Source organism: Amaranthus tricolor, chromosome 16 (assembly GCF_026212465.1).
Source record: "Amaranthus tricolor cultivar Red isolate AtriRed21 chromosome 16, ASM2621246v1, whole genome shotgun sequence".
Lineage (NCBI taxonomy): Eukaryota > Viridiplantae > Streptophyta > Magnoliopsida > Caryophyllales > Amaranthaceae > Amaranthus > Amaranthus tricolor.
The window spans coordinates 6,461,904-6,606,082 of record NC_080062.1 but is presented as its reverse complement, the minus strand read 5'-3'; the positions used below and the strand labels follow the sequence as shown (position 1 = coordinate 6,606,082).

General features: G+C 31.6%; 11 protein-coding genes and 1 pseudogene across 14 annotated transcripts in view; 6 read left to right on the top strand and 6 right to left on the bottom strand.

Moving 5' to 3' along the window:
• LOC130803231 (uncharacterized) overlaps positions 1-4,507 on the bottom strand; it is an 11,891-nt gene extending 7,384 nt beyond the window's left edge. For 2 of the 3 annotated variants that reach the window (XM_057667404.1, XM_057667407.1), the window contains exons 1-7: positions 4,099-4,506; positions 2,666-2,764; positions 2,467-2,537; positions 2,330-2,393; positions 1,905-1,972; positions 1,769-1,826; positions 1,581-1,658 (exon numbers count right to left, since the gene is read on the bottom strand). In XM_057667404.1, the coding sequence (XP_057523387.1) occupies positions 1,581-1,658; positions 1,769-1,826; positions 1,905-1,972; positions 2,330-2,393; positions 2,467-2,537; positions 2,666-2,764; positions 4,099-4,107 (447 nt within the window). In that variant the 5' untranslated portion in view covers positions 4,108-4,506. Of the gene's footprint in view, positions 1-1,580; positions 1,659-1,768; positions 1,827-1,904; positions 1,973-2,329; positions 2,394-2,466; positions 2,538-2,665; positions 2,765-4,098 lie in introns of all 3 variants that reach the window. The other variant, XM_057667406.1, reaches the window with a different exon arrangement.
• A 26,719-nt stretch (positions 4,508-31,226) lies between these two features.
• On the bottom strand, positions 31,227-31,853 carry LOC130802475 (uncharacterized). Its single transcript, XM_057666492.1, has one exon. It carries the CDS (start codon positions 31,851-31,853, stop codon positions 31,227-31,229), a length of 627 nt encoding a protein of 208 aa, XP_057522475.1.
• Positions 31,854-54,581: 22,728 nt separating this feature from the next.
• On the top strand, positions 54,582-61,345 carry LOC130803229 (potassium transporter 2). Its single transcript, XM_057667402.1, has 9 exons — positions 54,582-54,864; positions 54,953-55,187; positions 55,790-56,035; positions 56,700-56,753; positions 57,997-58,257; positions 58,696-58,748; positions 58,878-58,995; positions 59,280-59,534; positions 59,804-61,345. Exons 1-9 carry the CDS (start codon positions 54,823-54,825, stop codon positions 60,901-60,903), a joined length of 2,364 nt encoding a protein of 787 aa, XP_057523385.1. The 5' UTR covers positions 54,582-54,822; the 3' UTR covers positions 60,904-61,345.
• A 1,715-nt stretch (positions 61,346-63,060) lies between these two features.
• On the bottom strand, positions 63,061-65,305 carry LOC130803230 (proteasome subunit alpha type-4-like). Its single transcript, XM_057667403.1, has 2 exons — positions 65,143-65,305; positions 63,061-64,044 (listed from the first exon to the last, which is right to left on the bottom strand). The coding sequence occupies exon 2, from the start codon at positions 64,036-64,038 to the stop codon at positions 63,286-63,288; it is 753 nt and encodes a 250-aa protein (XP_057523386.1). The 5' UTR covers positions 64,039-64,044; positions 65,143-65,305; the 3' UTR covers positions 63,061-63,285.
• A 5,216-nt stretch (positions 65,306-70,521) lies between these two features.
• On the top strand, positions 70,522-75,016 carry LOC130803227 (mini-chromosome maintenance complex-binding protein). 2 transcript variants are annotated; one of them, XM_057667401.1, is made up of 14 exons: positions 70,522-70,768; positions 70,855-70,968; positions 71,099-71,206; positions 71,459-71,584; positions 72,016-72,060; positions 72,558-72,671; positions 72,768-72,926; positions 73,316-73,390; positions 73,469-73,582; positions 73,706-73,908; positions 74,004-74,139; positions 74,243-74,470; positions 74,611-74,678; positions 74,780-75,016. In XM_057667401.1, the coding sequence occupies exons 1-14, from the start codon at positions 70,601-70,603 to the stop codon at positions 74,892-74,894; spliced, it is 1,773 nt and encodes a 590-aa protein (XP_057523384.1). In that variant the 5' UTR covers positions 70,522-70,600; the 3' UTR covers positions 74,895-75,016. The 2 variants fall into 2 exon arrangements, with proteins under 2 accessions (XP_057523384.1, XP_057523383.1); XM_057667400.1 differs by having other exon boundaries at positions 70,528-70,768; positions 73,304-73,390.
• Positions 75,017-76,799: 1,783 nt separating this feature from the next.
• Positions 76,800-80,358, bottom strand: LOC130803226 (cytochrome P450 81Q32-like). Its single transcript, XM_057667399.1, has 2 exons — positions 79,361-80,358; positions 76,800-77,594 (listed from the first exon to the last, which is right to left on the bottom strand). Exons 1-2 carry the CDS (start codon positions 80,291-80,293, stop codon positions 76,968-76,970), a joined length of 1,560 nt encoding a protein of 519 aa, XP_057523382.1. The 5' UTR covers positions 80,294-80,358; the 3' UTR covers positions 76,800-76,967.
• A 10,633-nt stretch (positions 80,359-90,991) lies between these two features.
• Positions 90,992-93,652, top strand: LOC130802473 (uncharacterized). Its single transcript, XM_057666491.1, has 2 exons — positions 90,992-92,540; positions 92,622-93,652. The coding sequence occupies exons 1-2, from the start codon at positions 90,992-90,994 to the stop codon at positions 93,650-93,652; spliced, it is 2,580 nt and encodes an 859-aa protein (XP_057522474.1).
• Positions 93,653-101,544: 7,892 nt separating this feature from the next.
• LOC130802472 (uncharacterized) lies at positions 101,545-105,059 on the bottom strand. The gene is made up of 2 exons (XM_057666490.1): positions 103,900-105,059; positions 101,545-101,710 (listed from the first exon to the last, which is right to left on the bottom strand). Exons 1-2 carry the CDS (start codon positions 105,057-105,059, stop codon positions 101,545-101,547), a joined length of 1,326 nt encoding a protein of 441 aa, XP_057522473.1.
• Positions 105,060-110,049: 4,990 nt separating this feature from the next.
• LOC130803225 (BURP domain-containing protein 9-like) lies at positions 110,050-118,130 on the top strand. The gene is made up of 4 exons (XM_057667398.1): positions 110,050-110,193; positions 114,525-114,639; positions 114,732-116,364; positions 117,445-118,130. Exons 1-4 carry the CDS (start codon positions 110,071-110,073, stop codon positions 117,890-117,892), a joined length of 2,319 nt encoding a protein of 772 aa, XP_057523381.1. The 5' UTR covers positions 110,050-110,070; the 3' UTR covers positions 117,893-118,130.
• Positions 118,131-122,049: 3,919 nt separating this feature from the next.
• Positions 122,050-128,273, top strand: LOC130803224 (isoflavone 2'-hydroxylase-like). Its single transcript, XM_057667397.1, has 2 exons — positions 122,050-123,107; positions 127,467-128,273. Exons 1-2 carry the CDS (start codon positions 122,199-122,201, stop codon positions 128,085-128,087), a joined length of 1,530 nt encoding a protein of 509 aa, XP_057523380.1. The 5' UTR covers positions 122,050-122,198; the 3' UTR covers positions 128,088-128,273.
• Positions 128,274-131,274: 3,001 nt separating this feature from the next.
• On the bottom strand, positions 131,275-132,974 carry LOC130802471 (uncharacterized). Its single transcript, XM_057666489.1, has 4 exons — positions 132,821-132,974; positions 132,339-132,629; positions 131,527-132,092; positions 131,275-131,436 (listed from the first exon to the last, which is right to left on the bottom strand). Exons 1-4 carry the CDS (start codon positions 132,972-132,974, stop codon positions 131,275-131,277), a joined length of 1,173 nt encoding a protein of 390 aa, XP_057522472.1.
• Positions 132,975-135,367: 2,393 nt separating this feature from the next.
• Positions 135,368-138,738, top strand: LOC130803223 (cytochrome P450 81Q32-like; annotated as a pseudogene).
• The last annotated feature ends 5,441 nt before the right edge of the window (positions 138,739-144,179 follow it).

Here is a 144,179-nt window from a genome sequence, read left to right as displayed (position 1 = left end):
GTACGTCATTACGACCCTTATGGTAAGGTTTTTCAATAAATTCACGGATAGATAAATTCTATTTGTGCAGAACACCTCCATTAGTTACCTATCTAAAGCCTAGATCAATAAACTATTCTCGAGTCCAATAACTCTTATTCTTTAATTTATGATGATAAGTTGCCATCTTAGACTACTGAATGCATATGTGATCCAATGAAAATTTCTTCCTCTCAAGCTTATTTTTCTTGAACTGAACTCAAATAATATAAAAATTTTTGAGTAAATTACAATAAGACTTTGGAAAACAGTAAGCACCCGCTTCATTTTGTCCTCCAATCTCTTCATCTTCCAGTTTTTTCTTCTACCTCATCAAGGAAAACAATTCTTGCTTTAATTATATTTTTAAAGAGAAGACGATGCTTTACTATGGCACTTGTTAATATCTATAATTCAAATAAATCTTGAAAATAATGAATTCATTTTGCATGTTTCAAGAAGTCATACATGCAAACAGTCCTATGAAGAGTAAGAATTATAGGCATGGTGCAACTTACGAAAGACAAAAAGGTTATGATGCAAGGAGCAAGTAACTAAAGCACATAGCCACATAAAAGGCAGGCCTTATTATGTGCAACAATGAGCAATATTATCCGGTGACCAACATAATTATAGCTAGTGCAAGGATCAAACTAGCATTATTGACATCATCCAGTGACCAACAATGAGCAATATCACCTCTACCCCAATGTATACAAAAGAAAAGTGCACATTTATGCAGTATGGCATTATGTTGTTGAATTCTTTGTAAATAGAACAACCCATGAGCTCAATAGTCTTTGCTTATTATCAATATCCTGGAAGTTAACATTCTCCAGGAAAGCAAAAATTTCCCAAAAAGGGATTCATTCAATGATTACAATGGGCAAGGCACAATCACAAACAATGTCAATCGTAATTTCTAAAGTAAATGAGTAAGCTTTTAGTCACTACTCATTTCAAAAGTACACAAATGTAGAACTTATTTTCCATACAAGTCCCAATTCGTGGAAAAAAATGACCGGTAACACAACAAAAAAGAGAGGGTTGAGGGAACTAAAGTTATGCTAAGATTGAATGGAATGAAATAGAGGAAAAGGAAGGGATGGCATTTCCTTAATTTGGATACCAAAAGGGGGAGGGGGAAATGGAGGGAAGGGGATAGGGGAAAAACTCTAGATATTCTGTTAAATAAATCCTTCCAACATTGAAAAGGTTTGAAAGGAAACACATTATTCCCCCCCCCCCCCCCCCCCAACAAATGTTCTCCAAACACATTCTAAAACTTTTCAACATGAGAACTCCAAAAAATCAGAACCATATCAAGAAGACATTCAAGAAGATCAATATTTCAATTGAGTCTTCGCCTTTTCCTTCCAAGACCTCCTCTTTTCCCCTAATATTCAAACATTCACCAAATGACTCTGATATCTGCTTCTGATATAGTGACATTCTCCTTTTACAGCAGTAGACACACACGTTTGCAAATTGTTCCATCATTGTGTCGTAAATGCATGCTAATATTGGATGAAACAAAGGAGAAAGAAAAGAAATACACTCACATTTTCCGAAGGAATGAAGTGAAGATTAGAGCTGTCCTGATATACTTCAGACAGGATGCTGACAATTTCATGAGTAATCTGCAACATGTATAAAATTTCTTTCATGTCTTCTCATTTTCTATAGAATCTTTACAAAAAAGTTAATTCAACAAGTAGATGTAAAGTAAAGAACACAACTAATTGCGTACCAACGTGGAAACATCAATCTCACCATCACTTTGTTTATAGGATTCACTTTCTCTCGACCTACAACGAAAAACCAATTTGTCAAGATTTGGATAAAATGACAAAGGGTTTGGCTAATAATGTTAGACTTTGGCTTACATTTTCAGGTTATCAAATACTTCACTTGCATTTTTTTGTTGAATGTTGGAATATATATTATCATGGACCTATACCAATAAGATACAGATACCTTATACAGATGATAAGTAATCACTTAAAATAATACTTACTCCGTTCTTTAAATCTTGCTTCATTTGACCATCGTGCACTATTCATCAGTAAAATTTGACTCTTATATTGTCGTTAATCTATAAGTTAAAACATAGCCATATGAAATCTTGTTTGAATTGTCTCGATCTAAAATATATTAATTTGTAGTTTTCATAATTGTTTGATAAACATAAATAGAGATATTAACAATTGAAAACGATTAAAGTTGTGCATTGGCGATGTGAAAAGTCAAATGGTGCAAGATTTAAAGAACGGAGTTAGTAGCCTTAACGGAAATAACCCACTCAGTTTACCTCATTCTCATTTAAGAATTTGAGGTCACGGCACTTGATTTCTTGAAACTCTAAGTTGTCTATTCTGCAATGTAACTTTGAGATCTAAAAGCATTTCTCCCAGTTTAGTCTCCATATCTTAGTTTGAAGGAACTTACCCTTTATTTTGTACCAGCATTATCTCAAACCTCTGCTTGACTTCGGTATCCAAAATTTTTTCTGCTTTTTCCTGTTGTAAATTCAATCTTGAGAAAGTATCCAACATAATCAAAACAACCATACATGAAATAAAATTTCTAAGTCAGCGACAACCGAAAAGAAGCTAAGATATTAAGTATGTTTTATCAAACTTAGAACCTCTAGTCTTTCTTGCAAAAACCCGTCAAGAATCTCCAACATATTGTCATAAAGATTGCAAGAATTGTAGCAACCAGTCCGACCTTTAGTCCCTGCCTCCTGCAGCGAAAATGATCAAGTATGGTCAACTAGTAATCTTTGAAATAAACCATTTTTTTAGATATTCTTGGCCTCTAAATTCACCTAGGTAGTAACATAAATAAGAAACAAGGTCCCCTTTTCGTTAGGATGCACAAATAGTAAAATAAATTAGGTTAAAAAACATCATCATGAGACGAAAGCCATCTTAGCTGCCATGATGCAGCCTACACAGGAACACCACACAAATGCTGCAAATATATACGGACAAGGCTAAATTAGCCGAAAGATGGTTATTAGTTCAAGCACGAAAAGTGATCCTATTTTTTAGGGTAAAAAGGTAGTTAAAATGCCTCGAGCCCATGTTAAACTATGAAGTTGAAGTAACCCATGTCATAGACTCATACCTATAAGAAGAGCCCGATTAGTGTCACATGATTCACTAATAGCTTTGTGAATCGTGAATCGAAAAAAGCGAATTATGGTATATTTTAGGCTATTTTTGCACCATTGAGCAAATCATGAATCCAGAAAACGAACTAACTAGCGAATTATGTTTGACCGTACAAAACATGTACCCAAAAACGGCATAGGTAGGTAAGTAGAGAATAATTAGGGGCATGAAACAGCTCTCTCTAAGTAACAGGTAAGCATCATTACAACAACAACAATCTCGGAGCCTTAATGCCAAAAGATTAGGGATCGGCTAACTAGGTAAGCATCAACGCTAGCATAGTAGGTTACCTCCATAGAAATGCATCAATTCCGTTGTTATGCAAGTATGATTCTCAAACCTAATAATGATAGTAGGCGGATTCTCAGTTTAGTTCTCTTCAAAAAGACAGTATTGGAAATGAATATACTCTTCAATCACCAAAATTTTCCAAATTAAAATTCATCAAATTGTTCCTATACTAATATGATATGCATCAATAAACTTGGCAACAAAAACTCTTAATTTCAAAACCCATATGCAAAAAAACTTAAAACTATATTAATATGATATTTATCAATAAATTTGGCCAAAAAAACTCTAAATTTCAAAACCCTAAATGCAAAGAAGCTTAATCCTATACCAATATGATATGCATTGTTCCTCAGTTACATATACCTAAACCTTGTATCTACAATAATACATAAAAATGAAAAGACAAAAAACCATCCCCTTCAAATTACTAAAATTCAGTCAGCAAAATTAGAAACATATAAATTTCAAAATTCTTAAATACCCAAATAAATTCAATACTCAAAAACCCAAAAAAACAAATAATTTAAAATTGAAAGCCAATACAAAAAGGATAATTAAAACTTTCTTCATCCGTATTTTTCCCAAAATAGAAATAAAAGTATCATACCTTCATCATTTCACCATTTTGAATCAGATCATAAGATTACATGATATGGACATTGTATAAGGAGAGATTTTTGTGGGTTATACAGCTCAAATTTGAATTTGGAAATTGCATAAGAAAAAAAGGTATTATCTTTGAAAATTAAAATCTTATTTCTTTTTCCTATTTTGGGTGTTCTTCCGAGTTCAAGATTTGTACTTGCTGTGACAATAAAAACCCTTTTTGTTATAGTTTTAATTTTAGTTTGAGAAGATAAATTTGCAGAGAAATGGAGATTGAAAAGAGGGAATGAATGCATCTGCAATTCCTAAGCAAATGTCACTTCTAACAATGTGCTTTCATACACTCCAACGCAGGTTGTTGCAGCTTTCTTTATGACCGGAGTAATTAATCGTGAATATAATATTGACATTCACTCTCAAGTCTCAAGTTAGGGTGGGCAAGGATTTAGGGGGTGTTCTAGTCATCTAGTTGATTTTAGATTTGATGTTTTGATTGGTTTAAAATTAAGTTATGTGTTAAAAATTCATATTATTTTTTACATGATTTTAATTTTATTTAAATTTTGATTAAAGTTTAATTTGATTATTTGGTTGGATAAATATTAAATTATCAGTGTGTTTTGAACACTTCTGGAGAAAATGATAGTTAGTAAGAATTGTATTCATGTTGGTTAAGTGGGAAGCGCTACATGTTTCAACTTATACAAAATTTGTTTTCAACGCTACAAGTTTTTAATATTTTCGCTCAAAGTGTTAGTAATGCATTAATAAAATTTCAATTTTTATTGATATCATCTAAATATTAATTTTTAAATTACAATTTACATCCAACATAAAAGAATTTTGTCTTTGGAGGACAAAGCATCATTGTTATGTACTTCTATATTATATAAAATCGCAATTGTCAATTGTCTCATGCCGATAAAAAAAGACTCAAAATCATTATCCTCCCAAACAAAAAGTGGTTGAGAATGTAAGTTAACAAGGTGATAATGAAGATAGGCTATAGATGTAGCGGATGCACCAAAGTTGGTAGTGCTTCTACGCACACATGTTCATCCTAACTTGTTGTATGCTTATCTACTTCTTTATGTGATTAATATCTCCTATTTTAGATAGGCTAAATATATTAGTTTTTATGCCTAATATTAGTCTTGAACAATGTCAATTTTGTAAGATATTATGATATTGTTTGCATTGTTATTAATGTTTGCATTATATCATTGCTTACTTTTTTTTATTATTGTTTGTTTTAAGTTTAAGCAAGAGAAAGGCGAATGTAGGGAAAAAACGCATTTTGTTGATGGAATGATGACAAGATCACTTAAGTATTGCCATTATAGATGACAATAAATTATAAAACCGACTTGATTTTGTGAATTCAAATGCATTTTCTATAGTGAGAATTTTGTTTTGTTTAAACTCAACAAATCTAAATCAAATAACATTCTTATTCTAAAATATGGATTCAAATTACACATGTATCGTGTAATTCTGGTAGACTTGTTTTAAAACAAAAGTTTTTTTTATCAGTTTTCAAATTTATACTCATGATTTTTTAAAATCTTCATCCATTTTGCATTTCAATTTCATCTATTGCCCTTAACTTGGATTATTTTATTATTTAATCTTTATTCTCATTTATCATATTTAATTTAGTAATTAATTGAAATTTTCTATATGTTATTTGATAGTTTTGAGATTCTATGAAATCTTATATATTCTTGAAATTAAAGCTATGAGTTCTCACAAATGAAAAACAAGATGAAAAACAATATAAAAGTAATATAAAGAATAACACACAATGTGTGAAGTGTCTTGGATACTTCTCCCTCAACATATGTTTATTTATAATTGGATTTAACAATACAAATATAAATAACCCTATCTTCTTGAGAATACACTTTCAAGACAACTACCAACAATGGCGATCACAAATACTTATACAAAAGGAAGAAACTCTTATGGTAAACACTCTAGCCCCTCAGTTTATATTAGCCCTTACTCTCAAATGTTGTTGTATTGAATCTATGAATGCATATGCCTTTTATATAGAGGGTATACAACATTATAGAATCACACATTAACTCTATAATAAATCATAGCAATGAACATAAATAAAGCCCCCTATCAATGCCCCCTATAAATAAAGCATCCTAGGCTGACCGCTCGAAGGAGCAACCCTCTTGCTCGAACGAGAGATCATTATGTGAACCTATTGCCTGTTGATCACAAACCTACTCGAATGAGCAACATATATGCTCGAACTACTCTTTTGTTTTTCTTTTATGTGCCTTGTTTGAGCAACAACTCTACCATGCCTTACCTTGCTCAAGGCATCGTCTTGCACCCTTAGTGAAGTCTCTTAATGCATTGTTCAAAGCCTCTCTTATCTTGTTCAACACATCTCATATTCCCCACATCGATCACCTCATGTGTCGACCCAAACCTCAACACATCCTCATCCTCCTTCTCCAAAATACCCAATAAGGCATGTTCGATTATGCGCTCAAAGTCATTGATATGACTAAGAGTTTTGACACTTACATTAACAATTCTATTAATATTGATCAAAGAGGTACGTTGTGACCTTCGATTCAAGCATAATAAGATCACACAAGATAAAATTGTTCTCTTTCCTAATATTTGGTTATTCCCATTTTGATTAAACTTTTTTTTTTTGCTTATTACAATAAGAAGTAACTAAGGGTATGTCTATATAGAATGAAATAGCGGAAAAGTAAGGAGACGAACTTGAAGGGATAAGGGATCCCTTATATATATAAGAAAATAGGAGGGGAGGGATTCTACCATAGAGTTTGTGGTAAAAATAATCTCAATCAGTAAAGCACTATGCAATTGCATAGAAGATTTAGGTTCGACTCCTACTTAGACTATTATTAATCATGAGTTTAAATTAGTTACTATTTTAGTCACATGATTATCTCTCCTATACTTGAGGTATCCTGAAGATCCTACTTGAGGTATCCTAAATCCCTACTTGAGGTATCCTAAATCCCTACTTGAGGTATCCTAAAATCCTAATTGAGGTATCATAAATGCCTACTTAAGGTATCTTAAACCCCTACTAAAGGAATCCTAAATGTCTTTTTGAGGTATACTGAATGCCTACTAAACATATTGTGAATTTCTACTGGACATATCCTAAATGCCTTGGGTAAGCGTGCAATTTATAGAGTTGTTTCACAAACTAGTAATCATCTTTTTTTTTTGGAAAATTGGCTGAAATTAATCCCAACTATCACCCGTTGGCCAAAAATAATCCCCACTATCGATTATTTTTTAATAATCCCAACTATTAACTTAATTTGTTTGAAACATCCCCCTTCCCAGTCAACGGGTTGTAGCAGGTTAAACAGGTTTCAATTTTTTTTTCCTTGTTTTTTTAATTTCAATAATAACCCAAAACCATCTCCTTCTTCATTCTCCATTACTGACCCTCCATACATCCTTCCCCACACTCAAAATCAAACCCTAACTAATCAGTAGAACGCGAAGAAACAAATTGTTGGTGTTGAAGAAGATCAATTGAAGGTGTGGAAGTGGAAGGCGCTGCTCAATTTCGGTTCATCAATGGTAATGGCGATTTCCTTTTTGTTTCTGTAATCTGTTGCTGGCGATTTCCCTTTTATTGATTTCCTTTTAATGGCGTTTTCCTATTGTTTTTGTAATCTGTTGCTTTTGAATTGTATTAGTTATTGATTATTCCCTTTTAATTCCCTGTAATCGAGTTGAAGATGTTGTTTTGGAGATGTGCCAAGGCCTATAATCAGCCTGACTTCTATGATGCCATCAAGGACATGGATGAGGTAAGTCATGAAGCAGTAGATGCATTCAAAAAAGCTAATCCAAAAGTGTTTTGTAGAGCATATGTGAAAAGGGATAGCATGTGTGATGTAATTGTTAGTAATATGGTTGAAACATTCAACAATTATATCATGAATGCTAGGTCAAAGCATCTTATAAACATGTTAGAAGAAATTAGGTCATTGATGATGAAAAGACTTGTGACAAAGAAGGAACATGCTGCTAAGTGGAATGGTATCCTTTGTCCTAAAGTGCAAGAAATGTTAGATAAAGAGAAAGAGGAAGCAACTAAGTGTTCAGTGATGCCTGCATCTACTACCAAATTCCAAGTATCTAATCATTTTGATACTTTGGAAGTTGATATTGAAAAAAGAGAGTGCACTTGTGGAAATGAAAGTTAAAGGGTATACCCTGTTGTCATGTTGTGGCTGCTTTGTTTTATTTACATAAGGAAGTTGAGTTATAAGTTGATAAATGTTACACTGTAGAGTCTTATTTACTTGCGTATAACGGTAGCATTAATCCCTTAGCTGGAGAGAGGCACTAGCCTCAGCTCAACTTTTCAATGGACCCCCCACCAATTAAAATAGGCCTAGGTAGACCTAGAAAATCTAGGTTTAAATCACCCCATGAAGACCCTAAACAACCTGACAGGCTAACCAAACACGGGGTCCAAATGACTTGTACCCTATGCAAAAGCACAATTCACAACAAGAGGAAATGCCCTGAGAAGGGTAAGGTGCAAGAGGTCCCTCCACAACCCAAAAAACCAAGAGGAAGACCTAAAAAAATTGCTACTACTCCCTTGGAAACACCAACACAACAACCTTCACATTACTTGGTGTCTGCCCAACCTTCAGCAATTGGTAGAGGAGGTAAAACAATAAGGGCGGGTCAGGGAGTTAGGGGTGCTGTTCGAAGGAGTGGAAGTGCAAGTTCATTTGCAACCACAGGCCAGGTAAATATTGAATATTTGCAATGCTAAATAGTCAGTTTCTATGTTGTTTTGACTTACTTCCTTTTCTTGTTAGGGACCGAATACAAGATCAAGGTCAACGTTGAAGATTTGTAGTACTCAAGAATCAACTTCATTAGTATTGAAGGAAAATTAATATGATTGAATCCAAGCACTATAGTGATTTTAATTTTATAGTTAACTATAATTGTAAGGGTAGCTAGTATGTATGAGTCCATGAACTATTATTGTAATTTTTTATGAATCCATGATTTGTATAGCACTGAAATACTATGTTTGAATCCAAGACATGATGACTACCAGATTTGGTCTGCACTGATTTGGTGTTCACTAACATGTATGAATCCAAGAACATATCAGTTGGTCAACACCGATTTGTTATGCTGATATCAGTAGGTCTGCAATGAATTCAAGAACATATCAATTGCAATGAATCCAAGAAAGAGGAAGCAACTAAGTGTTCACTGATATGTATGAATCCAAGAACATGATGACCACCATAGTGTACTGATATGCTGCTGTGCTGTGCAATATGTTGTTGTGCTGTACTGATTTGTAATCAATTGATATGTAAACATGAATACCAGATTATTTGCTGATATGAACATGAACAAAGCTGTGATGATTCTTAATACAAAGTATCCATTGGTTCTTAATACAAGTTGCAATTTAGTACATTGCCTCCAATTACATTGAATGTTAGTACATTGCTAAGTAAGAAGAAATACAATCACGAAACATATGAACCATGAGAACACAAGCATAATTCCTAAGGCCTTCACTGTGCCATTGAGCTTTGCATTTTCAACTTTAAGTGATGTAACCACCTCTTTCATAGTCCTCTTCTTATTCTTTAATTTCTGAATTTTCTCAACTAACACTCCAATTTCAACATCTAATTGTTCATGCTTCTCGATCTCGTTAGTGGATTTGTCAACATCATCTTCCAAATTTTTCAAGAAATTGGAGCATTTACAGGCCAATTACCACAACCATAGAATTTGTTTCCCGGTCTAGTACCTCTTTTGCCAACCCTCAATTGCGCAGGAAGACCATGGTAGCATGTCAAGCTTCCTCCAAAAAGTTCACTCCTAGATTTGGGATTAGGGTTTGAAAACATAGAAGAACAAGTTGAATTCATTACTTTTGGGGTATTAATACCATAGGTTGCAGGAACTTGAAGATTAATGAGGATTTTTTGAAAGGTAAGGGTTCATCAATGGTGGAGGGTATTAATAGGGGTCAATGGGGAAGAAGAAGAAGGAAGGGGACTAATAGATGAAGGAGATGGGTTATTATTGAAATTAAAAAAAAGGAAAAAAAAATTGAAACCTGTTTAACCTGCTACAACCGGTCGGCTGGGAGGGGGGATGTTTTGAACAAATTAAGTTAATAGTTGGAATTATTAAAAATTAATCGATAGTGGGGATTATTTTTGGCCAATGGGTGATAATTGGGATTAATTTCAGCCAATTTTCCTTTTTTTTATAATTAAACTATAATGGATTGGGTCTCCTAAGAGGCGTCTCTTAGAGAAACGGTCTCTCAGAAGATCGATTATCAAAGATAAAAGCTTTTAATTGTAGGCATATGCGTTTTGTCCATGAAATTAGTTACTACAAGTTTTGTATGACATCATCTTATCATGAGATGAGTGCATATAACTAGTCTATTTCTCTAATGGACCACTTTAAAATTGTAAGTTATCATTTTGAGATTATAAGTGACCACTCTGAGACTATAAAGAGTAATCATTATAAAACTCTAAGAAATCACATTAAGATAATAGGGAATCACTTTAAGACAACAAGTATACATTCAACAAGCCTAATAAAAATAATCTCATTATGAGATTGTCTCATTTAAAAATTTATGAATTAATCAGGACTTGTAGATTAGGATAATAAAGAATTAAATGTCTTATCACAAATTAAATTCAAAAATAATAATTATATTTTTAGTGGACAATCGAATAGTGTTAATTGATTAACAGCCAACTGTAATAATGTTTGCAGATGGAAAATAGAATGAACTAACAACGGCTTGACTGCACCGTCGTATTTATTTAATAACTTTTCATCATAAAATATACAAATTATTTAGTTGATTGGTATTAATTTTTTTCTAAATTTTTAAGAGTTTTTTTGGGTTTGAATTTGAACCATATTCACAATTGAGTTTAATATAGACTTGATACATATTATTTTTATTGTGCACTATTTTTAATTATTTATTTACAAGTTCATACTTCTCTTTACTCCATTTCGTCATACCTTAATTTACACTGATTAAAATTAATTTGAAGCGCATAATTTTTGTATGGACTAAATTCATACTAGATTTATTCTAGATTTATTCTATCTTGAAATCATACTAATAAGTTGAAAACATTCTAGTTTGGTTCTCGGTTGTTTATAGTCATTGGGGTAAAGGATTCAAGTTCAATTATCCAAATCAATGTCAAAATTAAGAATTTTTAATTTAGACTTTTGAATTTAAATAAATTATTTTGACATCTACTAATAGCTTTATAAATCGATAAATTCTTAAATGAGACGGTGTCATAGTAAGACTATTTTTATTAGGCTGTTTCATGTACATTTAGTGTTTTAAAGTAATTATTTATAATTTTAAAGTAATCTATTAAAAAAATAAACTAATTATAAATTCGTTTAATAATAAAATAGTCTCATACAGGAGGAGTTGTTATAATTCAAGTTGAAAAATGACATGAAAGAACACATGTAAAAGTGGTTTGACCCAACAAGAGTCCAATGTGGCCCAACTCAAACACATGAGTGAAGGGCTTAATGCCTTACTTTTAACGTAAATGAACCGGCACGGCATGTTCTCTTCCAAAATTAAAATCAATGCAAATTAATTTGTTTCTATGAATTTGACTTAAAATTTTACTTCAACTCAACTCAAATTAAAAAAAAAAATTTACTTCAATTCATTCATATATATTTATCTCCTACTTTACAAAAATTTATTTACTCACAAACTAAGTAAAATAAAGTATAAAAAATAACAAATTTATTAAAATAGACGAGTAAATATAAACGAGTTATTATTTTTTATATTAGAATATAAAAATTGTAGCAAAGTATGTCAATTTTAGGTTTTAATGATATCAAATTGTGTTTTTAATATTAAAAAATGCATAAAAGATACTCCAAAGTAATGTGGGAAGAGCAAGTACTCACTCATCATTGTTTGAATCAACAATAAATGTTTATCAAAAAAAATGTCATGGCCTATGTTAGTATTTGTAGAGAAATTAATGATGCCCGTCATTCATTATGATGTAAGGGGTTATAATGTATAAGGTATTTGATCGTAAAGGATTTTTATACTTAAGGAGTCTCAAAAGTTAGTTGATATTAGTTTACATTACTTTTGCTTTAGTTTTATTATTGTTTTTAGGCAGTCCTAAACCTTTAAGATACTTCCTAAACTACCATGAAAACTATAATAGTATTCTATCTATTCTTTTAATTTGTGTTACTTTTTATTTTGACTCGTCATTTTAACGTTGCAATATTTACTTCTATGAAAATGTTCCAGCTATTTTGAATCTTGACTATTTCTTTTATCTTTCTTTTAATATCGTTGGCATAAATATCATTATAATTCTTTTATATTTGGTCTATTTTATGCTGACACTCAAAATATAAATATTACTATTTAATTAGAAAGGCGAAAATGAGCGAGAATTATGGCCAAAGTATAGGTAAGTGGCTTAATTGAAACTTAAAAGTATACTTTTACAATTGAATTGTGATCCTTTCTACATCAAATCCTCCTAAGAAAGTTTAGATGTCCACCTATAAAGTGTAGCATTTGGTAGGTACCCAATCCCGACTATTGTCACTAAATATCTCGTTGAAATTGGTCTATTGACTATTTCTAATTAAGAATTACAAGCTCATTGGACAAATTGTTATAGAGAGACTACTTATAAATTGTTATTAAGAACTACTTATAAAATATTGAAAAATAATATATATTTGCTTTTATATTCAAATATTAGAGAGACCGACTAACATATATATAACTTTAACAAACTACTTCTATTAATGATTTGTTATAGAATAACTTCTGTTTGTGTGTTGTCAACTAAATCAAATAACAATTTTATAACAAAAATTGATTTATTTTTATCAAAAACTACTTATAATATAAGACATTCAAAATGCCGTTAATTTAAACATGCCCTCATGACATAGAATTTTAATCTCCATCGTAAGCTCTTCTTTATCTTCATTTTCATCTTTGATTTTTTAATTGATTTTATCATCTTTAATTGATCTGATCATTTTAAGTTTCATGATTTCATTCATAGTTTTATATCTCAAATTTAACAAAAATTTACCTGACAACCTCATTTTCCCATATAAGTAAGGATGTGGCACCAAAATTAAAATATTGAATTTGGTGAATTAAAGTACAGGGTTATTTTTTAGAATAAGAGAGGATATAGATGAGTAAAGATACGTTTAAAGTATTTGATGTTATGTTTAAAATTAGAAATGATTTAAAGTCGTAGGAAAGAATTAAATGAAAAATAAGGTAAATTTATTGAGACAACTGAAAAGTATATTATAATAATAATAAATTTGCCACAATCGCAATTATAAATGTTGTAAAATCGAATGTACGTTTAGTCTAGAATGTGGTTGGGAGTTAGGACTAAGGATGGTCATGGGGTGGGTTTGAAAAGGGTCCAGCTAGGTTCGAATACGGCTAAATCCGAACTCGAATCCGGACCCATTAATTTTTATGGATCTAGACTCGGATCCGAACCCTAAGGGTTTAAAATTTTCGACCGATACTCAGATCCATCGGATTTAATGAGTCTAGAGTCTTAAAAGGGTCTCTTAGCCTATGAAATTTTGAGACTTTTGTTAGTCTCTTTTTTCGAATTCTTATAAAGGACTTATTAGTGTATTTTATAAATATTTATTAAGTGTGTGGAGATGGAATATAAAAATAGCTTTCATCTGGATTGTGGAGTCTTCTTTAAGTTTCGTTTGAATGATTTGCTAATGCATTTAGCTGAAGCTCATGGAACATTCCCACGGTCCCACCTATCCCTGAATGATGCATGATTTGAAATTATATTCACTTGTGGTAAATTGGTTAATAGTCTGCTTATTTCTAACAACTATTTGGTCTATGCCTCATATTTCATTCTCCACAAAAAAAGCTTGTACACCAAATTATGTCAAGTGCTATACAGTATATGATTCATCTCAAGTGTCTACGGTAAAAAATATTTAATATTTTTAACCCCTGGTCCAAATCTATGGGTTCGGGTTTGGGTCTGAGGGTTTTCAGACCCAGATCTATTATTTATTTTAAGATTCAGATTCAGGCCCTTAAAAGGGTGGATCCGGGACGAGTCTAATAGAGTCTTGACCTATGATCATCGTAAAATTAGGATTAAATTTAGAACAAGTCAAATAAAGTATTGAAATCATAAACAATCTATGTATTTACATCACCTTTATTGTTGTACAGTCTTTGTGGTTCCTTTCACCTATGGGTGGGGTTCCACGATAGGGAAGGATTTAGGATTAGCCAATGGCGGAGATATGGGATTGGAAAAGGGCTAGGAGTAGGGACAGACATGAATTGGATTTGGATCGGGTCTAGTTAGACCCATATATAAACCTTATTTTTTTTGGATCTATACATAGATCAAAATTTATAGGGTCTGAAAAATTCAAACGCTAATCCAAATCCATACCCTTAGGGCCTATGACTATATGGATTGAATTTGGGTCCAAAACTATTTTTGCATAAAGAACTATAAAAAATATATAAATATATTATGCAACTTTCGTCTATTCATATAAAACTATTTGAACATATTTAACTAATAAGAATTTTCAATATTTTATACTAATTGAGTGATAAAATATATGAAGTTTTTCAACATTTAAATTCTTAAAATAAATTCGTTCAAAAAAAAATTACATAAATCGACAAAGTTTAAAATCACCAAATTCCAAAATATAACATAATTTAAAATCAAATAAACAAATATACATAATAATTTTTATATAAATTTTTTTTAAAAAAATGCACAAGGATCTATGGTCAAATCTGAATCTCAAAAGTGCAAAATACCAAATTCTAAGATTATTGATCCAGATCTAAATTCTTAAAATCTAAAAATAAGTTAATTTAAAACCTTAAATTAAGGTCAAGTCGGGACTAGACCTGTAAGATCCAAAAACCATGCTCATCATAGTTAGGAGTAGGGATGATTTGGAAAGGGAAGGAAAAGAGGTGTTTTGTTTGTTTTTTCTTTTTAATTTTTGGTTTTTTTTTTTTTTTTTAATTTTTTTTACTTAATTTGCTTTTTAAAATTCTCTTTTATTTATTTATTTTATTTATTTTTTCTTTTTAATTTCATTTTAAGTTCCCCTTTTTAACAGTTTTACACTTCTACTTATATAGCAAAATATAATATATAGACTCTATTAATATTTAAAGATAAGTTTTTTAGAAATTATATTTTGAAAAGAAGCAAATGTTATTTTGAATAAAAAAAAATGCCAAATGTTAGAAAACATCCTTTTGAAAACATTCTAGTTTGTTTTCATCAAGTTCTGTGAGAGGTCCCCTTACGATGAGATTATCATGCAAGACTAACAAGAGTAGTACAATCAGTCTAGTTTTAATTTTTTACAATACAAGATTACTAAAATGATCAATTTAAGGTTAAGTTGATCTTTAAGATTAATGCCTTTTAAAAAGTGATCAAAATTAAACACTTTAAAATTATAATTGATTCATTTAAGATAGTAATAAACTCGTTTAAAATTATAAGTTATAATTAAAAATAAATCAGCTTAATATATGTTTGATCTCACTATAGAGCAATCTTTCTTAATAGTTGATCTTAATATTTTTCCTTGAGATTTTAATGTATAAGTTTAAAACAATATTTTACAATACAAGAGTACTTTCTTTTGAGACTTTTGAGTTTATGAATAAATGATTTTTGACACTACTACAAGCTTTTTGACTTCACACTAAACATGCCATGAAAAAAAAAGCCATGAAAAAGATGGTAGTGACCCAACATGTGTCCAATGTGGCCCAAACCAAGCACGAGAGTGAGGGGCCTAAATCCTTTTGCCTTGCTTATGAGTTATGACGTAAATGATCCGGCACGCCATACTTATTCTTAAAATTAAATAATTTAAATGTTATAAATTATAATAATATACTGTATTTTATTAGGTTGTGTTTGAGAACAACTATTTTATTTCATGTTATAGATTTTAATTATGAAATCATAATAAAGAATTTGAGAATGACAAAGTTTGAGAAGTCATTTTTAAATCCTTATTTTTAGCCACTTTTTATAATAATAGTGGATTTGACTCAAATCTAAATTTGAACTTTTTTATTTTCCAAACACTAAATTTGTGTCAAATTTATATTTTCAAATGAAATAATCATTTCTAAACATAGCATAAATTTTTTTTCATGTTGAAGATTTTTTCTTTCATTTTTATTACATGAATTCAAAATTTATTACTTCCTTAAAAATTAATTTAATTTCTCCTGTAAGGATTCTTTAGCCCACTATCGAATGAAAAAAGTTTAGTTAAGATAATTTTTACGCTAAGTTTTATCCTAATTTTAAATTTTGAATTGTGAAATTCTTGTGATCAGCTAATGTATTCACAACTCTTATTTTTTTAGTCTTGTTAAACTTTGTATGTTCTCTAGTTGTGACAGTCCTACGCCGTTCATTAGTCTAGTTATTTTTCCTTTTTATTAGATCTAATTAATTTTTTTTTATATATTTTATAAAAAGAAAAGCAAGTTTGAGAATTATAAATTAGCGTAGAGGTTAAAAGTTTTCTTTTCACCTTTTTAATAAGATTTTGATTCTCACGACCAACATGAAAGACTAATTTTGACATTAGTAAATGAAAGATGACCTCAACATTGGCCATCTTATTTTTAGTAATAACCAAATTTTTATTTGAAGTGAAAAATTACACGTACTAACCTAAATGAAATCTATATACTATATACTATATACTAAAGCGGTTAGTCGGTTAGTCTCAATGATATATATCGTAGTTACACTTATTTAATTCTGTAAAAATACTAAAAATAATAAAAAGACAAATATTTAACAAATTAGTAAATATTTTGCATCCACTAGTAGTGCTTGGTAGTTGCCACAGTAAAGTAAGTGAAGAAATACCGAAAGATAAGGCGTCGATAAAGAAGGGTGTTTGAGGGTGAGTGCATCAAGATTAGCAAGCCAAGAATTAGCGAAAAGTATGGCCAAATTATAGGCAAGTGCCTTAAGTGAAGGTGACATACTTTGTACTCCGTACCCTCTTGAATTTTGATCCTTTATTACCCTCAAATTCTCCAAACAAAGTTTAGATCTCCACCTCTAAAGTGTAGTATAATTTTGCACAATATATAAAACATTGAAAATATTTTAAGATTTGGCTTCGATTGACAAAAGAAGAATTTAAGGTGAGGGTGGACCAAAAGACTAAAATATAATTGTTTGAGAGGCCAAAATTTATAAAAGTTCTGCACAACTATATCATAAAAGGAAACATTTGAAAGATAGGGGGTGATGTAGCCTAATTGGCAACCCTAGCTTTGCCTTTGCGATTGCTGTTTGGACTATGGTATTGGGCACTAATGGAATATAATGCATTTCGACATCTTATAGAAAGGAGTCCATGTCTTTAGCATCTTTGGCATTTGCTTTTTTCTTTTTCATCAATAAGAGGAATTATATGATCAAGAACATTGTGAACTTGTGCTTGAACTTTAAAGAGGACAATCTATGAATGACATTAACTCGAACCATTGTCTCACGCAATGGGAATCAGAAATTTAACATTAGTAATGTTTACAACAGAGTAAAAATTAATTATTACGAAAGTTGTCATGGTTATTCATGTGAAGCAAGGTGTGATAAGTAGTGATGGATGTTGCCTGTTGCCTTGAGGGCTTTGTAAGGTAAGGAGGGCCGTGGGTAATGCCGGTTGAGTAAGAAAAAGCTAGCGTTGTTGTAGGAGAAAGATTTAGTTAACTGAGATAGCATTTGCCTTGAGTATTTTGTTCATTGATTATAGCGTATAAAAACATGTACAATGCCATCATAAGCAATGAGATAACCAAAAAAATAATTTAAAAGATTATTTTATATTCGATGAATGATGATATACTAGAATAGTATATACTTGTTAAATCAAATAGTAGTAAATATGAGTTACATCTTCAAACGGGCAACTGGTTGTATCAAATTGTCAAAGGCCCTTTTCCTTTTCCCTTTTAAAGGAGCAATCTAGTTACAATGTATATTACGTACAAGATGCAAGTTGGAGTACAAGTGTGTACAATCACCTCAAAAACTTTTGATTGTATGAGCACATTAATTGCTAGTCAACCTATTTATTTTTTGCATTATTAACAATTTTCATTTATTCTCAAAATCTAGTTAACTGAGATTTTATTTGACTTATTTTAATATATATTTTATTGATATTAATTTTTTATAACTTTTTAATTAAATACAATTAAAAATATTTAGAATATAATTAAAATAATACATTGACAAATATACAAAGTTAAAGAAAATATTTAATTAGAATAGGATGGAGTATTGGGATTTGGGCATCATACAACAACGAGCGGGGACTCCAACGCAATTGACCAATTTAAGTAGAGTTAGTATAGGTAAATAACGATTATTTATGAAAGTAGTAAATTATTTTTATGTGTCTCCATTTTATAGGAGGGCTTTTGAGATTTTTATTTTAACTTTTTCTTATTTTATTTATTTTAATATTATGTATTTTGTCATTTTGTGGTTATTTGTAAATAATCGTTATTGATTAGGTTTTTCTAATTTAAGTTTTTTTGATCTGCGACTTTACATAAATAAGAAATACATATAATTTAATGAATTATTTTTAATATAGTTTATTGTAATCCAAAACCCAATTTTTAAAAAATTACTGTAAAAATTAAGAAACTTATATTTTAGTAATTAATTATTAAATTTAAATTGGAATCAATCAATTTTTATAAGACTTGTGTTAGTTCATATAAAATTGATTACGCTATACATTATAGTATAGACGATGAAGACCGGAGTTTACTACATGAGAATTAAGAGACATTCTTTGCGGTATTAAAGACAAGTCAATGGATCAAAACTAATAACAATTTACACATGAGCCATTTTTTTAAAAAAATTAATACACATGTGATTTTTTCAGCTTAACTTTTTATTTGATTTGGTCTTAACATAGTATTAAAAGTTAATATGATCAGATTTTACGTATTCGAATCTCATACACTTCTCTTTCAAATGAATATTTAAAGTCAAGTGTAAGCGGGAATATGCTGCATCCACACTTTTAACCCAAATGGCTGATTTCATATGAGAAAGTGTGTTATACAATACATCATAAAATCATTAATTTTAAGTTTTTAGTTGACTTATGGACACAAAGTAATCTTATGAAATACTATCTATGAATATTAAATTTTTGATATATTCTTATAAAATATAAATATATATAATAATTGAGCTTGATAGATGCTTAAGTATGGATTGGTGTACAAACCCCAACATAGATCTGCCAGCAAATTGTGCTGATTATTACTACTTTCCACGGGACGTTAACCTCTTCTTAATGTATTTTTCCTCATTTGTTAGGAGAAATTTCATATTCTTGTGACTTGCATATTCTTCAACCTTTTCTCCCTTGGCTTTTTCTATAAAAAAAATTTTGCACACGAGCATTTAAAATGTAGAAGAAAAAACAAATCATGAGTTAGTATAATAGTCGAAGATTTTTCCTTTTATCATTGTATTAAGTATTTGATTTACACTACTTACAAAAAGAATTGGAATTCGGGGGACTTATAAAAAAGGTGAGGAAAATCGAAATAATTGATCTGGAGGACAGGAGTAGAAAGGATGTAAAGGATTTAGATTTTCAGATTCAGATAATTGAAAATTAGATTAAACGGAGAAGAAAAATCTACGTGGACAATTGTTAGTAATGACATATTGGTTTTTGTAGCTGTTTCCAATATTTTGGAACTGGTTCTAGCATTGTTGTTTTCGCAATTCACTTTCATCATTTTCTTATTTGTATGGACACATCATTTTGTTTTAATTTCGTTCATATGTTTTGACTCTTTTTTAATTTCATTTACATAATTTGATATATCTTTTTATATATCTATTTTTCCTTAAAAATAATCTATTTTCTCTTTAATGCTAATTTAAGTGATGGTATGTGTTACCGATAGTAACTTAACTGTACTTGGATTGCTTATAATTACACTTAACGAAACATAATTATGTATTTAAAATTATACTAATCCGTATATAAAGTCCTAAAAGAAATAGTATAGAGGTCTATGGGGACTATTAGTATTTGCCACATATATGCACAAGTTTAGGATCTTGTATAATATCGAGAATATATGTACTAGTAATTTACATCTCAGTATTATACATGTTATAATCATAACCTAACTACTTAAACGTACAAGTCATAAAAACAATCACTTCAAGCAAAAAAAAAAAATACTAAGACTACAACTTCTAAAATTCTCCTTTAAGTATATCTTAATGAAAAATCCAATTTTTTTTTTAATGAAAAAACACACAAATTATAATGACAATCAATTCTACCATAAAAAAATAAAAAATTAAATACTAACTTTAGATTTTCAATTAAAAATTTAGAACTATTAAAAAATATATAGTTTAGAACATATGGGTTAGATAGTGGTTGTGGGCTTTTGCTTTGACCCTCGTGACAGTGGTTGTGGGCATTCGCTTTGTCCCTTATGACAGATATTTAGTCTTCACCAGTCACTATCTATATAAAGGATAATTAATTTCTCATATTACCTGTAATGATTCTCTAGTCTATCCATAAATTGAAAAATAAATAAATTAATTAACAACAAGTAAATCTCATTAATTGACTAATTCAGCTAATATATTAAGCCAAATAAATAACTTTATGGACCAATCTTAATCATGAACAAATATACTTCTATAACCTTAAACAAATAATAACAAATTACAATCAACAACTTTGGGAAGTCAAGTATATGATAGTTTAACCAAAAAAGGGTCAAAGTCAAACGAATTATAATTAAACTCGTTTTTAGCTAATTAATCATAATATATAATCTTGTTAACTAATTCCTTTGCTAGAACCAGAAGGCGTCGTTATATCCTTTAGGATTTGGGAAGCACACTGAAGATCAACGACGATGGCCCGGTTTCCTTCTTCATTGACCAAACTTTATAATGTCAAGAAACCAATACAACTAAAATTTAAATTGATAATAATTAAATTTTAAAACCCAAAAAGTGTTATGTATTCATTTAATCATATCCCTCAATCACAAGAAAGCCTTTGCCTTCTCTAACTCTCCTTATACATTGTGCTAAAAATTCCACTTAAAATAAGGGGTGAATGTTTATCAAATTTGAGATAATTCTGTGATGTTGGCTCTGATACCATATTAAAAATCCTCGTAATACATTGAAATATTCACATTATCTTTTTTTTGAGTTTGCTTTGTGTGGAGTTGAGAAAAAAGGAAAAGTTGAAATTATAATTTGAATATTAATTGAGATATATTATATACTTATATATTAGTAGCACAATTATTACTCCCTTTATATTAGAATTTGCCACATTTAAATGAAAAAGCTCATAATAAATAGTCAAACGGTAAACTTGATAAAGAAAATCTTGTATATTAATTTATAATCTTGTAATTATTTAATAAACCTTACCTTTTTAGAATTAATTGTCATAATCAAATTACATTATTCCAGCTATGCTTATTATCAAGCATAAAAAATTTCCCCACTAATTAAAAAATAATAGTTATCAAAATTATTTTTTTCTGAAATTAATCTAGATCAAGAATAATTCCTTACGGATAAAAAGCGAGAGAAAATCAATTCTGATGAAAATCAAACTCTTATCACATTAAAAAAACAAAAGTAAAAAACTTTGGTATATAATATTCCTACAATAATCAAACACAAAATCAACCAAACTTTACCAATAATATTATAATCATGTTTGTATCTTTTCTTTGAATCAGTTTGCTACATTTCATTAAAAAAAAAAAAAAAAAAAGCTCATGATACTTGTATATAAAGGGTGAATGAACTTATTCACCAATCAAAATCATCAACCCAAAAAATAAATAAATAAATTTTCTTACAATTTTCTCCATTGCATATTTACATGACAGTTTGACCAAAACACTGTCAATACAACTCCACCAATATCTCTTCTCACGACTATAAAATTCTCCTCGTTTTCAGCTAATTATTGATCTTATTAGTCCCCGTGCTAGGCGACGACGGCCGATTCGGCGAACCTTTAGGAAGCATACTAAAAAACAAAGATGAACCATTCTTGACTGGCGACGATGCCGCCCTTCCGGTTGCCTTAAAGTTGTTTTGTTTCGAAACCCGGCCGTGCCGTCTACAATTACGCAAATGTCTCGCACAACATGAGCTTGACATGATCAAGAGTGTAAACATGATCAATACAACCCATTTCAATATCTCTTTCTTGCATAATTTTGTCATGTTTTCGAGATCGAAGACCGCCTTTAGAGGTTATTGGACTAAAGAAAAAAGGGTTTTGAAATTTGTATGTGATGAGAGAGAGGTGAAATAATGAAGGGTTAAGTAAGGTTTTATACGAAGGAATGATTATAAGGTGGTGCGGTTTGGTGAAGGGAAAAAGTGGGGTTTTTTTGAGCTTGAAATTGTCAACTTATATTGATAAAAGTCATAGGACGGTAGGCTTGAATGGAGGATGTATTAAAATGAGGAGAAAATTTAGCACATTTTGTATGTCACGCGCTAGTCACGCGCCATAAGTTTGACTAGTATGAGTAATGAATTAAATACCAGCTAATCTTGTATGAGACCGTCTTACCATAAAATGGAGGCATATAATTATCTTATTTCTGTAATTGATCACTTTAAAATTATATTCCGAGTAATCATGTAAAGACACTGAATATATACATGAGCCGGCTAGATAGAGATGGTTTTACCATGAGACGACGGTCTCATTTAAGAATTTGTGATTAAAAGATAGAGTCTTGTGTAACAAGGGTGTATTGGAAATGGGATTTGGTAGCTAGGAATTAGTTGAATGAATTTTCTTTCAATGAGTCACATACTATTGTGTTCCCACTTGTCTTTACATTCTTGCTAGCCAAATGGATTGTTTGGGACTATAATAAATAGGGTATAGTCATTGTCTTAAGGGAGACATCATACCAAATCTTATTTTTATTTCATCCTAGTATAGTCATTCTCATGTCTCTTTGTTGTTTGAACAAATGTTTTGATCAATTAATGATCTTCAATGAACTAAAAAAACTAAATTATTTGATAAAAAAAAAATTTATTAAGTCATTGTAGTTTTGAGATAATGATTCAATGTAACAACAATAACAAGGCAAAAGACTTTTCCTAGGTTGAGATTTGAGAATAATAGATTAGTCTAGTGGTTGAGAACTTTTCTTTCTTTCTTTCTTTTTTTTTAAAAAAAAAAAACAAGTTTCATTTGTAATAATTTATTTTTTCATTATTTATCTTTTTATAGTATTGTTGGAAATAAGTCTCAATATGTAAACATTTAGATTTAGTTCTTCCCAAGTTATTTTTGGTGCTCAATCTTATTTATCATCATAATTCTTATTATCTGTTTAGTTTAATTCAACTTTAATTAATTGATTAATTTAAACCAATACTTCTAAATTAGTACATTCTCATATACAATTTCCTAGAAAATGAAATTTTATCTTAATTAAAAATGTATTATTTTTTTCAGACACAATCTGAGTTTGATTTTCGATACCTATCCTCCCATAGTCTTATTCTTTCATCGAACTATCATGTACTATCTTAAAAAAAAAATACAATTTCCTAGATAGACAAGCATATGCGTCCAAACTAGAAGAGTGCGTGCATGTATGATTATAATGGATCAATGAAGCGCATAACAATTTTCCTATTACAGTAACAAAAATGATAGATACTGGGAACCATTTGAGTTTCACCTTTCATAGCTATAATTTGGCAGATTGTGATTATTATTATTTTGAAATAACAATAATGCATGGCCCATGCATATAAATCAAACACAATGGAATAGTGAAAGTTTCTAACCAATGAAAACGATATTTATTATTCTATGTAAACCGACGGATTTAAAACAAAATTATTTGATGTCAATGTATTTACGTGACTAAATTTTTACCAACTTAATTAATCAGTATACATATTAGTATCTTTAGATATTTAATTTGATACATAAGTTGAATATCAATTGATATCATTGACTGACATTGAATCCTCCCTGTATGTCAATAGAAAAAGTTACATTAAGGAAAAGTTTAATTATGATAATTTAGATGATCTTTCTCTCCATGGTGTCATACCACAATTATTAATAATGGTTGTCATGCATTATGCACCATGCACGTATGATGTTCATAACCTAATACCCTTGTTCTTGATACTGGTATATAATTTAGAGTCTTCAGAATTATGAGTAATTTAGAGATGTTTCATGATTGATCTACATATTAAATTTGGGTATTTAGAAATGTGGGTGATCAAGGTCTTGGTTACTTGATAAGTAAGTTAACTCGTGAGTCAATCCGATAAGACTAATATCCTTTAACTGAATAGGTTTATATAAAATGAAAAATATTATAAAACGTCATGTATCTGGATGAGAAGTAAAGTAGTTCATAACCCAATTATATGGAAAAACAAGTCGGATATTCAACCTATAATTTTGAAAATATTAGATTTTTATAAGATTGTTGAATAAAGGGTAATGTTAAAACCTTTTTATTACGTATTAAAAAGTGTAAGACGAAATTTAATGTCTAAATATGGCCTATGCAAATATGTAAGGAGTGGGTCCTAAGATAATGGTATGTGATTGAAATTTAAAGACTCGTTAGCTAGGGTGGTGTCAAATTTAGTAAAGAAAGGCTCTTTTCTAATGTGATAAGATGTGTGCAAGAAAGTGGTATTGCCGGTGGATTGTACTGGACCTCATCACCATATCATAAAGCTCAATTATTTTTTAATCAACTTTTTTTAGACTATGGGGTAAAAGCTAAAATGAAAGGGTTTAGTCGAAAAACTTGCTTAAAACAAATTTGATGATTAAATATTTATCTGATTTTGTAAATGAACTCAATTTGACCCGATTTTAAAAAGATATTTATATTATTATGTAAAATGCACGTTGGACACAAAAATCCGACTTTGAACCAATCCGAAACATTTGATCTGAGACTGACTCAATAACCTAAATGAACGCATTTAAATTCAATACTTACTCCAATTAAGATAAAATTCGATACTTTTTGTTTGATTTAGAAAAAAAGTGATTATCATTTCTATATTCATAATTTATTGTCTATATAATTAATGACTATTAGGAGTACTAGTGTATGACTTATCCTTTTTCTCCATCATGTAAGAAATTAAGGTTATTTTGGATCAAACATTAATCGTCACTAGTTGTATCTCACACTTTGGTGACATAACCAATGAACTATAGAATTGATAGCTAGTTGAAATTGACAACATGAAGTAACATCTAAAATGTAAGAGTAGTAATCACATGTGCTATTTCATTCAAAATCAAAATCAAAAATCATATATACATTTACGAAAATTTTCAAATGCGTAAGGAAAAAAAGTCAAATATTATGTTATTTAATTTTTATTATATTAATTTTTTATTATACTTATTTAAATATATTTAATGCTAAAATAATACATTAAATAGCATGAAGATGGATAGTATAGTCATAATCCTCATATGTTATTTGATTACATGAACCTTAGTTCATATAAGGGTTTGGGGTAGGTGACTAGAGGTGTTTAATGGCCTCTATAAGCGTCGAGCTGACCCGACCCATTTTTATTACTAAAAATTATTTTAATTTTCATTTAACAAATTATAACAATTAAATTAGCATTTATAATAATTAAATTGAAAAAATATTAATAATCCCTATTGACAATATCATTTATAATATTAAATTATACATTAATTATGCTATTTACAAAGACCCGTTTTTGACCCTTATTGAGCTCTTTTATAAGCTGCTTCATTTTAATTATAATAAAGTTCTTTTCAGCCCGACCCTTCTAAAAAAGGGCCTGAATAAGGGCTTAAATGAGAGCCCAACACATTGAACACCGGTGACATACCCCTCCAAAGATCGGAAAGAGCGTGACAAGCACTCAAAATTGGCCGGAAGAAAAGCGCGTGGGCAAGAGAAAGAAGAGGGAGTGAAGGAAGACAGTGTATAATGTGAGAGGGGGACTTGACTTTTTATTGGTGATTAAAAAAAGGCCAGCTGGAAGAAGCTAACGGCCCACGTACGCGTTGCTGGGTGTGTGGGCCGTAGTCTTGGAAATTGAAGGCTTTGCAAACCAATACTTGTTTCCCACGTAATATCTACTCCTCTTGCCGGCAACATTCTATGGACAAACAAACTTTCCCACTTTTTTTTTTTTCATTTTTTATTTAGTTCAGCAGCGGATGACTTTAAAACAAAAAACTCACATTCTCATAAAATACAACTATTTTTGTTTTATAATACTCAACCATCGTAAAATACAACTATTTCTATTTTATAATACTCAACCATTTTGGCTTGACACGTAAGAAAAAGATTGGTTGATAGCAAAATATCGTTGTTTTCTCTTAATAATGACAAATGCATACAAGTAAATGAAATAAAGGGTAGAATAAAGTTGGGGTAAATTTAATAATTTGTAAGTTATTTTATGGCAAACTACATAGTTATGTTAGCAAGTATTAATAAATACTAGATAAAAAAGGAAAATATCGCAAGTATTATGAAACGAGAAGTATTAATTGAACTATTAATTAATATAATGTATGATTTATAGTTAAATCGTCTCATATAATAATTTGTATTCTTTTTTATCAATATTTGATTATTCCTCTAAGTTACTATTTACTAATAGTTCAATTTCAATCTAATTATATTCACAAAATTAATTTGCATAAAAATTTATTTTTAGAAATAAACTACCTTGTTTAATAATTATTTATTTAAAAATCCATCATTGTAATGATATTTTAAAAGGATGATTCAGTTTGCCAATCATCTTCTTTGACCTTAGCAATTGACATTGTGATAAGTGTAATTATTTACTTTTATTTGGATTATTTTTATATTTTTATATTTTTTGTGAAAACTAGTAGTGATTTCTTAGCTAATTTAGCTGTATTTTTTTTTTGTATTACAACACATTTTGGGCATATAAGCTATTTTAATGATTTTTAGGATGATTTTAATCCATGTGATTGGTTAAATTGGTATCTGAATAAGATTAATAAAGAAATAGGCAAAATATAAACATCAAGTCCAAGACTCGGCTTTTGGAGGTAATAACGATTTTTAAATATTTTGATGATCAAATATCGAATATCAGATATTTTGGATATCTAATTAGAACTTTTCAACATATCCTTATTGACATTAAATATCGAATTTCGATATTCGAGAAGGATTAGGTTAGATATCGAATATTAGATATGTTCAGATAACGGATATCCGAATTGACATCATGTTTAGGCTTCACAATTATAGATTTTAAAGTTAGGTTGTAAGTGAAGGGATGAAATTATAGCAATTGAACTTTGGTATATTAAGGTTGCTCGCTAATTGGTTCAATTTTGAGTTAGAAGTAACAACGATTCGACTTCATAAATGATGTTGGAAATACTTTAAATGTGAGGAAAATCCCCATCGTTAAAATATTGGATTGAGTAATCCTCCTAATACCATATGATTTTGGAAAAGTGAATCTCATCATGTATTGTATGCAAGTCAACACTTATTACTTGTGAGTTTGTGGGTCAGAGCCCACAGGTGCCTCATTGGTGTGTCCACACAAATAGGCCCATAAGATGATGATGTAACGAATTGTCACGACTAGGGGTGTTCAATGGGCCGGATAAGGGCCAGGTTTAAGTAAATATGGGTCAGGTTGAATAAGGGCCATTTAAATATAATATGGACTTTAAACAGGCAGAGCATTCAAAGCCCGGACTGTCCCTACCCGACCCATTTTTATTACAAAAAATTATTTTAATCCCCAATTGATAATTCATAACAATTAAATTATCATTTACAATAATTAAATTGAAAAAATATTAATAATCTCCATTGACATTGACATTTATAATATTTAAATTATACATTAATTATGTTATTTACAAAGGCCCATTTCTGACTCTTATTGAGCCCTTTTATAGCACACTTCATTTTAATTATAGTACAGTCCATTTTCAGCCCCACCCATTTTTAGCCGACTCTTACAAAGCCCTTCTAAAGCGGGCCGCATAAAGACTTAAAATAGGGATCCGACCCATTAAACACCCCTAGTCACGACCTAATAGATGTACGTGACTTGTGGGTATGTGATACTCCCAAACCCATTTTGACCCATAACTACTATCCCTAAAGCATTGTATTATCTCTCAATTAGTAATCCTAACCTCTATTCTAAAAACTTGGAGAAAATTTGTCACTCCATCGTAGTTCCGGAATGAGTTCTTGGAGACCCAACGTATTTCTTCATCATATAATAATCAAGGTCCTCTCGTTCAGTCTTAGGCCCTATAGTGAAAAAAAAAAAGCTTTAAAAAATTTAAGATGTAACAAATTATATAATACTCCTTTTGTTTTTTATAGTTAATATTTTAACTATTTTATATAAAAAAATCCGAATAACTCATATTACATAGCAAAAAACATAAATTATATATATTTTGGGCCCTAAAAACTTTGGGACCCTGGGCAAAAGTCACCTTTGTCCTTGCTAATCGACTAATAATACAATCTAGGCCCAGAGAACATCTTACCTACATTTGGTGAATTTCGCTAAATTTTGATGGATTTTGATTGCTATGATTTGCATGTTCATGCTTTTCTTAATTTTATGATTTGATTTCAAACACTTACTGTTATGAATGGTATCATGTGTGACTTGAGTGCACAAGTAAAGTGTGTATTCATGTGTGTGACTCTTGAGTTGCGGAAAACAAAAGGGTGTAATTATGTGGAAGAGTATTCATGGGAATTATTGGTGTTAATGAAGGTTAATGAAGAAGTAGAAAGGACTTGGTTTATGATTGCTCGATCAGAATTCTGGCAGAGGAAACAGAATGGTCGCTCGACCTACCCGCTCGACCGAGCGAGCCTAATTGGTTGGTCGAGCGGTCAGACAGAATGCATCCAGAAGGTATCTGTTGCTCGTTCGACCGAGCGAGCTCTCTGTTCCAGTCGAGCGGTTTCTCTGATGTGCATGGAATGCTGTTTTCGACCTTTCAAGTTCTTGGAGTTATTTCATATTATTCATTACTCTATATTAACTCTGTATTCAAGTGAGCTATTGATATTCATGTACCTAGTACTATATATAGAGCTCTCATACTCGCTCAAAAACATATAAAAACACAACCCCTAAGCCAAACACATAGCCTCTTGTTTTTATCTCTTACACAATTGAAATACTTCATTTGTAAGTGTTGTTTATACACTTTTGATATAATATAAACAGAAACTACACACCTCGGAGGACGTAGCCATCATTGGGTGAACCTCCTTAAATCTTTATGTCTCTTTTGCTTAGTTTACATTATCAAACATTGTTTTGTTCATTGTTGTTTGTATCGTTCTTAACATCGTAACGATTTTGGCAAACATTTCACTTACCATTCATATTGGTCAATTGAAGATTGAATTAAGCATTCTTTGAGACCTCATTTACAACATAATTGAAGATATAGAGCTTCAATGTATTTGAGAGAAGAAATTAAACATGATCATCAAAATAGATAATACTTCTAATAGCTTAAAGATTATGTAACAGTCATATTAAATGGGTTTTCCCTCCTCACTAAACCAAGAACACATAATCAAAATGATAAAATATCATCCTCAACCAATCTATAGATTAATTGATTAAAACACATAACTAAATAAAAGAGGAGATATAGAAGCACGTAAGGAAAAAATGTAGTATAAAACAAGAACGATAGAATTATTAGAGCTTTAATGAACAAAGCACATACACAAAGATAAATGGTATTATGGACACTTCCTCCTTAAATGGGATTATATTTCATTTACTAATCAATATTATATTTTTGAAATACCACTCACAATGCTTGATCATACACTATCAAATTAAAAGTTTCAATCGGTAATGGATCTCACTTATCCGATATAATAGGAACTCTCTAGACTCTCAATCTATCTTTTCCATTGTATTTGTCTTCTCCTCATATATTAAAACTGGATTAAGGGACCTTATATAATCCCTAAAACTTAGAATAAAACCTAGCCTAAAAACCCCAACGTGTCCACCAAATTAAGTCAAAACAGAAAATCATAAAGGGCCTTGCACCAAGGTGCTCGAATGAACACTATATGCTCTTGAATGAGCATCAACTCACAAGCATTCAGCGACTTATTCTGTTGGTTGCCTCGTTCAAGGCACCATCAAAGCATCTTGTGCCTCGTTTAAGGCGCACCGATCCACCCTTCTTGTGCACCTTCTTATCTTGTCAAGGCACCTCTTGTCTTTTAAGGCAGTCTTCATGCACTTCCATATTTTTGTTCTTTGTTGTTCCATTACCATTGCACATTAAAGATCCTCCTTTATTTCTTCCTTGTAGCCCCACCGTTAGTTAATACACTCAATTCCCTTGCATCCCTATCATTGCTCACAACATGGTGTGCCAAAGCTTGAATCATTTAATGAGCAACATCAACTTCTAGTATAGGTGATTTATTACTTGCACTAACACTGAAAAATAACAATAATTTTTAATTCATAAAAGTGGTTTAAATGAGTCAAAAAAAAACTTCTATTTCTAACTCAATTAATTTACCATAAGGATATGTGTCAAATTTTAATACTTAGTTTATAAAATAAAACTTTTAAACACTTCAATCTGACTCAAAATGTAAAATTTTTTATTATAAAATTGTTAAGTGAGACACTTAAACATATTTGACTACATAGTGATAATATAAGAATCTAAATAACATTAACATAACATTAATTAATTTTATCCCAAAATAAGCTCAAATAACTCTTAATCAAGCATGAGTTACTAAAACTACCAGTCTCCCTATGCATAAAAATTACTTTTCTTATCTCATCCACTTCTCCCTAGCAACTCTTGGATTCTCTTAAAAGAATCCAACTTTTGCAACAAAATTTGTCTTCTAAACCTCTTAATAAACAAATCAGCAACATGATCAATATCATCCTCTAACTTAAAATCTTTCCCTTCATTCTCTTTAGAATTCTTCACCATATCAATGATTGATCCTCCATCATCTTCATCATCTTCATCAAACAATGAATGAGTTAAATCAGGATATTTATCATCATCATAATTATGATCATAATAACCATTATTACCATAATATTCTATTAATTCCCTCTTTTCTACAAGCTCATGATGATCATTAGACACATAATTACACTCATTCGTACTCATATTTGTATGATCATACAAAATAATTGCCCTGTTTTGATCATGATCATCATGATCTTCTTCTTCATCCTTCAATTTGTGGGTGTTTGATTTGTCTAATAAAGCTTGGATTTTGTTAGAAAGTGTAGAAAGTGAAAATTTCTTGCTCTTCATAAGGGAAAAAACCATAAGTCTAATTCTTATAGCAACTGCTTTTTCTTTTACTCCTGTTATCTTGCCTTTCACTATTGAACTTAATACTGAAATGATATTCTTCACATAAAATGAAGCTTTTTTCTTCATTTTTGAGGGATTTATAATAATGGGTTATTTTATTTTTGGATTTGGATGATCTAAAAATGAAGTTTTAGTCTTGTGTTATGAGGCTAAGATGAGAAACTATGATGAGGAAGTGAAGGTGGTTATGTAGAGGATTGGAAAGAACAAAACTCTATAAATATAGATTAAGATAGTGATTCCAAAATCTTGTTATTAAATTAAATAATATATTTTATACAATATATGTGGGTTTAAGTTTTTAGTTGTATTGTTTTTTTATATGGTATCTGAAATATGAATATGAATGAAAAAAATTCATGAGTTTTAATTTCATTTATCTCATATTTTAAGTGAAATATTCAGCACTAGCTATAAAAAATGTATTTATTGCATTGAATTGTGTAGGGTGGCTTTTATATACTCCCTCCAATTCTCTTTATTTGTTCCATTTGGTTTTGGCATATTTGCCAATGCACGTTTTCCATCTTAAATATCTTTAATTGTGCTTGAGTAAAAATTATAAAAGTTGATATTAATAAAATTTACAATAAGACGAATAAAATAAGATCTCACATGACTATATTGTAACTTATAGATTAAGAACAAATCACGTAATACTTGATGAATAGTGTTGAAAAACCAAATGGGACATGTAAAGCGAATAGAAGCGAATATAACGTAATCTAAAGCTATAACTATCAGTTTATACTTTTAATTGAGTTAGCTTTTTGACATGATATTAGATGTAAATATTATATGACATTAAAAGGTTATATATGAGTTCAAACTTCATCCACTGCATCCTTGATTCAAATAGAGCATTTAGCGCCATGTACAAGAAAAATATTTCTACACTCACCCATCCGGTTCAAAGAACTTTCGTGTAAAGGGGCATAATAAATTATATAGTTCTATAATATATTATAATGCTACGTAATTTAAGTTTTTAGTTAATTTAATGTGTGTTAATTGATTTCATATTTTCGTACATTATAATAGGATTGTGTACGTATTATCTCACTCTCAAAGGCCTGCCATGTGCAATTTTGGATATAAAATGTTAAAAGGTGGTAAAGTAATGCTGCAGTAGCCTGTATTCGTAAAAGTAGAAGCGGAAAAAACTCAGAGATCTTCCTAGCTAGGAAAAGTTAAACCATAATACATTTAATTTGATTTATAGCACAAAAAAGAATCCTTAACCTTGAAGAAATTTCAAAGTTGAGGCTACATGCTTTGCATTAGTGATTTTGTTACATAGATTCCTGAGTTTTTTTAAATTAGATGAACCATTTTTCATTTATGAATTATGGTCATAGTTGGTCACTATTACCTTTTGGTATTGACCAACTTACATATACTTTTTGTTTTAAAAAGTCGTGAAAAATATTTTTTCTAAATATAACTTTAAATACGAACATGAAGATGCTTATTTTGAAAATTAAAATGTTTAGAACTTTATTTTGAGAATTTTTTTAAAAAATAATTTATTAAGTTTAATTTTTCATAAGGCGATCTCAGTTGCATTACAAATGAAAATATCAAAAGGAATCTGATAACATCCCGTCTTGTATGAGAACGTCTCTGTGACACGGATCCATAAAAAAGTCCCATTAGTAAAAAAAAACTTTAAAAAATGAAAATTGAATTCTCACTTGTATAGGAAGTGATTTTTTTTAATAGTTTAAGCCGACCCAACTAAAGAAGTCTTGCGGTGAGAAGGCTTCAATAGAGATTTTGTGATCTGATAATACTTGTTAAGAGCAAGTTAAATTTTTGCCCTTAAGCCCCTTAACACAAATTCTTGTGAGAGACAGTCTCGTTAAGAAGCCATCTCTATTAGGTCGGCCCATAAATAAAAATGTAGAGGAAGAGCAGATATTAAACTTTAGTGGATTGGGCCTGAAAAACATCTCTTAAAGAAACGGTCTTTCAAGAGAACGACTAGCCCCTTAATCAACAGAAGTGGGCCTGTCAAAAAATAGATGAAGCTTTTGGTACAATTGGCCTTGTAAAATCTTATTTGTACCAAGAGGCCCATGATATTATGGAAGGAACCTGTGAGTGTGGTTGGACACCCTATACGTGACCAGAGAAAATTTGAATAAAATAAGATTATTTAACAATTTAATATCAAAAATAAACTTTGTAAAAACTTAATTACCAAAATAAGCGTCCGTACATCCAAATTTAGCCTTGGAGTAAGTCGATGTTACTAACAGCGAAAGACAAAAAAAAAAAAAAAATTAAAAGTCATAAGTCGTTGTTACTAACAACGACTTAGGGAGTTGACCAGTCAACTTCTTAAGTCGCCGTTAGTAACAGTGACTTTAAGGTTAACTGATCAACTCCTTAATTTCGTAGGTTGGAATGAGGAAGTAACTGAGAACTGGAAACTTAAAACGCATAGTAACAGCGACTTACTCCAAGACTAGGTTTGGATATACGGACGCTTATTTTGGGAATTAAGTTTTCACGAAGCTTATTTTTAGAATTAAGTTGTTAAAACATCTTATTTTATTCAAATTTTCCGTGACCAGAAGCATTCTTGTAATAGACAAGACTTAAACTCTCTAATTTGAGTCGAATCTGGTTTTGTGATTAAAAGAGTAGGTGAAATTTGATGTCCAATTATGTTGACTAATATTGTTATTATGGCTCTAAATTGATGTCCAAAATGATCTTATATTAAAAATTTCACGTGCTGAACCTTGAGTTTTTGAGTTTTTCACATATATTTTTTTAAATCACTGTGGTAATCTTGAGCTTTTCTATTTGGTAAACAAAATGTTAATTTTTAGTTAAACTAAATACTTATTTCGATTGGATTTCGAAATATGTGGTTAATTAGGTTTATCACGACGTTTGTTTTCTAAAAAAATGTTATTATATTGGATAAATATAGCGTAAAGTTAATAAAAAAGTTGCCCTTTTGTCTACCACGTGGAAAATAGGAATGTCAAGGTCACCACATGGATTAAAAAAAAATATTTGTCTATTATATGAAAAAGCCAAAACTTCAGAGTTACCACATGAAATTTCCCTAAAAATATTATCTGCTTGTCTTGTATGCGACCACTATGAGATAGGCCCATATAGTTAGTCCATTACTCTAATTGATCACTTTATAATCATGATTGATCACTTTAACATACTAAATGTAAATAAGTCAGCCCAATAGAGTTAGTCTCACTATGAGACCAGTTTGTGAAATATTTTTTAACAAGTACCTTTTATTTTAGTTTGGTTATTTATTTTTCGGCAACCATAAATTGCAAAAGAACAAAAAAGACATAAAATCTTATAATTATAGTGTATTTTTGTTTCGTTTTTAGTCTACTCTACAAATCGAACAAAAGTATTAAAAAAATTTGTGCTTCATTTTGCTTTCCAATCTTCCTACCTATGCACTTTAAAAATGTTAAAGAAATTAAAAAATAAATCTGAATAACTCAAATAAAAAGGAAAAGAAATAATTCACTTATAAACTCTAAAAAAGTTTATTAAAATAAATTATTTATAGCACGAGTGATGTACACTCATCTATTTCTTAGATATGAGATAACTTTCATGTAAGTAATAAATCACGCTTTAAAAAAAAATTTAACACACCAAATTTCAAAGTGAATCATTTTGTTTGAACACACATTGTTCCCTAGCTAGAACTTTTTTCTCATGGTGGCCCTTCTTATAATAATTATTATTATCTTCATCTTACTACAAAGTTCTCCATTACAATGCTTAATAAACTCTCTATATATACCAAATCCTTTAATTAATCAAATCCTAATCTCATCCAAAAAAAAAATCTTTTTTTAATTTGTTCTTGTTAAATATGGTTAGAGTTAATACCCTAATAATCATCCTAACTCTTGTGAGTTTTTTGTTGTTAACGTCGATGTATGGTGGTATAAAGCATAGTGTGAACACTTACACACTATTAAGTGATGCCAAAAAAGGTGTTCCGGCTGCCGGATTACCGAAGGACGGCCACCAGAAAGTTGCCAAGGGAAAGATGGCGAGGAGGCTTATGCAAGATGATCAAGATTATGATTATTATGATTTCTATAGGAAGCATGAAGATATTCCAAGTCCTGGTATTGGTCATTGAGTATTGAAATTCTTCTGGTTCTTTTTACTTGTAGTATAAATATAATATTTTCTTCGAGAAACTGATAAATATATATTGCAAGTAAATAGAATAAGAGGAAGTATATATAGTTCTTCATATGGTAATGCATATAATTTTTAAGTATATAATATAATTCTATATACACTTTCAATATATTTGTATTTAAATTAAATTTTAGTTTTTTTTCAATTATATTTTTATGTTTGTTGTTGTATAAACTTGTCAATTACGTTGTATGTACGACTTCATAATATAAGTTAATTGTTATGATTTGTAATTATTGTTGTATATGATTTTTGTTCTATAATTAAGTTTCATAATAATAAACTATGTTGGGATGTTCAATAAATATGTTAAAATCCACCAACTTTTCAAATTTCTACTATTAGACTTGATGTGCTCCAAATAAATCAAATAGTAATAGTCCTTGTTCTCCTAATTTGTGCATTGTACTACCAATATCAAATTAGTTGAAACATATATATATATATATATATATATATATATATATATATATATATATATATATATATATATATATATATATATATATTTATATATATATATATATATATATATATATATATATATTTACTTATTTATTTATTTAATTCTAGAGATTTTATTGAAGAAAGTTAAGTTTGGATGGTGTATGTAGGATAACATAATGCTAATCTAATTAAATAAAAAAATTATATGTTTTAAAATTAAATTGGAAGTAGTATGATGGGTGGTTGGATTTTTAAGATTGAAGGGTGAAAGTTTATAATATAAGAAAATAGTAACTAATTTTGTGGAACTAGCCTAGCTAAAATATTTATAAGGTCTCCCATGTCCACACGAGTGGGCCACGGTGAAAATTATGTGACGAATTGTCACGGCCTAATATGTTTCACCGGTCTGAGCATTCAGAACTCTAAATTTAAGTCTTAATTATTATTTATTGTGTATTAGATTACATTAGTTTTACTCTGATTTCATTAGTTTTTAGAATTTAAACTTTCAAATAAACTTAAATATGTAACGTATTTTGTTATAGTATATTTTTCCGATTTAATTTTAAATGTAATAATCTTTCTATTGTATATTTCTCTTGATAAACAAATGCATGATTCATATAATTTCAAAATAAAATTTATTTGATTTTCAACGTGCCCATGGTGTAAATAAGTGGCGAAACTTGAGCCTTATCCAAACACGCGATACATTGTAATCAATCACAATAACACAGTCAAAGTTTTAATCATGAAAGATTATGATTTATACGTCAATATATCAATCATCTGACTAAAGATTTTTCTAGTATAACGACTATTTAGCCCTTAGTTCCAACTAATCATCATGACTAGTTAGGTTTGATTTAAAGTCTAAAAATAACGAAAGTAGAAGGATTGTGCATGTTCTAGCTTTTTCGTATGCTGAGTTGCTAAATAGATTAGATGTCTATATATAGAGAATTATTCATGAACTTGCTCTTACTTTTTATAGCATGTTATTTATTAAGGAAAAAGCAAGATGGTATTACTATTAGCTCGCCAACTACTTTTCTCATTTGAAGAATGAATTTGAAAAGAGCAAAGAATAAGGCAAAGTGTGCTATACAGAAAATTAATAAAAGTGTGTTTTTTTTTTATTTTTTTTTTATAGCCTAGGTTATGAAAAGTGTTTTTGGAATCAATATATTCTTCTTAATTGCCAAAAAAAATTAATAAAAGTATTCGATGATGAAAATATTTTCAAAAAAAGAAATAAAACAAAATAAATATACATATTAAAAAGAAAAATATAGAAAACTCATTTGAAATGAAAATTCTAAATAATTAATAGTTACTTAACCACTTGAACCTTTGCTCAAAAATTTCTATGTCCTCCACTCTAAAACTTTTTTGGGACAATTGTCCATATACTTTGACTATGGAAAACTCTTCACTTTAATGATTTTATGTTAAAGTGAAATGAGGTTTAAATTTTTACAATATTAAGATCCTAAATTGGTGGTGATTGTTAAAAGATTAGTAGTAGTCTTTTGTTGTAAAATCATCTAAGAGAAACCCAAAATTTGGAAGGTTGAGTGGAACACACAATTATTGGTGTTATGGTACTTAACTTTTACTTTTACTTTGACTTTTTGGTTGATTTTTAATTTTTTGCTTGTTTGTTGATCAAGCAGTCCAAAAAAATATTTGGTTAATGGCATTTAGGTTAGCTGAAAAGCTAGCTTTTAAATCAAAATAAAAAAAAACTAATCCAATTAGCTTTTTTTTTTGTTGCATTTGACTTGTTGGCCTACTTTTTCTTTAATAAACAGCCAAGAACTAATACTTAAATTTCACAAACATCTCCATTACCAGCTGGCTTTTTCAGCTAACTCAAAAGCCAACAAAACAACCAACATATTATGCTAGTCAAACAAACCAACTAAAAAAATCAACAACCAACTTTCAACAGTCATTTGCCAAACACCCCCTATATGAACAAGTAAATTGTCAACAATGGTACCATATTGCTCATTAAAGCACTCGCTTGAGCATTTCTCGTGCTGACAAGCACGAGAAAATGAGAACACAACAAATAAACCATTGTTTACCCTCTTAAAATTTTACTCGATTGATCAAACAAGTCATTGCTTTTGGTGATTTGGCACTCGAAATTACTCTTACACGCACAAATTTGAACAAATTTAATTTGTAAATTATACTCGTTCGAACATGTAGAAACAGTTAGAAATAAAAAGAGGGGGGTGACTTGTTGTTTGATAAGTTTAAACGTTTTTGCCTTGTTTTTGCGGAATTAGAAGCTTAAACTTAATATGCAAACTTAGAAAGAGACAACACAATTTTTACGTGGAAACCTTCTAGGCCTAAATAGAAGGAAAACCAAGACCCTCCGGGATTTTAAATTCTCTACTATATTTTAGGCAATTCATTACAATTACATAAAACAAACAAAAACTAGACCAATACTTCTCTTTCTCTTTCTCTTGCTTCTCACGAAGCTCTCTTCTCTCCTAGACTTCCCAAGTCTAGTTAAAACAATTCTTTCAAAACTCTTTTACAAAGGCCAAAAACTTAATGATAAAATTAATGAGTTGCACAAGAAATATTATTAAGTAAATTGGCAATGTTTTAAGCAAAGAATATTTCTTGTTATTTTTTCTTCACTCACACAGGAAAAATAATCGGTTAAAACAACTCCCTTTTATATAGGAGCTTCACGTAGCTTTGTCAGAAAAATAACTACCCACTTCATCCTTAATCCTAAAATTAAGGAAGAGTAAGTGGAACTTGTTTTGCCAGAAATAAAGCTACGGTTTTATTTTTTAAATAAAGCCTATTAATGTGGAAAAAAATTAGAATAAGTTTTCTCCACCTCTTTTAGAAAATGTGGCGGTTATAAAAATTAGTTATAAATAAAATTTCTTTGCCAACTAACTCATTAATTTATCTATGCAACAAATTAATTTTACCCACACATCAACTAAGAAAAATCAGAAAATATTTTCTACAGATTTTTTCGACTGACGTTGATTCTTCAAGATTTGAGTCTTGGGAACAGAGCATTGTCTCCATTCATCAACAAGTATTGTCAGATTATCAATTTAGGAACAGTAGACCTCCTGTCTACATTTGACATCCTACAATGATCTTCCTTATTTAACTTCCTTGGGTATTTTTGACATGTACAAAGTTCGCAGACCAAGTCTTAGGTACTATCAATGATCTTTATCAAGACCGGATATCGACCTGCACACAATTTCTAAAATACAATTATTTATATTAAATGTAGTCGTCATCAAAACCTAAAAAGTGGGAACAAACCAACTCATTATTTTTGGTGATTTGACACTTAAAATTACACTTTTACAAGCACAAATTAGAACAAATGTAATATGTATATACATGTATAGATTTTGCCAAATTAAATTGATTTGCTGATGAAAGCAATATGCCAACCCTACGAAAAGAGTCAATAGGAAGATCTAAATAAGACGGCATATTGCTTTTTCCTTATAGTCCTAACTTTTCAAAGCCATGTTACAACTTTTCCCTCCACTTTCAAATAATTTAGCCTTTTGCCCAATGTGGGGACATAATGGGCATATTTACGGATAAATACTACTCGTTATGTCCCATAGAATTAGCTTTAATGGCAAAAGTTATGTTATGTAAATCAAGGAAAGGATGAAACAATCACCGGCGTATTTAAGGCTGGAATACACGGACACTTCCCTGAACTGGCGTGTCCTGTGTCGGACACGTGTCGGACACGGACACGCGACGGACACGCGAAAATCCGTGTCCGACACGCCAAATGAAGTGTCCAATATTTTAATATTTTTTCAGACACGCGGACACGGCAGGGACACGGCAAGGACACGAAAGGGACACGGCAAGCAGTCAAAGACACGTTTTTTTAATAAAAACTATTTTCCTTTCTTTACTTCCCATGTTTCTGATAGATATGGTCTTGATATTGATGAATTATTACCACATTTATTATCATTATTTTCAATTTTATCATCATTTTTTCCTAATTTTTGCAACCCAAAAATGATTGAAACCAACATTGAATCTCTATCTTCTTCAGAAAAAACAAAACCCAAATCCATAAACCCTTTAAGTTCTTCAAATTCAAGGTCAAATAAACTCTTACTTAATCTCTTCTTTTTTCTTCTTGATCTGTTGGTAATTTCTGGGTTTATTCCCTTTAATGGAGAAGAAATCAATTTTATTTTTATTTTTTCTGGGTTTTTTTAAATCTTCTGATTTTTTCCCAGAAAAAATGGTTTGCAGTTTTGATGTTAGAAGAACAAAATTTAGAGAAGAATAAGAATCACTTAATTTTGTGGGGAATTTGAGGTAATTTTTTCTAGAAAGGGAATTTTAGTATGAATTGTTGGCAAAGCTGGGATTTCTAAATTTAATGTGGGTAGTTCTGGGAATTTTTTGGATTTGAATGGTTTTGTCTGGAATAAATTAATAAAGATTGTAAAATTATCATTAATTTGATATATTTATTATATTACCATTTTCGTGTCCCCGTGTCCGCCATTTTTAAGTTGGCGTTTTCCCGTACCCGTGTCGTGTCCGTGTCCGTTTTAGTGCAACGTAGATTTAAGGTTTGGAGTTTCAGGGGATATTAATTAATAGGCGAAATTTCTGGAGATTTTTATTTGTAAAATTAATAACTATTTTCCTTCCTTCCTTGCTAAAATTTTAAATACGACATACCATAAAAGAAAATAGAACAAAATAAATCAACTGACCTAATTAAAAAAAAAAGAGATAAAATAAATAAATAAGACAAAATTACTAAAATGAAGGAGTATTTATCATCAAAAGATTTCAGTATTAATTCTACATATTCACTCTTACCCATAGAAAAATCTACTTTCATTTAAAAAAAAAACGCCTAGGGACACGTGATCCCGTGGGCTCTAAGGTAGCTCCGCCACTGAAAACAATAGTAAAAGGATAGTTATAGTTTCTGGATGATCAAGAGAAATGTATGTATGCAATGAAGATGTAAGTTAGTTATCTGAAAGGACATGATCATGGTCAACAGTCCAGTGTCTTGCACAAAGTTAGAGTTCAAGGGGAGAGGTAGTGGACATATTATACCCATACCCCCTTGAGAGAGAGGACAGAAGAAATGCGTGCAAAGAATTTAAACCCCATGTAGAAAGAGTCATGCAAAAGAGTGTGGGTCGTTATGACTAAAAACAGAAATACGATAAACTCTATGAACCTACTAAAAAGGAAAATAAAACTAATTCTATGGGATAGAAGGAGTAACATATAATTTGATGTTTGAGTGCATGAACATGCATGGCAATTGGCATGGATCTCGTTATTATTATTTTTTTGATAAAGATAACCAACATTTGGGTCACTCTTTAGTTCATAAGGCAGATGTTTGAACAAGGTTTGCTTGCTTTCTTTTCTTCTTTTTCTCTTCTTGGATTAAAGTCTTTTAAATCACAATTTATGATGTTATTACCCCACATTAATGACTTATCTATTTAGTGTCACTAATCCACTTTCTTAAACATCTTCTAAGCTAATATGTCCAAAAAAATTTAGATCTAAATAAAGATGTAATATAGAGTTGGTGGAAATTAATAATTAGTGGAAAATGCCATTTACCTACCTAATGTTCAATTTTTATACATGAGTTCTAAACAAATAATAACAAATGTGATATTTTAGAGTAATATATTAATTTTATATTTTTATTAAGTTCAAACGTTTTTTTTTAAAATGTTGTAATTAGGAGAGATTCTTGGATTACAAATATACTTGTTAAATGTCACCATTAATATTTTTGGATTACAAATACGACGACAGAAAGGAAGAACTTGATAAAAATCGAATGTAAAATTTTTTCTTTAAACGGTATTTACTCTCTAATTAATACAAAATTCAATTTCCATTATGCCATTAATATTAACATTGGATTCCAATCTCTAGTGACCTTTAGAAATATGAGGTAATGTGGAGTATTAAGTTTGAACACCCTAATATTTAACATCCATGTGTAAGTTTAACAATAATATGATGTTGCTTTTACGATTCTTTTAATTCACTAAATTTATTTTTACAGATTTACTTTTTTTTTTTAATTGTACTAACGATTTTTACATAAGAATAATTTTACGAAGTTAATTTATTGAGTTAAATTGAATTACAAACATGGATGTCAATTATTAGAATGTATAAAAAGCGACACTACAACATAATTTACTTTTAACGCGATATATTTAGCGATATTTAATTTAAATGTCATTACTTTAAATTTTTAGTAATATATATAGTGGATTTAATGATATTTATTAGACCCTTTAGCAGCATAAAAAGTCATACTAAAGCTTTTCTGCAACATAAGATTTAGTGGTATTTCTCATAAATGCCACTATAGAATATAGTAACAATTACATATGCAACTAAAAGTCAAATAAAGTTTTACTAAATCACTTTATAGTGAAACTTCAAATAAAAATCAATAATTATTGCACTAAAAAATTAGTCAATAACATTTAGAATACCACTAAATTAAATGTAGCAAAAAATTAAATTTGTTATAATGTGAGTTTTTAACTCCTCCTATACAAATATCCTGAATATACAACTAACTAAAACAAAATTTATTTACATAAAAGGTCACATATTCATTTCTAATAAAATTATGATTTAAGGATTAATCTCTTTTATTAGCTTTTCAGATGTATCTTAGTGATGCAAGTAGAGGTGTTCAATAAGTCAGACCGAACTGAAATAAATATGGATCGGGTTGGATAAGGGTTTTTTAAATTTAATATAGACTTTAAATGGGTCGGGCTTTGAAAGCCCAGCCCGGTCCAACCCGGCCCATTTTTATTACTAAAAATTATACTTATCCCCATTTATTAACTTATATCAATTAAATTATCATTATAATAATTAAATTGAAAAAATATTAATAATATTTAATGATATTGTCATTTAAAATATTTAGATTATACATTAATTATGCTATTTATAAAGGCCCCTTTTCGACCTTTATTGAGCCCTTTTATATCCCGGTTTATTTTAAGTATAGTAGAACCCGTTATAAACCCGACCCATTTTCGACCTGGCCCTTACAACGCCCTTCTAAAAACGGGCCAAATAAGGGCTCAAAATGGAAGCCCGGCCCATTGAACACCCTTTGATGCAAGCTATCTAAATGGTTAAGAATGAAATCAAGAGTCAGACCTAGAGGTGTTCATTCGGATGATCGGGTTAGTTTCGGACGGGTGTCATTCGGTTCAGTTGTATTTCGGATCGGTTATTTTTCGGATGCGTGTTACGGCGGGTCACACTGGGGTCACGTCGGTTAGTCACGATTCGGTTGAAGATCAGTTATTTGAGCTATCGAGTTAGAATCGGTTCGGTGTCGGTTGAAGTTCGTGTCGAGTAGTCAATTGGTCTCGGACTGTCATTGGTTAATAATTGGTCCTGGTTTTACCAGATACAGATCGGGTTCGGGTATTATTTTCCAGTAGAATTCAGCTACGAATTACTAATTACTATAGATTGATCAATATCAGATTAAGTTGTTAGACATTTTATATTTGATGATAAGATTCCCCTTAGTTAAGGAAAAATAATTAAAATGCAAATCAGTTAGTGATTATTACTTTGTTATTTTTACTTGTTTGACTGTAAATTAAAATTAAAGTTTTATTATTTTTTATCTAAATTGATTAAAAATAGTTAAATAAACATTGACCATTAATTATTAACTCTAAATATATGAAACCATGTATGTATAAAATTTTATTTATTAAAATTTCTATTACTTTATTAGATTAACTAATATGATGATTGAATATGAGCCGATCATACCTCTATGTTAAAAATTGGCTCAGGTTTACAGCATTTCGATTAAAAATTCATTTGGGTTAAGTCGATTTTAGCCGGATCAAGTTCGGTTTTGAGCATGATTCGGGTCGGGTATGACTCGGGTCGGTCACTATTAGGTTCGGGTAATCTTGGTTAACAATTATATGTCGATTATAAAAATCGATCCCAGTTCCGGTTCGATTTTACGATTTTCGGTCATAAATTGGTTCGGTCGCAACTTCGGTTCGGATAATGTTGGTTTGATAAACCTAAAAAAATATATTTTCGGGTCGGTTAACTTTCGGATTTTTTGGCCGGGTCTCATTTAAACAGCTCTGGTGAGGCCCATGGAAAAAGACCAAACTACTATTCATACCACCAAACATTTGGGCTGGATCCATAATGCTCTCTGCTACTAAGGGATATATTCACAAATTTTCATTTTGATGATTTTAAGAGCTGAAATCAAAGAAAAGTAAGAAGAAAAGGTATGCAATATCCAGCAAGCTGATTCATCTTTTATTCATCACTTTTCATGTATCATTACATCATGCAGCCTATGCTTTTATAGCCTTCCAAAACCAATTCATGTACTACACAATACTATACATGGACAGTTGAAGTACTATGCAACAGAAATTTAATGAAATTAACTAATTGTTGACTCATACTGACACAAAACACAAATTTCATGCACAAGAATATTCTTGAATGCAATGAACTTAAATCTTGCAACAGCTGCTGCTGATGGACTAGAAAATAGAGGAAAGCCCATGGGCTTCAATAAAACGGTCGTATATTTAAAATGAGATAATTGTAAAATGGGGTATATATCTCAACTATTTAAAATATTTACGTTCACATTTAGAATACTCATTTTATAAATTTGGGCTTCTGTTAATTAAAGACATACAAGACTTGCTCAGACATATTAAGCATCAACGAATTAATTTCAATTACATTTAATTCGATCTAAATGATCCAAGCATTATAAGGTCGATCAGTAAGTAATCTAGTAATAATACACTATATATGTACTTATATATATTATCGGGGAGGATCAAATGAAAATTATTAAGTTGGTAAAACCGTAAAATCAATATTCATTATTTAGTAAACATAATAACATTGACAAATGTATTTTGAAAGATTGAATCTTTCACCACTTTGTGGTTATGACGTGAAGTTTTGCATACTTATAAGATATTGATATTTATAAGGTAAAATTAAACTCATTACATTTCACCAAACTTTATGTCCTTATTCAAGAGGAAAATTGAGTGCACAACTAATTCATGAAAATTAATTAAGAAACCCACATTACACCAAATTTGGTTTTATATATATATATATATATATATATATATATATATATATATATATATATATATATATATATATATATATATATATATATATAATTCATCACCAATTGTCACCAAAGTTAACGTGAACAACTAGATTTAGATTTTCCATATCTAATTTTGTTGCAATTTACTAATGAACTAGGTTTTCTTGTAGTAGTGATCCAAAAGTTTTTTTTACATCTATATTATGAACCAAACAGTTTGCTGAAAGATTGTCTTTCTAAAAGACGTTCCTTAGGCATAGTCTATTAAAACTTAATGCATATCCTTACTCTATATTTTTCTTTATAGGCTGATCCAATAAAAAATGGTCTCAAAAAGACTGTCTCTCACAAAAATTTTGGGATTATAAACTATTCGAAAAGGTTATATTATAATAAAAAGTGATAAATAGTAGATTCTAACTTCAAAATATTGAAATGAAAATATAAAAGTATTAAAAATTTTAAAAATAGTTGAGTTGATAAGATTTTGGTTGTATCAATCAAATTTTGATTTGGGTAAAAAATTAGCTATTAGCGTACGCTCCCACTGTCTATAATTTTGCTAACTCTTATGCCCTTAACTTCTATATGTTGTGATTTAACTATTGTAAAGAATGTGCAATACTTAAAGTAGTTTTCATCTAATAGGAATTTTTACTTACCGACTTGAGCAACAGAAAGATTTTCTTTTATTAGAATAAACGATTTATAATACAAAATAAAAAATAAAACAAAATAATTGAACTTTTACCATCCCAATTGGGGGCGAATTCAAGCTTTGAAATAGATTGCGAGGTTAACTACGAGAAATTTAATTTTTTGTGATATTGATTTTAGTGGCATTAAAAATGTCGCTGATTTATATTTTTAGTGTAATAATTATTAATTTTTATTTTAAATTTAACTATAAAGTAATTTTGCGACACTTTATTTGGTGTTTCGTGACATATGTAATTGTTATTATAATTTATAGTGGCATTTATGAGAAATGTCACTAGATCCTACATCGCAAAAAGTTTTAGTATGATTTTTTAATATGCTGCTAAAGGGTCTAATAAATGTCAATAAAATCCTCTATATATACTATTAGAAATTCGAAGTAGCGACATTTAAATTAAATATCGCTAATTATATCTCATTAAAAGCAAATTATGTTGTAGTGGTTTAATTATATACTAAATCATAATCAGGGTTGTTTTCGAATTTTTAAAGTCTTGAGTGAAATTTAAATATAAGCTTTTTGAGTACAAATATGTATCAAACGACAATAATAAAACTACTATTAAATTTTTATTAAATAAAGTATTCATTTGTTCAATTAATTTGATTAAAGAAGATATTTAAATTACAACAAAATGATATAATAATAGCACTGGTTTTTGATAGGAATAGTATTTAGTTACCTATATTGAGTAAATATCAATGAAAAAATGAAGCAAATGAGAAACTAAAAATAATACTACCTCCTATTCAGTCTAATTGTCCCTTTTTTTTTGCACTATTCACTTATCATTCTTAATTTGTATTTTACTCTTAATCTATAACTTAAAACATGGTCACGTGGGATCTTGTTTAATTCGTCTCAATATAAGGATTAATAATATTAACTTTTTTATAGTTTTTAATTAAGAATAATTTGAGATATTAAAAGTTAAAATATTGTCTTGGCAAGTGTGAAAAATCAAATGGGATAATTGGGCTGAATAGAAGGGAGTATATTTTTAATAGAATATATTAATTTATTTAAACCCTTAAATAACATGGCCTGCAACCCCGGCTCTGACCAATAAATCCTACAAACTCTGAAACTCATATTGAGAAAGTTACAACAGTCAAACATTTTTCATGCAATTAAAAAGAAAAGTAGTCCAACAAAGAAGAAAGAAACATAAAAGTTACCTCAAAAAAGAGCAAATAAGAAGGAAAAATAATATAAAGAGAGAAGAGTATAGTTGTTAGGAGTTAGGACAGCGAAAGAGCATGGTTTGCCCATCTTCTTTATCTCCTTTGGCAATAAGAATAGGAATAGGATAATTAACTTCACATGGTTTGCCCATCATCCAACATGCACTACCACATTTTATCTTTCATCATCATATATTCGGTATATCTTATTAATAGTGGCTATAATTAGAATCGGAAAATGGTTAGATGACTATAAATCACACAATTAGGGTCAATGTAAATCCAATTAACCGGAGTAATGAATATAATGCTAGTGTGAGAATTTTTATTGATTTCTGGCCAATCGACCAATAAAGTATCTTTAAGAAATCTGCACAAGCCAAAAGACGTTAGAAAGGCTCAAAGAGTGTCTTTGGGGCCCAAATATTGGAAATATAATGCAAATACAAATAAACAAACCGATTTGTATTTTCCTTGTGTGGATGGCAATGGAACTCCTTGCTTTGTAAATCACCAAATGGACACCATTAAGATAAGGTTGCGACAATCAGAGAAGTCGCTCGGAAACTTGATATGAGTAGAAGGCGTTCATACACTTTCCTATTGCGATATTTCTCCCACAAAGGTGCTTGGGATGATAAATGAAATTCATAATGAGATACAATCTACACAATAAAATCCTAGCACAAGGAAATTGCAATAGTAAATACAAGTGTTGTAGAGAATTATGAACTTTGATGATATTAAGAGTTAATTACTCTCTCAATATTATGTCATGAAAGGAAGAACAAGAATAAGAGTATTCTTAAGAGAGAAATCATAAATCATATGAAATTGGGATGGTTGTCCCTTGGCACGCAAGCTCTATTTATAAAGCTATGCATCAAACAATACCTCATTTTGAAACAAAAGTGTTTCACCAAGCAAAGCTTATGAATCAAAGTAATGTTTCACCAAGCAAAGCTTACGAACCAAATTTATGTTTCACCAAGCAAAGCTTATGAATCAAAGTAATAATTCATCAAACAAAACTTATGAATCAAAGTAATAATTCATCAAATTCTTTGAGGCATTTAATTTGGACTTATAATATATTTATTTAGTCCCACTACTATACTAAGTATGTAGTATATACAAATCTAGGTCTATATACTCTATATGTTCAACAATCCTCCCCCATTTAGAGTATAACAAACCTCCTGCAAACCTCCTTCTTCCTTTACACATTAAGTATATAAAATTCCGTTTCATGCATCAACGCTAATGTCCCTACGGATTGAATTAACGCCTAGTATAAAACGCTTCACAAGCGATCGAACTAGAATGATGTCCCTACGGATTGAATCAACTAGCCCATCCAACCACTTGAAGGTTAAATACACAAAAAACCAATAACACATTGTCATTTACCTTGACACATTATATAAGTAGGCCGTGTCCATATCTATTCATAAGTTTATCATAGTCGGATATGCCAATCTTGACTACTTATATAAGTAGGTTCTCACTACGTAAAACATATCCCCGTGATAGGATACCACCAAGAGCTCTTCAACCCTTGACCTTGAGAACTGAAGCGACTACCTTGTCATCACGGTCTAAAGAAACTATGGGTCATTCATCCTTGTTGCATTCAAAGACTTTAAAGGACTTTACCACATTGAATTCAAGACACAATGCTACTTGTGTGTGAATTGGGACTTTCCTTTAAACTTTATTGACATAAACCGATCTCAATTGACGCTTGTTCAATTGAAACCTTACTCATGGCTTTAGTGAAAAAATCAACCAAATTGAACTTGGTGTTCACATAGTCAAGAGTTATGACCCCATGAATGATAAGATCTTGCACTAGACTGTGTCTAAGAGCAATGTGTCTAGACTTACCATTATACACTTGACTATAAGCTCTTCCCAAAGCCGTTGTGCAATACGAATGAATTGCCACCGATGAAAATGGCTTTGGCAACAAAGGTATCTCAAACATGAGATTCCTTAACCACTCCGCTTCATTTGCCGCCGAGGCGAGTGCAATGAATTCTGCAGACATAGTGGAATCTGCTATTACCATTTGTTTCTTGGAAGCCCATGAAATGGCACCTCCCCCATAAACAAACACCCAACCACTAATTGAAGAATTATCCTCTTCATTAGTGATCCAACTAGCATCGGAATAACCTTCCAAAATAGGAGGTTCACCACTATAAGTTATACCATAATTTACGGTTCCTTTCAAGTATCATAATACTCTCCTTATCGCCAACCAATGTTGGGGACCCGAGTTACTAGTAAATCTACTCAATTTACCAACCGCAAATGCTATGTCCGGCGTTGTTTATGTCATAGCATACATCAAAGATCCAATAATCTTTGCATACTCCAATTGAGAAATTGGTTTTCCGGTATGCTTGGTAAATTTCATACATTGCTCCATGGGACTTGAGATTGGTGTCGAATCTTGCAATTTAAACCTATTAAGCACTTTATCAATTGCACTTTATCAATGCAATTTAAACCTATTAAGCACCTTACTCAATTTAAGTTTGTATATTTAAATTTGTATTAACTCAGTTAAAGAATAAGTATTATTTTTTTAGGTATGATCTTAAGGTCGATTATCCCTTAATCTTTATCTTCCCTTAAACTACGTATCCTGTAATCCAAGAAACATGCTTGTATTAATAATAAAACTCAGTTTTTTGTTTAGATATTGATTTTTGTATATACATTAATGTAAATAATTATTTTTATAATATATATTTAATTTTTGAAATCTCGTATTATGTGTATTTTAATTAATGATTAAATTAATTATTTAATTTCAATATAATTATTTTTTTTTGATTATTTATAGTTTTGAATATTATTTAAAAAAATTGAATAATTGTTGTTATTGTTAAATAATAATAGTAATAATTACTAATATTATTTAATAATAATAAAAAAATATTCAATGAGTTTTTTAGAACCTGAAAATTGGCTAGCTACAAATTTGGCGACAAATTAATGTTTTGTCACCAGACAATTTTTTTAGTGACAAAATAACTAGTGATAAAGCGTTTTATCACCAAAATTGTTGCAAAAACGCTTTTTATGACAAATAAAGGAACGTTATTTCTTATTCAAATGAATTTAATACTACTAAACTAAATTCATTTTTACAATTTTTTTTTCTTCTTTGCACAATTGATATTTACTACTCTTACGCTGAACTTATTTTTGTATTTAAAGAGCAGACATTTAGCATCACTCAATAATTTATTGTCTTTAAACTAATATCTAAATTTAAGAATTAGATTCTATCCATTTTATCCATAATAACTCTATGCACAAAAAAGTCATATCATCAAAATAACTATCAATAACAAACACCAAATAGTTTATTTGCTATTCAAACAATTTTCTAACTCAAATTGTTTCAACTTAATCAAATATGATTCTGACCATTTATCACACGATTTTTTAAGGTATTAAATAATACTCCCTCCTATTCAGCTTATGTGTCCCATTTACTTTTGAGACACTGTTCATTTATTACTCTTAAATTGCATTTTATTATTAATCTATAAGTTAAAACATAGTCATGTGGGATTTTATTTGATTCGTTTTGATGTAAAGATTATTAAGTTAAAACAATTTCGATTTATTAAGGATTGAATAAGTGCATTGGATAGAGTGTATAAAGTAAATGGGACACTTAAAATGAATAGGAGGGAGTATTAGTTTACATTAGTTTATAGAAATAATATTATTTCTTCTTTATTATAATTACATACTTTTTGCTTAAATATTTTTTTAATATAATAAGTATAACATTGAAAATTGGAGAAAATTACTTTTAAAAACCTCAACTTGTTATGATTTAATTCAAAAAATTCTAACTTTAAATTAATATTTTTCTGTTATTTCAATTTATTTGAGTTAAATTAAGTATGGCTTATCACATTATCCATGAATCGAATTCTTCAATAATTAAAATAAGTACTTTGGTGGTCACTATTTCATGAATCACCAGCTCACATGTCTTCATGTCCACAACCGTGATTTTTACATGAATAAGATGTGGGGTTTTTTAAAAACGCGTGGAGCATACTTCCAACTTCCAAACATTCAATTCTATGTAGTGTATTCCTTAAATTATATTATTATTATTATTACAAAATAAATTCTGCTGAATATTATCATATTTCTAGCATTAAAATCAATTTAAATATAATGAGAGTAAAAATGAAAAATTAGAGCAAATAAAAAGAAGAAAGAGCGTAAATCCTAAAAATTAATTTATAAAAACACAAATTCACAAACCAAACAGTGAAAATATCTACCATAATTATGCATAATATTTCACATTACTTCTATAGGAATTTCCGAATTTCAGAAAGTTTATAATTAGAGTTTTATTTGTTTAACAAAATAATTAGAAACCATAAATTTTAGAATTAATTCTCGTGAAATCTAATTTTCTAAAATGTAGGAGTTAATAACCATGATTTCTCTCATCATTACAAATTTTTGTGTTGATTACAAATTTTCATATCAATCAAATAAGATTAATTTGATACCTATAAAACTAGCATGAGAAATCATTTATGATGAACTAGTATAAAAACCGTGTAATGTAAGGAGTTGTGAGTATAAAATATATAAATAAAAATTTTAAAGATATGTTATATTTAAATTAATTTAATTATTTATTTTTATTAGATTGTATGATATGATTTAAAAAATTTATTTTTAGTATTCAAATTAATTTAACCATTTGTTTTCTAGGTTAGGTAAATTTTAACAAAATATAACTCATGTTATTTTTAACTATCATTCTATGCAATAAAAATTTTTAGTGGATTAGTATAATAAAAATATTCAAATTATTTACTTTATAAAGATCAAATTCAAATCAATAATTTATTTAATATAGCTCAATCTAAGCTATAATCATTCAGTTTATTTTCCCTATTCATATATGATCAATTTTAAAGCTTATGTGATTACTTTTTTGTAAGTCTTATGTAATATCTTTTAAGGCCTATGTGATTACTTTCAAAGGCCTATGTGATCATTTTTATTTTACTATGTAATCACTTTTAAAGCTTAGTAGTATAAAAAACCCAGGCAATGCACAAAGTTGTGAATATGAAGATATATAAATAAAAATTTAAAAGATATGTAATATTCAAATTAATTCAAGCATTTTATTATTAGATTGTATGATATGATTTAAAAAGTTCAATTTTAGTATTCAAATTAATTTAAGCATTTGTTTTCTATGTTGGGTAAATTTTAATAAATTATATCTCATGTAATTTTGAACCTTATTTATATCATTCTATGCAAGAAAATTTTCTAGTTAATTAGTATTATATAAATATTCAAATTATTTATTTTATAAAGATGGTTAATTTAGGGTATATAATAAATTCAAATTAATAATTTATCTAATACAGTTCAATTTAAGTCATAATCATTCAGTTTATTTTTTTAAAAAAAAAGGTAAAACACAATTTAATTAATTTTTTGAATAGCTAAAAATGACATGTTGATTAATTATAAGTAAAGTAAGCCAATATAACCAATAAAATCATTCCATCTCATCGAGCTCCATTAAGTTAACAGGTGGAATTTTTCAGTCTTTCCAAAATATTGTAAGACTTGTCGAGCTCAATAAAGATGACAAGTGAAAATTTTCAATCTTTTTAATAGAATGTATGATTTACGAACTCCTACAGAAATTTAATTTCAATGACATTCAAAGAGCTTTTAGTAATGGCTTATTTTATTTATTTGTAAAAACAATATAGGGCATATTCAGCCTAACATAGTTGTGTGACTAGTTGTTAGCAGTTTAAGTGGTTGTAGTTGTACAATTATAATTATTAGATATTTAGGTGCCTAATATGATGTATAAATTAAAATTATTTAGTAAAATGGTATTTATAGTACGGCCTGTTGGAATATAATTTATTGAGAAAATGTAGAGATGTAAATATAAACAAAGAATTAAAGGGTAAAACTGTAGATATGCCCATTCGGATCATCAGATCGATTTTAAATTAAGTATTTTGAGTTAGTTTAAAAACAAATTTTATGTTCACATTAATTTTTACATAATCAATAAATATTTAATTATTGAGTTTGTTTTGAGGAAATTTAGAAAAATCTGAAGAGAGAAATAGATAAAAGTATTAAATGTCCATTATTTTTGGTGGGGGGCTCCTTGTTATGATATCCTTACTTATTAGTTATTACAACTGTCGTTGGGTCACGTGATTCAGCTACACCATACATATATCTGCCGTTATTTAACATTCCTTAATAATTTGGCACACAACGATCTTTCTTTCATCTCTCTGTAATTTGCTAATTTTCAGGATTTACATACATTTGCCAAAAATTTCACACAAATTTCATTCTAATCTTTTCCCTTGGTATATGTCCATTATTTTAATGTTCTAAATGCTCTTAAATTGAATGATTGTATTTTCATCAATATACCCATATGATCGGTTAAATATTTGTTTTTTTATGTGCGCTAAAGATACTCAATTGTTATTTATCCTGTATTTTATATTAAAATTTTTATACTTAAATAAAGGTTCTTTACACTTGTAAATACATTAAGTCATTCTGAGTAAGATTTTTATACAGACGACCCGTATACGATCCTAGACTTCTAAATAGACTAAAATCTAAAACTCTTCGTATTTATAAATGCAAATTAGATAGAATACTTAATTATACTCGTAACTCATGATTCATGACTAATATTCTATCCGTATCATTAAATTTCCTATCAATATATAATAATAATAATAATAATAATAGAAGTAACATTTTTCCTTACAATATATTGTAATTCATTTATTATTATCTTTATTTATATATTTTTATAAACATAAAAATGATTTGTTCATTTTTATTATGCTTCTTCAGAATGCAGTCATCTTTCTACTAACATGATATGAAAGTTGATGGAATGTGGAGGCCCCATAAAGTTGCTAAATTTTGGTCATTTTCATTGAAAAAGACTTCCCCTTTACATATTTTTATCGTACTATTTTTTTTTTCTAAGGTAAAGTGAAGAAATTTGCAAGATATGGGTTTTATTCTCATCTGGGTATTTCTTAAAATTTCCTCTCCATTTTTGTTCTAGAACGAAGAACCTTCCATAACTCACAAAATCTTCCATTTTCAAATTTTTTTTTCTTTTTTTCTTCTTCTGGGTTGAAGAATTTATGCACAAATTCTATGGATATTAATAGTAACTGCTGGGGTTCCAACAATAATAAGGTAACTGACTAAATTTATATGTATTTGTGCATAAATTGATTTAAAGTGTCGATTTTTATTAAAGTTGTAATCTTTTTTTCATTGGTAGGATAAATCTTGGAGGGCAGTTTTGTTGTTAGCATATCAAAGCCTTGGTGTAGTATATGGAGATTTAAGTATTTCCCCTTTGTATGTTTTCAAGAGTACATTTGCAGAAGACATTCACCATTCTGAAACTAATGAAGAAATTTTTGGGGTTCTTTCATTTGTTTTTTGGACTCTTACTTTACTTCCTTTGTTTAAGTATGTGTTCATTGTTCTAAGAGCAGATGACAATGGTGAAGGTAAGAGTTAGTTACTTTGATTATTACCAAAAATTGTATTACTTCAATTAGAGTTTGATAGAATAGGGAGTATAACATATTTTGGGTTTTAACCATGAGCTTAAACTTTTGGTGAATTCGGTTACTTCTAAGGGATCTCGTGTGAGGGATGTGATATATTGAGTATATAACATATTTTGGAATTTCAACCATTGTCTTAAGATTTGGGTTGATTTGGTTCGTTGACATGGTATTCGAAGCCAGTATGACATATGGGTTTGAATCGAATCTATGAGGAGATAGGAGATACGAAAGGATCTCGTGTGAGAGGTGTGATAGAGTATATAACATATCTTGGAATTTCAACCATAGGCTTAAGCTTTGGGTTGATTTGGTACGTTGACATGGTATTAGAATACAGTGTGCCACATGAGTGTGCCTTGAATCCATCCCTCATTTTAGTACGAGGAGATACAAAAGGATCTCGTGTGAGTGGGTGTGATAGAATATACAACATATCTTGAAATTTCAACTATCAGCTTATCAGCTTATACTTTTTGTTGATTTAGTTTACAGAGTCATAGATTAATTCTAATTAGTAATAATTTTTGTATGAATTTTAGGTGGTACTTTTGCCCTTTATTCCTTAATATGTAGGCATGCAAAAGTGAGCCTTCTGCCAAACAGGCAAGCATCTGATGAAGATGTATCAACTTACAAGATGGAGCACCCACCTGAGACTAAGAGTACTTCTAAAGTTAAAATGGTGCTAGAGAAGCATAGATGCTTGCATACTGCATTGCTAATATTGGTTCTTCTTGGTACTTGTATGGTTATTGGAGATGGACTCCTTACTCCTGCTATTTCTGGTATAATGTCCCTCTATAGACCTGTTGATTAAGTTCAACAATGTGTTTGGATAGCGATTTTGGAGGGTATAGAAATTTTAAGATCGATTTTTGGTTGGTTTGATATGAAATCGGGACTTAAATTAACTAAAAATTCCGGTGTTGGATAGATTTGGTTGGAAATTTAGTATATTTTGAAGTGAAATTGCACTCATTCATGTGAAAGTGGTTTTTCAGATTGATGTTTCCATGTTTGTTCAATGATTGTTTTAGAGAAAATGACTAAAACAAATAGTTTTGCATTAAAACGTAGTACCAGTGGCGGATGCGGCCTTATTCAATGTTGTCAATTGTGAGCATTTAAAAAGTTATATCTTTAAATATGCTAATAAGTGTACTTGTTAAGTTGGTTAAAATATTGGTATGTGACAGCATTGTCCCAGTTTAAAGTCTTATCTATTCGACATCTTTTGATTTTATTTTGAATTCGCCACTGCATAGTACTACCTCTGTTCCAACACTATATTATAGTTTGATTGAAAAATAGACATTCGAAAAAAATGTAGAACATTTGGGACGGAGGGAGTACAATCTTTTGGATCTTAGCCATCATTGGTTGTTACTTGTTAGTTCTTCAGTCTCCTTTTTGAACCCTGCTGATGCCATTTTCTCCATTTTTATGTAGTTTTCACTGCAGTTTCTGGCCTCGAGTCATTGATGTCTCATGAGAATCATCAATGTAAGTCTTTTATAATCTACTATTACAGTCCACCATCAGTTTTTCATGTTTGTGTATTTTCCGAATCATAACGGACTAAGTAAAATGACTTATTAAATCATCTGCATTTATAATTGACATGAACTTGCATGTAATGTTTATTATCTTAGGGTTAACCGAAATAACTTTATTATCACTAACAAGGATAAGATTGCGTATAAGAATTTTTTGAGTTCGCACCATATGACATAAGAATTTTTTGAATTATATGATGCTAATTCAAAGAAACAGAGGAAACGTAAGTTAGTGCTTAAAGTTGGTAAGTTGACTACAAAACTGAAATGTAGCTAATTGTCTTAACCATCAGGGTGGAGAGTAGATTAGTGGCATTTTTTCTGCACCTTTTCTTTTTTCATGTGTCAGCAGTGCTGTTGGTGTGTCCACAAGGACCACAGCTCTGAGTGGTGGATACTTAATAAATAATCTCATGTCGCCATGTCCTTTTGATTTTGCTGTATTTTTGTTTTGAGTCGTTCTTTTAATTTTGTTACATTTCTAATTTTAGATTTGATCTCACTCTCTCTTTTAATCATATCCGCAAACTTGTTCTTAAGAAAATCGGTATTTCTTTTTATTTTTTGCCTTATTTTTCCGTGCAAATCAATAAAGTTAATTTTTCTCGTTGAGATTAAGTCAAAGAGACATAAGATATAATATACTAGATAGCATAGTATAGCGGGGACCTAACAATTTTACTATGAGGGTCCTCGATGTTCATGATGTATTTTACTCGAAGATATTCAACATTTTATTTACAAATTTTCTAAAAAAAAGCAGTATTTGTTTCAATTTATGGTGGGACCGGTAAACTCCCATGTCCCAAGCCCCTTGATGGGTCTGCCAATAATTGAATATATATTTTAGATGGAGAGATAAGTATTATAGTTTGGCGTCCATAATTATGTGAAAAAATTATTAACAGTGTACTTATGGAAAAAGATACACTTACTCCTATTTGAAATATTCACATCCCGATTGTGACATGTTGTGTGGGAAAATGTCACTATCAGACTATCAATAGCAAAAATAATGGAAACGGAGGAAGTAATTTATATAGTCTTACACTGTTAATGCAAGCCTGCTGATTTTCAAGCATCGTGTAAGTGCAGTCGAAACGATTTCCAAAATCCAACCCCTAATAAACTCGAGCCTTTTACATCATGTCAAAACACATTATGATTAGATTTCTCTACCCCATTTGCAGATGCTGTTATTCCATTTACATGCTTCATCTTAGTCTGTCTTTTTGCACTACAACATTACGGTACACATCGAGTGGGGTTCGTGTTTGCACCGGTAGTTTTGATCTGGTTACTATGCATAAGCGGTCTAGGGTTATATAACATTCTTCATTGGAATCCACATGTTTATCAAGCTATATCTCCATATTACATGTACAAGTTCTTAAAGAAGACTACAATAAGCGGATGGATGTCGTTGGGTGGTGTTCTGCTGTGCATCACAGGTAAAAACCTTTTGCTCATTTGAGTACTTCACTGCATGCACTAATTCTTTATTAAGGCGCATTTTGAATGCATTTATTGTTATGAAATTGATTTCTGATTTTTGTACCCTTTTGCATCAATGAACTTTGTTAAAGAACCAACTCAACCAAAAGCTTAAACTGATGGTTGAGGCCCAAAATATGTTATATACTCTAATACGCCCCCTCACACGAGAGTCCTTTGGGTTAGAAGTGTGGATGCAGCATTGACCCTCCTTTTACCTGGCTCTAAATATTCCACTGTACATAAGGGGTGTTTGAGATTTGGACTCGTGACCTCTTGGCACGCTGACTCTAATACCATATCAAGGAACCAATTCAACCAAAAACTTAAGCTTTTGGTTGAAGCCTTAAGATATGTTATATATTCTAACAATCTTATAACATTTTTTTTTTCAGGTTCTGAGGCGATGTTTGCGGATTTAGGGCACTTCTCTTACATGGCGATTCAGGTACATTATGCAACTTCCACGATTGAAGAGTTGTTCAGTCATTTTGTACAAATCTCTGTTCTCTATGTTGCTCTTCATTACTTAATGCACACTACTACAAATGGGATTTTGAAAGGTTAAATTTTGCAGATTGCTTTCACTTTTCTGGTGTATCCAACCCTCATACTAGCTTACATGGGTCAAGCAGCTTATCTTTCCATGCATCACGAGAACGTCGACGCTATCAGCTTTTACCTCTCTGTTCCCGGTACCTTAATTGTCCTATGCTTAACTTTTTTTATTTTAACGTGTTGTTTCCAAGATTCCTAATTCTTTGGTTTTGGATAATAATTGACTGTAAGACAACTCATTATACCACGTGCACTTCTAATTTATTTGTAGTAGATGATTTTCATGATCAAAGGTTAGCCATAAACAACCTCTTTGTTATTAGAAGGCCATTTTATGTCCATAGTTTATGTCCTTTCACTTTACGAACTATGTAATTGGTTCTAGCAGTAAGACAATTGACACTGAAACTTACGTGTGCAGAAAAGGTCAAATGGCCCGTAATTTTGGTAGCAATACTTGCTTCCGTTGTGGGAAGCCAAGCAATTATAAGTGGGACATTCTCGATCATTAACCAGAGCCAGTCACTTGGTTGTTTTCCCCGAGTCAAAGTAATTCACACATCAGATAAGATACATGGCCAAATATACATCCCCGAGATCAACTGGATACTGATGGTTCTCTGTATTGCTGTCACAATCGGATTCCGAGATACTAAACACTTAGGAAATGCATCAGGTGATCTCTACATTTCTTGCTTGTTCTAGATCGTTGTAATTTAATTCGCCAGTTAATTCGCTTTTTGAATTTGTGATCTGCTCAAAATGACCTTAAAATAGCCCAAAACTGACTATAATTCGCTTTTTCTGATTCGCGATTTGCAAAGAGATTAGTGAACTTGTGACAGTGTTCTAAATCTTTAAGACGGGATGAGAATCTTTTTCCTTTATATCTTTATTATTTGCGAGATCCGTAGGGACCTAATGTCGTTCCGAACTATCGTACAGGTTTAGCTGTGATGACAGTGATGCTGGTGACAACATGCCTAATGTCGTTGGTCATTGTTCTATGCTGGCATAAACCTCCGATGTTGGCCTTGTGTTTCCTTCTCTTTTTCGGCTCAATCGAAATCCTCTATTTCTCAGCGTCTCTAGTGAAATTTTCCGAGGGTGCTTGGCTTCCGATCCTGCTAGCCCTCATCCTCATGACAATCATGTTTGTATGGCACTACGCCACGATCAAAAAATATGAATTCGATCTCCACAACAAAGTCTCCTTGGACTGGTTGCTAGCCTTAGGTCCAAGCCTAGGAATATCTCGAGTCCCGGGCATCGGGATGGTCTTTACTGACCTCACTTCAGGCATCCCCGCGAACTTCTCTCGCTTTGTCACCAATCTCCCTGCCTACCACAAGATACTGGTCTTTGTGTGTGTGAAGTCTGTTCCTGTTCCCTATGTACCCCCAGCCGAGAGATACCTTATTAGCCGTGTAGGTCCCCCTGCCCACCGCTCTTATCGTTGCATTATCCGATATGGGTATCGTGACGTCCACCAAGACATCGACTCCTTTGAGTCCGAGCTAGCCGCCAAGTTGGATGAATTCATTCGTTTCGACTGGGCTCAAGACCATAGAGAAGGTCGACAGTCCTACGAATTCAATGAAGCACAGGACAACGAACCTAATGCGTGTCACTTAGCAATTACAAACACGATCAGATACTCACGTGAACCTCCATACGAGATCGATGAAAACCCACAACCAGCAAGCGTCTCCATCGGACTACCGACAGTTGGGAGCATAGGGGATATCACAGAAATGGAGCCAATCAAACGACGAGTGAGATTTTCTGACGAAACATGGGGATGTGACGAGAATGAAGTTCAAATGCTGCAAGAATTAGACGATCTCTGGGATGCTCAGCAAGCCGGGAGTGCATTCATAATAGGTCATTCTCATGTCAGAGCGAAACAAGGATCATCTTTTCCTAAGAGCTTAGCCATAAATTTCGGGTACAATTTTTTGAGGAGGAACTGCCGAGGACCTGATGTTGCTCTAAGGGTTCCACCGGTGTCGCTGCTCGAGGTTGGCATGGTCTATGTTGTTTAAGACAGGGATAATGCTTTGTAATTAACTATACATTATCGGTTTTGTTCATACGGAAGAAAAGAGGAAGAAGTTTTTATGCAACGACACAAATCGGCGAGTTAAAGGACATGTCTTATGTCTAATTAAGGAAATGCTTTTGTACAGTCTTCCTGTGATGAGTTTTACTTCAGTATATGTCCCTCTTATGATAGTAAATGAATCAGTCATGGTTGTTCAAAAGGAAAATTTTCTTTCCATGGTTAAGAATCATAGAAAAGAAACATGTTGGTTGTAGCTAAGGAATGGTTAAGCTAGCTTCCCATTTTTTGTTATAATTTTTAAGTTTTTAGTATTTCAATTTGGTATTATTTTTATATTTATTAGTTTAAGAGATATATCGATATAATTTATAGTTTTTTGTTTTGGATTATAATAAATCGCATTAAAATGACGTATTAATTCATGTGTACTTATTTTTTATCAAGGGTCAATAAGAAACAACAAACAACTTTTTTATTATCATTGACATTGACGAAGGTAAGGTTTTTGAAACTTCCTCTAAGTGAGTCAATTAATTATATTGGAGTAATTAAATAATGTTTATTGATTAAAGAGATAAATTACCTAAGGGGCACTAGACTTGTAGAGTTCTATGAATAGACGATCGCCTCAAAGTGTCACTAGTAGGGAGCTTGAACCCTCAACTTCTAAGTTGAAAGGCATAAATTTTATTATTATCAGGTAGACTGAAGGAAGGGTGGTCTAAGTAAGGATTGAATCCATGAGCTTATCTAAAGTAATAATTGCTTTTTAATTGAGACAAGACCAATACTCAAAAGGTACCGTTTTTACTACTCTTACTCTTAACCAAGCGTATATAAATTTATATTATCACAATTTTATGGGTTCCTCATAAGAAACAATAAATTCTACCTTTATATATTTTGGAAATAGTCCCTACATATTGTTTAATATTCTCTTTGTTTCTCTTAATTTAGAAAGAGTCTATAAATATCTATATTCGACCGTTTACAATTGCATTCAACCTCAATAAAATTAAAAAAATTTAACTATTAAAACAGTCAGAATAAAAAATATCAACTACCAAACACAAATTATTGTATGACGCGAAAACTCCTAATGCACGGCTCGAAAACTTTTTGTCTTGGATAATACCATAGCCAGGAATGTATACTTTGTATTTAGTTTCCAGCCTATTGATCATATGTGATACTGTGATGCAAAAATAGTGGATTTCCTCTGCGTGTTTGATAGATGTGTCTAAAATAGATCCAACAATTTAATACTTATCCAATCTTATAAATGAATTCGATTTGACCCAATTTAAAATTAGATTTACAATTATGTAAAAACCAATATTGACGCAAAACCCAATTTTAAACTGACTCGCAACACTTAACCCGAAATTAACCCAATAACCCAAATGAACACCTTTAGTACTTGAGCTTCACCAACCCATTTGGTGTTGTATTTGATATAGACAATGTCATACAAATTTGGTAATAACAAAGTAATTGGTAGAGTCGTGAAGGTTAATCTACTGAATGTCAGGCAACACAAACGACATACCTAGGGGGTGTTCAACGGGCCGGGGTGGGCTTAAGTAAATATGGGCCGAGTCGGGCCGGATAAGGGCCCTTTATATTTAAAATGGGTCGATTTTTGAAAGCCCAACACAGCCCATTTTTGCTACTAAAAATTATTTTAATTCTCATTTATCAATCTATAATCATTAAAATATCATTTATAATAAATAAATTGAAAAAATATTAATAATTTCATTGACATTGTCATTTATAATATTTAAATTATACATTATGTTATTCACAAAGGCCCGTTTTCGGCCCTTATTGAGCCCTTTTATAGCCCGCTTCATTTTAATTATAATATAGCCCGTTTGGGGCTCGACCCATTTTCTGCCCGACCCTTACAAAGTCCTTCTAAAAATGGCTGGATAAGGGCTCAATATGAGGGTCCGGCCCATTGAACACCCCTAGACATACCCTAAAGTGTTCGAGAGACGATGGTAATCAAACCTCTATCGACTAATATGCTAATGGCAAGTACAGATTACTGTCATCAGCAACTGACGGATCGACTGGTAACTCACTGTTCATGAAAAACTCCGGTAAAGAATTTGGAAGACGGATAAGCAAATTGTTCTAACAAGCATCATTTACGCCATCAAACAGATAAACTACACCTTAACAGAGTCGAAAACAGTTTCAGGACTGATCAACAGCTAATAAATCGGAAGTGTGCCTTATAAAGGTTCTTCAACAAAGACACAAATTCAAGTAACATAAAATGATACCTAATAATGAGTAATACAAGATAGTATTTGACAATGTAGCAAATCTGAACGATACTAAATAACCCGACTCAAGAAGCTTCTGCAGGAACTTGAGTCAGTCCGGATTTAACCAATAACTTGTCCAAGGATTCTGGAGAGTGTACCTGGTACTTGACTTTTCCAGACGGTAGTGTGAAAAGCTCGGCCAATTCAAGCTTCTCAGAGGTAAGACTCGTGCTGTCCATCGTCTTACTGAGAACCTTTAGTGCGAGCTGAACAGCGTCTTCTCGGTTGATATCATCTTTGTAGTCCTGCTTAAGCATCGACTGTGCAGCTTGATTGTTAGCTCCAATTGCGGTCGCTTTCCACCCGCCATAATTTCCACTCGGGTCACTCATATAAAGTTGGAACCCGTAATTCTTGTCCCATCCAGCAAACAGAAAAGAAACACCAAAAGGACGAAGCCCACCAAACTGTGTGTACCCTTGCTTGGTGTCACACAGTGATTGAACCAACTGCTCGACTGGCATTGGTTCTTGGTACGAAAAAGTGTAACGCTGAGCTTGGAGTCGAGCTGTGTTGATAAGGATGTTGGCATCAGACATTATACCGGCAACAGCACAAGCTACATGATCATCGATCTTGTACATCTTCTCGGGTGAAGTGGAGGTCTGAAGAAGCTTAGAAGTAACTTTCTTCTCACCAACCAAAACAACCCCGTCTTTTGCTAATATACCTATGGCACTTCCAGCATTCCCTATAGCCTCCATGGCATACTCAACTTGGTAAAGCCTACCTTCCGGAGAAAAGATTGTTGTGCGGCTATCATACCTCCGAGACATGATTCACTACAAGGGGATAGTAACAATCATGAATGAGTGAATCACATACATATACAACTAATTATGACAACCAACCAATAAATATAAGTACATAGCAAGCCATATTGGCATGGGAACTTCTATATTCATTACAATAACAGTAACAACATTCCATTATGCCAATGCCAATAAGTAGCTTCCACCTAGGGTGAAATTTAGGGGGTCAGATTTATGCAACCTTACCTTTATTAGCGATAACAAAGAGGTTGTTTTTGATTGACTCTGGGTATCAAACATCCGCCGCAACTTCATATAAATAAGAGATACACATGATTAACAGGACATATTACTATAGTCCATATGTAATCCCGCTACAACAAGTACATACGCCCTTACTCCAAATTTCAAGATGTAGCAAATTCAAAGGGGCAAGTGGTAGATATGGATTATGAATCGGAACAGCCTCATATTGGACATCCAATCCAGAAAACAACTTTCCTAAATTATAACTATCATGATCGGATTGAAAATATTCCCAGCTCGATTTTCTAAAGAAAAAGATCCCCAATTCAAAATTTGTGATTTGGGTACAGAGAAAACCACACTGTTGAATAAACTGTAAACCCTTTGTAAATCATGGTAATACAACATTGTTAACACTATGATCTCAATTATCATTGAGATTACAAAACAAAAGAACCAAAGATTCCAACAGTTTCTCATCAATCTCATTTATCAATCAAAACACAGTCCAATCAAAAATTAGTTCATGAACAACCCTAGAAAATAAAAATACCCATTTGGCAATACCCAGATTTATGCAAAAAAAATCGAACTTTCAGAATAATTAACCGAGTTCAAACAATGCACTCATGTAAGTCTGCATTAAATTCATAACTCAATTCAAAACCATATTCATCTAGCTACATTGATAATTAATTCAAATCACAAATCGTAAGTGTCCATTAAATTCCTTACTAGCTAAATCAATATTAATTTGCTATAGATTATTCAATGTGTGTTCATTAAACCCGAATACGAGAGATGAATCAAAGATGAATGAAAACCTAGATTGGATGAGATGAATTACAGAAATAAGAGAAGATTAAGGAGGGGATAACTTACAGTATTTGAAGAAAAGTAGAATTGTAGGCTTTAGCTTTTACGATCTCTATGTGCGCGCTCTATGTGTGTGTTAGTGCTTCGACTTTGGTGCTCTTGTATTGAGTCGCTTTGGTTGGTTTCTTGGAGAAGAGGCCACCTCTTTTGTAGTATGACCAAAATACTTATGCGTTCTGTTTTGGTCGCTACGTTGAAAATTTTGAATAAGAATAAAAATTAAAGTTTTTGTATTCAAAAAATTATTATAATTTTTAAAGAGATAAGTATAGTTAAAGTAGGAAAAAATTAGAGGCCAGATAGACCTTTACTTAGTTACTTTTGCCAAGAATAATATTCTCTCATATTCACTTTAGGTGTCTCATTTACTTTTAGGATACTACTAGCTTGAATCCCATGCCAAGCACGGATAATTAAAAAAACTTTAAAAAATATCTTAAATATAACAAAATTAGTTTAAATTATCATGATATTTTGTTAACTATGGTAAATGTAGACAAAATAATATTTGATGTGTGAGAGAAAGTAATATAGTATCTTAATTTTTTAAACTTATGAGTGCTTTTTGTATTCTTGATGACATAAAGTAAGATATTTTATAAATGATAGAAGCATTATGATTATTATCAAGTATTTCATAAATGATAAAAGTATTATGATTATTATCAATAGATGTAATGGCGTAGGAAAATTTTTGTTAATTGAGTAATTAAATGAAATGTATGACAATTTGGAATTATAACGCCTTATGAAGATATTAATTATTCAATATTACATTATATATAGCTTGACAACATTTGACATTTCTTTTTTTATATAGAAAAACCCATATGTTTTTATTTGAATCACTTATTAAAATAATTATACATTATAAGTTTATTTTATGAATTCTCTTTCTAAATAATTGATACTATTTACGTGTTTGTGATTACTTATGGAGCAATAACAGGGAAATAAGAGATCTTGTGAAGAATAATGAATTAATGATATTAATATTGCTATTCTTTTACTTTTTACGCTATGATAAAGATAATTAAAGATAATTTTAAATTCAAAAGTATATGAATTATACAACTTAAATATCATAGTAAAAATCAGTGTTTATATGGAAAATAGAGAAATTTTATTATAAAAATTTTTATGATAAATATTGTATGTATAATCTCTATAGTAAAAAAGTTTATATTCATTGAAAACTACTAATATAGCAATTTTCTTCTTCTTTGGTTTTTTTTAGAAAACCCCATATAGCATATTTATAATTTTGATATTAGACTAATATATAATTTATTATGGTATAATGTTAATATGGTCTTGTGATGATTGATATTATTTAAATAATAAACTTACTTTAACACCAGATAAACTACCAACAATTAATAATAGACAAATAAAATACATTTTTATTGGTGAGTTCAATTTCGCTATTCTTAATATCTATAAGTAATGGATAGATTACCCGGTGAGTAGATGTAACTAAGCTCGTATTTCATATAAGATGCTTAAACTTTTGCTAATATCTTAGTTCTAATTTTCAATCAAAAATGTATATTTCTAGTAAACAATTATAGTCGTAGCTCTAATTTTCAAGACAATATTGTTTGTTGAGTATTCACTAAATTTATATAATTAGTGTGACTATTCTAATATTAGATATCGTACCATATAAAGATTGAAATAGTTAATACGATGTAACACATATTTCAATATATGATATCAAACTTTAATATTCTTCCATAATTTGCTTATCTTATTAGTTACGAATATTATTTTTATAATAACTTATTCTTTTAACTTATTTAATTGATTGATATTATTATATAGAATATGTCTAAATATGAAGTTTATTATATTAACGGAATTGACTTTTATAGCCATATCATTTAGGATGTAGTTTTTTGGTTTCTCTTTTAGTATATTATTAGTATAGATTCATCTATTACTTTTAAATTGTAAAATTTATTTATATCAACTTTTTATAATTTTTAATTATACATAATGAGATATATTAAGGATTGAATATGTTCATTGGATAGAGTGCATAAGTTAAGTAAGACACTTAAAATAAATAGGAGGAAGTAATATAGTAAGTAATTTGAATAATTAAATAAGTAATTGTAGCCAATATAGTGAAAGAAGGAAGTAAATTGTCATAGTCACTCCATCCCTTTTAAAATGCTACACTAAATAATTTCTCCGGTCTGTTAACAAATGAAAAATAAGATGAAAACAATAAGAAATAAGCAAGAAGAACACAAGAGGTACAAGGTATTCTAGATACCTCCCCTCAGCAAATGTTTATTTATATAGATTCAACAATGTAATATAAATACCCCTAACTTGAGAATAATCTTTAAAGATCACAAATACTAACACAAAGTAAGAAAGCTTTTATGATAAAACACCCTAGCCCCTTACTATGAATTAGCCCTCACTCTAGGGTGTGTGTTGATTCTAGAAATGTTTATGCCTTTTATATAGAGGGTATACTACATTTTAGAATCACAATTAAATTTCTACAATAATACAACAATTAAATTAAAAATATAATGCAGCTTTCCATACACAAAAACATATCAAAAACTAACCGTTGGAACTTCTGAACTTCCGCTTGAACGAGTAAGGCAAATGCTCAAACGAGTGCCCTTGTCCGTACACATTCTGATTGGTGTATTTTGATCTGCTCGAACGAGTCCTCATGTTGCTCGAACGAGCAGACTCCTCTGCCATCTTCTGTTTGTGTTTTTCCGTTGCTTTGTTTGAGCAATTCACAAACCCATTCCATGCCTTGTTCAAGGCATGATCTAGATCTTTAGCGAAGTCATTTCTTGCCTTGTTCAAGGCATCTCTTACTGTTAGAGTATATAACATATCTTGGGCCCATTGGGCTAGAAGTGTGGATGCGCACAGGCGCTGAATAATCCACTTTAAATGAGAGTGGTTGAGATTCGAATCCATGAACTTTTGTCACATTGGCATCTAATACCAAGAAACCAACTCAACCAAACCAAAAGCTTAACTTGATGGTTGAGGCCCCATGATATATTATATACTATAATACTTACCGAGTTCAATGCATTTCTCATATACTCCACATCAAACACCTCAAGTAACATTCCAAACCTTAACACATTATAACTCAATACATCCTCACCATCCTTCTCAAAAGTACAAGATAAGATGTGTTCAATTAAGTGATCAAATTCATTGTCGCTATTAAGAGTTTTGGCACTTGAATTAACAATCACTTTTCTTTGTAGGTCTTTCTGAAGTCGAGTGACTCTTAAGCTGCATCATCTTTTATTGGTATGAATTGTTGTCTTTCATCCATCCTCTTTCTTCTGATCATAATTTTTTTGAATGTAATACTAGATATGATGACGATGAAAATTACTTTAACTATTGAACAAAAATTCATCAAATAAAATGAAAAGTGTTTTGCATGCTACTTAATTATCATATCATGAAAATGCTCAAAATTAGTTAACAAATGAACATAGCAACAAATGAACGTGTCAAAAAGTATGAATGTAGTATTGCTTAAGATCCAACCTGGAGCTCGCTCGGTCGAGCGAGCTGGTCGAGCGGCTCTTCAGAGGCTTCTGACAGTATTTGCTCGACTTGCATAGTAGAGCATCTTGAATCAACTTTTCCACTTCTTCATTAAGTCCCATAACTCTCACACTTCATTACCTTCTTAATCCATACTTAATCACCATCATAAATCAATCATCAAAACTTAACTTAATACACCCACATTAACACATTCATGGGATTCCATCCTAAAGGTCACACATGAATGCACCTCATCAAATGTGCACTCAAGTCACACCAATCACAATAAATCTCATCTATATTTTAACTATTTTAATTTCATTCACACAATTTATTTTCTCTCTTTATTTATTACCACTTTTTAAAAATTAAATCAATTTCTCTTTAATGCAAATCAAAGAGAACATAGTAGTATTGCTTATTTGTCCCACTAATAAATACTTCCTCCGTTCTTTATTCCATTTGGAATATTTCACCTTAAGAAGAGAGAAATTTATTTAATGTTTTTGACACATATTTAGAAGATAAAATATATTCATGTGAGATCTCGTTAGATTCGTCTAAATGTATACTTTTTTATCATGTATTTTTTATAATTTTTTATTATGTGTATTTAGAGATATTAAGGTTTAAAATTTATATTGAAAACTATGCAAAAAGTAAATGAGAAGAACTAAAAAAAAACGAAGAGAGTACTATATTGTAATAATTTAAGTCTTATATACTCTAAGGGGGTGTTTGGTATAAAGAGTGGAAAGGAAATGGAAAGTTTAGTCTTAAAGAAGGGTAACGGTAATGATAAGGATTATTGTAATTAGTTGTTTGGTATAAGCAAGTAAGGAAAACACATTGTTTCCCATTATTTTGCTATTTGCCTCTATGGTAATCAAAGTGATGAACAACAATTTACAACAAACAAAGTCAAACCTAAAAAATATAAAACAAAAATAAATTTTAATTTTCCACTACATTATTAGGTCTACTACTACTAAAAACTAGATTTAAAAAATATAAAATATATTATTTTAAATTATTCACATGGGCTGAAATTTGATTTTCATAAGTACAGGTGATAAATACAAAGTTATGATAGAAGTATACCGAAGTTTATGAATTTCGCAAGATAGAAAGAGGGAAGAAAGGGAATTTGTTATCATTGTTAAATGACAGGAAACAAAATGAGGTTATTTGTTACCCTTAAGTAACGGATTCGCTTAACCAAATTTGATACCAAACAAAAATTAAACTTATAAGTTAATTGAATCCCTTATCACATAGAAAAAACCTTTACCAAACACCCCTTAAATGTCCAATACCAATCGTATGTGTGTCAAATATCCATTAGTTCTCTATTCTAGGCTTATAGACATTGGCTCAACAATCTAAACAAAATACTCCCTCTGAACCAATTTAGATGTCCATTTGCTTGGGCATGGTTATTAAGGATGGTGTGGGGTCTATTAAAAAGGGTAAGTAGTAAATGGTAAATAGTGAAGGATAAGTAGTGAAGGGTAGTTGGGTAAGTAAGGTATATGGGGGTATATTCGTAATTACTTGTGTGAACTAAGGATATTTAGGTAAAAAAAGATTGGCAAAAATAGAGATGGGACAACTAAAAAGACTTTGCCAAATAAGGAAATGGGAGGGACAACTAAATTGGTTCGGGGGAGTATAATCTAAGTTAGTCTCCAAACGACGCGTATAATACATAACATCCGTTTAAGAATCGCGTTTAGTCAAGAAAACCCCAAAATGGCGGGAAACCTCCATCTTATCGATTTGGCGGGAAAATCCCCATCTACTTTTATACCCTCCTCTTTCGCCGTTCGCCATTTTTCCTCTGCACTTCTCCTTCCACCAAACCTCAAATCATCATTGAAGAGTGAGAACAATCAACAACTGCAAAAAAATGGTAGGATTACCTTACGATTGTCTTGCAAATCCACTTGGAGCTGTTCGATTAACTTTCGAAAAAGCCCTATCTTCCGGCCTCAACCCTTCTACATCCAACGGATCTGATTGGGGCGCCATTGATGTCTTCCGTCAATTTCTTTCTGATGATGGTAACATTTCACAGGTATTTCAATTTGAATTAGAAAAGCAAATTCCGATTTTTAGGGTTTTCATTTTTTTTCCTAATTGATGATTTTTGTAATTGTTTAGGTTCCGATTCTTAATAGTACGAGTGTTAAGTATATTCAACCTAATACTCTTGTTCGATTTCGTGGAATGATTCAAGATATGTTGGGTAATGAACTCTATGTTGGTGCTTACAAGGTAAAAAGCAAAAACTTTCTAAGTTCTTGTTATGATTTTGGTGAATATTATTGAAATGGAGAAATTGATTTTGGTGAATATTATTGAAATGGAGAAATTGATTTTGGTTTTTATGAAAACAATTTTGAAGGATGGTTTGAATTGGAAGACGAATAAATACTCAGATGTTTGTCAATTCCAAATGGATTATTCACCTGATATGCGGTTATGGGAGCGTCGCCTGCTTTATTGCGTTCCGGTCAGTAACTTTTCCCACTTTCTGAATGCTCTTAACGCTTCACGTTTTTGACACTTTGATGAATAATAACACCAGATATGTGATGATTGTTTTATAAAAGCTTTTGATTTAAGCTTATTATTTTGACTGATAAAATTTGGGCTTGCTTAATTTGGTTTTGAGTAAATTAAAAGTCAGAATTTGGCTGGGAAGAAAACTAGACATTGTGTAGTGTTTTTCAGAAGTGTATTGACTTTATCCTGTTATTTTTAGGTCCCGGGGCTGAATTCCTGGGCTGAGCCTTTAGAATCTTTGTCCAATCATCCAAGGAATTTGACTTCGCAACAGAGAGAAAAGCGTCCGAGGGAGGATGGCCAAGTTGTTGATCATATGGAGTTGGTAAGACTTGCTATTTCATGACATTTGTGTTTCATTGCTCTTATAAGTTGTGCATTCTAAGAATATGACCTTCATAATTATTTGAAGTGCTTAGTTGCTTTTGGAAACATGCTTCAATTATATGCTTGAGTCTTAATGAAATTTTCATATGTAACTAAAAGATCTTCACTTTTAGGGGACGACAACATTGTTGTGTAATTCATCCTATCATAGGATTAAATACACGTTCATTGAAAGCTTTACCTATAAGTGCATCTTTTGTATATTGTTGAGGATTGTATTTTGTCTTGAGCTCCATCAATTAATAAAAACTTAGTCTGGAAATTTGTCTCTTGAAAATCATAGGTTTACCTAATTTTCATGATATTGTTTTAGTGTGTTCTTCTGCATTTATGATTCATTTAATTTTTTTTTTTTTTTACGTTTGGCAGGAATCAAATCAAGGTTGTCCGGATTCTCCAATTACTAAAAAGATGGTAAGAGGAACATGTATCAGTTTATATGATTTTGTTTTTTTGGTTTTTCATAGGTAACTGGTGCTAGGTTATCTGAAACATTAAAAGAGTCTTGAATTGTGTAGCATTGGTTTTGGTTCATTGTAAAAACATTCTTATAGCAGCCACACTTCTTTCTGTTTCAAGATATATAGAGGCTTGTTTGGAGTGAGATAGGTTGGCCAACACCTTCATGGTAGTAATTTGTGATCATGGTGATTGAATTTTGTACATATGAAACACCTTTAGCTATAGCCAGTGAATTGTCGAGTTTGATGCAAAACACCCATCTGCTACAGGCACTGCTATATCCTACTTGAATAGTGGTATCTTGAATTTTCCCTGCTATTTAGGGATAAATGCATACATGGTGCTTACGATAAACTAGTCTTTTATTAACTATACTGTAGTTGGAGAACCTGTGTTTTCTTCATTGGACTTTGTTTTTATTTTATATAGTATTTATTTTCTGAATACAGAGGGAAGATGGGCATCCTTCCTCTTCTGTAATGCAAGAAGACATGGCAAATGAAGGAACCACTCATTTTGCACTGCCTGATTCAGAGAGAAATCGTTTTCCTTGTCTGGTTAAGGTATGCTTTGTGATCACTGAACTGTCTTCAGTTATCATCTGTTGATGTGTCTTTTCCTATTGGAAGAGTAACTTGTAACACTTTTTTTCTGGGCAGGTCTATGACTCACCTGAATCTGATTTAAAACTGAATGAGATTTTTGAGTTTATTGGTGTTTTGAGTTTTGATCCAGAGTTAGCAATAAGCAAGGACGAATCTAATCTGCACTCAAGCAGTTTTGATGAAGATGACTTGGCCCAAGTACCCCACAGCAAGGTTTGTTCAGAGTGACTTTAGACTTTCTTGTGAGACTATCGTTGCCCCTTGATATTTTTAGAGTTAGAACCTTGAAATTTTGGCTTGTTAATACAATATCTATATCTGCTCAGTGAAGTTACTATACAAGAATGCTATTTTTGCTTCTCTTCAAGCCTAAGTCATGCATTAAACATGTTTTACTATCACATATCTCTTTCTTTTAATTCATCTCAACTCTTCCTTGGCATATCCTCTTCCCATATTTGAGTATCATGTAAGGTGTAGACGCTAGATGATTTCATGAACCTATGATTTCATTACAAAATGTACAAATTAATCCATTCCTGCTTAGTGGCAACTAATGGGGACGTCTTAGTAAATCTTGAGGTGACTAGTTCATTTTGCAGGTACCTCGTATCCATTGTCTTATGCACAAGAAGCTTGCCATTCATGATTTTGTTGAGGGTTCACCTATAACTGAAGTAATTTGCTTTATTCTTTCCTTGTATTTTATGTCTCATTTTCAGTGGGCAGTTGAACTCATTAACTATCTATCATAGGCAAATCCATCACTGGTGAGAGGAATAAGGGAGGGCTTGCTTAATCATCTCACAGCTGTTCTGGGTAATGATGGAGTGGCCGCTCAATTTTTGTTGCTTCATCTCCTGTCTCGGGTATATTTTTGTTCCTATTGTCATGTTGCTTTCCATAAGTTTTCTCCAACTTGAGCGATGTCCAGTTTTTTAAGTATTAGGTAGCTATAGGATAATCATCTTTGGGTTTGTCCCGATTTACAGGTGCATTCAAGAGTCGAAGGTGTTGCTGTTGGGAAGCTTTCACTTAACTTGACCAACTTTAGCAAGGAAACTGCATCTGTCTTTGGAAGTCGTCTTGCCCTCAAATTGCAGGAACTTCTTCCTTTTACACAGCAGATGCCTCTCACAATTGAGTATCTTAACAGTGCAATGCTTGTCCCCAAAAAGGATTATCAGGAAAACAAGTATGTGCCATTGTCCGTAACACATTAATGGTTCCTACTAGTATTCTTTTTCCTTGTTCGTACACTTAATAGTTTATTATATGGTCTGGTGGCAGATTGGTTTCTGGAGCTCTTCAGCTGGCAGAAGGCTCACACATGATTATTGATGAGACACAGTTGCAGGCTGGGACCTTGAACTCAACCGGCATTGAAAATGCAAGATCATTGAAGAACTTAACAGAATCTCTGCAGGTAATGTTCAGAAATGATTCTGATAACCCATCTTTGTGCCATTCCTGAGATTTTTTTTATTGATCTCAACATCTTTTTTACAACTAGAAAAATTCCTATTCAGGTTGAATATGATTTCCAGTACTACAAAATGGATATGACAGCAGATGTGCAGCTGCTTGTTTTATCCGAGGGTAAATCCAACATCCTACCAGCCGATTTAGTACTACCTTTCCAGCCTCTAACAACAGGCACCCTAGAAACTATAGATGAAGAGATACTTCAGTCTTGGAGATGGTACTTGACTACGTTAAGATCACTATCACATTCAATTAGCCCTGAAATGCAAAAGGTATCGTCGTTTTTCACTTTGCTTATCTTAATAATAAATCAATCTCCTTGGGCTTTGTGTTTGACTGGTGCATTTGACTGTATGCAATGAGTAAATGCTCGTAAAAGAGAATTGAACTTAGCTAGTTTTAAACTTGTCAGGTTGTTGAAGATGATCTAGTTGCTGCACGGCAAGTAGACCGAAGCTTGGGGAGCCATGATTTTAGCAGGTCTGTTGTAGCTTGTGAATGCTCAACTTTATTATAGGTTACCGGCTCAGTCTCGATCTTTTTATTAGTAAACTATAATTCTGATTATATTTTGGTTGCAGACTGCTGACAATGAGTAAACTTATATCATTGAGCTACGGTGAGACAAATTTATCGATGGAACACTGGCAAATGGTGAAGGAATTGGAAAGGCTTAGAAAAGAGAGACTTAGATAAAGAAAATCTCATTTCAGACATGTAACTAATTCTGTTAGCAAATATACGTCCTGTTGAACCATCTATGATCATGTAAGTGGCATTTATTCTGCAACTGTAGTACAACAAAAAATATTGCTCCACCTGTGTAATGTATTTATGCAAAAAGCATTAAGTATTTGGCTAGTGCTTATGCTATAGATTTCATTCATTTCTAGCTTGTATCGTCTGTATATTGAGGCAACTAGTTTTATCGTCGACTGAATCTGAATAGTCTTGAACTTGTGCTAATGCTCATCTTTAGGTTTTCACCCTCTCCTGTAAGTAGAATAAGAATGTCACCTTCTCCGGTAGGTAAAAAAAGAACGTGAGAGGCTGAGCTTTCATGTAAGTCTTGTAGAAAGTTTTCACCTGAATTACTCTCCTGATTTGATGCATTAAATTGCAAACTCTTGAATTTTAAAGTTTTTTTAAAAAATTTTTTTAAAATAAATAAGCTTTTAAGAAAGTAATACTCAAAATAAGCGTATTTTTGTTCAACCTAATGCCAGAGCTTGTTCGTTGTTTCATTGTTATTAACCGTAAATAAAGTAGTAGTTCTAATAAAGTTATTTTAATTATACATATTAAGAAATTAAGTATTTTTATTGTGAAATATATAATCCTTGACAAGACTAGTTATTCGAAGCTTAGAAATCGAACATCGAGAATTAAGTTCAAAGTTGCGATAACTTGTTTACTTTGACTCACTGTATTAATCTATTATACAAGGCATGTTATCCGTTAGTACTTAGGAGTGGTCAAGCCTTTGTAAAATGTAATAGCCTGACTTGACCGTATTCTCCATCCTACTCCTACTACTAGTCTACTACTACTATTATTAGTCTAACTACTATTGAAGCTTGGACCTGTCAACTTCTCATGTTTATCCATTCAACTGTCTAACTAATAAAGCGGTCTTGTTCTTTTGTTTATTGACTATTTGACTAAAGCAAAAATTATACTAAATTCATCAACTAAAGGAAAAAAACACTTTTGACTCTATATGTTATATATTCTAACATATTCTTTATTTGAAAATACTTTGGGCTAAAAGTATGGATGCGACATAAATTTTTATTATACATGGCGCTAAATATTTCATTTTAACAGAAGGGTGATTGAGATTCGAACTTGTGATCTCTTGTTATATTGGCTTCTAATGCGATGTTAAAGAACCAATTCGACCAAAAGCTTAAGCTAATAAATGAAACCCATAATATGTTATATACTCTAATAGTATTTATTTTGAGCATCTTTTCAAAATATACGTTTTCGAAGTTCTGACAGTAGTGATTCTTTTTCGATAAAAACTTCATATTAAATTACGTCTCGACAAAAAACACGTATCCTTTAAAAGACCACAACGATGTTTATCTTTCCAAAATTGTCATATCCAACCTTTAAAATGCTAATAAAAATTGTAAGTGTGTGTTTGAAGAATGGATGCTCGAGGTTGATCGATCGTACGTTAGTTGATCGCATTTGACAATTAAAATTACAATTGATATTTTTTGACAAAATCTTTTAGTAATTATGATTATGACAAAAAAGAGTTTTATAAGTATTTATTAACAATTTCTCCTAATGTGAATTGTAATAACACATCCTTCTTTAAAAAAAATTTTGCTTCTAAAAACTAACGTTAAATCTTAAAAAACATAATGCATAAATTCTCTAATTAGGTCAATTCATTTAAGAAAATGTTGCATAAAAGTATGCATTAAGCATTAATGGATTTAGCCTAAAAGACGTATCTCATAAAGAAGATTTCTCAGTAGACCGGCTGTAAATAATAAAAATCCAAACACTCAACTTATTTCATCAATAGCAAGAACAAATAAACATCAAAACAAAAATTAAGATGAACATATCTCAAATATATTGTTAAACCAATCTACATTATCCATTTATTATAAAAAAAAAATATCTACATTATTCATTTATTTTGTTTTATTGTAATTATACTTATAACGAGAATCAGATCTTGTCTTAACTGAAGTAAATATCGCCTTTTCAGATAAGATATCATAATCGAAACTCACAGCGCCTCCTTTAGAATCGAGAAAGCAAGTCCATGATACAAGGGCGAGGGGAGCACTGAGCTTGTAAGGGCTCAAGTTTAGTCATAGAAACTCCACCACCTTCCTTCATATCAACCAATTCATGACCAATTCTCTCCCACTGAAAACATTGAATCAATATTGCCACTGCATACCAAACAACCTTATCAGCCAAATGTTGTCCCGGACAACTCCTTTTCCCTGTCCCAAAAGGCATGTATTTGTACCCAAATCTCGTCGAACCTTCCATATAGTTCGTAAATCTTTCTGGCTTGAATTTTCGTGGATTCTTCCATATGTTGGGATCGTTATGTATAGCCCATATGTTATATATAAGCATTGTGCCTTTAGGAACAAAGAACTTTCCTATTTGGGAATCTTTCCTTGATTCGTAGGGTAGCCCTATTGGACCTGTTGGGTACATCCTTAGTGTCTCGTATATGATACATTGAAGATATGGAAGGTTGTTTCTATCTGACTCTTTAACCAAACGATTGTGTCCTATGTTTGTGTCAATTTCAAGTTGTGCCTTTTTTAGGATATTTGGATTGTTGAGAAGTAGTGACATAACCCATTCTACTGTAGCTGATGATGTGTCTGTTCCACCTTGAAATAGGGCCTATAGTATAACATGTGTTAGACCTTATTGACGGAGCAAATTCAAACGAATTTTATAAGTTGAAGCAATTGAAAACAATTTTAGTAGAAGAAAAAATATGAATTGATAAAAATAGTTAATCTAGAAAAAAATAAAATGAATAACACAACATCTAGAAGTCTTGATACATATGAATGAGAAAAATGTTGGAGTCAACTATGTGAGCATCGAATCTAAAATTTTGCCCGAAAAAAATATTTGCTCCAACTAAAACAAGATTCGATTTTGATTGCTTGTCAATAAATTGATCATTTCAAGTAATCTTATTAGGATTAACTAATATTATAAGATCACCAAATTGCAATTCCAACAGGTGGATTCAATTGAGCAATCAATGCAATTTATATATATGACAATATTAAACAACTTTTTTCTTGAAATTACGAAAAAGACATATAACTATTAAAATAAATAATCAAATCCAAAACTTTGGTTAATTAATACATGTATACATAACTAATTTAATTATCATTTTTATGTGTTATATGTTATAAATTTTACAATGTTTACTATTAATAGGATTTTTAATCAAAAATGACTTAGGTGAATAATGACCTAAGCAGTTTTAGGTCTAAATCTTTCTGATAAGATAAATAATCTTATCAATTTATGTTAGATTTTTATTTATTAAATTTCGTGAAATGATTTCCAAATACCTCAATATCAATATAAAAATAAAATTCAAATATTAAGTTAAATTCTGCATTTAAGTCATTTAGCTGAACTCTATTACAAATAAATATTCTCAAATTAACATCGTTTTTACTTAAAGAATTACTTATTTGTTTCATTATAATTGTTGTAAGAGCTATTAAGAAGCAATGTTAGTGTCAATAAGACAACGAAACACCATTTCTAATGACAATTTATTAATTTAATATTGGCAACCGATCAATATATTGTAATTTTAAAAGTATAATTTGACTAAATTGTCCAAACTTAAAAAATGAGCTCAGCCTAAATGACGGTTATTAAAGTTGGACTTCCAACTACACATTCAAAGAAAAAAAAAAACATTTGTCACTCTTTATAGTAGCTCTTTCTGTCCTAAAAGAATAGCCTTAATTATATATTGAAAATTAAGAAAAAAAAGTAAAAATAGTAAAAGAAATTTATATATTTTAAAAAAGTGAAAGAAATTTATGAATGAGACGAGAATATTAGTTAAATATGTGAAAAAGATTTAAAGAACAAATATGGATCAAAGTCAAAATAAAATTAGGAAAATAAAATGAAAGGGGCAAAAAAGGAAATAAGGATAGGTATTTGGTAGATAGGAGTAAAAAAAAAAAAAAAAAAAAAAAAAAAAAAAAAAAAAAAAAAAAAAAAACTGAAACAAAAAGTTGGATAGTGTCATCCATGTAGGTCATAAAACTTGTTATTGTGTGTTTATGCTTAATTTGAACACGTTCTTATTCTTAATTCATCAAGAGACTATTAGCTAGTATGTTAGCTACTTTGCTTTAAATATATTTATTTGTCTCTTAATGGCTGTCTCATTTAGTTAACAAATTCTTATATTTTAGGTCAACTAAAATTTTGCTTTCGAGTTGATATAACACATACGTAGATATGAATGTTCAACCTATCATATGATAATATCTTGAATTTGCCTCTAATTCAATTAGATGAAAAAAATAAATCAAAGATTAACAAAATAAAATATTGCAATTAGCAATTAACATGATTCATGATTGTGTATGAAATTAGCAATGGAATATACATACCAAAATGAGGCTTGAAATCATCTCATTTGAATAATATTGAGGATCCTCCTTTTGTAGGGATAACAAAACAGATATCATTGCTCTTTTCCTTGAATCCAACAATTTTCCTTTCTTTTCCAATTCTTTATGTTCTTTCATCAATCCATCCATAAAATTCTTTTTCTCTTTAGTCAATTTCTTCATGAAATTTTCAGGTGAAACCCCAAAAAATCTAAGTATCTTCAAAAATGGTAAGAAATCTTCCAAGTTATTTGCTCCACCAACCCTAAAACTCCCTTCCACAAATTGTTGGAATCTTCTAGTAGCTTCATTACCTTCACTAGTCTCCTCATAGTTACTCTTCCCCATTAACATCCTCATCATGTTATCTAAGGTGAACCCGAAAATGGCGGACTTCAAATCGACTATTCCTCCATTTTTGTGGCTCTCCTTTATCATCCTACGAATAAAAGATTGAGCCACTTCTACTCGGATTTCTGAAAGGATTTGCAGCCGTTGGGAAGATAATATCTCAACGGCTGCAATTTTTCTAAGGTTTTTCCAGTGATCCCCATATGGAGACCATGCTATGTTGGTATAATTATCGCCCCCGTACTTCCCAGGAAGAAGTCGAGGGCGATCAACAAAGGCATCGCCTTTTACTAAGCACTCCTCCACTACCTCCGGAGAGGATAGTAAGAGGAGGGGCCGAACACCCATGTTGAGATAGAGGACCGGGCCATGACGGGCCGCCAATCGGGCTAGGGAACGGTGGAGGGGTTTTTTGAATAGATAAAAGTGGCCTATAATAGGGAAGGAAAAAAATGGGCTTGGTGGAAACAATTTGGCCTTATGCTTGGAACGTAGGATGAAATGATAAAAAGTTAAGTAGGTAATTACAAATAAAGCTAAATACTTTATGAGTATGGTAATATTCTCCATATTGAAACTCATGGGTAGTAAGTGTTTCGAGCTAGCAATTCTTATTGATTTAATGGGTTTTGTTATGCACAAAATAGTGGTTGTATTCTTGTAATTTTGAGCCTTTAGTAGTTCTTTTTATATTATGAAGGTCTTTTTCAACATTAAATCTAATGGGTTATGGTAGGACCATTTTGACCTTCAAGGTTGGTCATTAGTCAATGATAATATTGTGGAATTGAAAATTTCTTGTGAAATAAATTTGATCAATAGATTTTAACTAAGCTTAGTATACCCATGGTGTGTGAAACTTGACTTCTAGAAGTATAAGCCATAAAAGTATCAATTATTCTATAGATCAAATATATGAAGTTTAAAAATGATCTATTTATTTATGTAAAAGATCTTAATATTTCAAAATTAAGGTTTTATAACATTGATGATTTAATTTTTAATTTTTGATCATTTATATGATAAAACTATATTATAATTATAGTATTTTTAGACTTTTTGTCCATTTACAAATAAATTTTTTTCGACTTTTTGAAATTTGATTTCATTTGACTTTTTTGTCTATTTATTAACAGCGAGTAGAGCTGTTCAAAAGTGACCCGACTCGAAAATCCAAACCGAAACTGAAAGTAAACCGACCCGAAAATGTGTTTCTTTTTTTGGTTTATCGAATCGACAGTACCCGAACTGAAATTGTACCCGAACCGGTTGACAACCGAAAATGGGAAAGCTGAACACGAGCTGTAACCGATTTTTGTAACCGACACATAACCGTTAACCAAGATTACCCGAACCAAATAATGACCGACCCGAATCATGCTCAAAACCGAGTTCTATCCGGCTAAAACCAACTTAACTCGGACGAATTTTAGATCGAACTGCTGTAAACCTGAACCAATTTTTAACATAGAAGTATGATAGACTCATATTCAATCATCTTATTTGTTAAGCTAATAAAGTGTTAGATATTTTAATAAATTAAATTTTATAAATACATGGTTTCCTATATTTAGAGTTAAAAATCAATGGTCAATGTTTATTTAACTACTTTTAATTGAATTAGATGAATATTGATAGAACTTTATAATTTTAATTTCCGGTTAAACAAGTTAAAGTAACAAAATAATAATGATTACTAATTAATTTGCATTTTAACTATTTTGCTTTAAATAAAGGGAATCTTGTCATCAATTAAAAATTGACTAACAACTTAATTAAATATTAATTCGATCGATAGTAATTAGTAATACGTAGCTGAATTTTGCTCTTAAAAAAAAACTCGAACCCGATCAGTACCCGACAAAACCGAACCAATTAGTAATCGATGACAACCCGAGACCGATTGACACTTGACACGAACTTCAACCGACACCGAACTGATGCTAACCCGATAGCTTGAATAACTGATCTCCAACCGAACCGTGACTAACCGACTCGACCCGAGTGTGACCCGTTGTAACACACAGCTGAAAAATAACCGATCCAAAATGCAACCGAATCGAATGATACCCGTTCGAAACTGACCCGATCACTCGAATGAATACCTCTAACAGCGAGCGAACAACTTGACTTTTTAAACAACTTTTAAACTTGTTTGTTGTTAATAACAACGAATAATTCTGACCATAGATTTTGAACATGAGACACTTATTTTAAAAAATCAGAAATTTTTTTTAAAACTTTTTTATCAAAAATATATTTTTTATTTTTCAAAAGTTCATTTGAAATTTATTTACGGCCAGCTATAAGATTGCCTCAAAGGCCCACAATCTACGCTTACACTTTTTGGGCCTGCTCATTTAAATAAAGTGTACTTGTAAGCCGAGCTAACTATGAACTGTTTTGCTTGAAATTGAATTTTTGAAATTCTTAAGTGAAAAAAAAAAATTAATTAAATAAACTAACTTTCAAACATTTTCCAAAATGCGATGCACCATGTCACGCCAGCTTGATAGCTGGCGTCCGCCTGTACAAACGACACGTCCCTCTATGGGAAGCCGCGTTAGTAAGGCTACATCAAGCAATGTGATGGTAGCCTCACCTAGAGGGAGATGAAATGTATGCGTCTCCTGATGCCATCTCTCGACCAGTGCCGTGATAATGGCACGGTCAACTCTGCCGTATGCTACGAGGTGAAAGTCGTATAACCTCGTTAGCTCTAAGTATGGGATGATGCTATCATCGATCACCCATGGAACAGAATCTGGATGCCTGGTGCCCAGCGTTTCCGCATCAGACACCTAAGAGTATTGAAATATAAATAAGTTACTTGTATGTACGCAATAGTAAAATGTAAATCATAACTATCGTAAACTAACCTGGGCATCCCAAAGAGGAGTACTCTTGTGCTCATGCTGCATGGTTAACACACTAGGGTCTACGGGTCCTGGAGCTGCTGGATCCATCTCCTCTACTCCTGTGTTCGTGTTAGTTTTAGTTAATATTACTATTATGTAATAATATAAAATATATACTCCCTCCGATCTTATGAATTAGTCACATTTCCTTATTTGGCAAAACCTTTGAATCAGTCCCATTTCTATTTTTGGTAATTCTTTTTTACTTAAATACCCTTAGTTCACACAAGTAATTACGAATATACCCCCATATACCTTACTTACCCAACTACCCTTCACTACTTATCCTTCACTACTTACCCTTTACTATTTACCCTTTTTAATGGACCCCACACAATCCTTAATATCCGTGCCCAAGCAAATGAGACTAATTCATAAGATCGGAGGGAGTATAACATATTACCTTGAGTTACAGATTATTATTCTAGAATAATATATATAACATATTACCTTGAGTGACAAGTTCTAGTGTTATGACCTTCGCTCCCACAACGACGACAATTAGATCGATTTGGTCTACCCTCATCCATTTCATTGGCAATTCTCTTAGACTTAGGCCTCCCTATACCCCGAATTTGAGCGGGATCGTGTCTAAGTTCAAAGCCCGTGTATTGCGGCCATGACCTCTTATCGATCATTGGCATGAAGTAATGTTCGTATGTACTTGCATAACTTTGACTAGTATAGCACGGATCCACAAACCTCCTAAATGAAAGGGGTCGTTTGATGCACACAGCAAGTATGTGTGAACAAGGAAGGTGGTATATCTTTTTTGGTCTACAAATTATTCAAATCCATAATGTAGCCAAGTTCATACATATATAATACACATAATCCAAATAATAAATCAATTCATAAGTTCACAAATAACATTTCTAATACCAACATCAACATCAACATTTTCTAATCAACATCAAATAATACAACAACATTACTTCAAAATCCAACATAAAGCTATAAAAACAATCAGAAATTACCTTGAATGCTTATGGATGATTAAGATTAGTCTTGATTTAACAACTAGAAACCTACATTTGAAAAAATAAACAAATTTGGTTAAAACCCTAAAATCCAAATATACACCAAAAAACACACAAAACAATTTACCTTTGCGCAAGCTATAGTATCCCACACTAATTTTGAAGTGCCAAATTCAAAGAGGATTGCACGATTTGATGAAATGAATCAATGGTTTTAGAGGGAGAAGGTGGAAATGTCGAGTGAAGTAGGATTTGAGAAATGCGAATTTGCGAAAAAACAGAAACTGATCTGATTTTGTAGATCAGGTCTGTTCGCAGTTAGTAACTGCGAACAGCAATAAAAGACAAAAGAGCTGTTCGCAGTTACTAACTGCGAACAGCTAGTTTGTCTTATATGTTGTTCGCAGTTAGTAACTGCGAACAGCTCCAAAGCACAGCTTTGGGGTTTGGACGCTTACTTTTGGAAAATATTTGAAAGTTAGTTTATTTAATTAATTTTTTTTTTCACTTAATCAAAAATTCCTTGAAATTAGAAGTTTTTGAACCCAAGATTACTTGTAAAGCATTGTTTTCTTTCACAAATCACAAATTTTCATTTACCAATATGATCTCATCGTGATATTATTTTAAAAAAATATTTATATTTGTACTTAAATTTTTTTTTTATTGTTTAATGTTTATCACATTATTTTACATGTTGAATTGACACTTTAGCTATTAAAACACACATTTTTTTGAATTTGATTCCTTCTATGAACTTGTATCACTATGAAACGGTTTCAAATGAAAAATAAAAAAATTTATAATTTTTTTATTTCAAAAGCATAAAAAAACACATTGTTGACTGGTTTTATCTAATTATCTGATCACATGTCATCTGGGTATATTTTGAGAAGAACCCTATAACAATTGAGATTATATCGAGTTATTCAAAAGTGAATGTTATTTTAAAATAATGGAAATAATTTAACTTATTTTGATAATTTTCCATGAAAAGTAAATGGAAAAATATATAATTCCCTTGTTTATTATAAAATATATAGGTAAAAATATTTATTTATGTTGTTATTTGTGTTCAACTTTAAATTATAAAATTACGTTTTTCATATATATATATATATATATATATATATATATATATATATATATATATATATATATATATATATATATATATATATATATATATACATAATATATATATATATATAAATATATATATATATACATATATATATATATATATATATATATATATATATATATATATATATATATATATATATACATATATATATATATATACATATGAAAGCGCAATTGAATGCGCAAGCCTCAAAGAGATTCAACAAAGAAAAACAAATGAAAAATAATGCAAAATAAGAACACAAGTGTTTATGAGGTATTTAGAATACCTCCCCCTCAAATGTAGTTTATTATATTGAATTCAACAATTACAAGTATAATAAACTCCCTTTACCTTGAGAACAATCTCTCAAGATCACAAATACTAAAGCAAAGTAAGAACACTCTCAAGTTTCTAACAATGCAATAGCCCTCTCAACAATATGTGTGTTTGTGGTGATTTGATACTATGAGTGATGAATCCTATTTATAGGCAAGATATTCATGACTCTTAGTATTCCCTCATAAATCACCATAAACTAACATTTAACAACTCAATTAACATCCTAATTAACTATGACAATAAACATTACAATAAATAATAGAGTAATGCACCACTTTATTGCATAGTCCCTACAAATTCTGACCAAAAACAGGATCCAATGTTGTCTGTTGGACTTCCTGTGGCTTTGATCAACCAACTTTCATCAACCGTTCCAAACCTTAAACCACCCATATTCGACACATCTTTATCGACCCTCTCCAAAGTACAAGACAAAGAATGTTCGACTATATGTTTAAAGTGAACGTCATCATTAAGATTATTGGCACTTGCTTTAACAATCTCCCCCTCAAGTCCAATATTCTTATCCTCTTCAAAAGTAACTCTCCTTGACCCAAACACACCATCACCAACACTTTTGTGGCCTAGGCTACCACAATTAACTTGTAACTCATACAAGTTCCTCTTACTCCTTAGTCCCTTCATGAGCACCATGCTCCCTCTAATGACTTTCAAAACCCCTCCACTTGCTTTGAAAGTGCATCCTTTACTCTCAAGTCTACCTAATGAAATAAGGTTCCTCTCAAACTTAGGTACATACCTTACATCACCAAGTCTTCTCTTGACACCTCCAAGAGTCTCAATAATAACCTCACCAATACCTTCTACTTTCACCTTCTCATCATTTGGTAAAGTAACAAGGCCATAATCCCCATAACTAAGCTTAGTAAATTTTCCTTTCTCACAACAAATGTGGAATGAGCAACCGGAGTCTATCACCCATTCCTTAGTATGGTGATCCACTCCCCCATCAACTAGTAGAACATCATCATCATCATCAATAAAGCCTAGAGCGGCATTCCCGCTATTCTCACCATTATCCCTTAAGTTTCTCATTCTCTTAAGGTCTTCCTTAAATTCCTTACACATCATTTGTATGTGTCCCTTCTTCTTACAATAGTAACACTCTTTGTTACTAAGGTCACCCCTCCCTTGAGACTTTCCCCTTCCTTGATATCCCTTTTCTTTGGTTCTTTCCCTATTAGAACCCTCACTAATCAAGCCCTCCCCAACATCCTTCTTTACTTCCCCCTCTCTTCTCACCATGAACCTATCATTCTCTCTCAACGCCGCCAATGCTTGATCAAGAGTGATAGAATCCCTACCTATGAGCAATGTTTGGACTATGTTCCTATAGTCCTTGGGAAGTGAAGCCAAAAGTAATAGAGCTTGTTCCTCATCATTTAACTTTTCATCAGCATTTAACAATTGGCACACCAACTTGTTAAATGTGTTAATGTGGTCTTGCATTGTTGTATCCTCATCCTTCATAAGTTGATACAACTCCCACCTCAAGCAAAGTTTATTTGTAAGGGATTTGGAAGCATACACCTTTTGTAATTTTTCCAATAACTCACCGGGATCGGTCTCTTTCAAGTAGTGATACTTGATTTCGGATGCAATGGCAAGCCGGATTGTGCTTACCGCCTTCTTCTTCATTTGTGTCCATCTTCCTTCTTCTACATTATTTGGCTTTTCCTTCAATAGTGCATCATCGATGCCTTGTTGCACCAAAAGATCTTCCACCGAACTCTTCCATATGGAAAAATTTATTTTTCCATCAAACAGTGGAATGGTGAAACTTTTCCCTTCAGTCATTGTGTTTTTCTTGTTCTTTTAACCTCACTTTCACACCCCAAATAGCCCAAAAAACGCTCCCGCTCTGATACCAATTGAAAGCGCAATTGAATGCGCAAGCCTCAAAGAGATTCAACAAAGAAAAACAAATGAAAAATAATGCAAAATAAGAACACAAGTGTTTATGAGGTATTTAGAATACCTCCCCCTCAAATGTAGTTTATTATATTGAATTCAACAATTACAAGTATAATAAACTCCCTTTACCTTGAGAACAATCTCTCAAGATCACAAATACTAAAGCAAAGTAAGAACACTCTCAAGTTTCTAACAATGCAATAGCCCTCTCAACAATATGTGTGTTTGTGGTGATTTGATACTATGAGTGATGAATCCTATTTATAGGCAAGATATTCATGACTCTTAGTATTCCCTCATAAATCACCATAAACTAACATTTAACAACTCAATTAACATCCTAATTAACTATGACAATAAACATTACAATAAATAATAGAGTAATGCACCACTTTATTGCATAGTCCCTACAAATTCTGACCAAAAACAGGATCCAATGTTGTCTGTTGGACTTCCTGTGGCTTTGATCAACCAACTTTCATCAACCGTTCCAAACCTTAAACCACCCATATTCGACACATCTTTATCGACCCTCTCCAAAGTACAAGACAAAGAATGTTCGACTATATGTTTAAAGTGAACGTCATCATTAAGATTATTGGCACTTGCTTTAACAACATATATATATATATATATATGTATATATATATATATATGTATATATATATATATGTATATATATATATATGTATATGTATATATATATATATGTATATATATATATATGTATATGTATATATATATATATGTATATATATATATATGTATATATATATATATGTATATATATATATATATATATATATATATATATATATATATATATATATATATATATATATATATATATATATATATATATATATATATATATATATATATATATATACATATATATATATATACATATATATATATATATATATATATATATATATATATATATATATATATATATATATATATATACATTGGGTGAGTTAATTCTCATATACTATCATATAATTTTAGCAAATAATAAACTTCACCAAATATATATGTGCAAGTTTATGGTGGTGGTGGAGTCGCATGCAGCTACGATTTTAAGATTAGGCGGCTGTTCAAGGGTGGGGCCGTGGGGGCGATTTTTGGGGAGGAGGATTAGAGAGGGCGACCACCGACCAGTAGGTAAGGGGTGTGGTGGGCGTGAGGAAGGGGCAAAATTGGGAAAATTAAAGGTGAGTTTTATTTTTTTATTTTTTAATAAATTAGACTTTTATTTAAAAAAGAAACCTTTGATATTTGTTCAAGATCAACTATTAGAGAAAATTTTATCTAGATTGATTCAATATTTATTAAAAGAAGTGTTAAGATAGGATTTTGGAAAAGATGATATTGGCTTGACAATAATATTTATTACATCTATTTTAAAATACTTGCATTTTGTACCATTTATTATTGAATCTTATTTTATATATTACGGCTAATATATAAGAAAAAATATAGTTAAGTAAAAGCTTATTTGAATCGTCTAATTAAATACCTTTGTAATATCATATTTTTATAATTTTAGTTATGCATTATTCAATATAAAAATGAATAAAACAACACATTAAATTGTGTAATAAAGTAGAATGTACTTCTTGCACCAAACCATATTTTGCTCTATTCATCATTCGTTGGTAATTTACATATTTCGGTTATTATACAAAAAAAAATAGTCATGTGGGATCTTTTTTTATTCGTCTCGTCGCATATATTCATAATATCAAATTTTTATAATTTTTAATGTGTAACTCTAGATATAAATGATTGGAAAATTTGTAAAAAAAACACCTTATAAAACCAGTTTTTTTGTAAAAAAACATCTTTTAAAATTTTTTTTTTGTAAAAAACAACTTTTAAGAGACTTTTCAGTTTCCGGTGACTTTTGTCAACTTTCCGGCGTTGACTATGCCATTTGTTAACTTTTATGCGTTGACTTTTGAGCTCAAATGGCATAGTCAATGTCAGAAAGTTGACAAAAGTCACCGAAAACTGATTTAAGGTGTTTTTTTAATAAAAAGTCTCATTAAAGGTGTTTTTTTACAAAAAAAATTTTTAAAAGGTGTTTTTTTACAAAAAAATAAGTTTTATAAGGTGTTTCTTTGCAAATTTTCTTAAATGATCCGACAAACGCATTGATTGCGCAAAAATTTATTTGGTGCAAGTATTATGGAACGGAAAAAGTAATAACTAATAAGTATAAGAAACTTAAAAAGTATTATTTTCATATCGAGAAAGTTTTAATAAATAACGGTTATTTGTGAGGTTAATAAATCACTCTTATGTGGTAGGATTTAATAGGATGAAAGTTTTATTATTTTAATTCATCTTTTTTAATTTTATTAATTTTATTATTATTATTATTATTATTATTATTATTTTTTGTCATACTTTCACCACATTTTAATGTCATGGAGTACAATATCATTATTCCACCTCAATGTCATGTCACTCGGGTAATCTACCCACCACGTGGATAAAGTTTTCAACGTTTACGTTGTCGATCATTGTTTAGAAGGTGTGATACACCAAATTTATTAGGAATGGGAAAAATGAATGATTTATCATTTACTCACTGTCAATTGTGACCTTTCTATTTAATTAAGATGTCGATTATTGGGAACTTGTGCGACACCAAATTTATCAGATATGGAATTATGTGCTGTCATTTCTTATTAATTTACTTTTTATCCTTATTTCATAATTTTGAAAATTTCAATTTTAGGTGATTTTATTTTAAAAATCTTAATTTTAAATTATTATTTAAAAATTCAAATTTTGAAAATTGTTTAATTTCATGGCCCGTTTGGCTAGCATACTAAATGGTGGTAATGAGAATAAATTTATAATGTAAAAGTTCATCAAAAGTTTTATCTCATTCCATGGTAATGAAACTTTTTTTTTTTTTTTACAAATTTTCATTATCACCTAATACCACATCTCCCAACGGTAATACATTGGAATAAATTTTATGAACAAAATAAGATGATTGAAAGTTGTCAAGTATGGCCATCAAAGTAATCAAGAGATTTTTCAACCAAAATTATACTAGTTTTCATTCCCATTACCACGGTTTATTATCACCTACCAAATGGGCCGTCAAAGGACTTGACCGCTTGGTAATCTTAGAGAGGGTAAAACATCTAACACCCAATACCTTCGAACCATTACCCTCCCATCTAAGGATGATTATGGGGCGGGTCTGAAGCGGGTCCAGTCAGACTTAGACCCGGATCCTATTATTTTTCATAGATTCAGACCCGGATTCGAACCCTAAGGGTCTAATATTTTTAGACCCAGACCCTAGACCCTTCAAATCTAATAGGTCTAGGGTCCTTAATGGATCCTTAATTGGTCTAAAAAGAGTCTCTTTAATTTGTCATATTTGTGCCTTTTGTAAGTCATTATATTTTTCATATTTTTGTAAGAAACTTATTAGCGTATTTTACAAATATTTAATACTAATTTAACATTCATAGCGCCATCCATATATGCTTAAATTCCATTACAAACACTAATTTGAAAAAATATGAAAAATATAAAGTTGGATTTTTAAAAGAAATTGGGATTTTAGAATTGAACCATCTAAAATTGGGATTTTTTAAAGAAATTTTCACTATTTCATATTGTTAGAGTGTAACTGTTATTTCAGTTTCTTCCATATAGGGCAGTTAGGTTTAGTGGAGCAGTTAGTTTCTTCCATATAGTTACCATATAGTTAGTGGAGTAGTTACTAGAAAAATTAGGAGCAGTTACCTTGAATAACTTGTATATATTGCCATCACCAGTATTGAATGAAAGAAAGAGAAAAATACTGAATTAAAACAAAATCAGAAACATTCAAAACCTCACCAAAACTTGGTGATTAACTTACAATCATGGTATCAGAGCGGCAACGATTCTAAGTCGTTTTTGCAGCTTCATCATTTACCATTAACAAACCTTTAACACAAAGATGGCAGACGAACCAAGAACAGTCATAACACCAGATCAGCCGGTCACAATGGGGCAATTGTTGCAACTGATTAATCAGTTAAACTCCAATCAACAGCCCACTAACACCGTGACCAACACCCATACCCTCTCCATCTCAGAAAAATTAACAAATCAAAATTACACGAAATGGTCCAGGCTGATGCACTTAGCCATTAGTGGACGAGATCGTCTCAATCACATCATTGACGATCCCCCTCCCACAAATGACCCAGCGTACAGCCAATGGATCAAGAGTGACTCGATTGTTATTTCATGGATTTTAGAGAATATAGATCCTGATCTAGTGAATCAATATCTTGATTTCCCAACAGCCAAAGCTCTGTGGCAAGGGATTGAAACTCTCTACAGTAGTGGGAGAGATGGCCTGCAAATTTTCGATTTAACAGTCAAGGCAAATAAAATCCAGCAAGGCACGGATACTATCGAGGCATATTACAGCAAGCTTCTAATGGTGTGGAAGGAAATCGATAGAAGACAACCAAATCCAATGAAAGATCCAGATGATATCACTATTTATAATCAATTAATTCAAAAAAATAGATTATATCAATTTTTGGCCGGAATCCATCAGACCTTTGATAAGGATATGCGAGATCTATTATTATTGGATCCTCTTCCCACAGTAGAAGAAGCATATTCGAGTATCAGAAGAGAAGTGCTAAGGAGGGGAATCATGAAACCAGAGCCCTCATCAGATCTAGAATCATCGGGCTCCGGTGGGGTTTTTGCAGTAAAAGGGAGGACTTACCGGCGGGAGGACGACAAATCTCACCTTAAATGCACCTATTGTGGAGGTACAAGGCACACACGAAATGAGTGCTTCAAACTCGTGGGCTACCCGGAATGGTGGCCGGATCCAAAGAAGAGAGGGGAAAAAAAACAAACCCAGATCTCCGATCAACACCGCACCGGGAAAGTAGCCCTTGGATGGAGCATAGAGAAGCGTGAATCCATGAACAAAGATGAATCCATGAAGGAAGGTGAAGGGAGACAACCAACAGAACCAACAGAGGAAGGTACGGAAGGTACCAGAAGCATCAACAATGGCGAAAACGGTGGATTAGTTTTTTGCAGAGAAAGTGAGAGTGAAGGGCAAAACGGCGGAATAGGGTTTATGAGTGAAGGGCTGCTCCAAGGGTCCTTAAATAAGGGCTGGAGGTCACGTGCTCCCTCACGTGCCTCTGACCTTATATTCCCACCTTTACCTTTAAACGTTTCGTCCTGTCTTAATACTTCATCTCGTTTTAAAGAGGGCTGGATCTTTGACTGCGGTGCTACCGATACAATGTCTTTTGACCCGACCGATTTTTTGACCCATGACCTACCTAGGAAAGATGTCATTAAAACCGCGAATGGGGAAGGGATTAAAGTGAGCGGAGCCGGAACTATTTCTTTCACAAAAAACCTCACTTTAAAAAATTGTTTATTCGTACCAGGCCTGTCACATAAATTGTTATCAGTGAGTCAACTTACAAGAGATCTTGATTGTACGGTTCTCATGAAACCCGGTTGTTGTATTGTGCAGGATGCTCAGACAGGAAAAATCATTGGGCGTGGTATTGAGAGCAATGGATTGTACTACTTGGAAGAGGAGACTCCAAAAGGCAAAGTGACACTTGTTCGCGGGCTAGAGGAAAGACAATTATGGCATCGACGGCTTGGACATCCTTCGGTGGGGTATTTAGAAAAACTTTTCCCTGAATTTGTCGGGTTAAAACCTGAGTTTAAGTGTGAAACATGTATTCTTGCAAAAAGTCACAAACATTCGTATTCTAATAGTTTGAATAAAGTTGATGTGCCCTTTATGCTTGTTCATTCTGATGTGTGGGGCCCTGCCCCAGTCATAGGACTACATGGTTTTTCATACTTTGTTACATTTATTGATGATTGTACCCGCATGAGTTGGATTTATTTCCTTAAACAAAAATCTGAGGTCTTCCATGTGTTTGTTGAATTCTATAATATGGTTTGTACCCAATTCCAAACCCAGCCCCGCATGCTTCGCACCGATAATGGTAAAGAATATATCAATTCGAACATGGACTTATTCTTTAAACAAAAAGGCTTAATACATCAAACATCTTGTCCTAACACACCCCAACAAAACGGTGTAGCAGAACGGAAAAACCGCACATTACTTGAGATGACCCGTGCTATTATGCTTGACTCTCGTGTTCCCACTTACCTTTGGCCGGAAGCCATTGCTACTGCCAATTATCTTAGCAATAGACTTCCCACAAAGAGTCTTCAATATCACACACCCCTAGCCACCCTCCAAACCCATTGTCCTATTCCCTCTACGCATATTCTGCCTCCTCGTACATTTGGGTGCACGGTTTTTGTTCATTGTTCAGCAAGGGTACGAAACAAATTTGAACCACGAGCAGTGAAATGTGTTCTTATTGGATATGGTCGAAATCAAAAGGGTTATCGGTGCTATGATCCCTCAACTCGAAAGGTCTATACCACAATGGATTGCGAGTTCATAGAGAGTGAATACTACTACCATCTTCGCCGTCAGGGGGAGAAATATCATGAGGATGATAATCTCAGCTGGTTAGTCGGTCCGTGGTTGCCCGACCTCCACCCAAAAGATCAAGTTGACAATGTTACTGAGTGATCCAAGATCAAATACATTATCTCATGAGCCGATTGCTTTAGTTCTTGAAGTACTTGGTTTTAATCCTTTTAAATCTGAATTTGTTACATGTCTAACTTGGGTTGAAGATTAAGTGAAGCTACATATATATTGGTTGGACGTCACTTTGATAGGTCCAAGTTTAGTTATGTTTTTTAAAGTCTTTTTACCACTTAAATCTGATTAATTAGCTACTGCATGCTTGGGGAACAACTTAAATCAGCCTAATGCATGCTTTGGAGGCTATTTAATGCTGTTTTGTGAGTTCCAATGCTTGTTCCCCATGCTTGGACGTCCCACCTTAATTTCTCTTGCTTTTTAGCTTCCTTTTGCTGTTGTAACTCTATTTAAAGAGAGCTATTCATGAATGAAAGTTCAGACTTGTTTTATGAATCAACCTTTGTGTTTTCTTCTTGCCTATCTTTGTGTTGGTCCAAGGTTAACAAGAGTTCTTTAATACTTTGAGTGTGTTCTTGAGTATTAAACTAGGGGAGATTGAGTTTGTCTTGTCTCTAGCCTAAATACTATTGCATTGAGTTTGTTCTTGTGCTTTGGTTGTCCTATTTTCATTCAAATATACATTCTGTCCAAATTACTTCTTCTTTCTTTTCTTTTGTCCTTCTCCTTCCTTAATCATTTAGGAAGTCTTGAATTAGCATTTACATCATTTGGTATCAGAGCTTTGGTATTTTAAAGAGTGTTTCAAAGTGTTAATTCATTCAAAATAAACACAAAATATCAGACTTGCTGTTGTGTTGCTTTCGGTTTTTCGTTTTAAAAAAAAAAAAAAAAAAAAAAAAACTATGGCTGAAGAAAACCTCGCTGAGCTATTGAGATCAATCAATTTGAGGTTAGAAAGAATGGAGAAAAAAAATGAAGAGCGTGAGATTGAAAAACAAAAGCAAGATACAAGAATGGATGCTATGGCTGATATGCTTTTAAAAGCTACAAGAAAAATTGGTGAGATTGAAAATGAGGATTCTAGTAGTGGAAATAATTATAAATCTTTTGATGAAGATAGGGGGCTTAGAATTGATCTTCCAGAATTTGATGGAGGTCATGATAGCGAATCATTTCTTGATTGGCTAAGGCAAATTGAAACCGTGTTTGAATATAAGGAGTATGATGATAAAAAGAAGTTTAAGCTTGCTGTTCTTAAACTCACTAAACTTGCTGCCTTATGGTACGAAAATGTTAAAGCAAATAGAAGAAGAGAAGGAAAAAATAAAATGGACTCTTGGGAAAAATTTAAAAAAAAGATGAGGGATAAATGGGTGAGTAAGGAGTATGAGCAGGAGCAATACTTGAAACTTACACATCTTTCACAAGAAAATGAGATGAGTGTGGAAGAATACATTAGAGAGTTTGAAAAACTATGTTTGATTTGTGATTTGCAAGAGAAGGAAGCCTTTAAAATTGCTCGTTTCATTAAAGGGCTGTCCAAAAATATTTGTAGAAAAGTGGAAGTTACTCATTATGCTTCTTTTAGTGATGTTTGCAAATTGGCTTTGAAATATGAAGCACAATCCAAGGAAGAGAAAGAGAAGGAAAAGCCTAAGTTTCCTTACAAAGGTACTTCGAAGTTTACTCCTTCCAACTCAAAAGGGAGTACTTTTCAAAGTAAGGCTTTCCCATCTAGTTTTATAAGCGAAAAATCAAAAGAAAAGGCTGTTGTGTCGCCTAGTGAACTTGCAACAAGGAGGAAATGTTTTAAATGTCATGGAAGAGGACATATTGCTAGTGAATGTCCTAGCAAGGCTGTTTTAACATCTACTCAGTGTGCTATTATGGATGAAGAGGAAAAAATGTATAATTTTGTGGCAAATGAAGTGGAAGATTTGGAGGATGATTATGAGGAGGAAATACAACCAGAAGATGAGTACAATATGATGGTGGTTCGAAAAGTGCTATTTAGTGAGCCACAAGCTGATTTGAAGCAACGCCACAATTTGTTTCATACTAGATGCAAAATTGGAGAGAAGACTTGCAATGTTATAGTTGATAGTGGTGCACAAACTGATGTAGTATCATCTGAAGTTGTGAGTAAGCTGAAGTTAGCTACTAGAGATCATGAAGAACCTTACAAGTTGAATTGGTTGAATGATAGCACTGGAATAAGGGTGAGGAAGCAAGCTTTGGTTTCTTATTCTATTGGAGGCTTTGAAGATGAAAGATGGTGCGATGTAATTCCCATGGATGCTTGTCACTTGCTGCTTGGAAGACCATGGCAATTTGATCACAATTCGGAGCATAGAGGAAAAAGTAATGAGTATATTGTAACAAAAAAAGATGGTAGAAAAGTCAAATTAATTCCCTTACCCCCTAAAGTTGCTAAGAAAGAAAAAGACAAAAGCAACTATCTTGTAACATGTAATGAGTTTGAAAAAATAGTGGATGAATATGGTGGTGGTTATGCTTTGGTTCTAAGGACCAAAGATCAGATTAGTACTTCTTGTGATAACTCATCTTCCTTAAATGAGTTATTAGAAGAGTACAAAGATGTATTTCCAAATGACTTGCCCAAGGGCCTCCCACCAATAAGAGGCATTGAGCACGCCATTGACTTGATTCCTGGAGCACCTTTGCCAAATAAAGCTGCTTATAGATGTAACCCCGAGGAAAGTAAAGAGCTTGAGAGGCAAGTGAGTGAGTTGATTGAAAGGGGCTACGTGAGAGAAAGTCTTAGTCCTTGTGCTGTCCCTGCCCTTTTAGTGCCTAAGAAAGATGGCACTTGGAGAATGTGTGTAGATAGTAGATCCATAAATAACATAACCATCAAATACCGTTTTCCTATGCCTAGGTTGCAAGATATGCTTGATGAATTAAGTGGAGCCTTAGTCTTTTCAAAAATAGATTTAAGGAGTGGTTATCATCAAATGAGAATAAGGGAAGGGGATGAATGGAAAACTGCTTTTAAAACAAAACAAGGGTTATATGAGTGGTTAGTGATGCCATTTGGGCTTTGCAATGCTCCAAGTTCTTTCATGAGGTTAATGAATGAGGTTCTCCGTCCTTTTCTTAATAATTTTGTTGTTGTTTACTTGGATGATATTCTAGTGTATAGTAAAAACAATGAAGACCATATGGTGCATTTGAAGAGGTTGTTTGAAAAATTGAGGGAAGTAAAGTTGTATGGAAAGCTTGAGAAGTGTTTTTTCATGACCCCTAGTGTGTCATTTTTGGGATACATTGTGACTAGAGAAGGAGTGCAAGTAGATCCAGAAAAGGTCAAGGCAGTTAAGTCTTGGTTGGCTCCAACCAATGTGCATGAGGTAAGGAGTTTTCATGGGCTTGCTTCTTTCTATAGGCGGTTCATTAGAAACTTCTCTTCTATTATGGCTCCCATTACCGAGTTAACAAAAAAGGGTGAATTTAAATGGACTGAAAATGCTCAAAGGGCTTTTGATAAAGTCAAATACATGCTGTGCAATGCACCTATACTTGTTCTCCCTGATTTTAACAACGTGTTTGAAGTAGAGTGTGATGCAAGTGGGGTTGGAATAGGGGCTGTCCTTATTCAAGAAAAGAAGCCAGTAAGTTTCTTTAGTGAGAAGTTAAGTGAGGCTAAATTGAATTACTCTACTTATGATCGTGAATTTTATGCCATCGTTAGAGCTCTTGATCATTGGTCTCATTACCTTAGACCAAAACCCTTTGTTCTTCATTCTGATCATGAGGCTTTAAAATTCATAAATGGGCAACAAAAACTTAATAAAAGACATGCAAAGTGGGTAGAATTTCTTCAATCATTTACCTTTAGCTCCAAATATAAAGATGGAAAAAGTAATATTGTAGCTGATGCTTTATCTCGAAGAGCATACTTGCTTTCTATGGTGGATGCTAAGGTTTTGGGTTTTGAACAACTCAAGGAGTATTACAAAGATGATCCTGATTTTGCTAATGAATTTCCAAAGCCATCGAAAGATTACGTTGATCAAGATGGTTATCTTTTTAAAGGTAACAAGTTGTGTGTTCCTAAAAGTGGCATTCGTGAATTGTTGGTAAGAGAAGTTCATAGTGGTGGATTGGCTGGTCATTTTGGCATTCAAAAGACTCTTGATATTCTTGGTGAGCATTTCTATTGGCCAAGGATGATCAGGGATGTTACTTTAGTTGTGGAGAGATGTGCTACATGTCAAAAGTCAAAAGGGCATTTCACAAAGGGGCTTTATACTCCATTACCTGTTCCAGATTCTCCTTGGGAAAGTGTTAGCATGGATTTCATTGTTGGGCTACCGCGGACTCAAAGGGGTAGAGATAGCATTATGGTGGTGGTAGATAGATTTTCCAAAATGGCTCATTTTGTAGCTTGTAATAAAACAGATGATGCAGTAAAAGTGGCTGAATTGTACTTCAAGGAAATTGTCAAACTACATGGCATTCCTCGAAGTATAGTTTCGGATAGGGACTCCAAGTTTTTAAGTCACTTTTGGAGGACCCTATGGAAGTTGGTTGGTACCAAGTTACTATTTAGCACCTCTCATCATCCCCAAACTGATGGGCAAACAGAGGTGACAAATAGAACTTTGGGTGCTTTGTTACGTGGTCTTGTGAGCAAAACGCAGAAAGATTGGGACATGAAACTAGCCCATGCGGAGTTTGCTTACAATAGGGCTCATTCTTTAACTACTTCTCGTTCTCCTTTTGAAGTAGTGTATGGAGTGAATCCATTTGTGCCTGTTGATTTGATTCCCTTGCTGAAAACTAATATGGTAGAAAAAGATGCAAAAAAGAGGGTGGAAACCTTTCAAAAAACCTGTGAGCAAGTAAAGAAAAGAATTGAGGAGATGAATAAAAAATACCAAGAGAGAGCAAACAAAAAAAGGAAACAACCCATATTTAACCCTGGGGATTTGGTTTGGCTTCATTTGAGAAAAGAGAGATTTCCGAAGCTTCGCAAAAACAAGCTCATGCCTCGTTCTGATGGTCCGTTTAAAGTACTTGAGAGGGTAAATGATAATGCATACAAGATTGAACTTCCTGATGAGTTGATGGGTGTTAGTGCTACTTTTAATGTGGGCGATTTGTCACCGTACTTGGATGATTCAAGTTTGAGGACAAACTCTTCAAAAGAAGGAGAGAATGATCCAAGATCAAATACATTATCTCATGAGCCGATTGCTTTAGTTCTTGAAGTACTTGGTTTTAATCCTTTTAAATCTGAATTTGTTACATGTCTAACTTGGGTTGAAGATTAAGTGAAGCTACATATATATTGGTTGGACGTCACTTTGATAGGTCCAAGTTTAGTTATGTTTTTTAAAGTCTTTTTACCACTTAAATCTGATTAATTAGCTACTGCATGCTTGGGGAACAACTTAAATCAGCCTAATGCATGCTTTGGAGGCTATTTAATGCTGTTTTGTGAGTTCCAATGCTTGTTCCCCATGCTTGGACGTCCCACCTTAATTTCTCTTGCTTTTTAGCTTCCTTTTGCTGTTGTAACTCTATTTAAAGAGAGCTATTCATGAATGAAAGTTCAGACTTGTTTTATGAATCAACCTTTGTGTTTTCTTCTTGCCTATCTTTGTGTTTGTCCAAGGTTAACAAGAGTTCTTTAATACTTTGAGTGTGTTCTTGAGTATTAAACTAGGGGAGATTGAGTTTGTCTTGTCTCTAGCCTAAATACTATTGCATTGAGTTTGTTCTTGTGCTTTGGTTGTCCTATTTTCATTCAAATATACATTCTGTCCAAATTACTTCTTCTTTCTTTTCTTTTGTCCTTCTCCTTCCTTAATCATTTAGGAAGTCTTGCCACAATGGATTGCGAGTTCATAGAGAGTGAATACTACTACCATCTTCGCCGTCAGGGGGAGAAATATCATGAGGATGATAATCTCAGCTGGTTAGTCGGTCCGTGGTTGCCCGACCTCCACCCAAAAGATCAAGTTGACAATGTTACTGAGTCACCTCACCAAGATGATCTATCCACTACTCCAATACCACCACCAATCCTGTCTGACCATCAGGTAAGTCATACAGTTCTTGATCGAGTTGTTTCAGCAGGAACTAACAGTGATAATGTGATAGTTGATATTGATGCTTCGAACGAGGAAATTGATGCAGGTAACAGTGATGATGGGGATGTTGATACTTTGACTGAGGCAGCTGCTGCAGATACAAGTGAAACAAGGGGTCATGATACTTCGTATATGTTACCTCCTCGCTCCACTCGAGGGGTTCCACCAAGGAAATATGATCCTGAATACGAAGCACAACGGTCGAGATATCCCATTGAAAAGTCATCTGGATCAGGAAACTTGTCGCAGAATGCCTTAGCTTTTAAGGCAGCTTTGGATGCAGCCAAGAGCCCACTTACAGTAGAAGAAGCCCTAAGGTCTGCACATTGGAGAAAGGCAATGGAGGAGGAAATTAACGCTTTGAATAAGAATGGTACGTGGGAGAAGTGCGTCTTGCCAAACAACAAGAAAGTCGTCGGATGTAGATGGGTTTTCACGATCAAGTACAAGTCAGATGGCACTATTGAGAGGTACAAAGCTCGACTGGTGGCGAAAGGGTACACGCAGACATATGGAATTGATTACTCAGAAACCTTCTCTCCAGTTGCTAAACTTGATACAGTTCGAGTTCTGTTCAGCATTGCAGCAAATCTAGATTGGCCTCTCCATCAGTTTGACGTGAAGAATGCGTTTCTACATGAAGAACTGCAAGAGGAAGTGTACATGGAAGCTCCACCCGGGTTTACATCAGAATTCTCAGACAACGAGGGGTGCAGGTTGAGAAAAGCACTATATGGGTTGAAACAATCACCTAGAGCATGGTTTGGAAGATTCACCTCCGCCATGAAGAGATTTGGTTACCGTCAAAGCAACTCAGATCACACCCTATTTCTCAGACGCAGAGGGGAGAGAATTACATGCCTGATAATATATGTGGATGATATGATCATTACAGGGAATGACAAAGAAGAAATAATCAATCTAAAGGAGAAGCTGTTCCTAGAATTCGAGATGAAAGATCTTGGCAGACTGAAATACTTTTTAGGGATTGAAGTCCTCAGATCAAACAAGGGAATCTTCATATCTCAGAGGAAGTATGTTCTAGACCTGTTAGCTGAAACAGGCATGCTGGACTGCAAGCCAATCGAGACACCGATTATGGTGAACCATGGACTCCAGATGATTGAAGGAGGAAAACTGGCTGATCAAATGCAATATCAGCGCATGGTGGGGAAGTTAATTTATCTAGCTCACACTAGGCCTGATATTGCATATGCAGTAGGAGTAGCTAGTCGGTTCATGCACAAACCGCAGATTCAGCACATGGATGCAGTCTACAGGATTCTCAGATACCTCAAGGGATGCCCTGGAAAAGGAGTCTTATATCAGAAGAATGGGCACCTTGACCTTGTAGCATATACAGACGCTGACTGGGTAGGAGATAGAGATGATAGGAAGTCAACATCAGGCTATTTTACGTTAGTGGGAGGAAACCTGGTCACATGGAGGAGCAAGAAACAAAAAGTAGTGGCCATGTCTAGCGCAGAAGCTGAGTTTAGGGGTGTAGCAAAGGGAATCACAGAAGTCCTGTGGCTGAGGAAGTTGTTAACTGAACTAGGATTCCCACCTAAAAGGAGCTGCGAGTTGTACTGCGATAATCAAGCGGCTATTAATATCTCAGAAAATCCCGTTCAACATGATCGTACCAAACATGTAGAAGTAGACAGGCATTTTATAAAGGAGAAGTTAGAAGCTAAAATAATCAGGCTTCCGCATGTTAAGTCCAAGGACCAACTAGCAGACGTTCTTACCAAGGCAGTTGGAGCTCAGTTTTTTTAAGAAGTTTTATACAAGTTGGGTGTTGGTGACCCTACGACCCAACTTGAGGGGGAGTGTTAGAGTGTAACTGTTATTTCAGTTTCTTCCATATAGGGCAGTTAGGTTTAGTGGAGCAGTTAGTTTCTTCCATATAGTTACCATATAGTTAGTGGAGTAGTTACTAGAAAAATTAGGAGCAGTTACCTTGAATAACTTGTATATATTGCCATCACCAGTATTGAATGAAAGAAAGAGAAAAATACTGAATTAAAACAAAATCAGAAACATTCAAAACCTCACCAAAACTTGGTGATTAACTTACAATCACATATAAATGAACTAGTAATATGTAACATTCTGAATTTAGCTAGGTTTGAATATATCTAAATCATAATTTGGATGATATTGAATCATGTAACGTATAGATATAATAGTGGTACGTGGTTGACTTAATTTAGCCTCTAATTATATCATTGTAAAGATAGAGTTGTAAATAAGATAATTCAATAAATGTATTTTGTAAAATTATTTAAAAATAATTTCTATATATACTAGGAGTAATACAAATATTTTGAAAATAAATCATTATCACCGAGCTGTCTTATATTTAATTGTGACATCAATAAGCATCATAATCATCAAAAACAAAAAATAAAATAAAAAATATTTGCTTCCTTATTTTTTAGAGGTAAAAATATTCTGATATTTGAATTAGAGGCCTCCTAAATTACTCTTGCAAAAATTTTACTCTTTCAGTTTGAAGTTTGACTTGATTTTGGCATTACTTTGTAAATGGGTTTAAGTTAAGAGTCCACGTTTAAAATTTAGGTTTGGATGTATAAAAATGAATTTTTTATAAATACATTTAAACTTTAATAAACAAATAAGTAAAGTTTAATAACTTAACCAATTTAATTAATGTTTATCAAAAACAAATTAAATAAACTAAAAATTAATCGTAGGTAACACGCAGTTAATTAAAACTTAAAATTAACTACTCATTATGTTCCTCTCGAATACATTACTTGCTTTTGGGTAAAGAGATTGGGCCAGGAGCCCAAGACAGAGAAATAAGAATAAGATAATACTCCCTCCGATCTTATGAATTAGTCTCATTTCCTTTTTTGGCAAAACCTTTGAATTAGTCCCATTTCTATTTTTGGCAATTCTTTTTACTTAAATACCCTTAGTTCACACACGTAATTACGATTTTACCCCCGTTAACCCTACTAACCTAAAATAATTAACACTCTAACCTCACCTTAATCATTCCCCCCCTTTTATAACCTCACCTACTCTGAATCCCTTCCCATCCCTCCCTCTCTCTCCCTCTCTCTCATCTTCATCCTCAACCTGTGTTCGTGTTCTTCACTGATCTTCATCTTCATCCCCAAGAATACCTTGGTTTACGGTTTATTATCTTCATCTTCATTTTTTTTCCACCATCTTCGTCTTCTTTGAAACCCTAATGCTTTTAGGGGTTTTGTAAATTTGGGTTTTTTCCCATCTTTTCTGGGTTTTTTCGAACATGGCCTCACCAACGTCTTGTCTTTCTTGTTTGTCTTCGTCCCAAGAAAGTGATCCTACGATTGGATCTCCTAACCCGTGGTTCGATTTCTACAATCGCCTACCTACGACTTCTGATGAAACGGATCCTAACTGGGGAAGAAGTATAACTTATGAAGATGAAGAAATACAGGGAATGTTTGATTTACAACTGGATCTTCAAGATCTATACATTGAGAACTTGTTCCCTTCCTCAGATGAAGAATCGTTGGATGATGTTGATTTGGTTTCTGATTTTGATGTTCGAGGCCCATTTTCTCGTATGGATACATCTTTCCTCTATGACTAATGATGATTTTGTTTATGTGCTGGTGATGGTATGCATGTCTTTCGTGTTTTGTTTTTGTTGCCCTATGATTTTTTTTTTGAGGGTAAACAATTGATTATAGCTACAAAATCCCTAAATCCATTCATTTTGCCACCAATCTAGGGTTTTAAGTTCATAAGCCACCAAACATTATGTTTAGGAGGCTATGTTCTTACCAGATGTAGGAGGCAATTAGTATGGGATTTGGGTTATCTGTGATGAGTTCAAATTGTATCTCTGAGATGAATTTGTTTTTCATTTTGTTTTTGAAGCCATCAATAAATTGTTACATGCTTTTTCCTTCTAAATGTTTACGGCTAAACATCTCCCCTATTTAATTATTACATCATGTTTAGACCTAAACATTTACCTTACACTGTAACCCAAAAGTGAGTACAAAAGGTAACCCAAAAGTATACTCATGTGTGTCATATTTACATGGTTCTGGTGTTCATGCTGGTGTTGCTTCTGTTGTTGCTGGAATATATGCTGTTGCTTCTATTGTTGCTTCTGTTGTTGCTTCTGGTATTGCTTCTGTTGTTGCTTGTGATGTTGCTTCTGTTGTTGCTAGAATATACTCATGAAGTTGATGAAAAACTGATTCGTCTGTGATCCCCAAGTAAAATAAAATGCCCTCCAATGTAGTTTTATCCACCTTTGTTTCCAGATATCTTAGTGCCTGGTAAATTGTTTCCTGCTGTACCCCCAAACAATGTGGGAGTCTCCCTTCCCTTTGTAGTTTTGCTTTGCTCATGTGTGGAATTGCATAATCCATACCACCTAGTTTCTTAATAACTTCAATTTTACATGCTTGCAATGTGATCCATACACTCTTCAGTGCATTTGGTGTCAGATTGTCAAATGCTGTAGTTACTGCCTTAACTAATTGTGAGTAGTTGTATGCTGATTTTTGATGCTGTAAAGATTGTATTGACCTAAAGAACCCTAAGTCTAGCACATTCATATCCGGTGAGTTAGGAGGTTGTTGCACTAAGTGGAAGTTAAATCCATCAAGTGTAGCCACCTCTCTAAACACCTCATCATCATCTAAAATGTGTGGTTTAGCATTGTCCTGTTGAATGAAAATTGTTTTGCTTAAATCTGATGGCCATTTAATTCTAATTGCTGGTAGTATCTTGTGCACAATCATGTCTCTTGTGTGTTCTTTAGTGATTGATTGTATTGGTTTGGTCTCTGGCTCTCCTCTCTTTCTGTTTTTTGAACTCCTTTGTGCTGCCACTTCATGTGTGAAAGGAAAAATGCCTATCTTTCCATAAAAAATCATCTCACCTTCAATAGAAAAGATCGGTCTTGCAACGGCACACATAAACATGATCTTGGGGATAAATCTTTTTGATTGGATTTCTCTATGAGGCTCTATTTCATCTTGAGTTAGATAAAATGTTTGTTGTGTCCTTGTAATGTAAAACAACTTTTCATCAATGTGGACTACATTTTTCATTTCATTAAATGTGAAATTCTTTGTTTGCTCATCTAAAATGCAACTACTAAGACAAAAAATTAACCTGTCGAGTTTATTTTTGTCTGTAAGTAACGGTTTGATTGCGTTGGTGTGCTTTCGAAAGTACCTCTTTTTTTTCCATCTGCATACTGTGCTGTAGCTAACTTCCATGGCCTTTGAAAGTGATCTTAAGGTTGTCTTCTTCGCTTTTTCAATTGATTTGAATTTGTTTTCATCAAAGGCGATTGGAGCTTTACCGTTGGTCAATGACTTCATATTGTTGACATTAATTGGAACTTTGTTTTTTTTTTATCACGAATCTGTCTCCATATCCTTCCGATTGTCCTCCTATGCAAATCGTACTTCTTCGCAATTTCAGTGATGAACCCGTGTTGTAGCTTCCCATTACTGTTTGCTGAAGTTAAAAGGTCATGCATTATTTGAGTCTTAGTAAAATTATCTACATCTTTTTTTTTCCCATTGTATATACTGTGTTGAAGTTGGTGGAAATTAAATGAAGTGTTTGATATCTTCACTTAATGCTGTCTTATATACTGGAATTGCATCTGTATGGGCGCAATTTTTTTCATTTTTGGCGCCATTGACATTAATTTTTTGGTTTCCCTTTATTGTGTTACTAATTGTCAACTCATTTGATCCATCTGTCTCCATTTCCCTTTGCTGTATTTATCTTCTAATTGTCAACTCATTTGATCCATCTTCCAGTATCATTGTTTTCCCTTTATCAGCTTATTTTTGTTCCAGTATCATTTGATCAGCTGTATTTTTCTCATTGATGGCTTCCTTTCAAAATGAAACATTTTGATTTTTTGTAGTTATTTAATTAATTTTCAACACTAAATGCATACCGTGTTTGTTTTTTTATAAATCTGAAGTCAACGAAAGATTTAATATCCGCATGCGCATGTGGCGAGAGGGTTGCTCGTTTTCAATTGCCGTTCAAAAAACGTTGAAGAAATCAAGGAAGTATTGAAGACTTAGCTTATTTTATGAATTTGACGGTTTTTGTAATTTATTTGATGTAATTTTCTGTAATTTAAATTAACTAGTTTAATGGTTGTTTAATTATAAAAAATTCGGAAATGTATTAATTTCAATTATTAAAGCTCAAACAATGTCAAACCCAATTTTCCCTCCAAAATTCATTCCATGTACTTTATTAATCAAAAAGAGGGAATCATTAACAATTAATCCACTTACTTAAAAATACCCAACTACCACCTTTTACATGGACCCTTAATATCCGTGCCCAAGCTATATGAGACTATATCAAAAGATCGGAGGGAGTATTTATCTGTGATATTAAAAAAAAAAAAACATTGAAAAAAAAAATGTAAAATCAATCAAACAAGTGGTGCGAAACTAACTTGTTTGCATGAAACTTAGCTCCATCTATCTACTAAATAGTTTAGGCGCATAAAATAATAATAATTAATAATTAGCTTTTAATAATAAATAATTGATAAATAATAAAATGATACAATCCTTATATCCTTAATAATATTTTTTGTTTGCATGTGGTGGAGGATTTCACATAATAATCGACATATACCACATGGCACATATGCAAGCAAACGAATTCTCTTAAAGTAAAAGCATTTGCTTTAGTCAATATATATATTTAGTTATTTACCCCACCATATAAATAATATTGTATGTTCTCCGGGGCAGAGAATAAATTGTAAAAAAAATTTTGAACCGGTAAAATTTTAAAAATCATGATATTTTTCTAATGATATTATATCTTTAGACATTAAGGAGCCGTTTGATTGGGGGTAATAATCAAAGAGAAAGCGAATAAAAATACTCAATTCCCTTTATTGTTATTTGTTTGTCACTTTCTATCATTCCTTTTCCCCCATTTTAGTTTTGGGTTTACCCCAAACTATTATACCCTCATTCCCCACCCCCCCTACACTTTCCCATTCCATTCCCCACTTCATTACCCATCACTTAAAATTTGAACTTTGATTTATGGGTATTGTTATAATTCGTCACTATTTTCATTTTACCGCCACTCCATAATTAAATTACGAATTTGCCCCTAGATTTAAAAAAATTACGGATTTGCCATTGGACATAATAACACTATTATCAACTAAATTAATAAAAAAATTATTAATAAAAAATTAAAAATTAATTAACAACTAAATTTTAATTAATATATTATTATTATATTAAAAAATAATTAAACATTCAAATAAATATTTAAATTCAAAACTAATTATAAAGACATTATCATAATATAATATTATATTAAAATTAAATAATTTATTACAAACATTTATTTAAATAACAATAACTTAAAAAATAAATTAATTAAACAAAAAAATTTCATAATTCGAAATTAAAACAAAAAAAATTAAAAAAAATACCAGTCGCACTTTTTGTGCGATTGATAATTTTTTTTAAAATAAATTGTTATTAATTTTAATTATATTATTATTGCTATTATTATTATTATTATTATTATTATTATTATTATTATTATTATTATTATTATTATTATTATTATTATTATTATTTGTAATCAATGGAGCTAGAAAGATATTATTTAGATTTATGTTTTTTTTTTCTTCATATTACAAGAAAAGATGATACAAGTTAATGATATTTTTTTAAAAAAATAAGTTTATCAAGTTTATCATATAATAACTAGTTATTTTTGGAAAAAATATTAAAGAATTTAACAACTCATAATTTGATTCCTTAACTTGAACCAAACAGTCACAAAGGGAATCAATGAGCATTTCATTTCGTTTCTTGAACACAGCCAAACGACTAGGCTAAATTAGGGGAATACATTCCTTTCTCCTCCATTCCCTTTCCTCATTCCATTCTGATTCCCTTGTGCGAACCAAACGGCCCCTAAATATCAGGGTTGTGATTAACAAGGTCAAAGAGGGCTATCGCCTCGAATTTTTAGGACCTAAAAAACTTATTCTTATGTATATAAGTGATATTAATTTGAATTAAATTTAATAACTTATATTTATTGCTAAGTAATATAAATTCTTAGTGTTTTTTATATAAAGTAACTTAAATATTAATAATAAAAAATAAAAAGTGTATTATATCAATCGTAAGGCCTTAAGTTTTTTAAAATCCTTTTTATCTTTTGCTTTAAGACCTAAAAAAACAAAATGGCCCAACTAGATATATACCACATAATTTAATATTAAGACCTTTTAATTTTTCAAGATCCAATATATTTAACATAATCTCCTGCGATATAGACACAAACACGTAAAAAGTAAACACTAAAAACCAAATAATCGCGTTCTATAATAAATGTGTGGGAACCACCATTTCATTTCTGATCTGCATCACGCAGATTTTAACCTTTACACCTTTTAACTTTTTTGTTAGTTTTTTTCATGACCTTTTCGAAATACATTATTATAATTGTGAGTTTATAATAATTATAACGCTTACATAGATTTTTTTAAAAAATATTAAGTTTAAATTCTCTAAATAAGCATTTTAAAAATATAAAAAATATATGATGAAAAATTATATATTAAGGCAAATCTAATGAGATCTCACATGCATTGCCGATTCTAAGCACAAGTCGGGTAGCCAACCACCTATAGCCCTCAAAAATAAGGGCACCAAAATTTAAATGGTGCTATTCAGGCTCGAATTGAGCAACATTTTTTAAGTGATTTGTTTGTTAACTTTTTTATATTTGAAGTGATTTTAGAATAATAATGTTACAATACATTTTGTATTGAATTATTTTTCTTGAAGTGAAAAATTTTGTATCTTTTGATATAATGAAGGGCCCAATTTGAAAGACATCGCAAAATTAAATAAGACCTCCAAAATCTTTACTCCGCCCCCGCTCACATGGATATATTTTATCTTCAGTATATCATTCAAAAATCTTAGTCAAATTTCTGTCTCTTTAATGTGGAATACTTAAATGAGAATGATATTGGAGAATAAAAAGATTATTAAGTAAAATTTTAGTGATACATAACATATTTGAATTATTAAGTTGAGTTGAATTAGTCGAACTACTTTTATTTGTTATGTAGATTTCGGGCAATATAATATTAATCAACGTCTATACGAGTAACATTATTATTGCAAATTTGCGTATTAATAAATTGATTTGATTCTCGAAAAAATGTCATAATTTGACGACGTCGGAGGTCTAAAAATTCGAATCGGAGCAAAATCATAGGACATAAAATTTGAATGAGTCAAAGGTGAAAATAAAAGAAAATGAAGGTTTTATTCAAAAGAAAGTTTGAGTCAGAGTTAGAATAAGTAACCCAATATTCCGTATAAGTCAGAGTACAGGAGAAAAAGAGTGGAGAAAAGTAGCAGATAAATCATATCCGTATCCCTCCTAAAGTTAGGATTAAAAAACTGTTGTAAGGAAAGTTAAAATGTAAATAATTCAATCCGTGTCTACTGTCTATTGTTATCCCCACTTCTGGACATGGAGTTTGGTATCTTCATGCATGATATAATAAAGAACGGTCATCCTTTATTCTGGCAATTAAATATCATAATTATTCATAAAATCAATAGTAAAATAAATGAAAAAAAAGAACTTTAATTACACGTACTCTCTCTCTCTCTCTCTCTATATATATATATATATATATATATATATATATATATATATTATGATTATTATAGTATATTCTGAAGAAAATAAAAGGTTAAGTGAAGATCGAATGCATGACCTTTCTTGAAAATCACTACTAATATTTATTCTCTAACAATTAGGCTGCGACAATTCATCTCATAATCACCATGTGGGTCCAGTTGTGTGAACAACCCAGGGACTTAGATCTACAAACCTACGGGTAATGACTGTTGACTTGCACATATACTTGATGATATTCACTCTTTTCCAAAATCATATGGATATGATATTACAGAGATTACCCACTAAACATTATATGCAAATTCACAATCCACAGTGGCGGATTCAGTAAAAAATAAGTGATGTCAATTTAAGTAAAACCCATCTATATATTAGGTTTTGATCCTTAGTCAGATATCTAGCGCGTAGATAATACACTAATTAACTTATCTAGGGTATATTTACATGTATAATATTTGATTTTATTTTGGATTTAGGTGATGTCAATTGACCTCAGTGACATCACGCTAGATCTGCTATTAACAACCCACTTAGTGATGTGAAATCTTTCTCACATGAAGTATTTTCAGCACCAACTGAGACAAACCCGATTTTCACTCACAAATTATAATACAATGCAACTAGTATAAATAGTACACTTGCATGCTCTCTTTACTTGCCCATATAAACCGTATTCCCAACTCTCGCTCTCTTCACTATCTTAATTCCTATTTCCTACCAAACATGGCCATGGATTTGCGACTGCAAGTTCCTGCTCTTTTCTTGGTAATCTTTCTTTCCCTTTCACAATGGAGTATCTCTTTTAATTCTCGCACTAGAGGTCGTCGTTTAGATTTCTAGCTAGTTGGTATTTGATAATTTTGGTTGCTCAATAAAATAATTAAAAATTATGAAAATTTGAAATTCCCATGACAAAAAAGAGTTAAGTTGATTCTATGATTTTTTTTTTGTATTTTTTTTTTATAAAATTCGTGGTGTTAGAGAAACACCTCTATTAAATTTCTAGAAATTTAACAAAGGAAATAACATCCTTAAATTAGAATTTTCCTTGCTTGTGACTTTATTAGAGTGAGACTATTATTGCTGGACTGACTTAATATATACTTATAGTTTTAAACCTAAATTTAAGTGATTACTTATAACATTATAACATTAAGGTGATTATTTTTTATAGTCCTAGAGTGATAACTTAAAACTTTAAGGTGATTATATACAATTTTAAAGTAATTAATTAAAATAAATTTTATAATAAGACGGTATCATAATAATGGTGATTACCTTTACAAGACTTACTATTTATTTATTTATTACGTCATTCAAATTGAATGACTTTATAGTTTATGATAAGAAAAATTATATTTTCTTGGTCCTTTTGATTTCGTTACGATAAAAGAAATCTTGCTTTATTATTTTGTGGTGGAAAATAAGATAAAAATAAGTAAATAAAATAAATATTTGAATGAGATGATAAATATATGTTTATAGAAAATATTATAAACAAAAAAATTACGAATCTTCATGACTTAAACTTATTTTATGAAATTTTTAATAGAATTACTGGACAGATTATATTAAATTGATTTAAGCTTTTGACGTTGTCTCATTTTATTAGATTTCTAACAATAATGCAATTTTTATATTATATATAGAAATAATAATTTATACATTAATATATATGTTGATTCTTAAAACTTTACATATTATAATGGTTAATATATATATATATATATATATATATATATATATATATATATATATATATATATATATATATATATATATATATATATATATATATATACTTTTCGTTATAAATGAAATAATTATATCATATACTTCGTCTTCTTTTTATTCTTCCCATTTACTTTTTGCACATATTTCAATACAAATTTAAAACCTGAATATCACTAAATACATAATGAAACATTATAAAAAATACATAATAAAAAAGTATACATTAAGACGAATCTAACGAGATCTCACATGGATATATTTTATCTTCTAAATATGTGTCAAAAACATTAATTAAATTTCTCTCTTAAGATGAAATATTCCAAATAAAAAGAACATTAAGATGAAATATTTCAAATGAAAAGAATATTAGAGAACGGGAGTATATATTACTATTTTCGTTATAATTTGATTGACGTAATAAATAAATAAACACTAAGTCTTATCATATATATTAGTGATTGCTTTATTTTCTTTTTTAACAAAATTATTTGTCAAGGAACCAACTCAATCAAAAGCTAGATGGTTGAGGACCCATGATATTATATTCTAACACGTCCCCTCACATGAGAGCCCTTTGATCTAAAAGCATAGATGCGACATAGGCCCTCCTTATACTTAACGCTGAATATTCCACTTTAAATGAGGGGTGATTGAGATTAGAACTCGTGATCTCTTGTTATATTGGCCTCTGGTACCATGTCAAAGAACCAACTCAACCAAAAGTTTAAGTTGATAGTTGAGGATTCAAGATATTTTATACACTCATGATGTAATGGTTTTATTTATATATTGTAGTGTGAAAATAATTTAATATTAATTCTTTTTTGTAGGGACATATCTAAAATAATATTAAATGATTTCAATGTAATAAGTATTGATTTAAATATTGATAATAAGACTTGAATCTAAGACAACAATATTACAAATACAATACACTTATTAGCATTATTTAAGATAGAACTTGTTAAATACTATTTGTTTGCCGACAACTATGAACATGGCTACATATTTCTTCATGCAACAAAAAAAAGTAACAGTGAAAAAGAGAAAAAGAAAAATAATGTATAACCCAACAAAAATGTAACTAGAGTTATAGGTACACTATACTTGTTATATTTGACCTTTTACGCAATTTAATATGTTATTTGGTTCATTTATATATTGAGCTACATACATTTAAAAATTAAAAAAGGTTAATATTATGAAAGTATGTGATTAGACGATTCAAACAATATCCTACTTAACTTTATTTTTTTCTTGTATACTAATCGTAATACACAAAATAAGCTTAAACAATAATAATATCAAAAATCGTTAAATAGCGACCATTTCAGAACATTGAAAATACTACGAGAGTACCACACAAATATATCTATGGTAAATATGTACTAAATGGGGCCTGATCACCTTAACATGTTTTGATGACCTTTAACCTGTTTTTTGTCGTTATACGAAAGAAAAATATTGTACTATGATAATGAGTTAATGACAATTAAGGTGCATCGAGAATTCGAGATAGAATAAAGATTTTAAAATCCTTATTTATTTTTACGTAGATAAAAATATTTCTCTTTTAAGAAAAATAATTCAACACAAAATAAATTGTAACACTATATTACTTTAAATATAATAAAGGTTTACAAACAAATCACTTTAAAAGTATTGCTCGGAACTGGACCTAGATAACACCATTAAATATTTAAGGCCTCTTATTTCCGAAGCCTTAGGCGGTCGGCTACTCTGGATGTCCTAAGAACCCGTCTTGGGGTGCATACGATTCGGTTTGGTCTGGTCTAACACTAAAATCAAACCAAATCAAACCAAAAATTTTGGTCTGAAAATTTTCTAGACCTGAACAAATCGTTTAAATCACTAGACCAAACCAGACCAAACCATTATACAATGGTCTGGTATTAATTTTTTATTTTTATATATTTTTTTTCAAATTAATATATGCATTTATATAACTATTTCGCACCTACAATCACAAAATATAATAATTTTTTATTAGTTTATTGCACAGCATAATTTAAGTGTATTGCTATATAAAATTAATAAATCTCAAAACGACTAGGTATCAACCTATTTTTTTCAAAAAAAATTCGTTTTCGGTCATAATACGGTTTGCGATCCGTTCAGTTCTAAAAAATAAAAAACTGAGACCAAGTTGTAAATTGTAGTTTTTAAAAAAATAAACCCAAATCAAACCGTTTAACTTATAAAGCAGACTAAATATTAAAATTATAATTTGATTTAATTTGATGTACGATTTAGGCCAAATAGTAAAAAAATTATAACTAGAAGTTGTGCAATATTCAATAACACAAATCATTGCCACATTGGTAGATGTTTGTGTAAAGCAAATTGGGTCCATCAACTTTAAAATCTTTCACTTTAAAAACCTCAATTATGAATAAAATCAATTATTGTTTACCAAAGTTTATAATTATACCTTAATCCAACTCTTAACAATGGAGCTCTCAAAAATATATCATCTTAGTATCATACTAATTCGGAAATCATTTTGACATGTGACAGTTTTAGAATGAGACTTGAGAGATGCACAATTATTTTTCATGTGTCACGTTAAATCATATTCCTTAATTAAATGTTGTATTTTTATTTGCTTATCTATATTTACTGTAGAGTGTAAATACTAGTTTCTTTTTTGCTTCTACTTCTATGTGAAAGGGCTTTTATTTAACAACTTTATTTGTTCAATTATCAATTACTTTGAAGTTTTCAATGCTGATTTTAAGCTTTAATCATAATAATAATAATAATAATATTATTATTATTATTATTATTATTATTATTATTATTATTATAAAAAGGCCTTACTTCTGCCCCATATTCATTATTCATTTTCATCATTAGAACGTATTATACTTTAGTTTTTCAATATATTTTCCACAATATTATAATTGCTGAAATATCTTAATTAACAATTTCAATTTAATGTATAATCTATATTTTGCCTTAAATATCACAGTTATCCAGAATTTAATCAAAGAATTGAAAAATTATTACCGAAAATATGGGAAGGAATAAGGTCATAATTTTATCTGAATAATTCATAATTATGCTAAGAAAAAATTATCAAAATAGTTAATTGCTATATATATGAAAATTTTAAAATCTCGTTCATTGCACTGACATTACACTAATTCACTAATAATTGAATATCTAAGATAATTTGAGAAACCCCTAATTTTTTCTCACTAAACCCTAATTTTGCTTGGAATTAAAAGGGTCATAACTTCATGAATAGAATTAAAAATGAAGAGGGAACAAGGAATTACAAATGAACTAAGTATGAAAAAATGACAATGTTCTTAAAATTCTAATCTTTTGTATTTCAGCTTACTTTTCTAGCAATACATGTATCAAGTTGCAAACAAGAGGACTATTGGAAAATGAAGCTACCAAAAGTTCCCATGCCAGAAGCAATCAAGCATAGTCTTCTTCATTCTGGAGGTGAAACATTCACTTTCATAGATCATATATCAAGTTTGCTAAAACACATATACTTTGAAAAACATGAACAATTGTATTCATACATGATGCAGGCGAGAACAAGTTGAAGGATGAGTATACAATTAAACAACCTTACACCGTGGGATCATGGAAGTATGATGTAGACAAGAATAAGGTGGTTGATGAATCTGCACTCAAACAACCTTTCACTGTGGGTTCATGGAAGTATGATGCAGACAAGAACAAGGTCAAGGATGACTCTGCATTCAAACAACCTTTCACTGTGGGTTCATGGAAGTATGATGTAGACAAGAACAAGGTCAAGGATGACTCTGCACTTAAACAACCTTACACTGTGGGTTCATGGAGGTATGATGCAGACAAGAATAAAGTGGAGGATGAATCTGCACTTAAGCAACCTTACACCGTGGGATCATGGAAGTATGATGCAGACAAGAATAAGGTGGTGGATGAATCTGCACTCAAACAACCTTACACTGTGGGTTCATGGAAGTATGATGTAGACAAGAACAAGGTCAAGGATGACTCTGCACTTAAACAACCTTACACTGTGGGTTCATGGAAGTATGATGTAGACAAGAACAAGGTCAAGGATGACTCTGCACTTAAACAACCTTACACTGTGGGTTCATGGAGGTATGATGCAGACACGAATAAAGTGAAGGACGAATCTGCACTTAAGCAACCTTTCACCGTGGGATCATGGAAGTATGATGCAGACAAGAATAAGGTGGTGGATGAATCTGCACTCAAACAACCTTACACTGTGGGTTCATGGAAGTATGATGCAGACAAGAACAAGGTCAAGGATGACTCTGCACTCAAACAACCTTACACTGTGGGTTCATGGAAGTATGATGCAGACAAGAACAAGGTCAAGGATGACTCTGCACTTAAACAACCTTACACTGTGGGTTCATGGAAGTATGATGTAGACAAGAATAAGGTCAAGGATGACTCTGCACTTAAACAACCTTACACTGTGGGTTCATGGAGGTATGATGCAGACACGAATAAAGTGAAGGACGAATCTGCACTTAAGCAACCTTTCACCGTGGGATCATGGAAGTATGATGCAGACAAGAATAAGGTGGTGGATGAATCTGCACTCAAACAACCTTACACTGTGGGTTCATGGAAGTATGATGTAGACAAGAACAAGGTTAAGGATGACTCTGCACTTAAACAACCTTTCACTGTGGGTTCATGGAAGTATGATGCAGACAAGAACAAGGTCAAGGATGACTCTGCACTTAGACAACCTTACACTGTGGGTTCATGGAAGTATGATGTAGACAAGAATGAGGTTAAGGATGACTCTGCACTTAAACAACCTTACACTGTGGGTTCATGGAAGTACAACGAGAATGATGAATCTAAACAAGCTTCACCTCATCATCTTCACCATCAAAAACTCATGCATGAGAATGTCAACTCAAACGATAAAGAAGACTTGACAGATGGATCAGTGTTCTTTGTGGAGAAAAGTTTGCATATTGGGTCTAAGCTTAAGCATGATTTTCAAAAGACTCCTGAAATGTCTTTCTTGTCAAAGCAAGAAGCACAATCCATCCCTTTCTCAATGGAAAAAATTGGTGACATTCTCAACTTGTTTTCCTTGAAATCTAATTCAGCAGAAGCAAATGCTATCAAAGGAACCCTTGATATATGTTTGTATAGGCCAAAAGTTTCAAAAGAAAACAGGTAATCATCATGTCTTCTCTCTCTATAACACAATATAATATTAGTGGGATATATTTAGTGATATTTAAATAAAATGTCATTATTTTAAATTTCTAATAGTATATATAGCAGATTTAGTGATATCTATTAGACCCTTTAGCATCATACCATAGTTTTTCGCAACATAGGATCTAATGACATTTCTCATAAATGCCAAATATAGACTATAGTAATAATTACATATGTCACTAAAGGCCAAATAAAGTATCACTTAAAATAAAATCAATAATTATTACACTAAAAATATAAATCAGTGACATTTTTTAATAGAAATATAATACCATCTCTGGCATCTTAAATACTAAATAGAAGCATTATGAAAATAATTCTCTTCCTGGATAGGCGTGAACAACCCTACTCGAGGCTTGTTTACAAGACTGGCATTGGTGAGTTCAAAGTCTTACATGTTGTCTTGATAAATAATACTCATTGCAAGACTCTTGTAAGGGGACAAAATTTTGAATTTTTTTTCGTTCGCCCAATGATGACTTGCCAACTCATTATGTAAAAATAACGTAGAAAAATTTGTAATATAAAGGGTAATGATATATTAATATACAATACAACTTTCACGGTCGTATATAAAAAGTTAAAGTAAAAATATTTGGTAAGAAAAAGTATTAATTACATCGTTATTTAGGTAATTTGCATTGAAATCATAATATTTGATGAAAAATAAATTTTAGCTACCTCGTTATTTGTGTGATTTGAATTGAAATCAAACATTTAGTGAAAAATAAGTATTAGCTATATCGTTATTTGTGTAATTTGCATTGAATCATAAGATAATTATATTTTAGAATATGAGTATAATGCTAATTTACAGTCCTAAGACTGTATATATGAGTCATAATAATTTTAAAAATAGAGAAAAATTAGTAGAAAGCTGGTGTGATAGAGTCAGAAAATCATGGTTAATTTGAGTTTGGCATATTGACACCCTCTTAGAATTTTTTTTATAAATTATTGTAAACTAACACCCTCTTAGAATTTTTTTTATAAATTATTGTAAACTAATTAGTTAAAGTACTTATTTGGTAGGACTTGTGCTCAATCAATGGAGGACATTGTAGATTTTGTTGTAGGAGAGCTCGGAACAAATGAAGTTGAAATAAAAATGATGAACAACAACATTGAGGTACCTAATGGCATACAAGATTATTTATTATCAAAGGTTGAAAAGTTGTTTGTACCAGGAAATACTGCAGTGGCATGCCATAGGATGAGTTATCCTTATATTGTGTACTATTGTCACCACCAACAAGACATTGGCCAATACAATGTCACTTTGGTTAGCCCGAGCACTGGTGCCGCCTTTCAAACCACTGCGGTATGTCATTACGACACGTATGCTTGGCAGCCTGACGTGGTGGCTCTCAAATATCTTGGGATTCGCCCTGGCGATGCTCCTGTGTGTCACTTCTCTGCAATAAATGACATGTTTTGGACTCTGAAAGATGAGCCCAAATCACTTGACATGGTTCAATGAAAAGGATTCATTTATATGCTTATGCTACTGTTACTAAGGAATCCTAGCTAGATGTATCATGTAACATAAATAATGGATGGTATACAATATAATGATATACTATCCATGCATGGTTTGCTTAATGTTGTATTTTGTATCAAGTCTTTTAAGGTAAGTGTACTAGCTACTAGCTAGTGTATTATTGTGCCCATGGATGCTTGATGCAATTCAAAATATAATGCAAGAACTTGTTAGACCATGCTTGTTAATGCTATGTTCAATAAAAGTTATGTTTTCATTTTTATCTATATCGTGATTTATTAATAAGTATATATCTTTTATCGTAATAATTTAACTACAATATAGGTTTTTAGCATTTTGAATTCTGCTTGATTGTTAATCAGATTCTAAAATTACCAAAAATTTGTCAAAGAAGAAATTTATTATAGCGTTTATGGAATTACAAAGAAGAAACACCATGATATATTGTAAAATATCTACTTCTGTATTGTGCTACTAAATGAAAACTACTTAGTACAAAAAGGCTAAAGACCTCTATATATAAAAAGAAAGACATATTGCCACATAAGCATTCTTATGTTAACAATAGAAAAAATAATTGAAGTATTCTTAACACCTAATCTCCAACAAAATTAAAATTTTTGAGGTGAATCAGACACAACCTAACTAAAATGTAAGACATTAAAGTATAAGACATTAGTCCAAATGAAGTTGAAATGTATCAAGTCATTCTACTATCTCTAGATTGAGTTCTAGAGGAATTCTTAAGGTTCATCTCTGAGTGGGTCATAGAGTTTTGTCTGTCTATGTGAAACCCCTCTTTCAATTTTCTTAATGAAGAGATTGATTGGGTTTGATGTTTTTCTGGTATAGATATTGGTCCTTTTTGTGCTATGAGAAGGGCGCTGCTGACGACTTCTATATTTTAGCACAGCATGCTAGTTAGCAGAATGTGCTACTGCGTGCTAGCTGGTGGCTCCCCGTCTACTACCGTGTACCTGTTTGTTCAGTAAAGGTACGAAGTGTAGATGTAAGGTAGTGTATGTTTGTTGCGGTTGGTTTTGGCTAATGTCACTACCAACTCGGGAATAAAGCGCAACCTACTCTAATGATGCTAGTCTCAATTGAATGCAATGCTACTCACTGCTGCTGAAATACCTGAGGATTTGAGGAACAAGTTGATTTCCCTGCCACTATTTTTCTGTTTTTGAGCTGTTCATGCCTTGGACATGCTATTGGATCTATTTTGTAATTGTCTCTTTGACTGTAATAGCCATTTTGTCTTGGTAACCGACTTTGTTGTATAGGATAGTCTTTTGTAATATCTTTTGAGGTGCCGATCCCCCCCTAGCGTATGATGAGAGGCTTGTTTGCGCCTAAGAGCTTTGGTTGCGAAGCGGCGCCTAAGTTTGTGAATTGAGATGTAAAGTTTTGGTTTTTTTCTTGGTATTTTATAAAATTTATTTTGCCAAAAAAAAAAGAAAAAAGGACATTAGTCCAAAAATGTAAATAGTTGTCGATATGTATCACAAAGGAGTTTGTATAAGGTCAAGCAATGGGTTGTTACTAAGGACTTGTTGCTTCTTTCCAATCATAATAATTGTATAAGTCGGGCTATTTAATCGCAAGCGTCTCATGCTAATGCCATTTCTTGTAAAGGACGTTCTGAGCATATTTAATATATTTAACCGCATAAGGCTCCAAAAAGTTGGAAGCCTCAATATTAATTTACATAGTATACATTAAGTATTTAAAGATATGTTATTGGAAAAATATCATAAATTTTAGAATTGCACAGGACCTTCAACAAATTTATCAATTTTTGCTCTGCCCTTGTGTAAATTTTTTGTGCGCCAAGCAGCTAAATACTTGCTCTCATGTGCCCATGACCATCTTTAGTGTTATTGCTGCAAGCCCATAATTAATGGAAAATTTGAAAAACATAAGAGAAAAAAAAATTAACAAAATAATTTAGAATCAAACTTATTCCAAAAGTAAGCGTGAAATTTCCAAACCTGAAATTTCCAAACCTGAGGTTTGGGGCTGTTCGTAGTTAGTAACTGCGAACAGGTCAAAAAAGACAAAATAGTTGTTCGCAGTTAGTAACTGCGAACAACTATTTGACCTACGAACAGCAACAGGACAAAATAGTTGTTCCTAGTTACTAAGTGGGAACAACTATTTTTGTCTTTTTTGACCTGTTCGCAGTTACTAACTGCAAACAGACTCAAATCTCAGGTTTGGGAATTTCACGCTTACTTTTGAAATAAGTTTGATTCTTAGTTTATTTTGTTAATTTTTTTTTTGCTTAAGTATTTCAAAAATTCTAATTAATGTCCAATCATTATCCATCTTCTTTTCCCACATTCCTATTGATTAGTGGTTGTGAGATCTAAAGATAATGTCATCATAAGGAGTTAAATAAATTGATTAGTGATTAAATAAAAATACACAAATTCTCATATGAGACGGTCTCACAGTGAGACTATTTTAATTGGGTTGGTTCAATATACATTTATTTTTAAAATGATGACTTTTTATAGTCTTACAGTTTTCACTTATAGCTTAAAGTAATTATTTATAATTTCAAAGTGATTACTTAGAGAAATGGACTTACTTATATGGACTCGTCTCATGGTGAAACAGTCTTATATAAGACGCGCTAATAAAAATAATGTTTTTGGTTGGCAGTTGTAATTTTTTAATTGATAATTATGATTTTCTAGTTAATAGCTATACTATACTGTACATTCCTAGTCATGTTGGATCTTGTTTTATCGTCTCAATACAAGGACTATTAATATCAACTTTTTATAATTTTTGATTAAGAACAATTAGAGATTTAAAGGTTAAAATATTGACTCGATAAGTTTGAAAATCTGAATGGGACTAACGACTAAGGCTTGGAGTAGATATTTTAAATCTTGAAATACCCTTTTAAGCCTTGGAATAAATATTTTAACTGTTGGACTTAGGAAAAGTTGGTAAAAAAATATAGTTTAGCCTAGGAGGAGGAAGATTAGGGATTGGAGTAGGGGTTTTTAAATCTTTTAAGTATTTTATGTTTTAAAATAAATATTTTAAGGCCCTAGCCTAGTAGGTAAGAATTTTTTTAAAAAAATACTTAAAGGGCTGCACCGGAATTATTAAAATATTTCGTTTTAAATTGATTTTTGTAAAATATTTACTAATACTCATAACTGGTTGGAAATAAGGTCAATTTCTCACAAACGACACGTTGATGGAAAAATTGAACAATAATTGTTGATGTCGAACTAAATATTAAAGTCCGTTTTGTTTAGATTTGTGCTTTTCTTTGAAATGACCTCAAAGTTAAATGGGCCCAAATTTAAAAAGTGAGTAATAAAAACAATTAGTTGAAAAATCAGTTCGTCTTATATGAAATCGTCTTATTTGAAAATGAATTTATATAGTTAGTTTTTCTTTAATTGTTTCTTTTAATTATAGGTGATTATTTTAATCGACTAAATATACATAAATTAGTCTAATAGACTTTGTTGAAAGAGATAAAAAATAATATAATGTGTAAATGAAAATTAAAAAGTATTATAAATCATAATAAAAATAAAAATGAGACAAATTTAACAAAACCAACTAATAAAAAATAAAAATGGGTCTAATAGGCGAACGCATTAGTGTTGTGTAGCGTACCTTTTGTATGTTGCAAAGATGGAATATTTAGTATTTCGTGGACTAAAAAGAAATACTAAAAACAAATGACTTGTAAAAAACAATATATATGAAATTGACTAGCCTTATGAAGAGAAATATTTTGTGGACTAAAAATAAAAATAGATAAATTTAACAAAATCATTAGTTTAAATTTTTAGTTGAATTGATTTATTGATATTATATTAGAGCCAACGTAACGAAAGATTAGGGGTTCAAATCTTATACACTCCTCATTTCAATGTAGGCCTGTGCAACATCAACATTTCTAGTCTAAGAGTTCTTGTTTGAGGGGGCGTGTTAGAGTATATACGATATCTTAGAATCTCAACTACCAATTTAAACTTTTAATTGAGTTGTTTCTTGAAACTATGTGTTAGAATTTACACTTTTGATTTGAAAACCTCTTGTGAGAGGGACATGACAGAATTTACATGTAGACAATATACATATTTAAGTGTTGCATTAGGACATTTCTCTATTCGGTTATTCCAACTAATAAAATTTAATTGGGAGGGTTGGTGGAATTTGGAAGGATTAACGATCCTTATCCCATCCTCATCCTTACAAACACACTTCATCTTAACCAAAACATTTCTACCAAGCTCAAATCACCATGGATACCATAATTCTTTTCAAATACTTCACTTTCTTCCTAGCAACATACTTCATCCTCAAATATGCATTTTTAGGCTCTAAACTTAAAAAGCTACCACCAAGCCCATTTCTCTCCTTTCCAATTATAGGCCATCTATACCTGTTCAAAAAGCCGCTACACCGTTTCTTAGCCAATATAGCGACTAAACATGATCCGATCCTCTATCTGAAGTTTGGATCCAGACCTATTATTTTACTCTCTAACCCAAGTGGAGTAGAGGAGAGTCTAGGTCGAAACGATGTATTTGTTAATCGACCTAGGCTTCTCCCTGGAAAATATAATGGAAATAATTATACTACTATTACATGGGCTCCATATGGGGCCCTTTGGAAGAATCAACGTAGGATCTCAGCTGTTGAGATTCTATCTCCTCAACGGCTGCAGATCTTATCAAGAATTCGGGCTGATGCAGCCCGATTTTTCATCATTAAGATGATGAAATTGATAGGTAATACTAAAGATGGTGTTGTGGAGATGAAATCTATCATATTTGGGCTTACTTTAGATAATTTAACAAGGATGATAATAGGAAAAATAAACTATGAACATAAAGATGAATATTTAAGAGGGTTTGATAACTTAGTTGAGCAAAGTTCTAGTAGAAGTGGGATTTCAAATTTGGAAGATTTTCTACCTATTTTGAAGTGGTTTAGGCCATTTTGGGGGACAAATAACGAGAAGATATTGAAGAAGACTAAAGACGGAAAGGAAGAGATGATGAAAGCATTGTTGGAAGAACATAGAAAATTGGAGAAAGATGGAAACTTGGGTGAGGATAGAACGAGGTCAATGTTACATGTTTTACTATCTTTGCAAAAGGAGGATCCTCACTATTATACCGATGAGTTGATTGGATACCTTATATTGGTAAGTTTTTATTGCTAATTTATCCCTTTTTATTTGAGAGTAGTAGAGTATATAATATATATACATATTGGCGATCTAATCATCGGGTTTTCAATTTAATTGGTCATTTGACATAATATAAAACGCCAGTGTGATGTAAAAATCAGGGGTTCAAATCTCATTCGAACTCAATGAGCTAAGAAAGGAATTCATCTTTTCTAATAGCGTAGATAATGAAATTTGAATATTTATAAAAAGTAAAAAAGAAAGACCTTAACCTTTAAACTAACACACAATCCTCACCAATTTTTTCTTGAGGTTTTATGTCTTGTGAATATGATTCTTTTAAGGTTTTAATTGGAAAATTTCTTATGCTTTTCACTACTCTTGTATTGGCAAAAAGGAAGAGCTGGTGTGGATACGACTTTTCGATATTTATATCTAGATCCATTTATGTCCATCTTATTGACGTTGTATATTCATTTTATATCCGCTATTTTATAAACTTAAAACACATTAAATGGTTCTTTCTTCTATATATATTCCTCCATGAATAAATTATGAATAAATTACGAATAAATTACTTGGCCTCCACCATATGGAGTTGCTATTAGTGTTCCAAAATCCTTTCAAAAAAGATCATGTACTTTAACACTATGTCTATGTACAAAATATTTACTTGGCACAAAGTTTACAATTAATGATGTTATAATTATGTACCATTTGTCCTATAAAAAAAACCATGTACCAATTTGTAATTATATAATGGGATACTCCTTGATTCCATAAAAATCACTAATACAATCGATTATTATGTAAATATTTTCAAATTAATTGTAGTAATCTCAATAGAACATCAGCAACCTTATTAATAAAAAGATTTATATATTTGAAAATACAAACATATATATCAATTTGATGATAGGGACAAGTGACACGTAATAAGTGACACTGTCAAGGAACCAACTCAACCAAAAGCTTAAGCTGATGGTTGAAGCCCCAGGATGTGTTATATACTCTAACACGCCCCCTCACACGAGAGCCCTTTGGGCTAGAAGTGTGGATGCAACACATGTTCTCCTCATACATGGTGCTCAATATTCCACTTTGAATGAGGGGTGGGTGAGATACGAACCCGTGACCTTTTGTCACATTGGCTTCTGATACCATGTCAAGGAACCAACTCAACCAAAAGCTTAAACTGATGGTTAAAGCCCCAGGATATGTTATATACTCTAACAGACACATATATTTAATAATAAAATAAAAGTGGTCACTTTAATTAGTATATTTCTAATAATCAAGCTAACCTTTAAAAAAATTATGTTCAAAAAAATAAGAGATGAAAACAAGATTAAATTAAAAAGAATCATTTTCGTGAAGGACTCTTCCTGAAGTTTTAAAGTTTTAAAATTGGTCTATAAGAGGATGATATAATGGTTGTCAACCTAACTTATTGCTGATTGTGGTAATTTTGCGTCTATATTATTAATTAATTAATTGATGGGTAATCTTGATTTGAATGATATAATCATATTTGCATTCTTTTTCTTAAAAAAGAATTCTCAACACTTTGGATTCTTTTGTGGTCCAATGGATACGTAATGAATTTTTAATTTAAGTTATTATAGTTTTAGAAATTAATAGAGTATATGACATGCATTGTTGTCATAACTATGAGCTTATATGTTAGGCCCACATAATAATCAATTTAAGTTTTGGTTAAGTTGATTTTATAACATTTTATCAGAAGCCCACGCCATGGATTCGAATCACATTTACGATTTTTCAAAGGAAAATTTAATTTAAAAGATATGAACTTTAACTCATCTGCTTTTAAAGATTTGAATTTTCATTTATATTTTAAAGGTTCGAGCTTTAATGTGTCTCCGCTTCTAAAAATTCTTTTTACCTTTGATCAGTTGAACAAGTTTCTTCTTCTCCAAAAACAGATTTCTTTCTTCCTCATCAATGACTTTTTAGTTTTCTTTGCTAGAAAGGTATTATTTGGGTCTGAATTTGGGGATGATAGTAAGAAAACCCTTCATTTCTTAGGTATGTCTTGATTATTGTAGATTTGGGTAGTTTTCTCACCAATAGAATTTGATTAGATGGATTTTTGAATCAATTCTTAAAAGAAGGAAATGGGTTTTTGAATAATAATGGTGCTTAAAGAATGAAATGGGTTTTTGTATCAAATCAAGGATAAAATAATAATGGTGCTTAAACAATGAAATGGGTTTTTAAATCAATTCTTCCTTCTTCATCAAAAATAAGTTTACTAATTAAAAATTAAGATGGATTTTTGAATCAATTCTTCCTTCTTCATTAAAATAATAAAACATACCTTTAAAATCAAATTTTACTTTTTCAAATGGAATTATTTGCGACAACTATGTGGGAGACTTTTTGCTCCATCCAAATTTCTAATTAACCGAAATGATTCTCGTATAAGGGACTGTGAATTGTATAATTTGTTAAGAGCAATTAAAATTATAGAAAAATCTAGGTCTGAATCTGTTTAGACGATCCAAGTTATTTAATTGAAAAACCTATTAATATTAAATGTTGTAATATAAAACATAAAAATAAAAATTAATTTGATTCGATACAATGTAACAATGAGAATTCAACGCATCTTTTCTAGCATTGTGCATTGGTATTTGGCTAATTAAATCGGTGTCATGATGTGGGCTGAAGGTGAATTTGGTTATGACAGTACGATTCTATGCTTTTCAAAACACGATGCAAATCAATTAAGAAGGAATGAATAGGAGATTTGTATATCTTTTTAGTATTTGAATTTTAATATTTTTATTACTGAGTTCGATAGGCTGAAAAAAATAGAGTTAAAGTAAGATTCGAATTTTAAATTTTATCTAAAAAATATAACACTTGTTTAAATTGAGATAAGTTTATATTCCAAATTATAAGATTTTAAATCAGACAATATGACTTGAAGTTTTTATGTGTTGTATATGTGACTTTAATTTTGTTAATTAAACATATAAAATAAATTTACACAAACTTAGTAGGTTACAAACACATATGACAAGTTCAAACTATTGCTTTACATACACCAAATGCGAATTTCATCATCGGGAACACCATATATCGAACATAGTAACAAGAAGATTTTATATGTGACCTGATATTAATTCTAGGCGAGATGCTCTTTTCTAAAACATCATTTCCTCCCTACTATGGTGCTTGGCAATATAAACCGGAAATATGTTATGAGATACAAAGAATTACACTAAATTCCTAACACAAGGAACTTAGAACGACATGAGAAAACTTAAGTGGAAGAAGAAATGGAAATTTACAATCGAGGATTGCAAGTTCTCTATGTAAAGTACTAGAGAAGAAAAGAAAAAACAGAATTTACATGTACATTCCATGTACATCTCATGTAAGAAATAACTTATACATGCCTTCTATATTTATAGAAAAGCATACAACCATTCATGACGTTATATGTCACGTCATAAAACACAAGATTGATTAACGAACTAATGTCTTATTTCAATCAATCCATCCCAATATATCTGGTTAATATAATCATATTTACCGTTGGTAGTTATATTAAAACTAATAAAACGGATAAACTAACTTTGCAAGAAAAACCCGCAAAACAATGCGCAACTGGCGGGCCACGACCTACTGTTTCCACAAACAGTAACTTTCTTTCCTTTCTCGTGAGCCGTGAGTTATTTCATGATCGGTGAACACTACTTTTTGCTCAAAACATAAACTTTGCAACCTTGGGATATTTTCAAATTAATTTATTCAAATTAATTATTTAATTTAATTAATTATAATTTTCGCTAACCATTATACGCTCGACAACAGTATGTGACTTGTTTCATCAATCAATAAACAAATTAATCACTATGGATAATTGATGTGCCTTCTTATTTTCTGAATAATAATGAGTTTACTCTAATCTACAATAAAAGAGTTTTATGTTATTCACCCACTAATGGAAGCTAAGTTGATTATTTGCATTCTAAATTTCAGACTAATTTAAGGTAAGTTCATAATATGATATTATGTAGTGATTTTTTTATGTTCTCATTGGCCTTAGATAAATTAACAAAATAAATCAAAGTGAGTTGTTTAAAATTTATACAAGTTGAATTTTCTTGATGTAAGTTAATTCATTGACTTAAAAATTCAATCAAGATATTTTGTATTTACCATACTTATCATCTAATACAAGGACTTGAAAAATTAAATATTCCTAGCTTCTTTATACGGAGTTAGTTTTCATTTTTTATTATTTAATTGCTAATTTAATATGAATGTATGACATTTCATTTTTTAGTATGTTATATGATTATATGATATGATGACATTTGTTATTCCACCTTATTACAGGCTCTTTTTCAAGCTGGGGTAGATTCTTCATCAGCAACCTTAGAATGGGCACTTAGTCTTCTCGTTAACCATTCAGAAATCCTAATAAAAGCGCAATCAGAAATAGATACAAATATTGGATACAATCGTCTAGTAGAAGAATCCGACAAAAACAATCTTCCTTACATTCAATGCATTGTGAATGAAACATTACGTATGTACCCAACAGTTCCATTAGCACTACCTCGAGAATCCATAAGTGAATGCGAAATAGGAGGATACCATATACCAAACAAATCAATGCTCATATATAACATATGGGCTATACATAATGATCCCAATATTTGGGAAGAGCCACGAAAATTCAAACCAGAGAGATTTGCCGGTGTTGAAGGGACTAGATTAGGGTACAAATTCTTACCTTTTGGTATTGGTAAGAGGGTTTGTCCAGGGGAACATTTAGCAAATAGAGTTCTTTGGTTAAATTTGGCGTTAATGATTCAATGTTTTGAGTGGGAAAGAGTTAGCCAAGAATTGGTTGATATGAAAGAAAGTGGTGGTGTTTCATTGACTAAGCTTGAGCCTCTATTGGTTAAATGTCGTCCTCGTTCATGCATGATAGATTTACTTTCTCAACTCTAATTAAGGCATAGTATATCATGTATCACTCACTATATGTAACATAAATAAATAGTATATCATGTATCACTCACTATATGTAACATAAATAAATAAGATATTGTAATCGGTGACGGATCTAGAACTCATACTCAGTTGGAGCAAAATTAATATAAAATGATTTAACAAAAATCATTTTGTCAATCACATTCTACTTATTTATATAAAGAGGATAACTTTTGTAAAAAATTTTTAAAATTACAAAAAGTAGTTAAAGTAACATGGCTTAGATGGGCTTCCCACAACTACGGAATTGTCCAATATATCAATATTATAACGTTGTTACGAATTGAATCGGAAAATTGTAAATGGTTCTTCTTGAAAATAATTGTAGAGAAAATTATTTAAAACTACCTTTTCTATACACTAGTTTGCAAAAAACTACCTTTTATAAATTTTTTTGCAAAAAACTACCTTTTATAATACTTTTTTTGCGAAAGACTACCTTTTAACGTTTTGTTAGGGTTTGACCGTTGAATGTAACGGTTGACCATCACGTGACTTGCACGTGATGTTATAAGGCTTTTAAACCCTTCTTCTTCACTGATTTCTTCAAACCCTAATTCTTGAGATGCCGTTTTTTCTTCGAAAACCCAAATTCCTTGTTCTTCATCCTCGTTTCTCCCTTCTTTCTTTCTCCTTGATTTGGAATCAGTAAGTCAGTGAAGCAAGCCAATTTTTTTTGCAAATAATTGGGAACGTCTTCTTCTTCTTCTAGCGAAAATTCGAAATCTGAGAATTGTCGCTGTGGAGTTCCCTTTGCAAGGAGGGTTTCTTGGACCAAGGAAAATCCCGGAAGAAGGTTTAAGAGTTGCGTTTTTTATGATCCTGATACAAATTGGAGGGGATGCAAAAAGTTTAAATGGGTTGATCAACCTGAAATGTCTGTTTGGCAAAGAGAACTCACGAACAAGCTTGTGGAGGAGAAGCGACAATTGGCAACCGAAATCAAGATCTTGACATCAAGGGTTTGTTGCTTGGAACTTGAAAAGGAACAAGCAATTTCAGAAATACAAAGGATGTAGACGAAATGGATGAATCAGTTTACAAGCTTTGCATTAGGGTTTTTCGTTTGTTTTTTGTTAGTGTTTGTTGTACTAATCAAGGCTAGTATTTGAAGTTTAGGACCTAACTCACAACAATTGTAACATTGTTTTGGGTATTGTAAAATGATTGTTATCATTGAATGAATTAAGCTTTTATTTGTAACATGAGCATGTTGAATGAATAAATTAAGTTTTTATCTTTTCCACTACATTTCTTTGCAGGTATTGTGTTCTGCCTACTGTGTATGTTCTGTTTGGTATGTATGAGCTGGTTTGTTTGCTGTTTTTGGTATGTTTGCTGTGTATCATGATGGATTTGTTGCTTGAAACTTGTGGCTCTTGTTTTGGTATGTTTGCTGTGTTTGAAGCACCCAAACATAAAATATGTTTGCTGTGTTTGCAAAACACATTTTCAGCAGTGATTCAAGACAATGCAACTTGCTGCATTGATGAACTGATTTCAATATAACTTCATGGATTCATTGTGTGCTGAAGTGCTGTAAACAAATTCATTATAACTTCATGGATTTCAATATAACTGAATGGATTTCAATGTAGCTGATTTTCAGCACTACTGTAGTTCATTGATTGATTTTCAGCACTTACAAACACAGTACATGGATCATTTGCACTAATACATTGCACATTTGCACATTTGCACATTGCACAGTACATGCATACATTGAACACTGATTTGCTGCACATTGAACATTGAACATTGAACAAAATGCACAACACATGAACTGATTTGCTGCACATATCAGTTCATTGAACACTGATTCAAACATCAGTTCAGTCTCATTACTTGAACACTGATTCAAACATCAGTTCAGTCTCATTACTTGAACACTGATTAAAACATCAGTTCAGTCTCTGTACTTGAACATTGATACTGATTTGCTGATTCAGTCTCAGAAACTAAGAAATACAAAGGATCATTACTCAGTTAAGAACATTACTCAACTTCAATTACATTCAACATATACTGTTTTGATTACATCTAGTTCACGATAGTACATTCTTGAGTTCATTTGATACACTAATACATTTCTTACATTAAATTGACAAATTACATTCAACACATACTTTTGAAGCTCTATACTTGACTTTGTTCATCCATTACATATGTAGTACTTGCATCTGTTGCACTTGTCATTAGTTGATCACTACTTGAGCAAGGCATGTCACTTGGTGTGGACAGTTGAGTACAAGATGATCCTGTTTTAGGCCTTCCACCCTTTGACCTCATCTTTGTTGACTGTGTTTTGGTTGGATTCTTGCATCCCTTTTTGTAGTGACCTAACTCACCACAATTACCACATCTCCGTTGCTTGTATTCTCGAACAGCAGTTGCAGGCTTGTTACCTCGTTTACCTTCATCAGTTTCCTTTTTCCTTTTCCTTAATTTAGGCCTTCCAGGAATCTTTCGAAATGGTGGAGGAAGAGGTTGGGCTAATGTAGTTGTCGGCCACATTTCGCGTCCAGGCATACCATAAAACTTAGGACCATACGTCTTGGCATACGTTTCTACAAGATACGCCTCATGGACAAATTCACTAGCATCTAATTTTCTAATAAGAATACAAGCCATGGCATGTTTGCAAGGGATCCCAATAAGATTCCAACTTCCACAAAGGCATGTCTTGTTGGTCAAGTTTACAACGTAACTATTTTCATCATCATCCACCTCAAACTCAGACACATCTACTGGGATCACCCTCAAACCATATATTTCCTTTGAATTTTTTTCAATCATTTTGGTGACAGCTGGCATCAACACACCTTTAAATTTACCCAACCCTTCTCGTTTGGCTGCACTCCTTTGCATCACATATCTCCTAATCCACTCCATAAGAGAAATAATTGGCTTCCCTCTAGCTTCTAATAACACGTTGTTGAATGACTTACAAATATTATTTAACAACATGCCAAACTTACTCCTATTACAAAAGGCATGCCTAGACCAATGTTTTGCGGGAATAGCAGATAGATATGCATGTGCCTCAATAGAAATATTCTTTATTGCAATCATTTCCTTATCAAAATGAAACTGTGCACGAAGATTTTACACAAATTAGTACAACATAATAGTCAAATATGGTATTCTACACATGATTCCGTATCTTGTTGTAAGCTCTTGCTGCTCTCCAAAAGTGTTGTTTGTACAACTCTCCAGGAAACTTGATCTTGAAGTTAGCCCAAATATGCCTACAACAGAACCTAATTTCAACCTCAGGAACTACTGAATTCAAAGCTTCAATCAAACCCTGCAATGCCCATGAAGGTATAACATTAGTATTAGGTTTAAAACATTAGTCACATATGAAACAAAACTTGTGTTAACATAACGTTCATACCTTTTGCCTATCGCTCATGAAGGTAAAATCTTCACATCCAGCTCGTGCACAACTACTCGATGGACTAACCGACTTCAGGTCTTCTACGAGGAGATTTAGAAACCAAGTCCAGGTTTCTACATTTTCGGTTTCTACCACAGCCCATGCAACAGGGAAGATGTTATTGTTCCCATCCTTACCTACAGCAGTAAGCAAAACCCCAGGGAATTCTCCCTTCAAATGTGCCCCATCCACACCTATAATAGGTCTACATCCAGCAACAAAACCCTCCTTACATGCTGGCAAACATATATACATCCTTTGAAACAAGGGTGGAGGTGTGTCTATTCCAATGCATTTCACGATTGCAGTGCTTCCTGGGTTAAACCTCCTTATCGCTTCAGCATAATCCCACACCCTACTATACTCTTCATTAGCATCACCAACGATCATTTTCTTAGCAATTCTTTTAGCCATGTAACACTTAGAATAGTTCACTTCACAATCTATCTCTCTGTTAACCCGTTTCATAAATGCCCTTAAATCCCAATTTGGATTTTCCCTCCAATCCTCTATGTAATTCTCAGCTAAATACAACGCAGTGACTTTGTTATTAATGTGTTGGTGACCACAAGTGTGCTCGGGAATATAACTCCTTATTTGAAGTGTCTCCTCATCTTTCAACTTCTTAGCATGAACCTTAAAATAACACTTCTTATCCTTCCCACAAACACAATTTACAATTCTAGCTTTCGATTTCAGAAAATCACATCTATTGTAGCAATACACGGTTATCCTACTTCTACCATTATGCAAGTAATAATAATTGTAACCACATTCAACAGCATGGTACCTTAATGCTTTTCTAAAGACATATATCGAAGGAAACTTAAGGCCTAACGACAAATTGATCTTACCCTTAAAATCAACCTCGGGATTAAATGTAGCACAGCTGACTATACCTTCCTCATCAACATTCAAAGCACCCAAATCATCATCGGACTCCAGTTCATCATCATTAACGTATATGTCTCTGTTGTTTTCTTCATCAATTTTCTTATCTACTATCAACCTAATTTCATCCTCACCAATAAACACATCATCGAGACCATATACTACATTTTCTGCAAACAAATCAGAATCATCCTCATATTCATCCTCATCACTACAATTGTAATCATCATCACTGTTATCCTCATCCTCAATATAGAAATTTCTATGTGGCCTCTCTCATTTGTTGTAAGGTTTAGGGAAGAAATAGCAGCTGAGGTAGTTGTTTTAGATCTAGGGTTAGCACTTACACATTCTTTATAACCCGTATATGTGTTTGGTGGTCCCATTTGCCCAACAACAGCATCTACATTTGGTGTTTCCAACTCATCCACTACCTCATGTGCCACATCAGATGTATCGACCTCCACCTCATCTACCCTAACATTACCCAACTCAGTTGCCAACTCAGAATGCATCTTTTTCGAAGTAGTTGATTTTTTTCCAGATTTTCAATTTCTTCATGTTATTGATTTATCTAATTAAGAACCCTAATAAATTATTCATAGACAACAACAATCAATTTACAAATTAAACAATAATTTACACGAAATTCAATATAAAAAATCGCAGCCAAAAAGAGGCAGATTTGAAGAAGGATTTCAATTTTAAAGAAAAAAAAAACAGTGAAAAATAAAACCGTAATTGAAGAAGACATACCTCTAAATGTTGAAAGCTTCACCAGGAAGATGTCGCAAGGAAAAGAGAAGGAATAGAAGAACTTAGATAGATGAATTCAAGAACAGAGAAGGTGGAAATCGCAGTGTAGTTTGAGTTTGGGATTGAAATCGCAGAACTGAAGATGGGTTTAAGAGCCTTATAACATCACGTGCAAGTCACGTGATGGTCAACCGTTACATTCAATAGTCAAACCCTAACAAAACGTTAAAAGGTAGTCTTTCGCAAAAAAAAGTATTATAAAAGGTAGTTTTTTGCAAAAAAATTTATAAATGATAGTTTTTTGCAAACTAGTGTATAGAAAAGATAGTTTTAAGTAATTTTCTCATAATTGTAATATGTGATCAAAAATAAAAAAATGTACGAAATGTGTCTTTATAGACATGTATACGTCAATTTGTCATCGTTCAATGTTGTTTTTGTTCGACTTTATTTATCACGACAAAACAACAAATTTTGAAAATAAACAAAGTTGCGACTAAATTAAAGCTCATCTATAAAGTGTTGACAATTGTTTAATAAATGATTTTACGTGTAGCTAATAGAAATTCCTATAATATTTTGTAATATATTTTATCAGTTAATTATAAATATTTTTTCCACTCTAAATTATTTGTAATATTTGCATAGTAATACTATTTACCAATAATTTTGTTTATGTGATATCTACTTATGCATAAGAAATATATAGTAATGTTGGATCTTATTTGATTCACCTTAAAATACATTAGTTTTTTTTTACCTCAGATAGTAATTTTTAAATATATAAGTTTCATAATTTTTTGTCAAGCAGAAAAAATATTTAGTATCAAATAATTTTTTAAATAGCGTGTAAAAAGAAATGTTACAAGTAATTTGGAATAGAGAAAATAAGTAGTAAGAAATACATTAAAAGTCTCAGGTTAGAGATTGCCCGCAAGGTGGATGGTCTCGAGCTCTTTGCACTAATTCCTTTGTTTTTAATTGCTTGGTTCTATGAAAGATTAAAAAATGATGGGGTCATTTAAATTGCATTAATGATATTAAAAAAGAGTTAAAATATATTAATGAGAACAAAAGAAAATATTAGAGTCATTTCTATAAAAGAAAAATTATAACAAAGTCAAATAAACGGACTAAAAAAATATAGCAATTTGTTGGAAACTAAACGAATAGTACAATTTTGGAGTCTCCCAAATCCCAATCTCGGAGAGATTACTTTTCACTTGTTACTTGTAAGTAAGACATGGACCCCAATCACATGTATATTAAAGTAAAAGAGTTAAGTACAAAGTCCGTGATTTGTGTTTGGATTTTTGCTCCTCAAATTCAGATTGAGTAAAAACCATTAAAAAATACTTCATATATTTTATAAAAAAAAAGTGAGATAAATGTACAAGTAAGTTAATATGTGAATAAAAATTTTAAAAATATTTTTAAGTTTTAATCATTAGTTTAAATTTTTATTTAAATTAATTTTTTAGCATGATATTTTCAATTATTCCTTATTTAAAATTGTAAAATATTTGGCGACATATATATTGAGACCCCAGAATATTTAGTATGTTCATGGAGTAAAAACAAATGACTAGTTAGAAACAATGAAAACGACGTAAGAACACATCAAAATCAAGTGGTCATTTAGCCATTAATTTTTCACCTTTTGTGGCTTTTTCGCCTACCTAGTTTTAAAACATCTAGTAATCCATATTGTAATCCAGTTAAAAAAAAAATCATCATTATTTTTTCTCGTATTTTCTTACACACCATTTTGGTAGATCATTATTTTCACTTTCCTCCAAAAATTTTGTTTTTATGGTAAAAAAAATCATCATTTTGATGGCTATATAAAAAAATAGAGTATATAACATATTATAAAAGTATAAGTGCAACTATTAACTTAATATTTTGGTTGAATTGATTTCTTGATTTAATATCAGAAGTCAACATGAATGAAGACTTATGTGTTCAAATATCATTCACTCTTCGTTTCAATAGAAATACTTAGCATTCTGTATGAGGAGTGTTTGTGTTAGATTTATACTTTTAGCCCATAAAAAACTCTCATATAAAAGAAAATATAAAATTATATGTTTTCATTCACATATTTAACTATTGCATTACAACTTTTAATTCCCTATTCGGTTATTCCATCCTCATCCTTACAAACATCCTACATCTTAACCAACCATGGATACCATAATTCTTTTCAAATACTTCACTTTCTTCCTAGCAACATACTTCATCCTCAAATATGCTTTTTTAGGCTCTAAACTTAAAAACCTACCACCAAGCCCATTTCTCTCCTTCCCAATTATAGGCCATCTATACCTATTCAAAAAGCCGCTACACCGTTCATTAGCCAATGTAGCGACCAAACATGGTCCGATCCTCTACCTAAGGTTCGGATCTAGACCTATTATCTTACTCTCTAGCGTAAGTGGGGTAGAGGAGAGTCTAGGTCGGAATGATGTATTTGTTAATCGACCTAGACTTCTCCTTGGAAAATATAATGGAAATAATTATACTACTATAGGATGGGCTCCATATGAACCCATTGGAAAAATCTACGTGGGATCTCAGCCGTTGAGATTCTATCACCTCAACGACTGCAGATTCTATCGAGAATTCGGGCTGATGCGGCCCGATCCTTTATTAGTAGGATGATAAAATGAAGTAATACTAAAAATGGTGTTGTGGAGATGAAATCCATCATATTTGAGCTTATTTTAGATAATTTAATGAGGATGATTATAGGGAAAATGAACCATGAATATAATGAATATTTAAAAGGGTTTGATAAGTTAATTGAGAAAAATTATAATAGAAGTGGGGTCTCAAATTTGGAAGATTTCTACCATTTTTGAAGTGGATTAGGCCATTTTGGGGGACAAATATTGAGGAGATATTGAAGAAGACTAAAAAAGAAAAAGAAGAGATGATGAAAGCATTATTGGAAGAACATAGAGAATTGGAGAAAGATGGAAAGTTGAGTGAAGATAGAAAGAGGTCAATGTTACATGTTTTACTCTCTTTGCAAAAGGAGGATCCTCATTATTATACTGATGAGTTGATTGAACATCTAATATTGGTAAGTTTTATTGGTAATTGTCCATCAATCAACTTAACCAAAAATTTAAGCTTATGGTTAAGGTCACATGATATGTTATATACTTTAACACGTCTTCTCACACAAAAGCCCTTTGGGTTAGAAATGTGGATATAACACATGTCATTCTCATACTTGTCACGCTGACTTTTGATACCATGTCAATGAGCCAATTAACTCAACTAAAAGCTTAAGCTCACGATTACGGCCCAAAGAATATGTACTCTTAACAATAATTTCTAATGTTTCTTTGTATATTTTGGTCTTATTAATATGGTTTTTATTACTATGCTAGAGGTTTTAGGTTGGACTTTCATTTAATTCCTTTCATTCTATCAAATTGTACAACAATGCAAGGAAGTTAAGTAAACTATTTCTATCACATTAATATATCAAAAAAAATCTTTGATGCCAAAATTATCATCAACATATTTCTTAATATTTTTAGATTAACAAAAATAACTTTAACAATTATTTCAATATCAAAAAAATTACATAAAAACTAGTTGTCCATATTTATATTATAATTTTATATGCTCATATAATTATATTTGGTATTAGTTGGGATATTTAATTTATATATTATATAATTATATTTGATATTAGTTGGGATATTTAATATATATATAAGACTCATCTCGCAAAAAGATCTTCTCATAAAACAATTTATGGCTAAAAATATGCCATCTCCACATACTTTTATCAATAACTAAGCTAGTCGGCTAATTAAGAACTTTATCTTTCAACAATTGGAAAAAAAAAAAAAAAAAAAAGCAAGATATTGAACACTTACAAAAAGGAAAGCAAAATGTAAACTAATCCTCATAAGTGGTTGGGAGGAAAGCAAAATGTAAAGTCAATTTCTCATTAACAATTTGTTAACATTTTTAAAATTTTTATCCATATATTTTGTTTATTTATTTATTTTAACTACATACATAAAGTACACTTTTGTTTGCCTTACTCCTTACAAAAATCAAACTTTTGCGACAAGTAGAATGCTTGCAATATAAGAAAAGAAAGAAAAATGAATACAAAAGTATAATTTATAGAAATAGTTTTATGGAGTCAACTTTTTACAAACCAATAGCTATGTTATTCACAAACTACTGGATATTAAGTTAATTTATTTTTAATTTATGACTAATTTAAGGTTAGTTTATAACATAATACTGTAAAGAATATGTAGTGATTTTTTTATTTTCTTATTTTCATTAGATATATTAACAAAATAAGTAAAAGTGAGTTTTTTTAAAAAAATTTATACAAGTTGAATTTTTTTTAATGTAAATCAATTCATTGACTTATAAATTCAATCAATATATTTACCATGCAGCTTTCAAGGACTTGAAAAATTAAATATTTACTTTCTTTATATGGAGTCAATTTTCAATTTTATTATTTAATTTGTTAATTTAATGAGAATGTCACATGATATTTTTATCTTCACTATTAGTATATTTTATGATTACATAATATGATGAAATTTGTTAAACATCTTATAGGCCCTCTTTCATGCTGGAGTAGATACTTCATCAGCAACTTTAGAATGAGCACTTAGTCTTCTCGTTAACCATCTAGGAACCCTAATAGAGGTGCAATCAGAAATCAATTCAAATATTGGATACAATCGTCTAGTCGAAGAATCCGACAAGAACAATCTTCCATACATTCAGTGCATTGTGAACGAGACATTACGTATGTACCCAACAGCTCCATTAGCACTACCTCGAGAATCCATAAGTGAATGCAAAGTAGGAGGATACCATATACCAAACAAATCAATGCTTATATATAACATATGGGCTATACATAATGATCCCAATATTTGGGTTGAGCCACGAAAATTCAAACCAGACAGATTTACCGGTGTTGAAAGGACTAGATTAGGGCACAAATTCTTACCATTTGGTATTGGTAGGAGGGTTTGTCTAGGGGAACATTTTGCAAGTAGGGTACTTTGGTTAGATTTGGCGTTAATGATTCAATGTTTCGATTGGGAAAGAGTTAGTCAAAAATTGGTTGACATGAAAGAAGGTGGTGGTCTTTCATTGACTAAGCTTGAGCCTCTTTTGGTCAAGTGTCGTCCTCGCTCATGCATGATGGGTTTACTTTCTCAACTCTAATCAAGGCATAGTATATCATGTATCAATAACTATTAGGGATGGGCACGGGATTGGACTTTAAAGGTTTATACCTAATTTAAGGATCTAGATCCACCTATGTTTGTACCCTATGGATCTGGGTTAAATGGGTCCATAATCTTAGGGTCCTGGTCCGCACTTGGGTCCACACTTTTCCGACCCATGATCCATACACCTTTTTTGCATCTTTTTTTTTAAAATTATATATTAGTTATTATGTGTATTTAATTGTTTGATTTGGAACTTTATCAATTTACGTAATTTGAAACGTGGTCATTGTATTTATACTTTACACATCAAAAGATTTGACAAATATTTTGTTTTAAGAACTTGAATGTTGGAAAGTTTCATATATTTAGTCGCTCAGTTAGAATAAAGTATTAGCAGATCTTTGGTAGTTGAAAATGTTTAAATTAATTTTATACAAAGGATGAAATTGTATAATATATTTTTCAAAGCATTTTGAGAAAAAAAAATTATTTAGACCTAAATATGAATCATAGACTCGTTAGATCGTAAGGGTTTGGGTTTGGATCCAAATTTTCCATCTAAATCCTATGAATCTAAATTTGAATTTAAATTCAATTAAAAAAATAGAGTTTGAATTTAAGTCTAGCTGCATATGATCAAAATCCAACGCATGCACATCCTACTCACTATATCACTATAGTAACATAATATTTTGACGTACAAAATGTGACACTATCAATGTTATAAGTTGTTACAACTTTGAATCGTAAAACTCTAATCGGTATTTTGAGGATAGTTGTAATTTGTGATCAACAATAAAAATGTATCCAACAATCGTTGTAGGCATGTATATATTAATTTGTCATCGTTGAATATTCTTTATAACATTATTCATGACAACCAAAACAACAAATATTTTAAAGAAAAAATTTGTCCAGAATAATCTCATCTATTGTTCATCTGTTGTGAATAATTTTTACTATTGATTATTTCTAAACAATCCAAATTTTGTATATTATTTGCTGACAACACTCATTTCTACATTTTAATCGGCTATTATAGATACTTACCACTAAAGAGGAGTAGAGTAAGACCAACGAAGAAGTATAAGGGGGGAGAAGAATTGAGTGTAACAGCTAATAGGTACCTGCAGTATTCGGTTAAAATGTTTTTCAGCAAATAATATATAAAAATTGAATTATTTAGATTTAATCAATAATAGGGATTTTACAACAAATGGACAATAAATGAAATTGTAAACAGTTTTTCTTCTTTAAAATTGCGACTAAATTAAAGGTCATCGATTAAGTGTTGACAACTATTTAATCAACTCAATAAAATAAAATTGAATTTAATAAAAGTCTTCCATATTTTATTAGCATATTTGATCCCTTAATTAAATAGGTAATAAATAACACATTCAAGTCTCAGGTAAGGAAAATTGCCCGCAAGGTGGATGGTCTCAAGCTCCTTTGCATTAGTTCCTTTGTATTTAATTACTTTGTTGTCTACCAAAGAAGACATCTTTATAGTTGTAAATTAAATTCATTTACGTACTACTTCCTCGTTATAACATGTTACCATCAATAGCATAAATATCAGAATAAAGATAATAAATTATTTGAATTATGTAAATAATATTAGACGAGAGATAAAATGTGTAAATAAATATTAAAAAATGGCGAAGACAGTTTTATAAAAAGAAATTGTAACAAAGTAAAATAAATGGACAAAAAAAAAGCATAGCAATATATGTTAGGAACAAAAGGAGTAATACACGTTTTTTGAGTGTTTCAATCCTGGGGGATTACATTTAACTTGTTACTGGTAAGACAGGGTGCCCGATCACATTAGTAATAATCATCAATCAATCAATAATCAATAATATATACAATTGAAAAAACGACTTGGTATACGTATCACACCCTCATCAAAAATTTCTCCATATTTTTCTATCATGATATTCAAATCAACTCAGTATCTGATTTTAAACACCTTTATTCATGGCCCTTTTGGGACCCTTAACGTTGAAATATAGTGACTCGAACAGAGGGAGCTCCGCGGGGCGCGGAGAACCTGCTGCCCCAATCCGCGGGGCGCGGAGTGCGTTTCGTCTTCATTTCGCAGCTTGCGTAGTTTTACACGGCTCGCGTAATGACGGTTTCTTGGCACGTTTTTGGCTGGTTACTCTTAGTCTTTGACGGTTTCTTTTGTATTTTCTTAACCCTAATTTTTTTTATTATGAGGTATACTATATAAAGGCCCCATATAATTAGAATTAGGATAGGATGCAATGCATAACACAAAGTGAGGAAAACTAAGAGAGAAAAAGCTTGGAGAGCCATTGTTGTGGTTTCTCATGTTCATCTTGTAATCTCACGGTTTATAGTGAAAAGTTTATTCTCGATGCCGATGGATATAGCTATCACGTTGATAGTGAACCATGTTAATTTCTCGGTGTGATTTTCTTTATTGTTTGTTTGAATCTTTATTGTTTTATCATTGTTTTTGATTTTTGCTTCCGCTGTCGTACAACAATTGGCATCAAGAGCTCAGGTTTAATCCTAGGAAGAGTTTTTGAAGGAAACAATGGTAGGAGATTCTACAATAAGGATTGAGAAATTTAATGAAAAGAATAGCTTTGGGCTATGGCAGATTAAGATGAAGGCGTTATTAAAGCAGTTGCAGATTTGGCGTTCATTGATCCCAAAGAGTGCAGCGTCTACGTCGGGATCTGAAAACGGATGGACTGATGAACAGTTAGTAGTGATGGAAGAGAAGGCTCATTCTACCATCTTACTAAGTCTTGATGATCATATCATCACGGAGGTTGCTGATCAGGAGACGGCCGCAGAATTATGGTTAAAATTGGAGTCACTATACATGACAAAATCTTTAACCAACAAATTACTACTAAAACAACGGTTGTTTAGCCTCAGGATGCAGTCAGATACGCCATTAAGGGATCATCTAGAAAATCTTAATTCTATTTTACTAGATTTGCGTAATTTAGAAGTTAAGATAGATGATGAGGATGCAGCGTTAATATTGCTTGTTTCTCTACCGAATAGTTATGAGAACTTTGTGGAGTCTTTTGTGGTTGGCAAAGACTCGTTGACCCTAGAAGAAGTGAAGGCAGCACTTTATACTGGGGAGTTGCGTCAAAAGGCGACAGGTGATAATGAGAATTATGGCAGCGGGTTAGTTGTTAGGTCAAGTAGAAATTCTAGAAAGAAAAAGGAGTCTAACAATAGTAACGGTGCTAGGTCGGATACTTGTAATAGTAGAGATGGGTCTAGCAACACTAAGACCATAATATGTTATCACTGTCAGGAACCAGGACATTTTAGGTCTAAATGTCTAGAATTAAAGAATAAATCTCAAGCCACAGTAGTCGAAAGTAAACAGAACAAGAGCTATGATTTGGAGGAACATTTAGCATTGATTAGTTATGTTGAGTCTAGTGATTTGGTTGATAGCTGGATTATTGATTCTAGTAGTTCGTTCCATATGAGTCCTCGTCGGAATTGGTTTGATACTTATGAGTCTTGTTTTGGGGCTTCAGTTACGATTGCTAACGGTACTCCATGTGAAGTAGTAGGTATTTGTTCCATGAGACTTCGAACTAGTGATGGGAGAAAGGTTACTTTGACTAAGGTGAGACATGTTCCTGCACTGGAGAAGAACTTGATATCGCTTGGGACCTTAGATGATTTGGGGCTCAAGGGTGAGTTTAGTAATGGGGAAGTGAGTGTCTTTAAGGGTTCGAATTTGATACTTAAGGGTGTCAAGGTGAAATCCATGTATGTCTTTCAGGGTGTTACGCTGCCTAGTTCTGCTGTTAGTGCTTCTACTTGTCACCAGGAGATGACGATTTATGATAGGCATGGTCATATGGTTGAAAGTAGAGGGCTGGAATTGTCCATTGTGAATCGTCTTACATGTGTCAAGGATGCCTACCTTGAGGAAGACAAGCATTGGGTGTTTGGGTTTAAACATGGGTGTGAGCTTAGCATTGAAGCTCATGATCACTTGTATGGTAAGATGGTTAGTTGGCTACATTTGGATAGTTCCTTTTGTGGATTTGTTATGTTTTGTGTTTTAGGTATTTTGTGGCATCATACCTATAAGATAACACCATTGCAGGACGGTGTTACAGGAATAGCAAATTGGACCTTGTTAGGGAGAGTCTTATGCATGCTCTCTGATACTTGGTTGTTGAGTAGATACTGGATTAGTTCGTTCGGTCGGGGTTTACACACGGGATTAGAGGTGCCCAGTATGTGTGTGGTGTGGCTCAGTAGGGTATCTTGCTATCTCATACTTAGAGTCTTGTTAGGGCTTTGGTGTGTTGTTGTGTATTTTGCAGCAGCTGGTGGTTATGGTGATAGTGGTACCGAGTTTGAGGTGGAGTATGAGGTTAACTCCTCATCTATTTCTGTTGGACCCTAGATTGATGGTGTTGATGCTACCCCAGGTATCTCTCTAAGTGTGATTTCTGGTGCTATCTTTATCTCTGTGGATAGTTTAAAGGAGTCAGTATAGGAAACATTCCGCCGATCTAAAGGGTTTCAAGAAAAGCCTATATGTGTTATCGAGAAGTCTAATAGGTTGGCTGTAGGGAGTGTTGTTTTGGTTGCTATAAGTGTGGTAGGTTATGCATTGAACCTTGTGGGATTGGCAAGATTGGTAGCCAATTTTGTGGAGTCACTTGGACCACCAATTTATGAGCACGTAGTAGAGTATAGTGAGCGGGCGCAGTGGCTTGCTATGGCTTTACGTATGAGCAGAGCGTGAGAACTATTGTATGGACTGGTAGTGTTACTTAGCTCAATTACATCACCTCATTTTGAGACTTAGTCGGTCTACATGTCTATGGTTCGGGGTTTGAAGTATGTTGTGATGTGTACTTGTTTTGCGCATGCCAGAAGTGTCATTTGTAGGTTTGTGACTCAACCTGGGTGGGGGCACTGACAGATAGAGATTTGTTCTCTCTACGATTTTCTTGGATCAGCTGTTGTGTTTCTTATGTACGGGAATGATATTAAGTGTTTTGTTACATCGGTTGAAGCTTGGGTTGTGTTTGCTGAGTTTGATTATGTCTTGATCTCGGTGATGGTTCTTTGTGATCAACCTTGGTTGGCTTTTGTGTACTACGATTGTGTGTTTAGTGATCAAGTACTTGATGTTCGGGGGAAGCATAGTGTGGTTAGGTTTCATTCCGAATGCACGTACATGAAGATAGAGGTAAAGAAGATAGGATGGTCTGACAGTCCTAGTAGATTCTTTACTATGCTGGATTCATTAGCATAGGCCCTTAGGGGCGGTGTGAGGGAGCTCACGGGTGGAGGTGTGCACAACCTCAAGGTGGAGCTTGCCTTGTGTACTCATGATGTAGATGGAGCATTATGAGTGAACTTATGATGCTAGTTGAGCGTTATGAGTTGTTAGAGAGGTAGGTGAAAAGGTTGTAAAGGGTGTGGCTTAGGATTTGAGTTAGTTATATCTGAGTTCAATCAAGGTCAAAAGTAAAAAAAATGTGGACAAGTATTTTGCGCATAAGTTATTAGATTAAAATGACTTGGTTATATCAATGTCAACTTTTGTAATTTGAAATTTGTAATTGCTAAAAAAAAAAAATTTTGAGGCTATAGCTTTAAAACGATTAAACTTAAAAATTGTAATTGACAAAATATTTTAAAAAAATTAAAGACACACAATAAAAATAATAGACCAAGTTCATT

Coding starts and splice junctions, on each gene's coding strand:
- LOC130802475 (XM_057666492.1), bottom strand. CDS start 31,853: ATGAAGAAAAAAGCTTCATTTTATGTGAAGAATATCATTTCAGTATTA.
- LOC130802471 (XM_057666489.1), bottom strand. CDS start 132,974: ATGCATTCTGAGTTGGCAACTGAGTTGGGTAATGTTAGGGTAGATGAG. Junction 132,630..132,820: donor ACCACCAAACACATATACGG/GTTATAAAGAAT, acceptor ATTTGTTTGCAG/AAAATGTAGTATATGGTCTC. Junction 131,437..131,526: donor TCATGAGCGATAGGCAAAAG/GTATGAACGTTA, acceptor TGGGCATTGCAG/GGTTTGATTGAAGCTTTGAA.
- LOC130802472 (XM_057666490.1), bottom strand. CDS start 105,059: ATGAAGTCATTGACCAACGGTAAAGCTCCAATCGCCTTTGATGAAAAC. Junction 101,711..103,899: donor GTTTTTCATCAACTTCATGA/GTATATTCTAGC, acceptor GTTTTAATTCAG/TATTTTTCTCTTTCTTTCAT.
- LOC130803229 (XM_057667402.1), top strand. CDS start 54,823: ATGGATATTAATAGTAACTGCTGGGGTTCCAACAATAATAAG. Junction 55,188..55,789: donor AGCAGATGACAATGGTGAAG/GTAAGAGTTAGT, acceptor TATGAATTTTAG/GTGGTACTTTTGCCCTTTAT. Junction 56,754..57,996: donor GTCTCATGAGAATCATCAAT/GTAAGTCTTTTA, acceptor CCCCATTTGCAG/ATGCTGTTATTCCATTTACA.
- LOC130803224 (XM_057667397.1), top strand. CDS start 122,199: ATGGATACCATAATTCTTTTCAAATACTTCACTTTCTTCCTAGCAACA. Junction 123,108..127,466: donor TGATTGGATACCTTATATTG/GTAAGTTTTTAT, acceptor ACCTTATTACAG/GCTCTTTTTCAAGCTGGGGT.
- LOC130803227 (XM_057667400.1), top strand. CDS start 70,601: ATGGTAGGATTACCTTACGATTGTCTTGCAAATCCACTTGGAGCTGTT. Junction 70,969..71,098: donor TCTATGTTGGTGCTTACAAG/GTAAAAAGCAAA, acceptor ACAATTTTGAAG/GATGGTTTGAATTGGAAGAC. Junction 73,583..73,705: donor TGCTTCATCTCCTGTCTCGG/GTATATTTTTGT, acceptor CCCGATTTACAG/GTGCATTCAAGAGTCGAAGG.
- LOC130803225 (XM_057667398.1), top strand. CDS start 110,071: ATGCTCTCTTTACTTGCCCATATAAACCGTATTCCCAACTCTCGCTCT. Junction 114,640..114,731: donor TAGTCTTCTTCATTCTGGAG/GTGAAACATTCA, acceptor TACATGATGCAG/GCGAGAACAAGTTGAAGGAT. Junction 116,365..117,444: donor AAAGTTTCAAAAGAAAACAG/GTAATCATCATG, acceptor CTTATTTGGTAG/GACTTGTGCTCAATCAATGG.
- LOC130802473 (XM_057666491.1), top strand. CDS start 90,992: ATGGCAGACGAACCAAGAACAGTCATAACACCAGATCAGCCGGTCACA. Junction 92,541..92,621: donor TACGGTTCTCATGAAACCCG/GTTGTTGTATTG, acceptor ACTACTTGGAAG/AGGAGACTCCAAAAGGCAAA.
- LOC130803230 (XM_057667403.1), bottom strand. CDS start 64,038: ATGTCTCGGAGGTATGATAGCCGCACAACAATCTTTTCTCCGGAAGGT.
- LOC130803226 (XM_057667399.1), bottom strand. CDS start 80,293: ATGAGTTTCAATATGGAGAATATTACCATACTCATAAAGTATTTAGCT. Junction 77,595..79,360: donor TGATTTCAAGCCTCATTTTG/GTATGTATATTC, acceptor GTTATACTATAG/GCCCTATTTCAAGGTGGAAC.